Source organism: Erpetoichthys calabaricus, chromosome 11, assembly GCF_900747795.2.
Source record: "Erpetoichthys calabaricus chromosome 11, fErpCal1.3, whole genome shotgun sequence".
Taxonomy (NCBI): Eukaryota; Metazoa; Chordata; class Cladistia; order Polypteriformes; family Polypteridae; genus Erpetoichthys; species Erpetoichthys calabaricus.
The window spans coordinates 66,662,816-66,796,001 of NC_041404.2; the positions used below are offsets into that span (position 1 = coordinate 66,662,816).

A 133,186-nucleotide genomic window follows, 5' to 3' on the forward strand; every position below is an offset into this window, starting at 1 on the left:
ACTGGCTGACAAGTTAGGAATATCGCAGCCATGCTCAGCTCCATCAAGCCCACTGTGCTGGAAGCAATTATCAACTGAAAAGGCACTATATTCAGTTTCTGCATGGTTTGGTTGTACATATGAACATAAAAAAGGAAATATGCAGCACTTTCGGTTTTCCTAATGTAATTGTGGAAACTGACAGCACTCAAATTGAAATAAGTGCACCTAGCGAAAATGAAGCTGCTTTTATTAACCTTAAGCAGTGACATTCCATTAACACACAAGTCATCTGTGATGCCAAAATGAACTGACAAAAGTCGTGACTCAGTTGGCTTGGTCTACCCATGAACCTTTTATTTTAAGGCAAAGTAGTATTGATCACACCCTGCCCAGGATTGTTTCCTGCCTTGTGCCCTGTGTTGGCTGGGATTGGCTCCGGCAGACCCCCGTGACCCTGTGTTCGGATTCAGCGGGTTGGAAAATGGATTGATGGATGGATAGTATTGATCAGAAGACTTGATGAAGGTGCTGTTCGTGATGGTGGGCTTGTTGCAAGGCAATTGGCTGAGCCCTCAGTGTTTTGTATGGCCTGTACTATTCATTGTAACAGCATTCATGTCATTACATGTGCCAGGTGATAGTGGCTAACCGCTCAGACTCTGATGCCATACGCCTCTCCCAGATCCACAGGTTGCAGTGCAGTGCGGAGAGTACATAGAACTCCTCACATGCATCAGGTGGGGGGTTCCACTACCAGCCAGTGAATGTCTGCAGGATCACAACATGATTACATATGTATAAGGTTCATTAGCATAGTCCATGTATGGTTGCTCCTGAGTGGCAACCTAGCCTAGTGCGGTTTGAGGCATTTACAGGATTATTGTGATTTATAAATGTAAATTGTGTAGAAATACGTATACTTAATAATAATAATTCTTTACATTTATTTAGTGCTTTTCTCACTACTCAAAGCCCTCTCCACACAGGGATGACCCAGGAAGTGAACCCATAATCTCCTTACTGCAAAGCAGCAGCAGCACCACTGCGTCACCTGTGAGGATGGCATGCACTTATTTTCACCCTAGAATCCACATAAAGTTTTACAGATCAGGCCCCAGGTAACCTGTATTAGCATTTGGTCTTGGAAACTCATCTGAATGACTTCTTCAATCTCACATTCCCTCATTAAACTGGTGATTCCTCTGGCTTTCCACACGGTGGTAGATTCACTTTCCAGTGCCTTTGTTGTAATGTGCCATGAGAATGAAAATGCCGACAAGCTATCACACTCCTTTATGTCTGTTGAGGTGATGGCATGGATGGGCAATTACAGCACAAATCCAACATGATAGGTAAGACTGAGTAAACCACTGGGACATGTTCCTCAGGAAAAAAATGCCAGCTCAGGTAACCACAGTTTTTGAAAAATTACTGGAAATCTTCCAGTGCAAGTATTTTAACTTGGAAGTCCAGTGTATGATTTGTATGCAGTTGTACGGACAGGAGCCATAACCTGTTGTCGGCGTAGTGTTTTATTATTATTATTGTTGTTGTGCATTTGTGCTTTCCCCTCCTGAGTCATTCAGATCTCACTCTTCTTTTACTATTTTCTGGCTACATGGGTATGTGGATTATGTGTTTGCTGGGCAGAACTTTTTACTTCAGGATGCTTTCAATGGTTCAATATTGATTTAAGTTACTCTGTATTGGTATATATTTGTATAATAATTTGACGACAAAAAATGAAACTAAAATGACCGTACTGTGGATGTAGTTGGTCTTATTTTGTAACCCTCTACCCTCATGCTCCTGGAATACAACTGTAATTACTATATAAAGCCTTACCAATTCTGTGTAACGCTTGTTTATAGAGAAATGGAGCTCATACGCTTGAACATGGAGACAGGATATGGGAGGTTTGCCTATTCAAGAAGTGTGAGGAGGAAAGTAAAGAAGAAACTGCAGCATTATTCTACCTTTGACACCTACCACTATCATGAGTACAGCACATTCTGTGAGCTGGGAAGTTTAATTGTTGTGTATGCTACTTTCACGCAGAGACTGGTGGTGTTGAGGTGCCTGTTAAGTCTTTTCTGTGAACTGCTTTGTGTTGACTGTGTATTAAATAAGACAGATCAGAGCAGATTTATGATTTAAAAGGTTTCTATATGATTCTAAGAAAGTTAGGATGTGACAGAACCTAGGAAAATCATATTTGATTAGATAAAGAATATCTAAAGAGGTGCCCTGCGGTGGGCTGGCGCCCTGCCTGGGTTTGTTTCCTGCCTTGCGCCCTGTGTTGGCTGGGATTGGCTCTAGCAGACACCCGTGACCCTGTAGTTAGGATATAGTGGGTTGGATAATGGATGGATGGATATCTAAAGAGGCAACAAGTAAGGGATATTAGAGGAGGTTAGAAACTTTAAAACAAGAAAATGTGACAGAACGGGGTCACAGTGGTGCAGAGGTTACTGCTTTTGCCTCACAGGCCCAGGAGATTGGGTTTGAATCCTGGCCTGGTCACTGTGTGTGTGCCGATTGCATGTTCTTTCTCTGTCTGAGATTTTTCTGTTGGCCTACTAATCCTCCCCACCTTCATATCCAAATGACATGCATTTCTCTAAATTGGCCCAGCATGATTGAGTCTGGATGTGCACGTGACTGTCCTGATGCAGGCAAACCTGAAGATAGATCAAGCAGATGCTGTAAATGTTTAGGCAAATAGAAGAAGACAGAACTGACCACAACTCATAAAACGTAGACAAAGCACAATTCCAGAGTATGTACTTGTACCTCAATGAGTTTACAAATGTTTAGGGGTGATAAAACTCCCCATCTAATAGCACATGCAAAATGTTTTGACATTTAGTGAATGTTCCGTTATTGAGTAAATTGGTATTAGGTTTTTGGAAATTTACACATTTTTCTGTAAACAGTTATTTCTAACGATGGCCAGATTTCAGGAAAGGCTTTATCATAAATTGAGTTTTATAAGATAATTTCCATAATAAAGCATATTTCAGGAAGAATACAGGCTACTAAGACATATAAGACATACTGGATAAAAGCTGTTTCCACTGTATACACTACTTTTTAAGATTTGGTGAGTGGAAAAAGAAAAAGGAGTATTTTGAACAACACAAGAGGTGGTTCTTGAAGGGGTGAAATTCATGTCTGAGAAATAGCCTCACGATCCACTTATGAAAGGTTGCTTATTACAGGTAATGACCACAGTTTTTTTCTGACTTATGGCAGGTCAAGTCTGTTTCATATTGTTTTCCTCAAGTTTGATCCTCCTGGTTTAGAATAAGAAACACTCTTGAAGGTTACTGTTTTAGGGGTCCCATGTTGAAATAATTTCTGCAGCCCTGTCAAAACTCAATTTGCAAGTTAGATGTACTAAAATAAGATTCTGAAGCTTGCTTAAACCAATTTAGAGTGTCCAGAGCTTATCCTGGCAGGACTCAGTGTATGGCAAGAAACATTTTAGTCCATCATAGGGCTCCCTGATACACACATGCAACAGTCAATTAATCTAAACCTGCATGGATTTGTGAGCAGCCAAGCTTGTCACTGTTGCATCATGTTTCCTGGAAGAAGTACTCAGTGAAGAAGATAAAACCATACAAATAGCCATAGATAACAATAGGCTAAAAGTAGACCGCTTTAATGACCTCAAATAATAGACAAGTCAAAATATATATATACATATATAGTTAAAATTTCATTGCTTTGTTTGACCAATGGTTTTTGGTGACCAGGAGTATAAAACATCTGAATATTACCAGATAGATTTCTCCGCTTGGGCCCTGTGGAGTATCAGATGAGTTCTATTGAATCTGATCTGAACTTTCCAGAAGATCTTAGCAGATTTTGATGTAGCCCACAGTAATACTGACTGGTCCCCGTTGACATTTGTGACTCAATAAGAGTCCAAAAAATGCTACATAAGTGCCTTTGTATGGCCAACATTTGTAATTGGTTAAATGTCTTTGGTACAGTTTTGTTTTTTACATTTTGAGTGAATGTAAGATGCCAACATACGCACAAGGCTGTGCTGAATTAAGGACAACTCAAAGACCAAACCTCTCATGTAAGAGAGTCCAAGTCTACTGAAATGTGCCAGTTTGAAATATGATGAGTTAAGCCTTTTGCTAGTTAACAGCTTGACAAAAGTGTAGGCATGAACCAGACCGGTTGAGAAAAAGATTTTCTTTTATATGAGGCCAGCTGCCTATTATATAGAAGACATAAGAAATAAATAAGGACTGGTATACCAAATTATTTGAATTTTTTTCTTAACATGGTGTCTTGCTAGAGCAGGATGAACGGGATGAACACCCAATTATATAATTATATTTGGCTTTGTATGCGAATACAAAGCATAAAACATTACTATATACAATTTAAATTTAGCCCAGCGTCATGTTGACTTCTACACTTGCCATGACCCTTGTTGTTTTTACATGATTTTCATTTTCTCAAATAGTCTGTTGCTGTCTTGATGTGCTTTGCATTGGGTCCTCTTATTATGTTCTCTGGCATGTTCATCAGCATTCATTCAAGGCCTGCAGGGTAAGGGGCATTTTGATATTTTGTTATATATTTAGACAGAATTGAGGCATTAACAGTAATATTTTGGAGATCTCCATCTTGATAAATGTTCGTTCTGTTCTAGCACAGCACTTGAGGAAAATTAATTTTCATTGTCTTGGGAAAGTGGATATACCTGATGATCGTTGGTGTTCCTCATGATTAAGAATGTTCTGTGTCTTTTAAGAGATGAAGCCACATAACACATCCCTATCCATTGTGGATGAGTCCAGCCATAGCACTTGGTGATGAGAAGTGGTGCTAGAATGCTCCACTTTACGTCACTCAGCAATTCATCTGAAACCCTAACTCAAAATGTATAGGGGCCATCATCTTCATTTTTGGGAAATGTTGCACACATTTTATGGTAAAAGAGTTAAAACAATTGTAATTGATTTCTACACCACTCAATCATTCTTTGTATTTCTAACTATTTCTTTCTCTAGTACAAAAATTTTGAAATCATCTAGGCTTTAGACTTTTTCATAGGTCCTGTTGTTTTCTTCAACATTTGGACTTTTGGCACAGCCCACATAATCTTTCCTGCATGTGGACCTTATGGTGGCTCTTTCTGAACCGTTGCTTTGATCATCTAGTTATGCATGCTCTGGAACTAATATTTGTAGTGAAGTGTGATTCTATGCATTTTGTAAAAAGAGGATACAAAAGTTGACTTAAATCTGGAGGAAAGGAGCATTTAAGGAGTCACGGGTTGACAAGAATAAACTTTCCACTAATTTTTCCATCTTCTTCATAGTTTAGATGAACACCATGCTGTTATGTTTTCTTGCATAATAATGAAGGTCACAATAATGCTATCAGCAGGCCCAGAACCAAGTGTCACGTGTTAAGATGAGGGAGTAAGAAGATGAAGAAAAGTGACATCATTTAAGTTTGTCTGCTTTTGATGGTATTGTCTTTCCTCCAACCACTCTTATCACTCAAAAAGGTGAAATGAGGTAATAAAATATAACCCACCAGCTATGACTGCTGTAGGGTATGAGGTACTGGAAAACTGCTCACTTGTTCTCCAAAGAAAACATACAAAAGTTGTGACATCTGAGTTCCAGAAGCCACATTTTTCTTCCGTGTCCATATGTCCATTTCTTCCATTTTTTAAAATACTGATAAAATCTGAATTGTTTTTCTTTTTTGTAATTAATTATAAACCAAAAGAAATAATATTAGCATCAGCATTCTACCAGATGCTAATAAAAGGTCTTTTCCAGCAATGAGTCCTGATGGGATGAAGTAATCAGGTATCCATCAGGTATCCAGCCACCATTGAGTCAGCCTGTTCAACCGTGTCTGTAGGAAGAAGGCTAAAAAGGGACGGGGTTTTTTCTTGGTTTTGTTTTTTGTATTTTTTTTTTACTGTGCCATATTTTTGGTTTATTTGTTTTTCTTCAGATCCTGTTAGTGTCCTCCTGCACTGTTTCCTCCTCCATTGACCCAGTCCACAATGATGAAGGACAGACTCATAATCATGAAGATGAAACCAACTGTAGCAAAACAGGCAGCCTGGAAATAGAAAAGAACATATATACATTAGCATAAATTGTTGCAACCCACTATGGAAAAGAACCTTGGTGGGTTCTGTTTAACAAATGTTTGCTGTCTATAGATTAAGATGAAAGACTGTTCAGAACTACAGTACAACCTTGATGGAGCATGAGTATCATTCACAATGTTTACTCTTTTATATTTCATTTAAAATTTCAATTATTTGGCTCATATCACTTTGACTTCTTTGTCATCACAACAGATAACATCCACCAGTCCCCTTTCTGATGGTTTGAGTTAGGGAAGGTTGTGTGGCTTATTGATACATATAGCTGTTTTTTCTGGATGTACGCAAAACTAAAAGCGATCCATAGGTGACTCTCGTGAGAGCCAGTGTAGCCACAGCATAAATACCAGGACCCATACCAGCAGCCAGGTCTGACACTGGATCGACACCAGCTTTCAGACCTTAGTACTGGTACCAAAATGGTTCCAAAGAAAATAGTGGATAACTTTAAAACTTCCTAGTCTTACTCCAGCCTCCCTGGTGCATTTTATGTCTCCACGGTGTGCTACACCATTGCGCTGCACTCTGTGTTGCTTCCCTCTTTCCAGCATCCAGTGTGGGTGACGTCTTCATTACATTGAAGCAAGATAGTGGGGTATTTTTGGGGTACGTGTGTCGTCTCAATTGTGTTAAAGCAACCAGGGGATACCCCATGAAGTCTTAATTGTGTCTAGGCAAGGAAGAATCCCTCTTGAAGTATCAATCACAACATAGCAAGGAGGTGGTCTCCAGCATGTCAAAGCTTGTTTTACCCTGTGTAGACTGCTGTGTGTTGGGGTAGGGTAGAAAAATAACATTTACTTACAGTACTAAAAATATTAAAATGCTGGAACCGTACAGTTTTAAAAATTGGGTACTGGTATACAGTATTCGGTGAACAAGACGTTTTGATGCCTCCTTGTAAAATTATAATGAGCTGCAGTCACTCCATCATCAGAAATATAATTATTGAAAATCTAATAAGTTAGTAACAAACAGACCACAACTATGATACAATTTAAAGTAACATTTTGGTAGCCTAGCAATAGTTAAGTGAGTAGCTTGCGCTAAATTTCCACAACCTTTTGTATGAAGAAGTGCTTCCTGGTATATGTCTTGAATATTCTTACCCTTAATTTTAATTAATGTCCTTGAGTATCTGATTCATTATTTCAATGAAAGAATTGTTGAAGAAGCACTTTATCACTGCTTTAAAAAAATTAAAAAATTTGCAGACCTTTAACAGGTCCACACGTATCCTTCTCTGTTCAAGAATAAAGAAATGTAATTGACTGAGTCTGTCACAATGGGACATGCTTTTTAGTCTATGAATCTAATACAGTTATTGCAATAGTGATGTTGTCTTTGTGGTATTGTGGTGACCAGAACTGCACCCAATATTCCAGATGTGATCTTACTAGTGCATTACAGCATCTGGTTTATTAGGTACACAGCAAATGATCTCTGCTTCTGTGATATAGAAACCAAATAACAAGGGTGGATACAGAACCATGCCATACAGCACTTTGCTAGCAGAATATGTATGCATCAATTCATCAGTCAGTCTATTTGAAATTTTTATGAAACTCAGTAAGGGAAACCACAAAAAACCTTCCACTAAGATGCTGTACCTGGATTTTAGATCTTGAATTCAGTGGTTCTCTCTCTGTGGGAACAATCCGTATATAGAAGATACCAGGGAGGATGAAGATGAGACTTGGAGCTGATGTGGCTCCTGCAAAAAAATAAAAAAAGAACAACAGGAAGAAAATTATATATTAATTAGACATTTAGGCAAGTCCTTTTTCACATATAGACTGAAAGATATGTTTAAAAACTTGGTAGTCTTGTAAATTTTAATTTAATGCAACCTTTATTTTACTTTTAAACAAAACAGCCCTACCTATATAAGAAGAAAAAGAATAAAAAGTCTGAATTAGCATAAGCCATAATAATTCGGGGTGGTCATACAAAATGTAATAATTTACTTCATGAAATAAATAAGAACTGCTGCATTAAGTATTTGTCATTTTTCACCCTCTGACAGAGGTCCTTAGAGGGCCAATCCCTAGTAAAGGATCAAAAACCAAAATTAACTTCATATCATTGACCTTAAAATAGTCTAAAACAACTACATGCTTATGATTGAAATTTGTCATATTTAACTTTCCAGGAATAGCTTGTTGTGGGCTAGGACCACCAGAAAAAAAAAAAAAAAAATTAAAAATATATTCGTGTTCAGTAACCTCGAAACAGCCTAAGACGACACTCTGCAGTACATTCTTATATTACCAATCCCCATTTTTTTTTCCAAGTTTTGTTACTCTGAACCCTTCCCATTAGGAGATGAACCTCTGGGGTCGGTTCATGTGGCATGCACAACTTTAAGTCCTTCTGATCATTTTTCCTGAAAACACTTGTTGGATTACTCTTCATCGTAAGAGTGTAATTTCTTGCTAAAAAGATGGCCTAAAAAATAAGTTTTTTTTCTGGTCTAGAATAGATGTAAACTCCAAAAACTCAATATCTTGCATAACTAGTCATCAAGATGAGTCAAGCATCAGATCAGATCTCACAACTTTCTTATACTGGTGCATCAGGATGTGTTGGACAAAAAAAAAAAAAACAAGTGATTTCAAACAGTTAAATAATTCAAGTAAAACAAAATTTTATGATCTGCAGCAAAATTACAGATCATAAAATATAGTGATATACAGCTAATAGTTCATTTTATAATAAACATAGGCCTTAACTCCATTGAAAGTGTCTAGTTTTCATACTGTGTAATGCATGTTATTGGACATTTTAGAAAAGTGGAAGGATATTGGCCTGACCTGCAAGAATGGAAATGTGTTTAATTTGACCCCATTATTGCATATGCAGGGCTAAAGAGGACCTTAACTGCTGGAGCCACAAAGTACTGACTGGTAATTTGAAGTGCTCATTATAGATATTACCAGTAAGCCCGCGATTCTGTAAAGAATCGTAAATCTAAGAATGGCAATCAGTTTCTGTCTCCTCAGATCTTTGGAACGATGAAATTTCATGGAGGGTGGGAGCGTCCGGGGAAATGTCTACTAAAGCGGTCTCGTTTTGTGGAGACGTGATTCCGTTGACTTTGCTGACACTGACTGCTGGCAGAGTGGAGCACAGCAAGTTTATTTTACAGGTTGTGTTGTTCGTTTGCCATCCACTGAGTCTAGGAAGCCGCTGGGTTTGAGTTTGGGGCGGTGATGGGCTGTGCGCATGCTTCCCGGTGCCTCCGGAATGAAAAGTGATGGTGGGTGGGAGCGTCCTGGTAAAGTTTGTATTGAATTAAATGTAGACATTTGCACTAACATTAACCAATTTATTAAAACAAAAATGGTATTGTAATTGTCAGATTATGTAAGTCAAAAATGTGTTTGAGTTGTTGCCCTTATAAGTAAAACCAATATCGGAGTGGAAAGGTTCACATGAAGTATTCTGGAAAGTAAACGTTCCTAAAATGAATAATAAAAACAGTTAATCAAACATCTCTTTATAAACAACATTTTGAGTAAAGATGGCTTGCCGTTCTTGAAGTAGTTGTCCCTGGTATGGAGCAGTTACAACCTTAACCTTAACGTTACACGAACGACGAACTCTCGAAAAGGCAACATAAAGTTGTCCATGTGCAAATACAGGCTCAGAAAGGTAAATGCCTACTTTGTCCATGGTTTGTCCTTGGGGTTTGTTGATGGTCATGGCAAATGCAGCCTTAATGGGAAATCGCCGTCGATGACTATTGTTCCCACTTTAAGGTTAAGATTGTGTTGTGGTAATCCGGCCAGGTTAATACTGTTTAAATATTCTAATGGGAAATGAAAATGCTCAGTTTCGTTGTCAGAATCAATACTGTCACTACTTAGAAAGACGTGTGTTTCTCCAGGAAGTAATGCAATCACTTGGTTATTCATGTGGTCTACGTCAATATTCTTTGGACATAACACAGGTCGGTGCGTCAAATGTGGTATCTGGTCTAATGATATTGATTCACCAAAAACCTCTGTTACGAAGTTGTCACAGAGAAAGGCGTGAGGAATTTCAATAATATCTGGGTGAAGCTGAAATCCATTGGTAAGGTTTCCATTTCCTAGTTGCAACAAGCAATTGGTATATGCTGGATCAGCACACCGCATGTTCTGTAGTAAGGTTAGTTTTTCAAAGTAATGCCAATTTTCTGCGTATTTCAAACTGGACTGAATAATAACTGAACGCATGGCGTGCGGAACAACAGGCAGGCACTGTTGAAAATCTCCTCCTAATAAAAGTACCTTTCCTTCAAATGGAATATCATTATCCATTAACGCTCTGAGAAGTCTATCAATGGAATTGAGTATATGACTGGATGCCATCGTACATTCGTCTAAAATCAATAGTTGTGCCAGACAGATCTCATTTGCACTGTCACTGTGCATTTTCATTGTTGAAACTGACGTTTCCGTGATTGGAACTGGAAGCTTGAACAAAGAGTGACATGTTCAACCATTTACGGGCTCGGTTTTGTATTTGTAACCATTGAGCTCTTTGTTTTTGTAGCTGTGACTCCTTTGCGTGTGTTGTTTTAGAGGCGTGTTGTAGGCGCCTTCGTTCATTGTTTCAATCCATACGGGCTCGTTTTTGTATTTCCGTTACTTGAGGTGTTTCGTTTGTTTCTGTGTTACTGAATGACTGTTATGTGATCTATATTACTGGCACAGTGGATTAGAGCAAGTCTAGTTTACAGGTGGTGTTGTTTGTGCGCTTACATGTTGTGTTGGTTGGGCGCCACCTATTGACTCTGGGAATCCGCCGCGTTTTGGGAAGCCGCTGCGTTTGACTCTACAGGTTGTGTTGTTTGGGCGCTCACAGGTTGTGTTGTTTGGGCGCCACCTACTGACTCTGGGAAGCTGCCGCGTTTTGGGAAGCCGCTGCGTTTGACTCTGGGGTGGGCGCCACGGCACAGTACATTGTGTTATTTGGGCGCCACCTACTGACTCTGGGAAGCCGCCGCATTTTGGGAAGCCGCTGCGTTTGACTCTGGGGCGGGCGCCACGGCCTGCTGTGTTTGACTCTGGGGCAGGCTCCACGGCGCAGCACATTGTGTTATTTGGGCGCCACCTACTGACTCTGGGAAGCCGCCGCGTTTTGGGAAGCCGCTGCGTTTGACTCTGGGGCGGGCGCAAAGGCCGCAGTGCGCATGCGCCTCTGTGCGTCCGCCGTGCATAAATTAACTGTGGTTTAGTAATATAGATATTTTCAAACACTGACTTGTGCACAAGCTGAAAAAATCTTGACAGTAAAACACACAGCAAGACCAATACAAGGTATCAAACATCTCTAAAGCACAACGCCAAAAATGTGTCATAGTAAAGTAAAAGTAAAAATGAAATGAGTATTTTTTCTGCCTAAATATATAAAAGCATAAAATACAAACATTAACATTCTGTAGATATTTGAAAAACATATTACTGTGTACAAAAATGAACTATAATAATGAAAAGGTTTTCTCTGCTTGATCTTACCAATTACTCCAAAAATGTCTCGAATATTGGGAACGAAGATGACCAGTAGGTTGACAACAAAAAGCAAACAGATGGCAATGATTATATGTCGCACCCAGTGGAACTCCTTTCCAGGAAAAAGCAATTGCTGTACTGCTCGACGAATCTAGAAGAATTCAAAAATTTTTAGTCTATGCATCAATTTTCAGGAAACAATATCATTTATTTAAAGAAGACTGTAGTTTTACATACCGGGAAAAGTACAACAGGGACAGTAAGGGTAACGGCAACAAGGACAGCCAGACGAACACAAAGGATCAGTTTATCCAGAGGGTTGACCTTGCTGTAGGTATGAAGGAGTTCTGCCTCCACATTGCCTAAAATGAAAGTAGACAGAAAATCCAACCTTTAGATAGAAAAGATTGTGTTTGTTTGGACATGCACAGAGGAGAGATGCTGGGTATATTGGGAAAAGGATGCTAAGGATGGAGCTGCCAGGCAAAAGGAAAAGAGGAAGGCCTAAGAGGAGGTTTATGAATGTGGTGAGAGAGGACATGGAGGTGATGGGTGTAACAGAACAAAATGCAGAGGACAGAAAGATATGGAAGAAGATGATCCGCTGTGGCAACCCCTAACGGAAGCAGCCGAGAGAAGAAGATACCTGTCTTTGACTATGCAATCCAAACATTAAAAGAAATCCTTGTATCCAAGACTACATGGACATTCATAAAAATTAGGTTTAATGAGACAAGTTCCAAGTGCTATTTACAAATAAAAACAATTAATACAGGCCCTGAAACAGGACAAATATTTAAATTATTGAAAACATTTATGGAAAGAATAAAGGAGAGCTAGAGTGACCACAGCTAGAAATGAGGATTGTTCCCTTGGGCTATAACCACAGGTGTGGATAAAATACTTAACTTGGCTGCAAAATTCAGTAAGCATCATGGAATTAACTACAAACAGAGGTAGGAAGAGTTATAGGAGTCAAATTACAAGAGACCATTGAGTTAGAACAGATATATAAATAAAACTAGCAAAATACCCGCGCTTCGCAGCGGAGAAGTAGTGTGTTAAAGAGGTTATGAAAAAGTAAAGGAAACATTTTAAAAATAATGTAACATGATTGTCAGTGTAATTGTGTTGTCATTGTTATGAGTGTTGCTGTCATATATATATACATATACACATATACACACACATATACACACATATACAGATATATTATATATACATATACACATATATTTTTTAATATATATATTTTTTATATAGATATATATATATATATATATATATATATATATATATACACATACATACATACATATACACACATAGATGCACTTACAATAACATAGAAATCAATATAAACAACATTAACATCATTATCATATGAGAATATGAAGTAATATATAAGAAGCACATTTCATATAAATATAAATTATTAAACAGTAAAATCTTCTTCTATAATTTGCTACCGTGGCTTTTCGTTGGTCTGTCCAGGATTTTAAATCACATGTAGCTTGCAAACCGTTTCACGTATTGACTTGAAATCTGGTACACATATAATACGTCACGTCTGCTATCCGCTTTATGGGTGATGAATGTATTACTCTTTTTATGTTTATTTTATTTTAGAATCAACTCCTATCTGCGCACACCAGGGCGGCCGTGGGCAGATGCGTATGGTGTATTCACTCCATGTTATCGTGCATTGCGCTGTCACTGGTATTTTGATAAAAGAATTTGAACAATATATAAGAAGCGTATAAATTATTAAACAGTAAAACATTAACATTTAAGAAGTAAAGTTACATTGAGTACTACTGCAGTGCCTTCGGGTATACCTCATTTTTTCTTTGCCCATTACATGCTTAAATGTATACATTTTTTGGTGTACCTACCCGAGAACACGCGACATATAACCGACCGTGGGAGAAGCATGGATTTTAAACACGCGTTGAGTTCATCTGCTGGTCTCCCTCGTGGAATAACTGGTAATGTTTGACTAAAATCTACAGCGAGTAAAACGACATTACCTCCTTTTTTTTTTTACGATCTCTGAGATCTTGCTTTTTTCGGTTCAAGGCTTCATAAGCTCTTTTATGTTCCATGGTGTACTTAATGAGTACTAATTATCCCAAACCATCATCTTTGAATGTTGCAAGACTTTCGCCTTGTATGTAGATCTGGGTAATTACATTCATTGCATTCCTAGTCTGAATCACAATCTGATTGTATGGGTGGTTACCTGGCACTGTAGGGTTGCCACCCGTCCTTTAAAATACGGAATCGTGCCGCGTTTGAGAATGAAATTGTGCGTCCCGTTTTGAATCAATACTGGACGGGATTTATCCCGTATTTTTTTTATCATTTTTTTTTTAAAGCAGCGTGTCATGCAAATCATCCCACACGCATTTTATGAAGATGCCTCCTTTCCTACTTTTGATTGGGTAATACTTGATGTCATCGTTAGTTTGATTGGTCTTTTTAACTGTCCAGTGAGGAGGGCGTGTCTTTTAAGTAGAGTCTGCAAAGTGTTGGCACTGAGATGTGGCGTCAGCGCCATAGTTGAAGCCCCTAACGTTGCGGTCAGCAAGTCGGCTAACATCCGCCATGTGCCGTCTTTCAGTTGCGAGAAGCAGATCATAGAATGGTTGAAACTGTTGCCCCTAATGTTGCGCCACGGCGTGTGGTTCGTTTATACCTCGTGTCTTCTCATTAAACTTTTATCTCGCGAATATGTTATTGCAATCCGCAGCGGGAGCGTTTCTATAAACTTAATTTAAACTTACGTTTTACACCGTGCTTTGTTTCCCTTATGAACATGCTTGTATGCTTCACTCGCTCCGTTCTCAATTGTTTAATTAATTTTTTGCTCTTCGCTGTTTGCGGCTGTTCCTCCATTTCCCCTACTTCGTTCTTTTATCTCGCGAATATGTTATTGCAATCCTTAACGGGAGCGTTTCAATAAACTGATTGAAAATAGTTTTGCATTTACCTTTTTAGTAAAAGGCGAGCTTTTAAGCCTGAGAAATCACCCCGTAAATGCACACGTTTAATTGCACATGTGTTGATATGTATGGTTACACAGTATTAAAAGACAGTGAACAACGTCAGTTACCTTTGTTCCCGCGTTTGATAAAAGGTGAGCTTTTAAGCCTGAGAAATCACCCCGTAAATGCACACGTTTAATTGCACATGTGTTAATATGTATGCTTACACAGTATTAAAAGACAGTCAAAAATTAACGTCATTTACCTTCGTTCCCGCGTGTGACTCGTGCTGTAAATCTCTTCCTTGTTTTTAGTTCACGTGATTACGTAGGAGGCGTGATGACGCGATACGTGACTCCGCCTCCTCCATTACAGTGTATGGACAAAAAATATGTTCCAGTTATGACCATTACGCTTTGAATTTCGAAATGAAACCTGCCTAACTTTTGTAAGTAAGCTGTAAGGAATGAGCCTGCCAAATTTCAGCCTTCCACCTACACGGGAAGTTGGAGAATTAGTGATGAGTCAGTCAGTCAGTGAGTGAGTCAGTCAGTCAGTCAGTGAGGGCTTTGCCTTTTATTATTATAGATAAGGCATGGCAGACTTCTTTACCAAGGCAACAATGAGGTTGCAGCTGACAATAGAGGTCAGCATAACATTTCTGTATTTATCTAGCTAAAGTAAATATTCTAGAACTACCCAGGAACATTTCTGAAGTAAAACAGAAAGGACCGAGGTATTAAATCTAAAAACATACTAAAAAAAGCCTGAAGAGGACATAACTAAATAACTGAACTCAGGGTATCAATTTACTCAATTTGCCCTGAAAGGAAGAAACGTGATAACAGAGATAACATTCCAGTTGGATTATAAAGCTCAGGAACAAAATGCCTACAAGACAAAAATGATCCCAGATCTTATAATCAGTGAGAGTTTAGGAAAACCATGGAAGTCAGAGTAAAAATATTAAACATTTAACAGGCATAATGCAACAAAATGAATGACCTGAAGCAAGCTTTCAACAGTAACAATCATTGTGTCATACCCTATAAGGTAGTCGACAAAAATATGCAACCATGTTCTGTTTGTGTGAGGCAAGGGATGCTTGAGAAAAGCTTATTACCCTGAGAATCCTCACCTCGTGAACAGGTACACAGTACACAGCACTGCATTTCCTGATATGGATAAAGTGTTGCAGCTAACAGGGATGTTTTACAGCCTCAGAATTCTCCCCAAAATGGTTCCTATTAAACAGAAATAAATTGGCAGCCTAGCATCAAACCTTACACTGGAGCAAATACTGTAGTAAAGATATATATACATTTTTAAAAGTACAAAGTATTAAAAAATTTAATTAAACTATTAAACTAAAAGTCACCTTAACTATTCTCAAATATGCAATATGTGTCAATTCTGATGACAGAATAGGAGAAAATAATGAGTTGCTTAACAAGAAAGGGAGGTCATACAAAGGCAGAAATTTGGTTTGGTTAACAAATCGGTTATAGGAAACACAACCAGTTGTAATCACCCTGGAGGACAAAAGGAAAAAAAACTATAGAGGCATAACATCATTTACTGTGCAGTGAAAAAGTCAGATATTAAAAGCATAACATTCTGGGTAAAGATGGGCTCTCAGCTGTGAATTTTCCCTTTTAATCGTTAGTGCTCTTGGTAACTTCTGCTCTGCTGGTGACAGGGAGATGGATCAACACTGCTACCTTACAGTGCCAGGGACTTGGAGGTCAATGAAAGGCCCAGTAACTGGCTGAATGAAGTTTACATGTTTACTGTGCTTATGTTAAAATTTTCCCACACTCTCTGGTTTCTTTTTACATGCTAGAAATAATCAGATTATGCTACTCGGTGCATCTAAACTGGTCTGCCAGGATTGAGGTTAGGTTGTGTGGGTGAGTTTAAACTGCAATGATTTGGTGTTGAAGCCAGTGGTGGTTCCCTCATTGCTTAGAGTAAAAATTAAAGAATGAATAAATTTATTTCCCAAAATGAAGTATTTAAAAATACTGATTAAGTCAAACCGTTAATATTTGTGGCATCATAAAATTACTGCAATTCTTTAGAACAGTTAAAGGTTAATAAGGCTTTAGACTTTAACTATTGTGTTACCGTTGTCTACTTTGCACAACGAACTTGATACTTGCTGAAATATGACATTGTAAGGAAAAGTTTATCTGTATACTCTGCACAGTTTGAACTTTGGGCTGTTGTTGATAGAACTTTTAAAGATTAACATTTAGGAATAAATCCTACTTAAACACTTCATACACAAGGAGCATGAATTTATACAAGTTCATCAAAGTGACATTTACCAGTACTTCAGGGAGACCATTTGGACAAAATATCCATCCATTCATTTTCCAACCCGCTGAATCCGAACACAGGGTCACGGGGGTCTGCTGGAGCCAATCCCAGCCAACACAGGGCACAAGGCAGGAACCAATCCCAGGCAGGGTGCCATCCCACCGCAGGACTGGACAAAATATATTTTTAATAAACTGGAGCTGATTTTAGTATTCTACCCATCAATTATTAAACCCACATAATTTACTTATGGATCAATAGAAGCTTATGCCCACATAGATATATGATTGGGAAAAAGACAGATGGCAACCTTGTAGAGGTAGTCAGCCCATTAAACAAGGTAACTGTCAGAGATCTTTCCACTTAAAAAAAGCATGATCATTTCTTCTCCTTAAAAGAAGGTGCACATTTGCATATGCTGCACTGTAAACACGTGAAAAAATGCAACCACAAACGTATGCTTTATTAATTTACACTGGCCACATATGAATCAAAATGACATAGTTGTCATATAATCCATGGTTATTTGAAGGAACATTTTTTTAAACTTGCACATAACAATTGTGATTTCCTATTAAGTGCATCGATATTGTAAATATCTATCTGTCCATACATTTTTCCTAACCGAGTTTAACTTTTTGTCACTCAGCTCACACCAAAAGAACCAGGAATGAGACAGGAGCCTCAAACCTCAAAGACCATGAGTAGACTGCAGCATTAGCTTGTGTTGTCAGGGCTAACTACTGTACCACCACACCACCCTCTGTACTGTAAGCTCTATTACGTTATTGTAGTCTTTAGTGTGGACAGTGAAATGACATCCATGCAAGATCTGTTATAAACAGGATGCAATGTATTTATATTCTTAACATTTTGCTTTCTTTGCATGGTGCCTTCTTAACCTAACCTCTGCCATCTAATGGCAACTGTCATCTTGACAGGAGAACTTGTGAGCAACTCAAAACATTCAGTAGTATTGTTGTAATCTACAGGACATATGTTGTCAATCCTTGTTGTTAAGTGAAACATTTGCGCAGGTTGCCCAGCCTATTTCTTCCTTTCAGGTCAGACTAAACTTCTTGTTTAATTAAATTACTTGGTCAACCTTTAAGTCTGTAGTCTAACAAGAGATTACCAGGGCAGATTTTACTTTCTTGTGAAATTCAAATGGTGGCCAAAGGTAATAACGTCAGCCATACTTTTTTAACACTAGAATTACCAAAGCCTACGAAACAAATTGTAAATCTGGCCCACCTTAAATCCCTTCGCACCTCTCCGTCAGCATCTTTTGTCCTGTAAATGTGCCGATCAAGACAAGCAGACTACTATTCCATCCCCCCACCACCGTAGAATGTGCACAAAGTTCTCCCAGCTCATGCACTGATTATCTGGGAGTGAAAGTAGGAAAGTAAACAGAGTCAGTGTCAGGTGCCCTTTCAGTGTAACAGGAACGACAGCTTAGAGAGAAGTGTGTACATTGTAACAGGTACACATGTCGTAAATGTAGGAAGGACGGTCCTTGGGTGTGTGGGAACTGTTAACATTTGAATTTGATGATTGCATATAGCGCTGAACTGTCCTCTCTGTAAAAGCATACACTGAGCAAACAAAAAGAAGGATTACTATCATTTTGGATTATGAATTCTCAGAAATGCGGTGGGCTGGCACCCTGCCCGGGGTTTGTTTCCTGACTTGTGCCCTGTGTTGGCTGGGATTGGCTCCAGCAGACCCCCGTGACCCTGTAGTTAGGATATAGTGGGTTGGATAATGGATGGATGGATGAATTGTCAGAAAATCAGTAGGTACAACATTTTGCATTATTTTAGTGAATCTGAGGCTCATGAATCTTTACAGAAAACATGTAATTGATAGTAATTAGCTGCTAATGAACTTACATACACTGCCAAATGACCAGACAGTACAATGACTTTTGAAGAAAATCTAGCTGAGTGCAAAAGCAACAAATACTGTAACACGCAAAATATTTATTTCTTTGACTGTAAGCTAATTTAGCCCAGATTTATCATGTTTACCAACTACTCTCCACACTCTGCAGGCACTGCTTAACTACTGCTCATGCCACTGCAGACAAACTACAGAAGACCACATGATGACACAGAGAAAAAGGGAGACCATTCAAAATGAGCCTTTGCTGGTTTCCACAAATGAATGACATTAAAATAAAGGATAAACCCTTTTGTGCTCTAATATTGTGGTTCATTTTATGTTACAAGATGTTTAGCCACTAATTTCATCATCCTGTGACCTAAGCATCAGTAAAAAAAAGTAAAGTTTTAGACAGATAGATACTTTATTAATCCCAATGGGAAATTCACATTCTCCAGCAGCAGCATACTGATACAATAAATAATATTAAATTAAAAGTAGAAAAGTACACATACACATACAGTCATACACGGAGCTGCTGAAAAGGCTGCCACTCTCGTGTAAAACATGCAAGCATCAAGTCAGTACTCAATGATCCATTTCACTGAGATCAAAACAAAGTGGACTCTGCTCAGCACCATGCAACATGAGCAAAGTGAATCACTGCACAGAGGGATCATTGGGATAGGAAGAACACAAGCGAAGGACAAATTAATAATTTTGGGCTGTTTTTGTTTTTTTTTCCCGATAGGTATTGCCTATCTTAATGAATTACTGTTAAACCAGTTTTAAGGAAACGCATTAATTTAAACAAGTTAATGTCCAGATGACCACAACAGGTTGCCCACCCATGCTTTTTGTATTCTTTGACTGAGTAAATGACTTGGAAAGAGAAATTGTTTAATCAGATCCAATCAAATGATGTGGATATTAGCGTACCACCTGAGTTTTTGAAAAGTCTTTGGGATTTTGTATAACAAAACAATGTAATCTTGGCAATTCTTTCTAGTATGATTTATAACATAGTGGTATATTCAGTTTGTGTGCAGGTTACATTCAAAGTCTTGGGTTTGGTGCAGAGAGCACAACTAGAGTACTGAATTTTCTCTCTGTCCACCTAAGGTGTGTTATGTGTGGACTTTGCATAGGCAATTTACTGTTTACATTGCAGCAGCAATGTTGTTTAATGCAAATAAGTAATCCTCATAATTCAAATAGTACACACAACTTTTAGTTTGTTTCCTTAAAAAGCTCTGTAAATCCTATCTGTTTGACAGTGTTACTTTTTAGAAATTTGAGGATTCAATAAAACCATTTTGCATGTATTTTCCGAAGTGCCAGCTGATTAATGATATGTAGTATTATTTGTTATCATCCAACTGCTACAGCTGTTCACAGTTTGCAGTGGCTAACACAACAAAGTGCTGCCCATTGCAAGCAATTTATCTGTTATCCTCAAAAATGAATATTTTTTGAAAACCCAAAGTTCTTCACAAAAAATACATGTGTAATCCTGAGAATTTCAGGTAGTTTATTCATAACAGGGATGCTGTCAAATCACTGTCTAACATTCTGACTGCCACACACACAACAACCACACCTCCTATAATTTCTAATGCTTTAATTTCAGTGCTATAAAAGTTAAGTGTATTAGAAGTCTCTTGCTGTCTGAACCAAATGTCTTGACACTAATAGAAAATTTCCCCAGAATAGTGATAGTTGCTTTCTTCAGTTTTGTTCAGCTTGTTTATAAATTACTTCATAACTTTTCTTTAACAAGTCATGCATGAATGACTTTTATTTACAGAGTATGGCCTGCAATTTGACCCCAAATTGAAGTGCATTTCTTTTGCTTGAAAGGGTTTATATATATATATGTACTAGCTGTGTAAACCCATGCTATAAAAAGCCCAGGCTCCTAGAAACTATTGAAATCGTCAGAAAAAAATTGAAATGAAGAGTCGATGGTTTTGTTTTGCGGACGTGCTCGCCCCCTTGTCTATCAGCGGCTAAGTGAGTTTCTCTCTCGTTTGTCTTTCCTCAGCGGTTTCACTTTGGCCACGGACTCACTTTCTTTCAGCTTCACGCTGTAGCCTCGTACTTCTTTCTTCTTCCGACTCGTTAACTTGGGGCTGCCTTGCTGGCTCTTTGAGCTTAATGCTGTAGCCTCACACTTACGGGGCAGCCAGACAGAGAGACGTACACACCCTTCCACACGTAGACTTTTATATATAAGATATATAAACACACCGGCGAAAAGTTTTAGAACAACTCAGTTTTTATGGAAATGCATGTAGTTTAATGTCTTAATGTTTCATGAAATCAAGGCATAGAAAAAATAAACAGTGGCAAATAAAAACAAGTCAAGAATTAAGTGTACAAACTTTTATTTCAATTTTTAATTCATGAAATTAGCCACCTCTTGCTGATTTAACAACAAATCTTTGGATTGTATAGGACATGTAGGACACCATACTCACTGACATTTGGATTTTTTTTTTTAAATTTCTCTAAATGAAAGTCCTACACTTCAAGGTGCAATCATGCTCTGCCTCATTTCATTTGTTAATTGCCATTTTCTAGCCATTATCACTGGAATTTACAAGTTTCTACAGAGTAATGTTGTCCTGAGGGTGCAGTTATAGTCTGTTCCAACTCGGCTTCAACACACACAGAAGGTTTTTAAGTAATCGACAGAAGTTGGGACATGTGTGCAAATTGTTTCCTTCAACTTGGAAGGCTTAATTTGCTGAAATTGCTGCAGAAAATCTATGGTTTATAACCTGTTAGTTGTTCGTTGAAGAAGGCCCATTTGTAATATTCTGAAATTTCCTTTGTTTTTCAGTTTTTCCTAACCTAAACTTTAAATTTAAACCTCTGGCAGTTTACCACTTACCGTTTCACCATTTTCACCATTTTAAGGTCATTCATTGCATTTCAACTGATTACATTTGAAGAAAAACTGAGGTGTTCTAAAACTTTTGACTGGCAGTGTTATACACACACACACACACACAATATTAGTACTATTACTGGTTTGTCTTGTACCTGATTGTTTAATCAAATTTACAAACTTACACTGTTAGCATAAATAAGTCTCTTTTATATAACTTAAACACTGTATTCCTGGAAACTGCATGCTTTACAAGAAGAGTTAACCTTTTTAAAATCATTATTCATGGCATATTTTTAATATTCATGTATGCATCTGTTACACTCTCAAAAGACAAAACAGTGTGTTAGAGAATAAACATAGACAAGATTAGAAATGCAATACAATCCATTAGAGAATAGACATTGATAAGATTAGAAATGTAATACAATCCCCGGCTTTTAAATACAATAGTGTATATGTAATATCCTTTGTCTTTCTCTCTAGTTGGCTGGTGAGATGAACCACTTGCCTTTAAAAATACTGTATATTAATAATATTGACCAACTGAAAATGTATTATATTCTTCATCCATACCTTTTCCCAGTTCTATTGTCACCAGGTTGTATTGTAAAAGCATTAAAATTTAATTTAAAAATTTTAATGATGGTGATTGCCTCCAGCATTGTATAGAGTCAGACATGATATTAATATCCACATTCATGTTGTACATTTTAGGCCTAACTGAAATAAATCACCTCTCTCAGTTGTGTTACCTTCTTCTCATTGTCATGTACATTTTAGGACTAACTGAAATAAATCCCTTATCTCAGTTGTGTTACCCTCTTCTCATTGTACTAAAGTGGCAACATTTCCCAGCTTTTGCTTAGACCAAAAGAAATTAATAATGTTCTAATTGTTGCACCCCCAACCCCTCAAAAATTAAAGTAAAATAGTTTTTCCTTGTGCAAATCTTACCATAAAATGTTAAGTAGCCAAAAACAGCAGTTAGAAGATACATAATAAACATGGCCATGATGGAGATGTTGGCAACATTTTGCATCCGCTTCTTGGTGGCACTATTAAAGAATAAAATAAAAGAATAACACATGTCATTTCTCTCACATTTTTCTTTTAAATAAAATGAGTACAGACTTGTAATTCCTTATGTCATGTAGATGATCGATGTACCTGAAAAGATTATTTTCTGTGCAATGAAATTAAACAATGTACTGCACCACCTACTTGCAATATTTGATGATTTTTTTCAAAAAAATCAATTCTAATTTGGTGCTTTCATTCCTCTTAAATCTATTGAATAACAAAATCCTTGGTAACACTTGCTTGGGACTCTCTAATAACCCAGTAGTTCCATAGCAATTGCAGGCATAACTACAGTATTCTACCTCACAGTAGTTCAGGAACTGATAGTCAAGTAGAGAAAATCAAAATAATTTATCTTTACAAAATATAAAATGTTCAAATAACCAATCTAAACAAAAATTATATATATAAAAGAATATGCTGCCCAAGTGCGGAGCTAACAAAGAATAATGATAAGCCATTAAATCAACAATGTGTAATGTACTATTAAGCCAATGAAAATCATATAAATGGATGTAGCTGGCAGTGTAGTAATGCAGGTTCAAACTACTCCCAGGTGATTTCTGTAAAACAGACACAAAGGAGCAATACATCACAAAATCACAAGTCCAACTTCATTTACATGGCTCCAATTATACCACTAAATGTAAAATCAACATAAAGCCCCTTTAGCCAGCCTTCCACAACACTAAAATGCACAATATATGCTTTCTACTTTAAAATTTAGACTTCCTGATAATGTCAAAATCTAAGCATGTCTACAGACATGCAGGAAGATATTTTTACCCTTGTTTGTTGCGCCACAAGTGTACAGCGCCATAGACACATTTCAAAATGTTACTGGATGTCTATCAATCAAACAGCAAAAAAGACAACACCTCTGATGTACCTCTACAAGGTGTAGAACTGGAAAGTTCAATGTCACCATTTCACTAATCACAACTCACTTAACGCAGGCAATTCAAGTGCATATCTTGTAGTTGTTTTCATGTTGACAATACACCTAATATTAGAAAAGGCCTCAAAATTAGGGATAGCCTCAAGAATCAGCACCCAGGACAGAGTGGTGCAGACAAGAAGAGCATGTGTGAAAGCTGTAAGCCTTATAAATGGGATGGTGGCACAGTGGTTACCCCAAGGAATGAGAATTCAGTTTACAATCTGATCAATGCCTGTGTTGAGGCTGACTATTCAGGTATTTCAGTTTGCTCCTTTATCACAAAAATGTACCTAATAAGTTAACTGACAATGCTAAATCAATCTAGTTTGAGCGAGAATGTCTGTGTGACTGTGCCATATGATAAATCACTCCCAGGAAATTGTTCCAGTATTGTGTTCAATGCTTCCAGGAATGGCTTCTCCCTCCCTTTACAGGTAGTGGGGTCTATATAGTGATCTGGACATCAAAAGGCAGAAAGACATGAAACACCTCAGAAGACCCATACACTTATTTTATCTGTAATATGTTTTGTTTGCTTCTTCTGTTTCCAAGCCAGCATACAACTAAGAGTAGTTTCTTCATTTTTTGCATTACATTTCATGGTCTTGTGACGATGCGGGTTCTGCTCAATGCTCCCTTCTAGCTTTTGGGAGCCCTTGAACGCGACACCGTTGGTAATGTCACAGATGAGCTTGGCAGTGAGGCATAACAATGGAACAAAGGGATGGTGCAAAAGTACTTTTATTAAAACCAACAACTATCAAAAACAAAGTGTCCAAATAAAGTGAAGTGCATCAATTTCTCTTAAATAAATAATCCAATAAAACAGTTGTGAAGTGGAGGTTAAAATCCATTAGAAAAAAAAAACAATCCTTTAAAACAAGGTTAAAACAACAACTGGAAGCAGTCTCTTTAAAAACAAAGCCTGGTGCCTTCTTTTACCTGGCGGCTCCACTGCTTCTCCCATCAGGCTTCTCAACAGGGGAGTCGCCCTTCCTACAGCTAACCTTCTTTCCATTCCTGATCTGGAGGCTTCCCGATCCCTGGCTTCGATTTAGCACTCTCCAGACCGAGACTTAGGTTCCCCAATAGCCAGGATGCTCACGCTGGGGAATCCATCTCCCAAGCCTCACGACTCCCGCAGCGAGCCATCCTTCTCACTGGTCACTCCCGCTCCTCACAGAATGCTCAGCAGGAGCGACCACAATCAACTGCCCTAGGTGTCAGCCAAACACCTTGCTAGGGCTCAACTGTTCAGCTGCCTGCAATCCTGAGCTCTCTCGTTCTCTCTCACACACCCCGGCTTTCTCCACACTGCTTCCTGCTTTCTTCCTCTGCAACCACCGTCTTCCTTTTCTTTGACTTTTTCTCATCCAACCGCTACCCACCTCGCACTACTATATACAGTGGAACCTTGGTTCACGAACGTCTTGGTACACGTACAACTCGGTTTACGACCAAAAAGTTTGCCAAACTTTTGCCTCGGTTCACGATAACACACTTGGTATACGAACAAGCCAGGTTCCCTTTTGGTTTGTACATGTTCAGTCTCTCCCTGTACATTTCCTGTGCAGCGAGCAAGAGAGAGAGCGAGAGCGTGTGACACACACACACACAGAGGCAGCGCCAGAGAGAGGCGAGAGACAGAGGCACACACACAGGCAGCGCGAGACAGAGAGAGCCGCGCCCACACACAGGAGCGCTCTAGAGAGACACACACACACACAGGCGCTCCAGGCTCGCAAAAGAGAGACGCATGCACACACACACAGGCGCGGGAGAGAGAGGCGCGCACACACACAGGTGCGTGCTAGAGAGACACACACACAGGCGCTCCAGGCTCGCAAAAGAGAGACGCACGCACACACACACAGGCGCGAGAGAGAGCGAGCGAGGGACACATAAGGTAGAGAAGGCTTGTTTTTGTTTTCAGTTCTATTTACAGTGATCGGTTCGTAGCCTGCATTGTTGCAATGTTACTTTTCTTGGTGGTTTATTAAATTACGGATTTTTCAAATGTTCATTTTTTCCCCTGTGCTTAAAACTCATTAAAAAAAAGTTGTTTTTAGCGAGCGGTTCCTAGCACTATAGCGCAAACTATTGCAGTGTTAGTTTTCTCTGTTGTTCAAGGTTTTCTCAGTGTTATTCAATGTTTTTACATTTAGTTTACCATTACGCTGTGCATTCTATGGTATACTTAACTATATTTGTGCTTAAAAACTAAAAAAAATATATTTATTTACATACAGTTCGTACGGTCTGGAACGGAATAATTGTATTTACATACAATCCTATGGGAGAAATTGCTTCGGTTCACGACCAACTCGGTTTATGACCAGAGTTTTGGAACGAATTATGGTCGTGAACCGAGGTTCCACTGTATTACGGGGATGTGGATCAGGTGTGGAAATCAACAGCTCACGGGAACAATTACGGATGCAGACGACTCTTCACCTGTGCACTTAAGTGAGAATCGCCCACCACTGATCCGCCACACTTACCACGCCCCCTCTCTAAGCTGCGAGTGCGGTGATTATTTATTTAAAACTGGCCCTTTTGACATGAACTGTGGACCTGCTATACCACAGGTCTATATTGTACTTTGAAATTTTGTATGTAACTATTTTTTAAAAGATCTATGAGGCAATTATTACAAACAGTGCTATAACAAATTGTATAGCAATTGTCTCGTTTTAAAGGGAACTACAGTAGTTCCTAACTAAGTAACCATGAATGAGTAAAACTTAAAAATATTAATATTGGAGGTGAAAAATAGACATTTTTTTACCATAATTTGCAATATATGTGGATCACATACCTCCGCAGCTCTGTGTAAATGGGAAGTACTTCTGGGTGGCACACAAAGGCAAATGCCAGAATAGGGATAGTGTAGGCTGTCTGAAAAGCAAAAGCAGCAAACAAAAAAGAAGTTCAGAATTAATTTTATTTCTTTATAAAATAGAGAGTCAAATAATTTTACTTTTATTTTTATTGAAATTCAATCAAACATTACATTTTTATTCCTAAATAAAACAGAAATATGAAATGCACAAATAATACATATGGCTTGTGTATTGTGTATTCACAGTAACTCCACAAAATCATTATAAACTAAGCTTGTTTAAATATATTTCTTCAATCCTGAAAATGAGCCTGATAATAGAACAAAATCTCTCTCTAAACCTTCTGAAACTATCTTACATTGGCTTTCAGTAATTAAAAAGTGATCAGGGGCCTCATGCATAACGGTGTGTGTAGAATTCACACTAAAACATGGCGTATGGACAAAAGCGGAAATGTGCGTATGCACAAAAAATGCATATATCTGTGCGAATGCCAACTTCCACGTTCTTCCGCTCCGTAAATCGTGGTCAGCGTGAAAAGTAATGCACGTGCCTGCTGCCACTCCTCAACTCCTCCCAGAATTACGCTCCTTTAAATATGTAAATCAATATAAATAGCCCTTAAGCTCAGCATTCTGTGAAAAGGCAATGGCAAAAGCATGGTGGAAAAAGAAGAATTTCAGCAAATACCAAGTAGAGGCAAGGGAAAAAGTACTATTTGTTGGTAGTAGAAGGATTGTCTGTTATTATTTAATAAACCTTGAAGGTCTTCACATTTCTTCCATTTGTTAGCCTACCTTTGTAACTGAAAACCCACACCCATGCCACCCTTACAGACTAGTTGCTCACTCAGTCCTGAACATTTATCTTTTACAAGAGTGGTCACATGTTTAACAGTTTAATGAACATGTCCACCTAACCTGAGAGTTGATAGTGAATAGTTTTCCTTGACACGTGTCTTCATTATGAGGATCAAAGTGATGACTGCTGTTGGTAGTCCAGTTTTGGCTTGTGATGTTAGAAAAAGGCAGAGGGCAGGGAATGCTGTATTTCTTATAAATTACCTAAGAGGGAATGATCATATTAATATTGATATATGAAGCATTTGCATATTTATGTAACATCAATGTACACAATCAATTTCTTTTGGTCTCTAATATAAACTATTAAAAATAAAATGGCTTCCAACTCATTTTATCAATCTAAAGAGTACCCATACCCTTGAAACCACCTGAAAAATACCTTCTCACACAGTATTTGTTGCACTTTTTATATGCTTTTTCCTGGTTTGAGGTCAAAATTAACTCTATTTGCAAAGAAAGTAATACAGTACCTTGATAGATTTTATCCACTCACAGTATATTACTATGAACAATGACTTGAATGTTTTTTTGCTAGATACAGGTGTGTAAATCTGTGAGGGGTTATTGTTTAAATTAACAATTAAAAGTTCTGCTTCCTTCTTTACTATCTAATGCATCTGATCAAAGACATTTTCTCCTTTCAAGAAACTTCCTTTGTCTGAGGTGTATGATTGTTGTGACTATAAGAATAGTACTAAAAACAAAAAATAGGATTTTAAAGACCCCCACTATATTTGGAAAACTGAACAAACAAAATAGATCAAATAAGTAAAAATTTTTAACCAAGAGAAGGCACCAGTTTTAGCAAGAGAGGTCACAGGAAGTATATGGAACAAGCGGAATACAGTGGGGCAAAAAAGTATTTAGTCAGCCACCAATTGTGCAAGTTCTCCCACTTAAAAAGTTGAGAGAGGCCTGTAATTTTCATCATAGGTATACCTCAACTATGAGAGACAAAATGAGAAAAAAAATCCAGAAAATCACATTGTCTGATTTTTGAAGAATTTATTTGCAAATTATGGTGGAAAAAAAGTATTTGGTCAATAACAAAAGTTCATCTCAGTACTTTGTTATATACCCTTTGTTGGCAATGACAGAGGTCAAATGTTTTCTGTAAGTCTTCACAAGGTTTTCACACACTGTTGCTGGTATTTTGGCCCATTCCTCCATGCAGATCTCCTCTAGAGCAGTGATGTTTTGGGGCTGTCGCTGGGCAACACGGACTTTCAACTCCCTCCAAAGATTTTCTATGGGGCTGAGTTCTGGAGACTGGCTAGGCCACTCCAGGACCTTGAAATGCTTCTTATGAAGCCACTCCTTCGTTACCCGGGCGGTGTGTTTGGGATCATTGTCATGCTGAAAGACCCAGCCACGTTTCATCTTCAATGCCCTTGCTGATGGAAGGAGGTTTTCTCTCAAAATCTGACGATACATGGCTCCATTCATTCTTTCCTTTACACGGATCAGTCGTCCTGGTCCCTTTGCAGAAAAACAGCCCCAAAGCATGATGTTTCCACCCCCATGCTTTACAGTAGGTATGGTGTTCTTTGGATGCAACTCAGCATTCTTTCTCCTCTAAACACAACGAGTAGAGTTTTTACCAAAAACTTCTATTTTGGTTTCATTCCTCTTCTGGATCATCCAAATGCTCTCTAGCAAACTTTAGACGGGCCTGCACATGTACTGGCTTATGCAGGGGGACACGTCTGGCACTGCAGGATTTGAGTCCCTGGTGGCGTAGTGTGTTACTGATGGTAGCCTTTGTTACTTTGGTCCCAGCTGTCTGCAGGTCATTCACTAGGTCCCCCGTGTGGTTCTGGGATTTTTGCTTACCGTTCTTGTGATCATTTTGAACCCACGGGGTGAGATCTTGCGTGGAGCCCCAGATCGAGGGAGATTATCAGTGGTCTTGTATGTCTTCCATTTTCTAATAATTGCTCCCACAGTTGATTTCTTCACACCAAGCTGCTTACCTATTGCAGATTCAGTCTTCCCAGCCTGGTGCAGGTCTACAATTTTGTTTCTGGTGTCCTTTGACAGCTCTTTGGTCTTGGCCATAGTGGAGTTTGGAGTGTGACTGTTTGAGGTTGTGGACAGGTGTCTTTTATATTGATAACGAGTTCAAACTGGTGCCATTAATACAGGTAACGAGTGGAGGACAGAGGAGCCTCTTACAGAAGAAGTTACAGGTCTGTGAGAGCCAGAAATCTTGCTTGTTTGTAGGTGACCAAATACTTATTTTCCACCATAATTTGCAAATAAATTCTTTAAAAATCAGACAATGTGATTTTCTGGATTTTTTTTCTCATTTTGTCTCTCATAGTTGAGGTATACCTATGATGAAAATTACAGGACTCTCTCATCTTTTTAAGTGGGAGAACTTGCACAATTGGTGGCTAACTAAATACTTTTTTGCCCCACTATATATCCAAAAAGAAGCATTTGACTCTTGCATCGTTTTCTTATATTCCTCAGCAAAGTCATGATTTTGCCATATATTTGGAATTCATTAACTTTAGCTCCAGGTTGGACATTGAGTCACTGCCTTACAATATAATGAGTTCAAATTCCCTGACACTAGGTGTTTCATTCAGAAACATCATGTTTTTTATTTCAAATGAGAATACATTCTCTGAATTTAACACTGATTCAATAATAAAACATTAAATCAAATAGGTTTTCAAATTAAATCAAGCAAAACATCTTAAGGTTATATTTCTAAAAGCTGTTTTTGTAATAGTGGACTAAAATATATACATTTTTAGTTCTGCATAACTGTGGAAAACGTAACCATTGACATGACACACATTATAAAATCAGTTATAATGAAAAAGCTTCCACTAGTATGGAAGGAAACTAGAATGAAGCAGAAGTGATTCAGAATTCATTAAATACACTTTAATTTTATTGTTTCATAAAAAACAATACAATGTAATGGCAGAGGAAAAAGAATGTAAAAAAAAACTTGTGTATGGTTCAATGAGTTTTGGTCTTCTTTCATATTTTACAGTGAAAAAGTAAGCACACCCCATCTTCAGTGTTAGTTCCTGCCTTGTCCCTGATGCTGCAAGTATTAGCTATAGTCTAGGTCAGGGGTAGGCAACGTCGGTCCTGGTGAGCCGCAGTATGTGCAGGTTTTTGTTCCAACCCAGTTCCTTAACGAGAACTCAATTATTGCTGATGAAGCACATATTGCTTAAGTGACATTTTGATGCTTCATTTTAGTGGTCTCGCTTGTTAAGGTTCTCCAACCTTAATTGCTTATTTCAATCTTAAACTGCTGCATTCAGTGTTTTAATTGCTCCTTATTAGCAATAAGATGTAAAAGACAAAGCAGCCAGCAGTTCTCCAGCTAGCTTTTTTCCAATTACATCTGTGTGTGTTCATCATGCACTGTTTGATTTAATAAAACACTTAATAGAAAAATGTGACAGACTGAAAATGATCTGTTTTAGGCTTCATATCATTTGGATGATATCTTTGGAAAGGAAAAAAATCTACGATATAAGAGCCTTACATTGCACAGACTAACAAGCCATAAAATTAAATAAGGTCTGAGATTGGCAATGATTGGTTTCTAATTAAGCAATTAGGTTGGAATGAAAACCTGTAGCCACTGCGGCTCACCAGGACCGACGTTGCCTACCCCTGGTCTAGGTGAATCCCAAACAAGATCAAGCTGGTTTAATAATTGATGGATGATGTAATTACACTATGTTTATAAAGCACACAACGCACAAATTGAACCTTGAAGGTTTGGCTAAACAACACATCCCTTACAGTGTCAGCCTAATAGTATTGGTATGTCCTGTGGCACCTGGACGGGGCTCATGCCTGTCAGGGACGCCCAGGAAGACAGGAGGAGGGCTCATTCGTGCTCCAGACCGCGAGGGGGCGTCCACCCTGGTTGTATTGGGGGCCACGGGTACAGGGCTTGGAAGCCCAACCCTGTAGGGGCCCATGGTCACCGCCAGGGGGCGTGCCCCTGCCTGAAGGACCCTGGACCCCAGTACTTCCGCCACACTAGGAAGTGCTGTTGGGAAGAAGAGAGGAAACACCTGGGGTGCTTCCGGGAGGACAGCCGGCATTTCCGCCACACTGGGGCGTGTCCGCGGGATTGCCAGTGCACACCTGGAACACATCTGGGTACAGATAAATGGGGCCGCCTTCCTCCATTCAATGGCTGGAGTCGGGTGGAAGCAGGACAAGGTGCAAGAAAGAGAGAAGGAGGCGGTCTGAAGAGGCAGAGTGGCTGGCCTGGACTTTGGGGAAGATTGGGGTTTGTGGCACTTATGGACATTTGTAAATAATAGGTATTGTAAATAAACGTGTGTTGGGTGACATGAGCATGTCTGCCTATCAGTGTCCGAGCCAGTCTCCACAGTCCTTAAAAGTCTTGAAAAGAAAAATGAGTGATTGGTAAAGCAGTAGGCTTTATGGAGAAAACAGGCTTTGTGAGTAGTTTTTTCACTAGTTTTTACATGTTCTATGAACTGCATGTAAGTGATTGTTAGGGTTCAAGCACATCTAATTAGCATATTTTAGTAAAGTTGATGTATACTAAAAATGGGACGCTCATAAATTTACCTGATCTGCCATTATTGAAAAATAAAGTGAATTATGTTCATTTTCCAAAAATTACTTACCGATATAAGAAAAAATACCATGCAAGTCAGTGAAAATCCACTGGTATACCCTAAATACCCTAAAAAAGAAAAAAACATGAACTCAATCAAAAGATGTGAGGAGTCAAGAGAAAATTAGAGCAGGTAAAAGAGAATGTCAAGAAAGGAGTCTTTAAGCATTTGAAGTATATGGCTCATTGTGGGTACTAAGAATGAAAATAGAAGGTGACACTTAAACTATATTTTCTTCATCTTCCTCAATATATAATATACATGTATTTCAATTTTTTGCTTCGGATTCATTTAATGTACTGACAGGTACAACAGACTTTTTACTCATGCCTGATCTCTTATTTAGTTTAGGGGCCTCAAATAAAATATGGGAGATAAGAATATAAAGGGGCATCACAACTGCACAGATTAAGTATCTCTCTGTATACTGTATACGACTGACAACAATAAAACACAAATGACAGATCACGACAATGCAGAAAAACTACATTTCAAACAGTGTGAAGGCAACTGTGTCCTTGCATTCAGCAATCATTTGTTAATCAATACAGATATGACATATTAATTACTAATTATAAAGTATCTCACAAGTTATCAAGACCATTCATTATATGCATACATAAACAGATTTATAAACTTTACAAATTTTTCACCAGTGTCAAAGAACTGTGCAACCATTGTGAGTATTACCTCTTCGGATTACATTTTTAGGACACATTATAGGGTTTCTAGTGGCCCCTGTCTTTGTTCCTCTCTCTGTCTCTCTCTTTCTCTCTTCAAGAATTAACGTTTGACCCTCCCCCACCTCTGCCTTATTTTAACTTTTTGGTGACCCTGGCCCTGGTATTGCCAACCTTTGCCAGCTGGGTATGTTAGTGCAGTCATATAAAAAGATGACTATGTGCCTGTCTGCATGTCCTTCATACTGCATCAATTACATTCCATATTTTGTATGTTTTCCTGACCTAATAGGCCCTAAATGGATTCTTAATGGATAGAGAACCATATTTCTACACCCAGCATGACCATTTTTGGTGTTACATATTTAATACTAGCCATGTGCGCCCAACTACGTTGCGCATGTTAAAGTTGTCTGTGAAGGGCTCCCTGTTTAAACGCGTCTGCCAGTCGTGAACTGGGCCCTTCGTCGCACAGCATTATGATTTTTTATAAAGGAAACAAAATTACAAAACAAAACCCTTGGACATTGATTCGATAGGAACGGCCTACTCGGAATCACTGTCCGAATAGTAATTATGTGGTGGTGGAGGAGCATTTCTGCTTCTCTCCGTTCACAGTCTGTCTCGTTTTCATGACGCTGTCGTTTCCTCTCACTATCTCTTCTCAACCTTTCTCTAGTCACGCAGGTTGCTTTGTGGCAATCCAAAGAGTAAGGAAGAACTAATGCTTCTTTCTTGAACTCCAAACGCTGACTGATGGAAAATCACAGAAGTGTGTCCGACTTATATGTTCTATTTAATAAGGGCACGCACAAAAAGGCGAGCTTCAAAAGGGCGACCTCAATTGAGCGCGGCGAATAAACGCGTTTGTAGATAATTTAGTTCAAATGGCTCTGGAATATGTGAAGAGCAACAAAGGTGCAGATCTACTCGTAGTCTAAGGCACACATTAAGAAAGGAGAAAACTATCAACGGGAAACACATCTGGAAATGCACTGAATATAGGATTGGAAAGTGTTCGTCTCGCTTAGAAGTTCATGCATTAATTAATTGGATGTTTTGATATTCTTGCTTTCGCCTTTTTATACATTCAATCATTGCCTTTGGGTAATAAATTTTCTGTAATAATTTTGTTTCGTTTCCCTTTATTCGATGCGCCCAATTGAGGTCGCCTTTTTGAAGCTCGCCTTTTTGTGCGCGCCCTTATTGAAGGATACCGTGTCGGTTGAACATGAATTCGCGGACAAACAAAGATCAAGATCCAAATGAAGATTATATATAGAGATAGTGAGTCTGATACTTTCAAAAATTCTCCCTTTTACCAAGATTCATATTGTTCTCTCTACATCTTTTAGTACAAATCACCCATTAAAACATCTGTTATATTTTGCTTGCAAAATTCATATATTAGTGAGATAATGGCATATTCTGCCAAGGCGACTGTTTTTGGAGTACATTGAGAGTGGAATACACTAAAATGCTACAAGGTACAGTTTCTAATCCATAGTGCAATAGGGAGGAAGAGAGATGGTTGTGAAGTAGATTTAAAGAGTTGATCTGAGGAAAAACTAGGTAATTTGAAAATAGTAGTAATAGTATTGTCACATATTAAGATTACAGTAAAATTCTTATTTGTACATCCAACTAACATGCAATACTTTGCCACTCTCTGGCACAACAATAATAAAGGATGGCATGGTGGTACAGTAGTTAGCACTAGTTATACCTGCATTTTATCACTCTTTAATTTATTATTATTTTTTATCAGTATGCTGCTGCTGGAGTATGTGAATTTCCCCTTGGGATTAATAAAGTATCTATCTATGGATCTATCTATGTATCTATCTATCGTACCCAATGTTCTGGGCTAAAATACCATGGCTGATTGTTGTCAGTGTAGTATTCCTGTAGGCAGTACACATTTCCCACCCCTTTCCAAGAAATGTGCAAGTTAAGATAAATACCAAGTTTAAAGGGGTCTTTTATAAATACAAGAGAGGATGTATATGTGAGAGAGCCCAGCTGCAGACTGATGACTTGTGCAGGACGGACTCCAGAATTGCACCCAGTGCTGCCAGGGTAGGCTTAAGGTCCTTGATAACACTGAACTGAATCAAATGGGTTTAAGACTGTTAGGTTACGCTAATTAAGATCCTGGATGGGAATTTTGCATTACAGGGTTGCATGGAGCAGAGCTAATTACAGTGGCATCGGGTAAAACACAGGACCCAGCAATGGATGAAACACCAGTTCTCTACAGAGCCCATTCACCACATTTACATAAGGAAAATTCTGACTTGTAGGTATATGTGTGTAAAGTAGCTAATAATATTACTAATAACACATGGTGATCTCAAAATCATAAAATAACTAAACAGTATAATATGCACATACACCTTAAAGTGCACTTATTGTGTTACTACTGGAAAGAAAAGGCAATATGCATTATTGAGAATGAAAGTTACTCAACAAATAAGATAAACTGTGAGCCATACCAAGTTGCTTCATTAAAGCCAAGGGAAGGATCACTAGAATACTGACCAAGATGATCAGGTAGTTTCCATTTAGAAACCATTCCCTGTAAATAAAAACAAACAGCTGGGATAAGAAGATACTTCTTTGCACAAATCTACCTAAATTTCAATATTACATCAAAAGGCAATAATAAATTCCTCCGCTTGAAAATTGTAAAATAAAGACAAACATATAATGAATTTTTTCACAGTTTGGTTTTTCTTTTATGCATTTTTTAAACAGAAACATTAAGGAAAATGTTAGCAAATACTCTAGGCCCATAATATTAATGTATATCAATTTAATTTAAAATGAGATTAATATGAAATACTGTATGAAGCTGATTTGTGTTATTATAATGGTTTACATTATAATGATATGTATGATGAGTATAATGATAAAGCTAAATAATTGTGTGGGCTCCTAGTACTTACCAAACCCTATGTTATAATTAATGTATTTATAGCAGCATGCTAAAAATAAAGGCAAACAGGAAGTCACTGCCCATGCAATTATGATTTGGTAGAACACATGACAGTAACAATTTCAAGTGAAATTTACATTTTTTTTTAAATTATTTAAAATTAGTTTAACTGCTTCAAAAAGTGGACAATTAATATTACAGACAAAATTACACCAGAATCATTTTACTGTAAACAATACAAAATCAGGGGGAAGATTAAACAAATACAACAAAAAAAAAAAAAACAGGGAGAGGAATGAATATGAAAGGGAGCAACTCACCCTTTAAATTCGGTTTTGCCCAAAAAGGACATAATCACCAGAGGAAGTTCATATTTTACAATGAAGAGGTAGCTTGACATGGCTGCAAGCAAAAAGAGATGCTATTTTAAATTAATCTAAATATATCATTCAATCCTTACCCAAGCAAAAAATGACATTAGTCTTTTATTTTCTCATATAAGTGACATTTATCCATCACAGATCTTTTACCCTGGAGTCAGATTCTCAAATACATTTTTAAAAATTCTTGCATGCAGAGCAATATTTGTTTTTCACTGTTCTATGCTTCAGATGAGTTTAGAAGATACGTTGTTTGAGATTCACTTCCTTCCTGTAGGTTTCTTTTAACTGGTAAATGGAATATCTAATTATATAACAAGTTGTACTGCCAGTTTTTATTATATAAAGCACCTTTTACAGTGAACATGACAGTTGAGTATTACAAAATCTATACTGAGTATATTATCCTGACTGTTAAAATGCAAGTAAGCTAAGGATCACATATTCCACAGTATTTTTAGACTATTTTCAAGGACTAACAAGAACAGCTTTCACTGCATGCTTTTGGGAGCTAACTAGATTGACTTCTGTAATTGTGTATGAATAAAGCAGATGCTGCTGGCAGCAATAATGATAATTTCCGATCATCATTTTGTCCCACCACTCTACAAGCTGATGAAATCTGTGAGCTTTCTAGTATAAAAAAGTAAATCTGACAATATTACATAAAGATGCTTTATTATAATATGTTTCTATATTTGCTTGCTTCCAATCAATGGCAAAAAACTCCTGAGACATGCACAGATTATTAGCTTTGGAACCTCACTGATAAAATCAATTTACATTTTCAGACTATAGATTTTAAAGAACTTACTCTACCATGAAATAAGTTTAGCTGTAAGTGGAAAAATTCTTACCTCCAATGTTATGCATAGTGATAATAATGGCAGCCAACACTTTCCCTGGAGGCCCAAATGCCCGGTAGCCGAGCTGCTCATATGCACGTATTCCTATGAAAATTGCAACAAGCCATGATTTACTTAAATATGTTCAGACGTCATTTCCCTGTATTCATGCACAGCTTGTTAGTAGTACAGTGTGTGTAAGGAATGTTTGTTAACAATTTGGAAAAATATGTGCAATCATAGGTAGCACCTGATACAGACTGGAAGATTTAGGACACATAATGCCCTGGAGTGGGGAAAAAAAAATCTAAAATTAAGGTTTAGCTGACTTGTTCTTGTTCTGGTTCTCTGAATCATGCAACTTATAACATGAGGTTACTTGGCAAAACAGTTATGGGGCTACCATCACAAAGTCCATGCATTCTCTTTACTATATCTGTAAATCACTGAAACAGATACACAAAAATTTGACCAAACAACAGAACAAAGAAAATGATTACTAATACTGTTCACCACCTTACACACCTGCTAAACCCAGAGTGCCAGTCCATTAAAGGACCCACTCACACTCATTAACACATGGCTAACCTAACCTGTATGCAATTGGAGATGTGCGATGAAAACACATAGATAAATTTAGAATGTGTAACACAACATACACAACAAAAGGGGATATGATTTAAACCCCAGACACTGATTTTGTAAAACAGCAGCAGCACCAGCCACTCTTCGTCCATGCCATTCTCTGTGCCTACTAATAGGGCAAAGTTTACAAAATAAATCACAGAGCTACACACATTTACAAGTAAATAATGGTAAAAGACACTTATCCTAATTTGAAAGCTGTATTTATGTTACAAACTGTCAACTTTGAAAATATGACTAATAATTGGATAACAAATCATACCTGATCATAGTGGACATGTATATATGCTGTTTTCTGAAATCAACATAAAACCAAGCCCTGAAAGCACCTATATGGATATGGTTTCAAATTGTTCAGTCAATGCATCTACAAGAAATGCAATGAAGAGAACAGGAAAGTTGAAAAGTATTTGCAATGAGCTTTTACTTCACATGCATTCCTCATTAGTGGGATGGAGGATAGGAAGCAGAGTTTAATTGGCAGTGTTAGCGGATCAGTATTGGGTAAGATTTAGAGAGTGAGTCTCTAAAAATGTACTTCCTTTTAAAATATTAATTTGCTATCAATTTACATTAGTTAAAGTGTTTAGTAGGCTATTGAGAGACTGAAGTGTCGTTTACATGAGCACTAAATAACAACAAACTTAACAAAAAAGTAATTTTTATTTATTTTGCATAGTATCTTTTATAGTTTGAGCCTGGATTACAGCTTCATTATTTTGAGAATCAAATATTTTTACTGAAAACCAAAAATAAACAAATTAATAAGTATACACATACACACATAAGTAGAAGCACTTTTGTATATCCAAATTGTGGTATACATTTGATTTTAAAAATAAGCCTTTGTTGGTTTTATTTGTTTTGTTTTTTTTTTTTGACAGGTACTTTTTTTGTACTACAGTGGTAATTTTCAGTACTACTGTAATTTGCTTAATTCATTAGTAAATGAACACTATGACATGGCACCATAACCCAGCCTTCATCCATAAATGTTGTCTAAGTTTTTCATTACTGGCATCCTACTGCTCACCCTACTGTGTTTCTTTTCATGTAAATAAGGAGTGACAGTTGCGCTGCTTGACTTCATATGTTAGCACTTGGTGAATGAGATGGAAGCTGACAGTGCCTAGTGTGATGCACAAAGTCTGACTTGGCAAAACACAGAGTGAGAGAAGGGAGGTTTACCAGTAAAGTACCTGCTGAAATTACTGTATTGGCTTTTTTGACCTATATTATGGCCCCAATGATCATCAGAAAGTAACATATGAGACAGAAAAGCTGGCAGAATAACAATAATAAACTACTATAAAATTAGAAAAAAAAATACTTCCTTTATTTTAAAACAATTGCACCTGTAAATATTTTCTTTTAATTTTCATGTTTCTGTTTATTTGCTATGAAAAGATTCAATGGAGAAACAGAAAAAAAATATCTGTTGATACTGTTAGAAAAGACTAGGTCAAATGCAAGGACAGTCCATTAGCCTTGTAGAGTCTGACGTACAGGGGACCGTTTTCTCTCCTAACAGCTGAAATAACTTGAAAGACTTCATTTAAGCCCTGTGTTAACAACCTCTGTGCCCCATAACAGCTAAGATCTAATGTTAGTTTCCACTGATGTGATAGTTGCACACCAATGTGAGCAACACACAAGCAACTTGTAAGCCTTTTTTCATCAGCACTTAACCCCATTAAGTAGGATTATTCACTCTTCCCACATTTCTTTGTATACAGTATACATTCACAACTGCTTTATATAGGTTATATTTCAACAATACATACAAAAAGCGCAATGTCTTACAAAGCATGCATGATGCCCCAGCTCCAGACTAAAAATATATCCAAAGTAACGTCAACAGTGAGAAATTCTTACCCACAACTCCAGCAGATTTCAGCAGCAGATGGATGGAATATGCAGAGAGAATGGCAATAAATACTAAGAGGATTCTGCAAGAAGGAGGGAAAATAATAAGATGTATGTTACTTTTATATATAACATTCATTACAATGTTCTATATGATTTCAACCTGTGATCAATCTTTTTCTGGTGAATCAGACACAAGGAATATACTGTTGTGAGAATGTCAAGTCAACATTGGGCACCGGTCAATTGCAGAGCACAGACTCTTATAAGCCCATACTAATTCTCTGGCAATTTACAATCTTTAAACCTTGTATTATTATCCTTAATATAAATGGTGCATGGGATTACTTATTAGAATAAAAATGATTTTTGCTTAAAAGAGATTTATTCAATAAAGTAACACGTTACATCATAACATTGTTAAACTTGCTTTATTCAGTTCAGGGTCACAGAGGTCTGAAGCTATCCTGTAAGCAACAGCCTTAAGGAAGAGATCAAAACTAAAAACGCCCTACTCAGCCAGACACAGAGCCAGTTTGAAACTCGCAGTTTAGCTAATATACACATGTTTAGACTGAGATATGGAAAACCAGAGTGGCCATATGAAAGTTTATGGAGGCCTGGAGAGAAAATGCAAGTTCCACTCTGGCAGCGACAGGATGAGGAATTCAAATGCAGTGTACCATAAAAGTGGCAGACCACTGGTAGCCACTGAGCTAATAGGCTTCCCAATTAAAAGCAAATATTGGAAAATATTTTGAGCTTTAATAGTGAAGAACTTCCTATGCTGGAAAACTTCCTTAAAACTATACAATGTGAAAGATTAAATTACATTACCATTTTTACATTATATAAATATATTCAGAGAGAAGGTAGCCTGCCTGATCCTTCTACAATAAGCTAGTTCATAGGCAGAGCTACAAGATCGCCACTCATACAACATGCTCACTACATTGTGCTGCCTTTACACAGTCAACAGCAATCTTATACAATAAAGGCGAAAAAGTACTAAAACAGATAGCATTAAACATCCTGGCTCACAGATTATGTAGGCAAAGCTGTTTTATATACTGTACCTTTTCTACTAACACTGGGAATCTAAACTAGGCTGACAGCCTTGTTCCAAATCATTCTACTTTACAATAGATATTTGTTTAGTTACCTAAATGGAAATTATAGCTAACATTACTACTTTTTATAGTGTGGTTTTAGTTTTTTTTTTCTCCTGTTATTTTACACTGCATATAATACCCTCTTTTTCTGTCTTGTTTGCCTGTGTAAGTTGTAACTTCAAGTCTAAGTTTCCAAGCCACGATGATATAAAATAATGTGACAACTAAAAAATGGTATCAAAGCAGCAATGCTTTGACTGTAGTCTTGTCATTATCGTGATACCAAAAGCTGCCAATCAGTAACCACAATGTCAGTATGGTCTCCCTAGGTTAGCACAGGTTCAACATACTATTCAAGAAGTAGTCTTGAGGAAATAAGTGACTAAATGGCTCCAGGTTGTAGCTGAATAGCAAATAATTTAATAAATGTAGGAAATCATTTTAGAAATGCCCAATCTGTTCACCCAATAACCAAAAACAGATGTTTAACAAGAAATCAGAAGTGAATGTGAAAATGAAAAAAAGTTATTTTTATCTGCCACTCACTTTGTTAACTAGTATTGAACAAGTAAAAGCTTTGAGAAGCAACTGAATAGTAAATGAAAAATTAAAAACTACTACAGAACTAAGAAAGTGCCTACACCCTTCTGTGTACAGTCCTGTGAAAGCCATCTTAATATTTAGTAAGAACTGAGTTGACTTAATGAATAGAAAGGTTTCACATAATTTAGTTTACACTTATATTCTTCACAGAATACAGTGCCAAAGTACATCGTATAAACGAGAGCATGATAAGTACTAAATCTTACAACACTTGCATATTTAACACAAACATTAGTATTTAAAAATGAAAACTTGCATCAATATAAAGTCTTGATTAACATAATAATTCAGGAATGAGCAGCTGATAACACATGAACAAAGACAAAACTCCATAATCCTTCATAAAAGACAAAGTCACAGTTGTAATGATTTGGGCCACATGGTTGTCTTGCCCTCTACCTCTTGGGCAATCTACAGTCTCACAAACTGTATTATTACTGCTGGCAAGCATTTCTAACTGTAGTCTGCATTTGAATGACAACAGAGTTCTCAGAGTCAGTCAGTCATTTTCTAACCCGCTATATGGCACTTGGTGCCAAGGCCCACCTGTCAAGTTGTTTTGCCTGCCTAAGGTAAAGTCATCCCTGATGGAGGATCGCAGGAATCGTGGGAAGGAGAGGTCCTTTCATCGGATTGGCTGGCCCAGTGCTGTTTCAGCCATGGAATGGCCAAATGGGGGAGGCAGCTTGATGGACGAGGTCTCCAGGACTCTAAATATATCCAGATCTTCTTATGTGATATCCTCTACTGTTAAATTCTGCTCCGTACTTCTAAAATTTTTATTTTTATACTGTATTGAGGATTTGTTCTGTGTATTGTATTGTACTGTATTGACCCCCTTCTTTTGACACCCACTGCACGCCCAACCTACCTGGAAAGGGGTCTTTCTTTGAACTGCCTTTCCCAAGGTTTCTTCCATTTTTCCCTACAAGGTTTTTTTTGGGAGTTTTTCCTTGTCTTCTTAGAGAGTCAAGGCTGGGGGGCTGTCAAGAGGCAGGGCCTGTTAAAGCCCATTGCGGCACTTCTTGTGTGATTTTGGGCTATACAAAAATAAATTGTATTGTATTGTATATCCTAACACAGGGTCACAGGGGTCTGCTGGAGCCAATCACAGCCAGCCCACCACAGGGCACACACACACCCACACACCAAGCACACACTAGGGACAATGTAGGATTGCCAATGTACCTAACCTGCATTTCTTTGGACTGTGCGAGGAAACCAGAGCATCCGGAGGAAACACACACAGACACATGGAGAACATGCAAACTCCACGCAGGGAGGACCCGGGAAGCAAACCCAGGTCTCCTACTGTGAGGCGGCAGCAGCGCTACCACTGCGCAACCGTGCCAACCCGAGTTCTCAGAGTGTCTGCATCTAATGCACACTACTGGAGAGCTAGTATATTGGATTCTACACTGTAATCACAGATGGCAAAAGTCAGTCTACTCTGGTTTTACAGAGTAGAAAGCCAAACCAGGATTCTGGTTTACAAGGCAGATTGGGTGGACTCAGGTGAATAGATTGCAGGCTGCTTATCAGAGCTCTTTGGGTTATTCTTTGAATCCTTTAATCACGCAGCATGATAATCTTCTTAGCATGTGTAGAGCCCCACGCTTAGCACATGGACATTAAAGCTCCCCACTGGGTTTCCATTTCAAGGGCATATTTGACAGCAAGATGATATTCCAATGCACTGTGGTGTAGTTGCTTTTAGCTACATATTGTCATTATCCATCTATAGAATGTTTTTTTTAAGAATAAAGCGCAATACTCAACATGTTTTCACACCCCCCCCCCATTCTGACTTGGATCTTTTATAAGGCCAAATGAAACTGAAGAAGGAAAAATACAACAACTTGGTGATTTCAAAATGCTTATTTTAAAGAAAAAGCTACCAGGGGCAAATGCACTGAACTCACTGGCATGAACAAACTTCACTTGTATTGTTGTATATGTATCTCATTCATATTAAAAAATGAAAATGCAGTTCTACAAAACATTTTATGATTTTTTCCTTGCTATAGTGTGCCTGAACAGAATTTATCATTTAAGAATAAAGATTTTTTTTCAAAATATGAGAAATATGCAAAAAATTAATTAAAATTTGCATTTTGTGTAAAAAGATTTTACTTCCTGCATATCACACAGCTAAACTCAATTTGGTTTAACTTTTTTCTCTTTATTATGAAGATTTTCATAAGGCAATAAGAACTATACTGAAGGAGATGTCTTTCTGAGAAATTAACAAAACCAATACCAATATCTAGTAAAGCAATCTAGCTTCTAAAGAAAAAGGCCCTTTCAGGTCTAAACTAATAAAAGTCCAAATTAATCGCTTTAAAGAGGGCTCTGGCATCTCTGCAGTTTAAGATGAGCCTCAATTGCTTGATATAAATAATTAACTTTAATACTAGTCAGTTTGCATGATCCCTCATCTAGACTAGAGGGTCATGTAGATGATATCAAGTCCCAAGCTGGACAGTTTTAAAGGGGTTACCCCATGCAGAAATGGTAGGCCTCACTGCCTTCCTTCCGTTGCTCACAGGTTCGCTTCCTCTTAAACATTCCAAGAATGTTTTTGTACATTTTTTTTCCTGCAATTTACAGATCAAATAACTGCACACTGCACTTGTTACAGAAATGAAGAAAGCAAAACAAGACATGAAAAGCCAAAGAAAAAAACAAAATTGGAACAAAAGTGTTCTCTGAATAAAACAAACAAAATGAGCCTAAACACAATTCTTCTACCTCAAAGTTTAAAATATCTACAAAAAATGAATAACAATGCCTTGCACAGCAGTGAGGCCCCCTACTTTTACTAACAGCTTCTTTTCCCACACATCTCTAATCATTACAGAATATTTTCCTCTCAGTAATCAGTGGCATATACACCTGCTCTAAAGTCTTTTCATTGTCTTTCCATTATTTAGAATCTTAGAAAAATGCCTCCCTACAAAAAAATACTTAAACTTTTCTGTTGGTTTAAATTTTTAATCTAAATTGATAACATTTTACTAGTGACTAGGCTACATTGGGATTAAACTGTGGGAATATGCATTCATGTACAATGTACCATTAACAACGTCTTTTGTAATGAAGGTGCTGTATAAAACAAATCTGGCTGACTGCTTGTGTTATTATAGTGTATATGTTACTTGACATAAAGTGTTTTATATGGAAGAAACAGAATTCTGCTGCTGCTTTGAAACAAAATGCCACATACACATACTGTATTGTGTTTCAGTAAGAGTGGCTACTGTACTTACACAGTAACAGTCTGTCTTTAAATTGTTAAAAATTTACAATGAATTATAATGAATGACACCTTTTCTCAGAATAATGTTCTGAGAAGTGTCCATCACACAGAGATAGTGCTCAGCTAGAAAATGTTCCTATAGTTGAAAGCAAACATCATTAGTAAACAAGCTAGTTAATGGGATTAATCACATTCACATTGAAAATTCTGACATGGCTAGTTAAATTGCTTCGTCTTTTCTACTCAAGATCAATACTACCTGCTAGAGCAAGCAACTGAATGTGCTGCTGAGGTTATTGAGACATTTAGTAGGAGAGAAGTGAGTGTTTGGTGGAGGGTGGGGGGACTATGCTACACAGATTTGATTTTAAAACATGTTGGCACGGCTAAAATGTACAATTGCATAAAGATTATCATTTATTTTTTTGAACTATTGCCATTTTGGGCCTAAAAGGGGGATTCAGAATATTCTGTGCAGTCTAAAAGGTTATGAAAAAAAAAGTCCTGTTTCCTGAAACACAGCTTCCAATCATTTGAGAATACAAATCGATGATCTACCACAAAACCTTATTCCCCAAACACTTCTCTCTGCAAGCTTTGTATAAGTTTAAGTGGCATTTGTGCTTATAATTTAGAGAGAACTCACAAACGGTTTTGTAAAGTTATACCAATGATAAAAAGGTTGGAGACTTTATGACCATTACAGATACATTATAAAAATATTTTCAAATTCCTTTCATTTGGTATTGAAGCCTAGGCATGTTATAGAGGTTAAAGGTGCTCTATAGATTAAAAAAGGAAAACAAAGAAACTGTGAACTATAAAAGCTAGTGGATTTTGCAACTGGAGAAACTGCTAAATGACAGATAGATATCAGACAGTGCTGAGTACTTGTTAAAAAGAATTAATGACCTCAAAAGCCTCATTTATGTAAAATAAACAAGCTCAATTTGTCTCTATGTGACACCATGTAATGTTCCAAGGTAGGAATGAACCTTGCATTTGAAATTGCATTGCTGGTATCGAGACTATATGATAAGTATTTTGGAGAGACCAGGGTACAAAAGTGTTTTTGAGTAGTCAAACGTTATTTATTCACAAACATGGTATATATGCATTTTCCATCCAAAATTGTGTTCTAAAATGAAATGTTTTATTCAATTATAAAAAATACATATCCTGTCCAGGTATTTTATGATAGAAGGCATGAGGTAATGAGCACCTCTAGAAAAAAAAGCTTAAAAACTTACCACATATGTCATCTTTGAAGCGGCAAAAGTTTCAATACAAGAAAATATGCCTTCAGTATTTCCAATGAATGTTTTTACCAATAAAAGGGATCTAGAAATAATATCATCACATATTGCAGTGGGATACATTTTCTATTTGCTGGTTTAATAGCAGTGGCCTTTGTAGGAGGAGTTCTCACATAAATACAGAAGTAAATCAATACGATACCAAGTATGGAGCAGGAACAGTTTAGTGTGATTATGTCTTTTGCAAGGAAACCACGTCCCTTGTGGAGGAAGACAAATGCACACGTCTGGTCTTTGTTTAAAATGGCCGAGTCTCATAATATTGGTATTTTTTTGCTCGAAAATGATGTTTATAAGCTATTTTACAATGCGTATGTAATGTCAAGTTGCGGATCAATGCTTGATAACTTTCTTGGCTTGAAAAATGGACATATTTGCTACGTTAAGCTTTTGTTTTCTGGTGGTGTCCTATGGCTTCCATTATAAAAAAACAGACACTTGAAATGTATTTGTTTAAATTTATAGAAAACGCTTAACTTTAGAACACAATTTCATTTAGCAAATGTATATACAGTATACCATGTTTGTGAAGAAATAAGCTGGGGCCTTAACATCCTGAAATTTCAGCTGAACAGAATTTGCCATTGACTTTGTGAACATATCTGGGCACTTTAAGATATGTCACGATGAAAACTTTTCAGGTTCACATACAGTGGGGCAAAAAAGTATTTAGTCAGCCACCAATTGTGCAAGTTCTCCCACTTAAAAAGATGAGAGGCCTGTAATTTTCATCATAGGTATACCTCAACTATGAGAGACAAAATAAGAAAAAAAATCCAGAAAATCACATTGTCTGATTTTTAAAGAATTTATTTGCAAATTATGGTGGAAAATAAGTATTTGGTCACCTACAAACAAGCAAGATTTCTGGCTCTCACAGACCTGTAACTTCTTCTTTAAGAGGCTCCTCTGTCCTCCACTCGTTACCTGTATTAATGGCACCTGTTTGAACTCGTTATCAATATAAAAGACACCTGTCCTCAAACAGTCACACTCCAAACTCCACTATGCCCAAGACAAAAGAGCTGTCAAAGGACACCAGAAACAAAATTGTAGACCTGCACCAGGCTGGGAAGACTGAATCTGCAATAGGTAAGCAGCTTGGTGTGAAGAAATCAACTGTGGGAGCAATTATTAGAAAATGGAAGACATACAAGACCACTGATAATCTCCCTCGATCTGGGGCTCCACGCAAGATCTCACCCCGTGGGGTCAAAATGATCACAAGAACGGTGAGCAAAAATCCCAGAACCACACGGGGGGGACATAGTGAATGACCTGCAGAGTGCTGGGACCAAAGTAACAAAGGCTACCATCAGTAACACACTACGCCGCCAGGGACTCAAATCCTGCTTAAGCCAGTACATGTGCAGGCCCGTCTGAAGTTTGCTAGAGAGCATTTGGATGATCCAGAAGAGGATTGGGAGAATGTCATATGGTCAGATGGAACCAAAATAGAACTTTTTGGTAAAAACTCTACTCGTTGTGTTTGGAGGAGAAAGAATGCTGAGTTGCATCCAAAGAACACCATACCTACTGTAAAGCATGGGGGTGGAAACATCATGCTTTGGGGCTGTTTTTCTGCAAAGGGACCAGGACGACTGATCCATGTAAAGGAAAGAATGAATGGGGCCATGTATCGTCAGATTTTGAGTGAAAACCTCCTTCTATGAGCAAGGGCATTGAAGATGAAACGTGGCTGGGTCTTTCAGCATGACAGTGATCCCAAACACACCGTCCGGGTAACGAAGGAGTGGCTTCGTAAGAAGCATTTCAATGTCCTGGAGTGGCCTAGCCAGTCTCCAGATCTCAATCCCATAGAAAATTTTTGGAGGGAGTTGAAAGTCCGTGTTGCCCAGCGACAGCCCCAAAACATCACTGCTCTAGAGGAGCTCTGCATGGAGGAATGGGCCAAAATACCAGCAACAGTGTGTGAAAACCTTGTGAAGACTTACAGAAAATGTTTGACCTCTGTCATTGCCAACAAAGGGTATATAACAAAGTATTGAAGTGAACTTTTGTTATTGACCAAATGCTTTTTTTCCACCATAATTTGCAAATAAATTCTTCAAAAATCAGACAATGTGATTTTCTGGATTTTTTTTTCTCATTTTGTCTCTCATAGCTGAGGGTATACCTATGATGAAAATTACAGGCCTCTCTCATCTTTTTAAGTGGGAGAACTTGCACAATTGGTGGCTGACTAAATACTTCCTTGCCCCACTGTATATTGAAATCTCCTGTAAGTGATTACACCCCAATTTTCTAATTCTGGATAAACTGTTTCTGAACTTCTTAGAAGTACTGAATTGCATTTAGAGTTGTCTCTAAGCACATGAGCATAATCACAGTCAGAGGAAAAAAAGGAAAGAAGGTTTTGAGCACAAAGTGGGGTGTTAGCCTTTTATTGGTGTGATTAATTTATATTTATTTAATTTTAATTTAAAGTAAGATGTCTGATCATTTTAAAATCAGAAAATTAAAATCTGAAAATTTTAAAATGACATAAAATTAAATGCACAAAGAAATGCTCATCTGTATACTAGACTCAGAATTCTTAAGGCACATAGAAGGCACAGTTGCTCAGTAAGCAAGCAACAGAGAAAATTAAAATACAACTATAACCCCCCACATTCCATTGTCACATTTGTCAGGTAATAGATGATAGAATGAAAAAAAAGTGATGTGGCATAAACATCTGCTTCAAGTACCCAAGGTGCATTCTCTTGATTAGAAATTAAGAAAAAGTGAAATTGGGAAATGCCAATATTCAGATCACCAAGGCAAATTAAAACACTTTAGGAAATGCTGCTGTAACATAGTGTTGAAGTAGAGGTGTGGAGGGAGACATTTATATAATACATTTCCACAAACACAGCAATGTAGACTATAAACAATCATGGGTAGCCAGTTAGTATAATGTCCCATACATCCAGTATCTCATGAAATTGAATGGTGCCTCTTCAAACCACCTTACCTCAAGCATACCATGTGTATTTTATTTACTGCCTGTATTAACCTGTTGTGTTTTGAGCGAGCGAGAGAGGGAAATCCTTCTAACAGCAAGAACAAAGAATAGTAGGGCATGCTTGAAGTCAGGACAAAATGAGAATAAAACAAAAAGCTTGAAAAGAAACTGCCTGAGAAGCTAACTTTCTTTTCCTAGACTATTCCCTTTACTTTAAAACTGTACTTTAAAAAGTGCAGACTCTTTCTGAGCATGTGGCTGGCTCTTTTAAAGATGACCACCATGACATCATACACACATGTGCAGACATGAAAGTATTCCCCCTAGTAAGGTGTTGTGTCATAGGAGCCCTTCCAAAATGGTGACAGATAATGATAAACAACTGGAATAAAGGTGAAAATAAATGAAGAGAAATAAGACAAAAAAGTGAACAAAATGTTACTCATTTTTATGTAATTTTGAAACTTTCCAAGTACAACGTTAATTGTAGTACTTTTCTTCTTTCACTGCACAAATTTGTAAAAATTGAATCCAACTACAGTAATCCCTCCTCCATCGCGGGGGTTGCATTCCAGAGCCACCCGCGAAATAAGAAAATCCGCGAAGTAGAAACCATATGTTTATATGGTTATTTTTATATTGTCATGCTTGGGTCACAGATTTGCGCAGAAACACAGGAGGTTGTAGAGAGACAGGAACGTTATTCAAATACTGCAAACAAACATTTGTCTCTTTTTCAAAAGTTTAAACTGTGCTCCATGACAAGACAGAGATGACAGTTCTGTCTCACAATTAAAAGAATGCAAACATATCTTCCTCTTCAAAGGAAACAGAGAGGAATGCAAACAAATCAATACGGCTGTTTGTTTTTAAGTATGCGAAGCACCGCCGGTACAAAGCTGTTGAAGGCGGCAGCTCACACCCCCTCCGTCAGGAGCAGAGAGAGAGATAGAGAGAGAGAGACAGAGAAAAACAAAGTCAAAAATCAATACGTGCCCTTTGAGCTTTAGAGAAAAACAAAGTCAAAAATCAATATGTGCCCTTTGAGCTTTTAAGTATGCGAAGCACCGTGCAGCATACTTAAAAGCTGCACACAGAAGGTAGCAACGTGAAGATAATCTTTCAGCATTTTTAGACGAGCGTCCGTATCGTCTAGGTGTGCGAACAGCCCCCCTGCTCACACCCCCTACGTCAGGATCACAGATAGTCAGCTCAAGAGAGAGAGAAAGAAAAGTAAGTTGGGTAGCTTCTCAGCCATCTGCCAATAGCGTCCCTTGTATGAAATCAACTGGGCAAACCAACTCCGTGATAGAGTGAAGCCGCGAAAGGCGAAGCGCGATATAGCGAGGGATCACTGTACTTAGTATGTGCTGCCTGCTGGAGTACCTGGAGTCTCGTAAGCACAGAAAGAATTAATCAGTAGATGGAATTAACTGCAAATAGCATTGACCTCAGAGCCATGGCATCATGGGCATGGTGCCTAACATTTAGGGCAGCTGTGCAACTAAGTTTGTAATAAGCTGGTTTAAAAGGCCTCTCACTGAACATACAAAAAAGACATTGATCAGGTCATGTCATACTAGGGGGGAGGGCTAGGAATGAGACTGAAGAAAACTAACTAGAAACTGTAAAGTAATTAAGTTTAAATGTCTCTTGACTGGGAGAAAAATGTATAGAGTGTCTATACTGTAGCTCAGCCCTTCTTTATTATCAAACAGTATACTGCTTAGCCTGCTGTTATCTAGGGCTGCCCTATCTTTACAAGATTACAATATTGGAACAGAGTTTGTTGTTCATGTTATAATTCCCAGGCCTTTATTTTCATCCTTCACTTGTTAGCTAAACCACCACAGCTGAATGATTGTTTTATTTTACATCTTTTGAGGATATGACATTTTTGCCTAAAAAAATAGTAAAGTGACTTAAAACAACACAAAAATGAATAGCTTCTAAGTCACAACCATTTTCATGTACAAGTTGTCAGGATACTTTTAAGGGATATAAATTGTGTAGTGGTCCACAGAAGTAGCAGAAAATAAAACATGGGGACATAATAGCCTTACTGTCACTCCAGTTCAACGCTTGAGACGTCAACAAATTACATTACTTAGCAAATACTTACATAAAAAGGACAATTCCGGTGTTTGACATGGCATATGCCAATCCCAATATTCCACTTCCCATAATAGCATTGCTGAGGTTGAATACGGACATTCCAAAGGAGGTCTTCCCTTCAAACTGAAATGAGAAGGATGAAGCATGCATTGATATGTGAAATAAAGAGGTCAGCGACCATGACTTTAGTAGTCCTTTCTCTCCAACCTATGTCCTTGTTATAACTCACATCTGTAAACTGTGTCTGCTTCTTAGTAGTAGTCTTATGGGGGATAAATTCTTCACATTCTGCTTCTTCTGCTCCAGGACCTTCATACCTGCCAGTTAGGAACGAACATATCTTTACAACTCAAATCAATTCAAATCTAACATGAATGAACCCTGATCCTGTTAGCCAATGTCAGTGATGAAGTCCTAAACATTGTACTCCACATTCGTCACCTCCTGCTTCTCTCTGCCCATTTCTGCCTAGTGATGCTGACTGCCCGATTGTCTTATGCAGGTGTGTGATCACCAGTTGCAAAACAATAATTTCTGTTGAAAAGTAAATGTAATGCTAAGTGGCATGCTGGTCCAGTGGTGAGTGCTGCTGCCTCAGAGCTTCAACATTTTGCATATGAATCTTAGCTTTGTCATTTTCTACATAGAATTTACATATTATCCACCTGTCCCCATTTTCCCACATGCTCTGATTTTACACCTGCATTTTAAAGATGGGAAGATTAGATTAATTTGTGATTCTAAATTGGTGTCTCATGCAGGGTAATTTCCTGCCTTGTACCTTAGGCTGAAGAGACCCTGAAAAGTGGATTGAGACATTTGAGGCAATGAATGGATAGATTCAAACAAGAGTTTGATTGTTCATGATTGTCCAATTACTGCACAAATGCCAGAACTATGTCATAGTACTGACTGAGATACAAATAGTCAGAAAGTCATATATAGTATAGTTCTTGCTTTTTTTGCTTGTTTATTTAGAGAGATGTAAATCATATATTAAGTGCATTATGATTTTAATGAAATTCAGTACTCTAACTCTACACAATGACTTTCTAGAAATAATAAACAGAATGAGGCAAAATATGAATAGCACAGTCTAGAAGTTTACAAATGTTTGGTTTTATTTGGAATAACTAGGAGGTACCATAAGATAGAATAAGGATATGGGGCACAGTGGTACAGCAAAACAAATCCATTAAATGTTCAAATAGAAAAAGGCTGCAGATAAGATGTCCAGCATACCTAACACTGCTAACTCCAGCTCTGTTCTACATGGAGCAAATTTAATTGCAAAGAAAACAATGATAATGGTCTTGAGAAAAGATATTGAGTGATAAATTCTAAAAAAGTCAGACAGACCAAATTCCTTATCAGCTCTTAATGGAAAACTGTTTATAATATCACAATCAAGCAGTTGTAATAAACAGACTAATTCCATCTTAGCATTTACATCTACAGCTACATTTGCAGCAAATATTTTATCCTGAATTAGGTAAATGACATGGTATGAAAAGAACACAAAAAAGCTTAGAAACTCAATCTAACACAATTTCGTAATAAAATAAATATTGTAATAAATATGAGCAGTATACACGTGTTGTTGATTCTTCTGGCACCTGACACCTATGTGCTGAATTTCACACCTCAAACTCATTTTACTAGCTGCTTGAAGGCAGGTCCACAGAATCATGGCTAAGCTGTGTGATATTCACACATGAATTGTTGTGTAATTCTACTGAATAATCACTTTTTTCTGGTTATTGTGGCCGTGGTGAGGTATAGCGTCAATCCTTACCATGTACACTAGTCACCCACATGGGATACCAGCTACTCTCCCCTCCCAACGTATTAGTTTGCTAAGATAATAGAATCATCCTCCTTTGCTCAGCAGGTTGTGAATGATGTCAATGTGGACACTGCCATTATCTGCTGCAGTCTGATTTTCATAGATTGGTGTAAACAGTAAAGCTGAAGGGTTATGTGTTTACTTTCTTGATTTTTTTCCATTTAGTTCAACTGTTTATATATTAGACTACTTGTTATTCTATAAGTCAATTTAGCGTGTGATGACAGAGTGAAAGATGGAAACTGAACTCAGTCCAATAAAGAGATTAATTATGTAGCACTGCTACTGTATCCTGAGAGCAGGGAAACTTGTGCAAACTATCCTGGACAGCTGGAACTAAGTAACTCATTATTGGCCAGTTTGAAGACCAAGAAGTATTAAGAGAGCAAAGACTGTTGTGAGCACTTCTGCAGTAGTTTCCAAAATTAGCACATTATAGTCTTTTCATTTTTGTCATTACTAAATTGTTGAATTTCAACAATAGGAATAACATCAACGATCCAGAAAGGACACCATGTGTGTGCTAATAATGAGATGATGAATCTCCTGCTGATTATGATGTTATTGTTGATACAGTAGGACTGGAGTATAATCGTGGACAGACATGCTGTATTTTTAGTCTATAAGTTATGAATGCAGTGTGATAAGACGAGTATGGGGATGTTTTAATGGGTTAATTTATTAGTGGTTTAAATGGTTTTTAGGCACTGCCTGGCTGTCTAATCGCACTTCCTTACAGTGTGCATATCAACATGTAGGTTGACTGGATTGTGTTGATTAATGGGTAGGCAGCACAATAATTAGCAGGCAGCAGATGAAAGCAAGCAAGCATAAAAAGGTGAAATGGGTTAGTGGTAGGGAGGGGAAGACAACAAAACAACATAAAGAGAAACAGTGATCACTTGTAAGTCAGGTTAATTAGAACTGTGGGTTGAAAGGACAATACAGGCAGAGTCGGCTCTGTTGATGTGCAGATGGGTACAGGACGGACAGCTGGTGTGAGGGTTCCAGAGTGTGGCTATGTATGAGTCTGCTGGTGCACTTGCAGCGAGCAGACAAGAGTGGAGAGAAGCCGCATGAATGATATATAGACAGGAGGATACATAAAATAGCGGCATCCGAATAGAGTAGAAGAATCCAGTGTGAGCTGTGGGGCACTAACTGAGGTGGAAGTTCAGGTCTGAACCTTGTGAAGAATGGTGTTTGGATTTTAAAAGTTTATTTATTTGTTTATTTAATGGGTATTTATTTATTGAACACCCTAAGACATTGTTTTAAAGGCACAATTTGTTTGTAAAGAAATATTATTTATTTAATGACTATTGAATGTACTGTAGTACTTAAATTTTTTTTGTTTTTTGAGTAAACTTCTGCTATAGTTTTGAACTGAAAATATTGACTGCCTCCTCACATGCCCTGGTCCATCTCAGTTCATGACTACATGATGTCCCAACAGAAGGCGGTGCCCATGGTTGCAGGCACTGGGGCATCACGTGTAGATCAACATTTTCAGAATTGTGGTCACTAGACAAACTACTGTTGGCACAGTGTTGAAACTAGGCCAGCAGTTCTGTTACATTGGTTGCATGTTAACTGCAAACTGCCTTATTGGTAACAATGCAAATGTTTATATCTATTGTGGCTACTCTTTTATTTTGGCAGACTTTAAAATGCAAATTACTGAAACATTAACATAAACCAGAGCCATTTGTTAAATAATAATAGTTCACAGAAGCAAACATATTTTGGCATCATAATAATCTCAAATCTGCTTAATTCAATTCAGAATTGCGTGGTCTGAAGCCTATTCCAGTGCAAGGCAGGAAAAAGCCAGGGCACCATTCCACCACAGTCTAGTTGCCATCATAAACTTGTATTAATGATAGAAGTAGCAAAAAAGATTAAAAAAAAGTGTAACTTTGAAATAAACTAAAAAGGTGCACACAAAACTTCTTAACCCTATTTGAAGAAAAATATACTGTTCAGAGTAGGTTCCTTTTTTAATTAAAAGTAAATAATAGATATATCTAAGCTCAGGTGGCAAACATTGTGTAACAGATTTCACTTTAGTTCAACAAGTTTCTTAATTAAGGAGTATACTTTCCTTTGCATATATATGCTTCAACATGTTGGCTTCATTTTTGATGAATAAAAATGACAATAATAGTGTAAAATTTACAGATTTTAAATAGGTAGACATGATAAATAAAATGGTCAGTTATTAACACAAATTATCATTGGCTTACATCATATTACAGTCTCTATAGCCTCCTATCTCAAAGTTTGAGATCAATATTTGATTAAGCTAGACATATGTACCACAGTGATTACAGTATAGGCCAGATTAGGACATGTTGTCACATGGAGACAGCTAAACTCAGTATATTCAATTAATAAACTTAGTGACATATAGTCTATTTAGTTATTTAGTTAAAGATTCATTGTTTAAATAACATCAATATTTTAAGGTAGACTATACTTAAAATTTTCCTTTGATATCTCTCACGAAACTTGGCTCATGCATGGAAACTTTTTTCTTCTGTAAACTCCATCTTCAAATAACATGAAGAATAATCCCTTTTCTGAAGATTTCAACATAAAAAGAAGGTCAGTTAAGCTCCATATCCGCTATTAAGTGACCAAAGGAAATGTCAAAACAAATTGAAGATTTATTTAAGCTTTGAATTTAATATAGTACAAAAACCAAACAATAGCAGTTGATGTTGGACTTGGCGACACTTAAACAAAGTCTGCACTTACCCATCTTCCAGTGTAATTTTTTCTGGACTTAGATCACTCATGTGATTCCCATTGGCCATCATGTCTAATGATTCAGAGGGAGAGAGTTTTTCAAGCTCCATATTGTCACAAAAGAGGTTGGGAGGGTCAACAAAATAGACTTGTCAGCAGATTGGGCACTTGCTTTTGCCCAATTTTTCTGTTTCTTAAGAGCTCACTTTAATCTGTAAGACAAGTAAAATAGAGAAAAATTCATTTTATTAAAAAGATCACACTTAAAGTAAGTTTTAATGTTTTACTTACCCACAGGTAAGTGCTTTATTGAAGGATGATAAGCTTTAAGAAAAATGGTATACTAGGCACATTAGATCATCAATATATACTGTAGAACAGCACCAGATCTTAAAATATAGCAAAGATGTTTTCAGTACTGATTGTATGGCACTACTAAAAGACTCATAGGGAACATCTGAAAGATAACATTAAAAGATTCCACAATAAGGAACTGGTTATATCATTTTTGCTTTCTTTTGTTTTTTAAGAATAATATGTGTCAGTTTAAATATTTTTTATTATTATTTTTGTGACATTATCTTGTTGCCATGTTGTATGCTTGTTTTTTCATTAATCCCATCACTATGTGTTTTTGGATTTCATTTGCATTTCCATTTTGTTGTTTGTTGTTTGTGATGCTGCAAGGTTGCTAGGTATTTGATGCATGTGCTGTGTGACCCATGACCTCACAGTGGCTATGGTGTTTCAGAAGGATGCTCACATTAAGCAAGTGTCTGAACTTTGTTATTTATCCTTAATAACTCATGCTGAAAAAAATTCAAATTTTACTTAAGGGCTGCATGGGAGTTGTCATTCTTTTGGGCTGCCCTATTAAGGTCTTTGGTGCTGCTAGAGGGGGCTGCTGGGAGCCGGCTCCTCTCTCAGGGAGAAGTTCTGCCTGAACTGGAAGTGCTTCTTGGTTACACTGCTGGTGTGTCCGAGTTACTTTCTGCTCCAGATTTAAAGGAGGCCTTTGCCACACCTTGGTGAGTAAGAGTCGGGAATAAAGAAGGGAAAAGCTCACCCGGGAGAAGTGGAGGAGAAATAATTATACTTGTATTGGTGTAAAAGAAAATCCAGTGAAAGGTATTTACTTAAATAAAGAAATTACCTTAAATGTGGGACTGTGTTTGGTGTAGTTATGCTTGGGCTTTGGGGCTTTAAAACAGCCCCTTCAGGCCACAGGTTGTTTATTTCTGCAATTCTTAAAATTAATACTCAGTCCAACGCAATCATAATAATATGAAACTGTAAAAATTAAACCAACTGTCAAAGTACCATCACAAAGCACCTTATCTACCACTCAAGAATTAAGCACAAGGCAACAAATCAGAATACAAGAATACTCTAGTACAAGATAGAAAAAAAAATAGTTGATTATAGGGGAAGACAAGCAAATTTCAACGCATCAAAGGAGAATAAAAACCAATACCCTACTATTGACAGAAAATAGCTCAGAGTGAGAATTAATAGGAAATTAGGAGGAGTCACCATCATATGGGTAGTACCAAATAGTGAATCTAACATAATAAAACAATGGGTTAGTAGATGTAAAATGCAAGACCAAAAATATCAACTTTGAAGTGCTGTTTAAATATTATGAAGTATGAAAATTTTACGATAGACGTAGGTTAGAGAGTTGCAAAGAGTCGGAGTTACAAAGCCAGGACAGTGTTCATAAATATCTGAATATAATAGTTTTGGAATTATGGAAAAGCTAGCATCAAAAAGTCTTAGCAGCCAGCACTGAAGTTCCTTTTGCAGCCGTCCCTCATTGTATCATACAGACTGAAGATACACAAAACAGCCCTATCTGATTACCACGGGTGGCAGAGATACTCAATTCAGGATACCACCTGACAATGCGCTGTTCTTCACATACCTTTTCCACTTCTTCATATGCATGTGCCCCATTTAAAATTTTGTCCAGTCTATGTGTGTGTGCCCGTGACCCCTTGCCAACTTGCATCACTGAGAGCCATTCTTGAGTACCAACTTTGTGCGTTTCATGCCAGTCAACCACCAGTAACCCTGCTTTGTAAAACATCTGCCCCACTGCCATGTACCTGTACCTTCTCCAGATTGCTGCTACCCGAAGATAAATATAACTTAAGGACAGGCACATGCACCCCCACGCTATCCAGTACCTCCCACGGTTTCATCCACAAAACCTTTCAAGTCTGGTAAGTATTTCATTTTAAACTAAATAACAGTTAAAAAAGAAATACATAACCAAAGCCATAAAGCATCTCTTCGCATCCAGCAAATGCAATGAATAGTAAAAGAACAAACTGATGTAAATATTAAGAAATCAATTGTATTCATTAATAGTTCTGAGTTAACAACTAGAAATGCAGCTAGAACATTAAAAGCTAATTAATGACATAAAAACAGGCTAAGGTGAAGCACTGTTCAGATACAAAGGGGTTGCCATGATTCTGCATGCTATTTTTTCCTCATTCCAAGCACCGGATATCTAACAAGACAAGTGCTTGATTCGGGCATGCCATTCTAGTCAGACTAAAGTCACAAGGCTTAACTCATCCTACCCTGTATCTCGTGAATCCCTACAGGGATTTACAATCTCATCTACAATCTACACCCATATCTCTCAGCTCATTTCTAACTTTATTAGTGACTGTTCAAATCAATGTTTTGGGCTAGTGGAGGTTTCCTTCCACTGAATGTTTTTTGTTTTGCACTCTTTTAAGAAAGACAGTTGCCAGTTTCTTTTAAATGCAATGTCTTAAGAAAAATATTTTTACAATGATTTGTATTGAAATTGAGCTGTTGAAATGATTTATGCTGTGAAAGTAAAAAAATTTAAATATGTTAATGAGAATCTAAAGTTCATTGCGACAAATAAGCAAAGCCATTAACACCTTGTTTGACATAAAACAAAAACAAAAGTGCTTGCTAAGTGAAAATTATATTGAGGATGTTTGGGAAAACATCTTGATGAAAGACAGCAAGAAATTTAACACACCTCTTTAAAAATACAGGAGGCCTGCTGATAGATTCTGACAACTAGCACTAAACTGGCCACTAATGACTCAGGGAATAATTGTTATTGCCATGCAATGGCAAGTTCAACACATTTATTGCCAAGATTTAAGGCACATCAAAGAGGAAAACCAGTCTTAGTTGATTATGGCCTTGCTTAAATTTTATTTTCTTTTTTAACATTAACACTTCTTATACAGCTAATGATATCTCATTTTGGACTCTTTTAAAATGGTTGGCTGTTACTGTACTTTTCATATTCATCTGTTAGAGACAGCCAAACAAAATAGCTAGATAATCTTTTTGGCACTACTGGAGATTGCCAAGTCTAATTTTAAACCAAAGCAGCTGCTGGGAATAGGGCAACTGTGAAATTAATATCCAGCCTCTTGTTCTCCACATCATGGAGTACTCTTTCAAGGAAATGGCAATATCACAGTAGTGACTGGTGAAACCTACCTTGCAGACATATTCAAACAAAACACTTGTAAATCTTCTGTCATTCAGTTTTATTACTGGTATTAATATACTCATGTGAATGTTTTGTTTAAGTAGCTTATCCTAACCTAATAATGTTAAAGGAGACTGAATTGCATTCTTATTTTAAACATTTGAAGTCTAATGAAGCCAGTTTAATGTACTAATGAAGCAGAGGTTCATTCTAAATACATTAGTCTCTCCAGTCCATTCTCTATGATTACTCTACTGTACTTCTTACTGTATTCAAAATTTTACACAAACTAATTTCAAAACAAAATCAACTTCAGAGGACTGAAATTAATACAGAGGTATTTAGCATACTTAGTAAATATTAGAACATAAGATGTAACACATATACAACCATAAAAAAGCATTTCTAATTGCTACTTTAATTTATTTGTAAAAGACTAACAAAAATCGGTGCACTTTTAAGTAATATGAAAATAAGTGAGGTTTACATTACAACCTAGAAAAAACGAGTGATGATTTCTGTGGTATTGTAAAAAAAATGGGAGTGTGCTAGCAATATATTAAATGTGATTACACAATATAAATCCAGCAAAGAAGTAAAAAATATTATAATAAGAAAACAGAACAATGTGTTGAAAGACAAAATAGATACATTGGCAGACAAAAATATATATATTTTTTTTTTGACTGTTCCTAGGTTTGGCGCGATCTTTTGGTGGTCATGTGGTAACGTCATAGCCAATTGCTGTTTTGCATTAATGACTATAATACTGTTCACCAATGTAATGCACCTCAAGGTAAAGAAAATCATCATTAAAACAACAATTTTAGCATTATGACCAGCATGTTTTTGTCCTGAAGTTTTATTTAATTTTATCCTGATTGTCACAAATATGTCTCAGTATAACATAATTTGTAAATAAAAATAAACAAAAAGGCATGTCAACCTTCTGCATAATTTGGCAGTTGTTTGTGTTTTGGCAACTATGGTAAAATATCATGATTCACAGATATAAAAATGATCTGCAGTCTTTTAGGACCTTGCTTACATTTCCTGATTGGATTACTCGCTGTCACTAATACGTCACATAGAAATAGAAGGCCAGATACTTTTAATTAACAACCATGAGAAATATATCTTCAAAATAGTTTGCATAAACAGTTTGATACAATTTCAAATATGATGACACAATGTAAAAGCAGGCAGAATCACAATACAGTGAAAATAAACAATATGTTAATGAAATCACTAAATGTTTCAAAGAAACCAAATGGACTATAAACTGAGTCCAGACAGCATTCAAGCTCATATGTCTCAAAAATGTTCATTTCTCAAAAAAAAAAAATTCAATTAATTGAAAAGTTAAAATCTTAAAATGGTACATTTTTCCTTCAGGGATTAATACAATGTACCAGAAACAAGAAGGGGAAAAGAACCAAACAAGCATCAACAATAAGTTCTAAGTACTGTACTTACATGCATGACCCCTATTTAATAGTAATAAAAAACACTTGCAAACATAATGAACTTACAATAGATTTATCACGTATTGTGGCAGTGATTTTCAATTGAAAAGAACAGAAACATTTACTCCAGGAAAAGGCCTGGCATTTGATTCAAAATAGGTTCTGTTAAAGTACAGCTAGTACACTTTTTATTAAACATGGTGGATCCAGGTTCAGACTACAACTTTCAGGCCTTCTGCAGTAGTGTTTTAGGCTACTTCTCCTGCCAACTCTACCTCTCACTTTAACTTTAGTCCCTCTCCCTTACTTATGTCTGGGGTTGTGTTATGTTTCAGTCTGTAATTAGTTCACCTTAAGTATCCGAAATCAATCCTAAACATTATGTATATATCTGCAAATCTAAATAAAGAAACACATTAAATTCTATCTCACTACATAAAATGCTGACCTTTCCCAACACATTCTTAAGTCAGTAAGTTCTTCAATAGTAACGTAAATGTTGGTGTTGTTGTTTTAGCAACCTTACAGAAGGTTGCCATAAAATTGTATAGGCATTTTTTTTTGGTGGTCAGGAAAAAACGCAATATGAAAAAGTATCCTGTCATCTCACAGCCTATCAGATAGAACTGTTTGCTGCTAGTTTTCTGATGGATTGCACTTTTTTAATCTATTCACTCTGTATTTTTTGTGAAAGACATAAACTTTGTATCCCCTCTTTGGGTTATTATTATTGTACCTCCTTATTACTGCAGCTAAAAAGCAAAACATGACATAGTTTTAATGCAAAATAATCTTAAAAAGCCTTCTGACTATCTCTTTAGCTTACCTATTGAATATCTTAAAAATACATTTCTAGTGGCATACTGCAGTTATAAAATGTATTTACAATAATCATCAGTACTTTTTTGTAATAAAAGAGGACCTGAGCATAGTATTCCATTTCATCAATAATTTACTAAGTTGTTGGGGATCTTTTTTTGTTTGTCTGCAAGCAATGCATAACATCACAAAAAGCATCAATAATAACAGTACAGAATAATATTAAAAACAACAAAATTGACGGTGTTTGTGAAGAACCAGCTTGTATCCACAAAAGGAAGAAATAAAAAAAATGGTTATGCTGAAAAATGAAAAGGTGTGAGTCTCCAATGTTTTGGCTGACACACCTGATGAAGGCTATACAGCTGATATGTTTTGTCTCCAAACTTCCTTTTGTCAGTAGTGGAATAGCCCTTATTTTCCAAAATTGCTGATTCCATTTCCGTGTTGTGCAAAACCCAAGTGAATCATTACAGCATCAGGAACCACTCCTGGGTAAGTTAAAGATAATGTGCCATGCAGAACACACCACACCTCATACCCGACCAGTTTAAAGATGGAAATCTGTTATCACACCTAGCACATGGGATAAAAAAATAGAATGTATGAAAAAAAACACTGCACTAATACATGTAAAATGTGCAAACTCAACAATGGACATGTGAGACAGTAGTTGTAACCACTGTGCTGACATGCCATTACTACTACTACTACTACTACTAATTATAATAATAATAATAGTCATAACAATTCAATTGTTATAAACTGAACATTAAAAAATGTAACAGCAATACAGTCTGATTGGAGATTCTCTCCGTTTTATGTGTCATTGAGACTCAAAACAGCAATACAAATGAATGCATTGTGAAGTTCAAAGGACACAAAGAGAACTACTGTACATCTCAGGACCAGTTAAAACTGCTAGATGCTTCAGATTCCTTGGATTACATGTCTCTAATATTTAGATTGAACCCACCCAGGTCAATCAGCAGAAGGTCATTTTTACTTTTTAAGGAACATGGAACAAATACCTGGATACTTTAAAATTTCCATCACCGTGCTATATAAATTATCCAGACTAGTGGTGGCATTGTGCTGTAGGGTAGCATAAAGCAAAAAATTAGCCATTCAAAAGGAAGTGAGAACTACTTAAGAAATCTGATTTACTAAATACTGTAGACATCACATCAAACTCCAGTTAAAAAGCCTTAAATCAATACAGGAGTCCAGCCACTGTTGGATCAATCTATTTTCATCCCCTTGTCATGGCAGATTACACCACAAACACAAATGAAAAACTGAGATCACGGAGTTAAAAAAAAAAAAAACATTTTTATTACCCAAGCGTTATGTCCTGAGCACAGGTGAAAGCTCTCTGGTTATTGAGCTGCTTTCTTTTACCATATCGCAATTATTTTTACTACTGTTTCTGTATTTTGGATAAAAGTATTTGCTACATAAGCAAATGTAAATGAATAACTGTGTTTTCCAACTGCTTTACTGTACACTGTGGTTTGGTACTTTCCATGAACTGAATTCCCCTTTTTATTTATTTCACTTTTGAGTTTAAATACTTGGGATCAACAGTACAGATTAACGGGGATCGTGGAAGAGAGGTGAAAACGAGAGTGCAGGCATGGTGGAATTGGTGGAAAAGAGTGACAGAAGTGATTTGTAATAGATGGATATCAGCAAGAGTGAAAGGGAAGGTCTACAGGACGGTAGTGAGGCCAGCTATGTTATATGGGTTGGAGACGGTGGCACTGACCAGAAAGCAGGAGACAGAGCTGGAGGTAGCAGAGTTAAAGATGCTAAGATTTGCACTGAGTGTGACGAGGATGGATAGGATTAGAAATGAGTACATTAGAGGGTCAGCTCAAGTTGGACAGTTGGGAGACAAAGACAGAGAGGCGAGATTGCGTTGGTTTGGACATGTGCAGAGAAGAGATGCTGGGTATATGGGGAGAAGGATGCTAAGGATAGAGCTGCCAGGGAAGTGGAAAAGAGGAAAGCCTAAGAGGAGGTTTATGGATGTGGTGAGAGAGGTCATGCAAGTGATGGGTTTAACAGAACAAGATGCAGAGAACAGAAATGTATGGAAGAAGATGATCCGCTGTGGCGACCCCTAACGGGAGCAGCCGAAAGAAGAAGAAGAAGAATGTACAGGTTAGGTTAACTAGCAACTCTAAATCATCCCAGTGTGAGTGTGGCCTGTGTTTGACAAGTGCCTTATCCAGGTTTGTATCCCACCTTACACCCAGTGTTGCTGGAATAAGCATCAGATTTCTGTGAACGAGAACTGGATATGCGGGTATAAAAATAAATTCAAGAATGGAATACTACTGAGAGCTGCAGGCTTTATATCTGCTTCACCTTACCCCTGATTCCTTCCTCTTTTTTATGTGGGGGAGGGGATCTTGACAAGGACTACTCTCCTGCGTGATTAAATGTACCTAACACATACTGTATAAAGTACTGTATTAAGAAAATTAATTAGTAACGCAGTGCAACAAATTATGCACTATTGTTCGATTAATTATAAATTATGTACCATTGTTCCATTCAAACTGATTTAATCCAAATAAGGGTCTGGGGTTTATGGTCATTAATTAACCAAGCATTCATGTCTTTGGGTTGTGGAAGTACCCAGGGGATGTGAAGGTTTGATAGGAGCTACAAGGCTAAAACTGAAATCCAGTTTTTTCTAGAGCTGTTAGGCTGCAACATTATTTACTGCACCTTCAATGTTTCCTAGCACACTGTATCACCTTTTTGTATATAATAAAACACTTAAAATAAGAGTAAATAAATAAAACTAGTATCTATCTACCCATTTTCTGAATTTGCTTTTTTCACCACTGAGTAAATGGAAGCCAGAGCTTCATTGGGTGCAAGGTGGAAACCAGTGCTGGACTGGACATCAGACTATCACACATTAGACCAATTTTGAATTTTCCTCTTAAATCTAATACAAATGGAGTACCTAAAAAAAGCAACTTGAATACAGTAAGAACTTGCAAACTTTACATGTGCATGATTAGAAAATTTCACATAATAATTTAAGCAACTGGAAACATACAGTAAAAAGACTGAAATGAAACTCTGTATCAATTGGTTATCTTTTCAGACTAGTTCATTATGGCACAATATATGTTATGAAGGTTGAGCTATACCCTAAAAAAAATTAAGTATAAGCACATCATAGTACTTTTTCGAAAACTCAAAAAGCACCTACTGTCATTGTGATATCTACCTGTCTAACTCCATGAAATAACTTGCTCCCAGTGGACTGATTTTGTTTACCGCACTTATGTGCCGCACTTATTCTTCAAGGAGATTTGTTGGGAAAGTTTAAATTTCATTGAGATGTATTGAATAGAATGCACTGTAAACATTTTTAATATCTGAAAATTCTTACATCAAAGCAATGCTGATTTTTCAAAACCAACTTTGTTTTTACCAACCTCCATTACTGAGTATCAATTTACTGTTTCAAATTTACCTTGAGAGAGGCAGTTCAATTTGTACATTTTGTATATTTTCCTCTTTTAGCTGTCTGATAGCCACTCCTGATGGGAAAACAGATCACCAAATCAAGTTATTGAAGTGGTAGCTGAGTTGCGCATGTGGCCAGGAACATGCCTTAACATCAGCAGTTTTTGTGCAAACCTATTCCACATCAACTCACTTCTCCTACTGCTTCATGTTGTACCAGGTCAACTAAATGACTTTCGTAATTATAAAGATAAAAAATGCAAGCAAGGAAAAAAAAATTACACTTAACCCATCTGGAAATTCAGAATTGTTCCATAATGAAACTGTAAAGAACAGCATTCCTTACTTTCAAGTGTCTCCTACATTGTTCCATATTTTGAATAAGTGAAACACAGCTTTAGCCTGAAACTGACTTCAAAGCAGTAAAAGGTAAAGGCTCAGTGGTGCGTAGGTAAGCGGCCAGCGTTAAGAAGCTGATCAGGCACAAGGGACTGTAGGAGCAAATAAGGTAGTAAAGTTTTATTTATTTGTTTATTTTAGATTAAACAGTCCTTAGCGGTCCAAAGGTAGAGCAGTTATGTGGGTGACAGCGTAAGGGTTCATTAATACAGGCAAATACAAACAGTGCAAGTAGAGCGCTTATAAGTAAGAGGAGCGCAAAGTTAGGAGAAGAGACAGAGAAAAGTAAAGTTAACCTCATAGAAAGACAAACAGTAGGCAGCTGAGAGGGAGAACAGTACAGGAGCTTAAGGGGACAGAAGGTGTAAAATATCTGTAGCAGATCTTAGTGTTACCATTTAAGTTAAGGAGCAGCCGAAAGAAGAAGAAATTTAATTTTAAGGAAAAAAAAAAGTTAAGGCAGTTTACTAATCCCAAATCAAATTTTAATAATGAGGCCAGTGCAATGCAAGTCCTGTTGGATGTTGGACTTTTTAGATGATGGTTTGGAAGAGCCAGTTGTCTATGAGGGCTACATCTGCAAGAGATGCCAGCTGATCCAGCACCTCGAGCTCAGGGTCGCTGAACTGGAGGAGGAGTTGGCTGACCTGCGTTATAATACAGAATTGGCAGACTTGGCCCAAGTGTCCTTTAGAGAGATAGTGTGCACCCCCAAGGTGGCACGGGAGGAGATTCCAGACCAGACAGGTAGAAATAGGTGGGTCACGGTCACAAGGCGTAAGGTAAAGGGTGCACAGTGTCCGGGGGCATCAACCCCAGAATTAGAAGTGTCAAACCGTTATCATGTCCTTGTGGAGCTGGATGTTGTCTTTGATAATTCTGAGATGGTAGGCAGGGATGAGGAGCCCCAACGGGCCACCTCAAAACCAGTTCCCAAAAAGAGAGAGGTAGTGATAGTTGGGAACTCAATCATTAGGGGGATTGAAGTGCAGGTGTGCCCCAGAGAGAGTCTCGCACGGGGTGCTGCCTTCTAGGAGCACATTTGGGAGACCTTCCTGGAAGGGTGGATAGGCTCTTGGCCAGAGCGGGTGTGGATCCAGTTGTCATTGTCCATGTTGGAACAAATGACATATGTAAGGGTAGTCTGTTAGGTGCCAAGCTGAGGAGCAGAACTGACAAGGTAGTGTTCTCTGAAGTTCTGCCTCTGCCATATGGCACAGAGCATTATTTGTTACTTTGTAAATACTGTTTGAGCAACATAGACAATACATATGAAATAATAAACATTTCACTCTACACTCAAAATTAATTAAAAAAATAACTTGGCTACAACAGAAATAATACTTAGACTCAGTATCTTGCTAATATCGAACTGCAATTGTAACAAATGTAGAACTAAAACAGCTATTTTATTGGTCAAAGTGTGGCAGGTCTCTCACGCTTTACATTCAACTTTGGCCATACTTGTCTGTTTAAGGAATGTCTTGTCATAGATGAATGTGAATGATTTGCCTGTAGTACAGTGTCTGTTAAGTTCATTTCATTAAACATAGATCACTGAAAAGCAGCACTTCCAGGTGAATGTTTATATTGGCCAATTAATTTTGTACTTTTTGATTTCAAAACCATGGAGCAGTATGCTGTTGTAAAAAACCATAAAAGAATGTACTCAGTTTCTCCTATCAGTGAATCACCATTTCTTGTAAAACCAACTTAAGTTTGTGTGATTAAGGCATTTCCTTTAGACATTCCTGTGAGAAATTAAATAAACTCATTTAATTGAATACCAGCTGGTGGCAAATCTGATGTAACCCATGCAGTGTGTACATAGACAGCTGTTGCTTCCAAGACATCCTTTTCCCATTTGGCACCACTGCTGCCAGCACAGATATAGCACTTGATCACATCTCTGTCAGATTGTGCTTGTGCCTGGTTTTGGAAGAGCAGAAAGACATTTTAGTACATTTGCATATTTTTACAGTTGATCACAACAGTACAACTAACAAGATGCCTAATGATCAAGGTGTGTTTCATTAGATTCAACTATTATAAAGTGGTGGATTATTTGTTTTAATTAAAACTTCACTTTTTTTTTTTAATTGACAACTTTCTTTCAGTTGTGTGGCATAGAAGCATTAGTCTAAATCACAATGTGGCCAGTTTGATTTTTGCTTCTTTCACACTATGTAATCCTGAGAAACTCCCTTAGACTGTATACCAACAATTGTACCTTATCCTGATTTTGTAAGCTGCCTTGATTAAAGGAATCAGCCAGATAATCAATATTTTCAAATAGGTTAGATTCATCACATATATATATTTTTGTACAGCATTCTTCACTGAGTACAGATGCACAGCCCTGTGAACAACACTCCGTTAAAATACAAGTATAGATTATACTAATTTCTATATACAGAACTGGCACACATATAAATATGAATTTGTTAAAACAGACAGAGAACAAGGTAGAAACTGATTAAACATAAATGGCAACCAACAATATTGACACAGACACCGACATATCCATCCATCCATTATCCAACCCGCTATATCCTAACTACAGGGTCACGGGGGTCTGCTGGAGCCAATCCCAGCCAACACAGGACGCAAGGCAAGAAACAAACTCTGGGCAGGGTGCCAGCCCACCGCAGGGCGCGCACACACACACCAAGCACACACTAGGGACAATTTAGAATCGCCAATGCACCTAACCTGCATGTCTTTGGACTGTGGGAGGAAACCACCGACATATCAATGTCAAAATAATTTTTCACGCCATTTAGCCTAACACAAATAGCCAGTTTATATATACCTGACATACACCGAAACAGTCAAGTCAAGGTCTGAAGGTGTCTATCTTATACTTTTCAATAGCATGTCTACAGGAGGCAATTTGTTCCATAAATATACAGTTCTCTGGTTAAATAAATATTCTCTAATTTTTGTACAAAATGTATTCATCGAAAAATCAATTTAGAATGTGTTTCTGTTGGAAAATGTATTATAAATTAAAATCTAGAAATTACATTTTACTTCTTTCTTAATTATAAATGCTTTATCACGTTTCCCCTTAGTCTCATCAGTTTGTTAAGGAGTAAAAGATTCACCTCATTTAATCTTTGCTCACAGCCCACACATACACGGTAACCCTGGAGTAAGGGGGGTAGGTTTTCAATGGGCTTTCTCCAATACTACTAAGATTTTCTCATTATGAACTCCATTTGCTTCTAGCCCAGAGTTCAGAAGCATGACCTACAATTTCAAGAGCCGCACATGGAAAAACCAAGCAAAATGATAGAAGGTAAACTTGGGCGATTTCAAAGGTAAACCAAGGGAGGTTATTTTGTGAGTGAGATATTATTGCATTTGGTGGTATAATATATTTTATATAATTAAAGTTGTAATATTTATGCTGGTGATTTCACACCACGTTATTTGCTTTACGAATTAGTTTTTGACCAATTTTTGTTTAAATGGTGAATGCTTTTTTTTCAAAATTAGTTATCAATTATTTAATACATTTATCAATTCTTTCTTATTTATAGTAGCAATAATATTTTTTTTCCTCTGTATCTCACACATAGCATTTTTAATATGCTTAATTAAATGATTTTACCATTTCTGTGGCTTAAAAAATATACTAATATGGCTTGTCTAATTTACTATCATATTCACACAAAATTTTAAAATATTTAAAAGCTGGATCTTTAATTTATTTCATTTTAGGATGGAGTTATTATATTCATATTTTACATACATTTTAAATAATAAGATTATTGTTTTCACATGTGGCTTACTGTATACTGCAAGCGATCTGCACATCTGTAACAAAGTAAGAGACCTTCTGACTAATTGCGTAACACATACACACAGCAGCCACGTATCTTTTACATGCAGTTTATCATAAGTTCCACAATTAAATTTAATTTGGAGTTATTGCAAAGACATTGCACATTGAAATCTGTGTACATAATCCACTTTCATTTATTCATTCATTATTTACAAGACGTAAGCACACTGTAAAAAGACTGAAAGGGAAGCTTTAAAAAATTGATTATGGACCAATATATGTTACCAAGACTAAAGCACACTCAGACTCATTCATATGGAACCCATTTAGTGTTTCCTGTTAACCAAGCATGCACAACTCTGAAAGGAAATTTGAGTTCCTGGAGAAAACCACACAAACACTGGAAGAATGTGCAAACTCTATACAAATGACCTCATGATTCATACCAAGCACCTGTGAGGCAGCAACATCATCCATTGCACTATGCCACCTTATTGGTTTCTCAATAAACTTTTACTACTTCTTGAATAGGTGGTAGTACCGGTTTATTTTTGTTTAATGAGCCTGAAAACAATATTGCTTCTTGGAAGTTAGCAAAGAGATTTAGAAAAAAATTCAGAATTCTACTGTACTTGATAGGATTATTGAGATTACACAAGAACCTATTGGAAATTCTTGCTAACTTCTTTTGTAAAATATACTGTACAAGGGACGACCCATCTCTATCTATAAAACCGTAATTCTTCAACTTATACAGTATATGAGAACTAAAATTATGAGGGCTTGTCATTTAATTGTATATTGCTTTGCATAAAATTACAACGTCTGAGCAAACAGTTTCTGGTGGCATAGAATGGCTATGGGCAGTACTAACATTAGTACTGCAGCCTCTGTGTGGCAGTGACTGGAATTTGACGCATTGTTTGTTCACCATTTGTGTGTAGTTTGCATATCCTCTCCATGCTTGTGTGTTCTTTTGGGGCCTTTGGTTTCCTTTTAAATTCTAAAAACATACATTCTACATTTAGTGGCAATTCTGAATTGGCTTGGCATGAGAAAATCAGAGTGTATGCAAGTATGACCAACAACTGAGTGGTGCCCTTTCCACAGTTGGTGCTTCTGCCTTATGGCTGGTACTGCTCATATATTCTACCTCGTGATCGTCCTTGAAAAGTATGTTCAGAAAATGGACAGATTTAAAGTTTCTGTGCTAAATGGACAGAATCATCATTCTAAATACTACTTAGGGAATTTCGTTTAATTAAAATTGCATTTTAAACAATGTATGGTAAAAGTGAGTAGTTTGTGTTTTGCTGCAAGACAGTGGTGTATGTAATGATGACTTTAAGTTCAGTTTATCACTTGACTCTTCATGCTGTTATTTTGGTCATTTTGATAACGGGCTAAGGACGAACACACATTCCCATGGTTCTATTCTCTCTTTATGGTACCAACACTATTTATTTAGAAAATAACATTAGATCAAGCCTGAATAGCATTTCATTGAGCATTCCAAAATGTATGTTTGAAAACAGTTAAATTGTATTTTCATGTTAGTCAGCATCTTAATTTAATACCATTCTGTAGCTATCAATGAATGGCTATGCTGTCTTTGGTAATTTTCGGATTTAGTACATATCTGGCATACATTTTTGGAATGATCTTGTATTTAAACTTGTTACTTTGAATTGTAGCCTTGAAAGTTTGTAAAGCACATGTGATTGTTGAAAAGCATTATATAAAGTAAAGACTTCTTGATTGACTGATTAATATGGAAAGCACCATGAATTGCACTTTGTGTTTAAATGGATCATTGCAGTATTTATCACGAGAGAATAAACCATTTTTAACAAGCTATGCTGCTTATATGTGGCTCTGAGAAATTCTGGATGCAAATGGAGAACATCACATTACCAAATCACCCCTTATCAAAACCAGAGAGAACCTGGGAGCAAAAGTAAAACCATAACCCAACACAGTGGACTGTTTATCTTGAAGCAGTCTGTACATATACAAGAATACTCATGCTGTATATTAATGTCTAGTGTTTAGAAAAAAAAAAAGTCATTGATTTTTACTTCATTTGCTCATTTCATTTTGGCAAATAGTTCCTCCCACAAGGAGACTCAATACATTCATTCACAGCTTTTAATTTCTACATTGCAATCCAACTCTGGTAAATTCCAAACAGCTCCCTTTCTTTGACATAAATGTGCTAACCTAATAGGTAGGGCTGAGTATTACCTGGCCTTGGGTGAGACAAACCCTATCACAATACAATATAGCAATACACAAACTGATGTGCGAAACATGAAAAAGTAAAATTTATATGTATTAATTCTATTATTTAGACATTTTCATAGTCATTTTCATAGGATGAGTGGCAGGCCGACACACATCATCTGACACATAAGCAGCTGTTTTTATGTTCCTTGAAAAGGGCCGTTTATTGTACCTTTAAGAAAAGACCCTGAATCAGCTCCAGGTGTTAACCTTGATCCAACTCCGCTCATCCTCTTCGTCTTTAAGGGGAGTGTTCGATTGGATGTTATGGCAGATGTAAGATAGATTGCTGCTACAGATCTTGGATGTATGTACAATTGGATGATACTGGAAAGGATGTACGTTACCTGTACATGTAACTAGTTAGCCCTACAACAAAATAGCTCTTCAACAAGATCTACTTGAGCTATACCCAATAAATAAACTTTGAGGACATTTATCCCTTGGCATATCTTCTCTACAGATATGGATATGAAGGAATGAAGACAGGTATGAAGACTAAAGTAGTGAATGTTATAATGTTCAGTCACGTTGGGTTTCTTAGAAAAGTGCTTTAAATTTGGGAGAACTTTCGTAGATATTGATACCTTTGTTTGCTTACTCACATACATTTCCTCGCTCACTAACAGTCTCCCATAAAGGCACAGTTTTTTACAGGATGTGTCAAACAATCTGAAAAGCCAGGAAAAGAAATTCTTTTGTGATCTGTGACAAGTCTCCTAATATTGACTGAGCAAGTCAAAACAAATTGGACTTACTTAAGGACTTAATTAATTTAAGATTACTATATTTATTGTACTTGTAGGTGGCTCTAAATCAAGGGTAAATTTAGACTTTGCAGTTGAAGCAGCTAGAACACAACAGTGCTCCTTTGGAATATACAGGATATGAAAATGATTGAATGAAAATATTAGTTTATCTAAATTATTATTTGTTGACGTAGTATTAGTGCTTTGACATGGTGGTTCACTATGTAGACCTGCTGCCTCACAAATCTAGCATCCTGGATTTGAAATCCATGCCAGGACATATTCCATGTGGAGTTTTCATGTTCTTTCTGTGTTTATATGGGTTTCCCTCCCGCATCCCCAAAAATGTGCAGTTTAGATTAGGTGGACATTCCAAACTGACCCCTTTGGATGTGTGAGTGTGAATAGATGCACAAGTATGCCCTGCAATAGTTTGCAACGTATTTAAGACTGGATTCCATTCACAGCTGTAACCCTGAATTAGATTGAGAAGGGCAGACTTTATAATGAATCTGAACTTGAACTTGAAATATTCATTAAGCAAGACTGAGAATTCAATGTTATGCTACTTTATTTGTGGTAAAAGGCATGGCAAGTATTTCCATAAAATATTTTCTGTGACAGAAATTATTTGAAGTAAGAGTGCTGTGTAAGGTGGTTGCTTCACACTTCCACAAGGCGGTTGAATTCTCTCTCCCCCCCACCCCCTTCCTTTCTCTCTCTCTCTGTCTCAGTTTAGCAGAAATGTATTCAGAGCAGTAGTAATTTTCCACTTGGCAAGTACAGTACAGTATTGCCACTTGAAATAGAATTTTGAAGAAAAAAATGAAGACACCCACAAAACGAAATGAGCCAAGAGAAGCTGCTCTCTTATTAAAGGAACTCTTTGGACCTTTGTAATCAGGCAGGCTGATTAACTGCAGTTTTAGTCTCCTCCTCAACCCTTTGCTTCCAACATGTCAGGCTCATTTAGTTCATGAATTTGTAGTGCTACTAATAACCATGTTTGGATCTTTGATTGCAATTAAAAAGAAACTATGACCTTGCTCTCTTTTTAATACACCGCAGATACTGTAGTACAGCATGTACTCATGTACTGACATGACTGACCGCATGCTTTATGCCACGTTGCACAGCATTAGGTGGAGCTATAATGCTACAATGACTAACAGAGAAGCATCCAGACTCTCAGTTTACTGATGTTAGTACAGAAATAGCACATTGCCCACAATCTATCATGAAAGCTTACACTGCACATATGACCACTAAGCACTGCTAATAAAATTTCCAGGTCTGCCTCTAGGAAGCACAAAACCTCTCTATTCCCAGACTTTTACTGAAGCTCTTGTCATAAAGTTCTAGCTACACTTACCAGCTTCTTGATCTTTATTCTGAATTATATTTCAACAATCCTAAACACTAGGATTCAGCCTGTCTGTTGGTCCACTAGATTGAACCACTGCAACACTAGGCCCCTGTTTCCCAGTTTCTTATTCTTAAAACACTAGTATTCATAGTTTCTGTATTCTTGACCACTAAACTGAACCAATAAAATCTCCCAGCTTACCTGAGCAGTAAAAAGTATCTTTCATCATTTCTGTGTCTTTGGACACCAAATAGAATGACTAGAATTAAATCTTTTCAACAGGGCAAAATATTACATTTCACCGTTTCACTGTATCTGCTAATTTGCATTTTGGAGGTCAAGCTGTTGAAAATTTCCAGTTCAGCAGCCATAGCCAATATCTTTCATTGCCACTTTCTGTAGATCACTTTGAATCAGTAGGTGGAGCAACTTTTCCCTTCTAGATCCACAGATAAAAAAACAGTCAAGCAGCTCTGTTTCGCTATTACTAGGTACATCTAGTTTGACCCTTTACTTAAATACCCGATATCTTCCACCTGTAATTATCCACTTAAAAAAAGGTATGTTTTTAATAGCTAATATATTTCTAAACATGTGTTTAGTCACACACAAATACTTTTGATTCTCCTATGTATTGTATTTAATGCCTTGTTCTTTTACTTGACAAGCAAGTGAGTTAAATTTCAATTTAACTTACAGTATACCAAACAACTAATTAAACTGGAGCTTAATCTTACCCCCAAAACAACAGACATATTACTGATATACTGGTACGTGTTAGGTCTACTTACTTACTCTTATTTTATTTTTATATAGGATTCTCAGCATTGTTTCAAAGAAACCTCCACAAATACTGATAAGCATTAATGTGTCTTGGCCTTTAAGTTCCTCCAAAAATCTCAAATTACATATTTAAAGTACTGACCCAACGTCTGTACTTTTTTGTTCTATCTTAGAGAAGACATTATGTCCAAATGTACTTCTATTAGAATGATAAACTGCATTCACCCACACAAAGTCACATTTATGGACATGCATAAACACACACACAAACACATACATCCTTGTCACATGTAATTAATCAACTATGTCTTAGCACTCACAAAGCCGGATTGGTAGGAATCTGCCCTGGAAAGTCATGTCACATGTTCCTTTTTCCACTTAGTGCATTAGAGTTGTGACCTGCTAATGGTGAAGGAATACAGTATAGTAGTTATATATTGAACCATTTATTTTCCTTTAGTTTTGGGAAGCTGGTTTAAACAATGGGATTTTTTGTGGTTACTCTCCTAGACAGCTGCAATGATATTTAATTACGGAAGAATCAGACAAAGATGCTGTAGATGATGAACACTTTAGGTGCTTCCTACTTGAAATAACGATCTTTAAAGTGCTATGGGAAGGTGTGCATCAAACTGTAATTAGCAAAGCTTGATTACTGAAGCCACTCAATAAACAGTGTTAAGTCAGTGACAAGATCCTGTTTGAATACAAAAATAATTAAAGCAGATCTAATCTCTGGTAACAGTGGAGTAATTGGTGGTACTAGAAAACAGCAAGCTAGGGGCATGGCAAAAGGCAGGAGTGAATACAGAGGTATGAGAATGGAGCATTGGTACATTTTGGACAATTTCTTTATGAGTATTGCATACTGTTTTTCACCAAAGACCCTTAAATCCACTGGGATTCTGGATAGATTTTTTTCTTCTACTTTATTACATGTCTCCCAGAATTGACTGATAATAACCAAACTGGCTAACTTTATTTGATCAGATATAAGGTATTCAATACAGATGCATTGCTATAATGAAAACTATGGGAAACTGTGACCATGTTTTATAATTCACAAATGATTTAGAATTTGACTGTTGCCAAAAGGATAGATCTTTACAAGTTTACATGGTCAAACAAACTGTTCTTGACACACATTGGCTATAAGGATGGGATGATACTGATGGCAATGTTTGCTCTCATATTCATAAGGACGGGTATGAAAGACTAACACTAACAACATCTCAGATGGACTTACTATCCATGCATTAGATTTTCACAATGCCTAAATAAACAGTTTTCTCCAAATAATAAGATATGATTATAGTATAGTTCAATGGCTTCCTGGGTAAAAAAAACATTCATATCATCTATGGTCATTAACCACTCACTATCGTAGACTGTGTCTGTACTAATATCGGACTCAAGCAGCCTGGACTACTGTGGGCTTGTATCTAGTCAACAGAAATTATGAGTCTTGCTTCTCCCTTTAGACCAAAAACAACTGCCTCACACTTGTAAATAAGGAAGACAAAAGCAACACTTCTATAGCAAAAGGTCAAAGGGTGGGGCACAATTTACTACAATAGCCAAACACCTCCAACTGCTTTTTGTGACAGGCTTGCCAGTTAACATTTTAAAATAAGCAGCCATTTCTTAGGAGCTTCCAACTGTTGTGACACCAACTTTAGTGTCTGCTGCACAACTTTTTAAATAAATAATCGCATGCAGGGCTTCAAATGGGTGCGGGTGTGTGCAGATACAGTTCGATCCGCAGTTAATTGGGGTACCTGGCCGGCCACGCTGCATAGACGTGCAGAGGTGGGCAGATCAGTCAGGCACCTTAATTGCTCCTTGGGAGGAACGGCATGTCGCACTTGCACCTAAATAAATTTGCTGGATAGAATAGCCTGCATGGGATGGAATGGGAGAAACTGAGAAAGAGCAGATGGAGCGGAAACAACTATGAGAGCAGAGCATTGGGTGGAGAGGCAAGACAAGCCAGCCAACCAGTTAGTGTGGGCAAGGCAGCTTGTTCGCTGGCCACGTGGAGGAGCAGTGCTCCAGGGGCATTTCATCCACACTGATTTTTATTGGTAGAGTTGGTGAAAATGAGGTGAAGTCCTGCCCCAGGGATTCGAGGTATGACAATGGAATGTGAAGGATGATGGGAGGATAACCAAACCTGAGCGGTTTGGCCAGCACCGCTTAAGCCACCTAAGATGGGGGTCAGGTGGTGTGGACCACGGCTTCTGGTGTCCCTGCTAGCTGAGCGAGCAATGGGTGAGCCTGGGAGACAAAGATGGAGTGGTGCTGGGCTTGTCTGATGGAACATTAAGGAACCAATGTCTGTGTTGGTTTTACTCATGTTTTACAGCTAGATTTTAGCTTGTGGCCTGTCACACTATTTTTATAGATTATTAATTTAAGGATGTTCATTTTTGAGCATTGCACTATTTGACTTTGAGCACTTTTTATTGATTTTAATAAAAGCACTGATTCACTTTTGCACCTACCCCTTGTTTGACCTTATATGTGCTCAACTGCCCTGCTTATCTCTGTTATGGCATCGATGGCGGCGGGTTCAAGAGGCTCCCAAACAGGTGTGGGAGCATGGAGCCAACCCACACCATCACAGCATTTCCATATGAACCATAATGAATTGAATATATCACAAGACAGCATCCACAACAAAATGCAAAGCAGTTTGTATCAACAGCCATTTTGGTATTTCCTGATGGTAATGACCTTCACGTCTAGCTCTGTCAACCATATCTTTTTTTTACAACAACCAGTGTAACTCCTGGAACTCGTACATTTCAAACTCAGTTAAGGTTCTCCAGGGAATGGGCCAAGTCCTGGCATCATTGGCTGAGAGGCAGAAATAAGCCCTAAGCAAAGTACTCTCAGAGATTTGAAGGCAGGGTCCACATTTGACTAGTAATGCTAGACCAACATGGCACTTAGAAAGTGGAGACATGTTGCCTGTTGGTGAAACATGCAAGTAAGAATTTCATTGTACTCTCTATATGTGACAAACCTAAACTTGAAGTAGAACCTGAACTACATGTTTTTATTCTTGAAAAATTGCTTCTGGGTGCAACGTTTTTTGATATAATGGTAACACACCATGCATGCAAAAACGAACAGAACATATAAGGAAAAGGAATTTTAGTCCAGCTAATCTGGATTCTATACTTGCAACACTTTATAACACGGGTGTCGAACTCCAGTCCTGGAGGACTGCAGTGGCTTCAGGTTTTCATTCTAACCATCTTCTTCATTAGTGACCAGTTTTGTTGCTAATTAACTTGACTCAGGCCTCTTAGTTGTCTCTTTTTCCTTAATTAGCAGCCAAATGATAATGAGACACAAAACAAGCTGCCACATGACCAGCTCACCTGTGCCCATCACACAATATCTCAAAATAAAGAAAGGAAATGGTCTCGGTAAGGTTGATCTCTCGGGTCAACAAAACATTTTGACTTTGTTCTTAGAAAAAATTAACAGTTTTGGAAATGCCTGCTGTGGCAGAATGAGAGCAGCAACAAGCCATGGAATTAAATAACGGTTTCAATTAACAGCAAGAACTGGCTTCTCATTAAGAGATTGGTTGGAGTGAAACTGGTTGGAGTTTGAAATCCCAGTTTAGCTGGTCATCTGTTGGCTCGTTTCACATCTCATTTCTGTTTGGCTGTCATTTAATGAAGAAAGGAATAAATTCAGAGGACTGAATCCTTAAAAACAAGGCTATTAAAATGAATGGAAAAGAAGTTAATTAGCAGTGAAAACCGGTCACTGATTAGGAGAAGGGTTAGAATGAAAACCTGCGGCCACTGCAGCCACCAGGCCCAGAGTTCGGCACCCCTGCTTTATAACATAAGCAAATACAGGGTATACATTGAGCTTTTCTTAAAGCCAATGACCTTGTTCTATGCAATATTTTCCAAGGTGCTGTCCAACTCCAACACATGGCCAGGGAATGGAAACACCCTGGTGTACTTTTTACTTTCCCACAGCCTTGTCATTTGTCTGTGTGATTAGCCCATGTCTGCCTACACCTGCCATTTATATCATCATGCTTGAAATCTTCAGTAAATATTGTTCAGTTACCAAACTGACATTTTTTCACTGTGTAAAAGCATGGAAACCAAGCTGTGTGTTATGCTTGTGTGTCAGAGCTGGACTAATCCTTGATGTTTTCTGAATCTACAGATAAGATATTGCTAAAGAGCACCCTTATTGATCAAGTAGGAAAGTAACATACTCCACCCCACAACCATTTTATCAATTTATTTTTATTGGATGAGGGAAAAAAATGTTCCCAACAAAACTGCTGTTTACATGGTACTGTACATGTTGTTGGCTCATGTGGCAGACATTCTAGCAACACCTTACAAAACAAGTCTTTCCTATTTTCCCATTCCCTTGCTTTACACCCATTTGGCTAACAATACATGCTTTATCTTATATTTCAGTTCACTTTCCCTGTTTTCCATTTTCCTATTCTACAGCCTTTCCATTTAGATGTTTTTGCACGCTTCTATAAGATCTGCTCTCCTATCACATTTGGTTTATCAATTACTTTGTAAACTTCTTAACAGCAAAGGCTACTGTGAACAGGGCTATATAAAATAAAGCTAAAGGCCTGTGTTTTTTCTCATTGGTCAAATCAAATATATTACCAGATTAAAATAAACACACTTTTTTAATAGATTTGTTTGATATTTATATTTTATTCTGCTCAGTTATGTTTCCATTGCTTGTTTGTATAACCACACAGGCAAGTCCTTTTCTTCATGAGACCCGCCAAGCTGGTAGCACGTAGCCATGTAATTTAAAGGCATTATACCTGAGTACATAACGCATTCTCAACACAAACTGGCCAGGTACGCCTAAAATGTCAACAGACAGGCTAGGGAAGCATGGGTGATTGGTTAAACAGAGGGGTGGAACAGCACATTTTCTCTAGAAGTGCCCCAGGCATTGCATCTTGTGATTCATAATGTCCTAAACAGCCAAGCAGACACACCTTGCTTATAATATTATGTTCTCAACACAAGCAGGCTTCTGCAAGCAACCACACTTTGCTTATTTTTTGAGTTCTATCTACATATATATTCCGACATAACTATAAAAAGAAATATCCACAGATGTATGTACTTTTGTTCCCAAGAAACATAGGAATATACACACATACTGTTTACAAGAAATTTACATCATTTACATGGGAGTGAGAAGAATAACTATTGACATTAGAAAGCGTCCTGGGGCTAGACTGCACAGTTTTCATGAGTATCCACACAGTCTAAAAACATGCAATCAGCTTGACTGGAGACACCCAGTTGCTTTGTATGTTATATGTCGGTATGTACAGTATACCTTGCATTGAACATTCACATTGTTCATGGTGATACTGCCTTTTTGGGTTATGGCTCCTGTAGTCATTGAGGATGTGAATAAAGCATATGAGTGGGTGCAATTAAAAAGATAAATGTTTGATTTTGAAATTTTCTTGTAAAAAAACAAAGGCTGAATTGCATGTCCAGTTAACAACCAGATGCATTAGTAATTAAAAAGTCAATTACTTCAGGGAATAATGGAAGTATAAGCAATGTAATAACAGCAGTGTCAAATATACTGTACTAGACACTGCAAAATATATTAGTTGTATAAAATATACCATGAGATACAAGCAGATTTATGTAAAAAAGACTAACAGCATCTGAAAAAGTTAACTAGTGTATAATGATGGACTTCTGAGAAAGTAGAAGGTGCTCTTGTCCATTATTACAGCTGTGTGATATGATCAATAATCACAGGTGTGCTGTACTATAATAAAGAATGACAGAAACAGATATATGGAATGCATGCCATGGAAACTATGAGACCCGCTTGAGGTAGTAGGTCCCACCTTTAGGTTTGGCTTTAAAAGCAATTCTTGTCTTTTCTAGTATTTTGGCATATTGACTTTCATATTCTGAACCTTGTAACTTTATTTTTTAATAGCATAACCAGAAAGACATGTTAACATTAATAAAATTGTTGTTTTATTTTGGACTCATGGACTTTAATTACTTTCAAAGAAATATTACTTCACTTACCATTTCAGTAACTATGCATATTGCATCCATGCCTCCACACTAAACCTGCTTAGTAAAATTTTAGCATCCAAAGGAGCTTTGTGTGCTGACAAGAAAGTGGTTTAAGTCCATATCAGTGTCTCTTATGTACTCTGAGAAAATTATGTAAAAAGTCAAAATTCTGACTGAGTTTATTTTTAATATATAAAACCAGCATTAGTAGGTAAAGACTGTAAAGGCCTGACACCTGTAAAGGTAAATTCAGCTCCAGTTGTGTAAATCTCTGCGTTTCTCAGGGACAAATATGCTAGCGCCTTTGGAGGGAGGGGAAACAGAAGGATTACGGGGGCAGAAAAGAAACTCGTGAACTCAAAGGCTAATTAACAATACAGTGTGAGTGTGCTCAGCCTTCAGAGGCTCATTTTTCTTACACAAGTCTGAACTGAACTACTTCACTGCTTACCAACTGATAAATATAATGCTAAGATCAAGAATATGATTCCAATTTACAAATAATACTGTAGAAAATTCACAATCAAAGAGAATGATTTATAGAAATCGTCTTTTAATAAAATAAATGCTTTGATGTGGCGAGGAAATGGAAATCTTCATAATGGGGCATGTGAGCCAAATGCAAGCAATATATAGTTTTGCACAGCTCCAAGTGGCATGAGGTGCAGAGAAATTGAGTTCAGAAAAATGTGTTCATTGTAGGGAAAGGCACAGTATAGAGAAAGGATGGCACATCATCACCCCTGTTTGCTTTGATACAAAGACATACAAGAGGCAAAGAATAAATTGACACGAAAATCACAAAAAGACAGCATTGTGTGGTACTAAACAGACAGAAATAAATATTTTTTCAAAAACATTTGTCTAAAATGAACACCATTAACAAATTCCTTTATAACCGCCAAGCTACTCTGTAGTCTAATTGGTGGACTACAGCTGGAGTGCTGGCACAGGGTAATACAGTGAGTCACAAGTGGGCATAAAATATGCCGTGTTACAAATTAAAAGTATTTCGCTTCAGTCTCTAGGATACCCTGTCTGGTAAATATTAAGGTAAAACGTAAGTAGTATCAGAAGCACAAATAAAAAGTGAGGAAGAAAACCATGTTTTATTAGCATGCGAAAGCCCGAAGTAGCAGTAAGAAAAAAAAAAAAACAACTATGATAATAAGGTGAATTAGATTTTAAACTTTTTTGAGAAGCCTGGCTTTGCTCAGAATTAAGGCTTCTACGCATCCTGGAAAAACATACAACAACTTTGTTGTGTACAGACTACTCGACTCAACCAACACAGAAATCTGAAACTAAGCCAAGGATGTGATATGGCCGAATTAAGCGTCACTGCTGGACAACGTCATACCAATTATTGTATACTGATTGATTACAAAGTGTTGAAACTATTTACAAAACACTGCAACATGATAACAGGGTAGCAAAAACAACTGAGGCATAATACATATTATGATCAACAGAACAATGTCAGCTCAAAGAGTAGTAAAGTGCAGTCGCCAAGGAGTTAGTAGCAAAACACACATGGAACTGCTTCTGCTAAATACTACAACGTGCGGCACTAAACACACACAGTGGACGAGTTGTTATGTGTTGGGAAGAATGTACAGCAAAAGATGAAGAACGAGAGAGGAACAAAAGAAGAAATAATCCAGAACTGAATTCATTAGAACTACACTCTGCATATAAAGTAGAAACGTAAGAAAATGTTCAGGCATAGTGACAAGATGACTAAGAATTACAGAACAGTTTGCAATAGTTTGAACTGGAGCAACAGATTACTAACACAATTCAGCACATTTTCACTAAGTTTTCAGGTAGGCTCAGTACAACAGACCGTATGAACAGCTCAAGACTAAAGAAGTTTACACTTTAAGCAATTCAGAAGGAATAAAAAGAGACTTTAGAAACAGACAAAGCAAACTGCCAAATCCTCAAGATCCTCTCCTTTCTTTCTCAGCGCCACCCACTGCTCAGTAGCCACCATGTGTTTAGTTCCTTGTATGATGCAACCCTCATATGGTGTTAAATCAAGCAGTGTACAATTTGACTTAACTCTCACAAAAGTTCCTTGAAGCTTTCAGAAATTAAAATGACTACTCTTCTTTTCTGTACTCACCCACATTGAACGACAGTTTTCTCTGCCCTTTAAAGTCGTTTTTCTGTGTTTGTGTGTAACTTGAAATCCAATAGATGCCCTCTGCTTGTGCTTTATTGTCATTCAAGCCGTCAATTCTTCGCTGCAGCTGCTTGCATGGAGGAGGAGAAAGAGGAGGAGCGGGAACTGAAGAGACCACCCCAACCCATTTCTTAACTCTTTTCTTTCCAATACTTGCTATCTCCAAGAAGCAACAGTGTTAATGTTTGTGAATGAGAAAACTGTATTCCTGTGGCTCTATGTCGATTCTAAGGAGGTTGAATAATATAAAGAAAGACAAACCCAACCTTGTTGCCAATGGGAAAAAATAACAGCAATGCCAAAAAATTAGGTGAGTACCGTTTTAGGAAATGTTCCAAGTCCTTTTTAAAACAGAATGATAGGCAACCCTGAGACAAACATTTAAATATTAGTGTTGAGAGACAAATTCCTAATTTGTTGTTTTATAATTCATTTATTTATTGGCCTGTTTTACAGCTTGTTGTTTAATTTTACTGTGTGGAAGTTTGAAAGCTCTCCCTCTTTCCATATATGGTTTCTCCGGACACTCCTGTCATCTTAAAGACTTTCAGGTTATGCACTTTTACCAGGAATAAGTTGCCCTGAGCATGTCATCGTGCATGTTCCATCCAGGGTTAGTTGCTACCTGATGTCTAGTGTTGTCAGGAAACACACCAGCCTCCCGTGATCATCCATTGGTGTAAATGATTCCAGAATATTCATTATACTAATGGATTTTTGAAAGTTTTTTTTGGTATTTGTTTTGTTTTTCTACAAATCTAGCAAATGGAGAAGGTGATTAAACTTGTAACAGTTATGATAAATAGACAATGTGTTCAGAAAGTTAGAAACCATTTTATGATCATTTACACCTTTGCTTGATGCTGAAGACAGTCTGCTCTGATATTTTTAGAAACATCAGAATAATGAAAACAAACAAAATGAACACAATGTGCCACAACAGCAGGTCACAACTATGCAGTATTGCAGTTATAAAACAGAAGCATGGATAGACAGTTGATAAATATATGGTGGATGGATGGATGCATTAGAGTAGTATTGCACACTATATAAGTTGATGTCACATTGTTTAAACCATAGGTAATACTGACAATAATTGTACAAAGCATATAGTGTCCAATCAATTTACACAGTGCTGTTAATAGCCTGAACAATTTCAGGGAACTTTACAAAGGAAGCAATTTAAAAACACAATATCAAGTTAATAAAGTCATGAGTAAAATTAAAAATATTTTATAGTAAATACAAGTGGTATGGTGGTACATAATTTAGCACCTGCTCAAAGGATCTGAACTCAATTAGGATTTTCCGCTACTCTTCCAATATGTGCAGGTTAGGTCGATAGGTGGCTCTTTCATGGACTGGTACACTGCTAGACGCTGATCCTGCTTTCCTTCCATTGCTGCCAAGGTAGGTTTCTGCCCACTGCAATCCTATATTAGAATCGGCACCCAGGGTTGCTTCCTGGCTTGTTTCTGTATACTGGAGGGAAAAGGTCTGGCTATGACCCTTAAACTGGCTAAGTGGGTTAGAAAACAGAAGCATAGATAGACAGCTGATAAATGTATGGTGGATGGATGGATGTATTAGAGTACTTTAGAGTGCTGTGTTTTAGAACAGCATCCAGTGCTTCTTTCTAAATTTGAGCTTACACTGCTGAGATACAGTCCAAATCTCAATGACACCCCAATCAAAAAAGAATATTATGAAAAAAATGGTAGGCAAATACACTAAGTAATCTATACAACACACAATACAAGTTAGAAGGGTAAAAATAAAAGATGTACCATAAAAAGAAAAGGCTCAATCTACAAAATATTCAAACACCCCAATTGTAGTGTACCACACAGGGGTATATTCAATTTCAGACTAAACAAATTAAAATAGACAAATTTGTAACTCAGTTTGGTTGAATGTTGTCCACAAACTGTTAACTAATGTCCATGACAGTCCTAAATCCCACAATAGTTGCTTTTACTGTTACTCATAACCATGACAAGGTCAAAATAAATCAAAGACTAGAAATGTGACCCAGCAAGTACAGCATTATGTTAGAACAAATTGGCATAATTTAATATCTGAATTATGAGTAAATGACTAAAGTAAGATCTACCAAACCCATTGTTTTTCATCTAAAACATGCCAGGAGGTGACAGGGAAATTGAGAGAATTAAAAAAAAAACTAATTCTCTCTGTAAAAAAAATAAAATAAAAGTAGAAAAAAATAATAAATGTTTCGAAATTGTCATTAGAAAAAATAGTTCTTGAGGACACGTTATCTACTGTTGAGACTACTTTACTCTCAAGCTAATCCACCATTTTGCCAGAAATTCTATAGAAGAAATGCTCATATATACATCACATTTTGTTTAATATCAGTACTAACCTTTATTAATCCCTAGTGGCAAGCAAGGAACCAGTTCCTGGAGATTTTATAGACATCCTGATTTGACATGTTTCCTACTTGCCCGATCATATCCAGAGATCATTCAGGCATGAGAAAACAATTACCTAAATGTTATTAGTGTTTGCACATCTTTTTACAGGATAAAGCAAATATTAACTCTGAAAAGTATAGCATCACTCTCCTCTGCTAGTGTTTGATATCCTGTTTCATGCCATGGCACAAATCTGTTGCTTTGACTCACATGACCCATTATTTCTACTGGCTACCCACAACATGGCAATATGAAATAGCATAATAATATTATGTTCTTTTTTATAATGTTGAATTTCTGTTTTATTATATGCACCCTCCATTGGGAAGTGGTTTCATTTGAAAATGTGCTCCTTCATAGGCCAACACTGACAGATACCAACCATTTTAAAGTTGTCAATGAATGTACTAAGCTGACATGGAAACATTGCAAAACTCAATCATGCCAACTAAAGGGCTAAGATCCAAACCCAGTCTCAGGAGCAAGAAACATAATGTTTTCTTTAATCCAAAGCAGTACGTTTCCTATTGCATGGTCCCAGTCTAACTCATAAAAGCGCAGAGATTCCCAGTGCATTGTCCCACTCAAACTCAAAAAAATACAGGGATTCTTAGTGCATGGTCCTGGTTTCTATAATACAGTTTAAAAGAGCAAACACGAAGGAAACATCCATATTTTCACTTGAAATATTTGACCTTCAAGAAATTTAAAATTAACTTAGCTGGGTGCTTCGGCAACAATCAAATAGGAACACTTCATTCGTAGGTATTCTCTGATTGTACATCTTCAGATGATTTCCTAGATCTATCAGAAGAGACTGTCACTGTACTGTCTATAACTCACAGACATCTATGAGCAGAGTTACAACTAAAAGGAAGAGTATCCAAAAAGTGCCGTTATCGTTTGGGAACTTGAAAAATGTGTTTGAATTAAGGCTTTACTTGGTATTGTTCATTTCATGGCAAGTGAACGGCACCATGGTTTATACACAGATTGCATACTGTAAATCCTATTCATAATTTGGCAGAGGCCATACTAAATGTAACATTTGTGTTGGATGCACTGTAATAAATGCAGCTAGGGTAAAGAAGTATCAGCAGTCACAACTGCAAAATTTCTATATTATGTTAAACTGTTCATCATTTAACACATTCATAATTACTATTACAATGTAATTAAATATTATGTTATTTATAATTATTATACTTAATGCATACTTATTAGTATTTAATATTAAATTCTATTTTTTAAACTACATAGTCCATGAGTCCCTGCTGGAACTCTGGGCACGTCCACGCTGTCTGGAGAGCTCCTCCTGGCGGCCTGGGGGTGATGGCCGGAGTAAGAAGCCGGCAATCCACCACTATATATATATATATATATATATATATATATATATATATATATAGAAGGTATCATATTTTTATTGAAAATATGCCACTGGATTTATTCTTTCCTTCATTTGTGTATTTACCGAAAATTCTTAATCCAGTAATAATTAATCTTAAAAGGTTTCATTTCTTTTGTCTACCTCACTAATTCCAATCAGGAATGAGTTAGTGGCTGTCTTTATTGGAGTCAGAAGTTCATCTTAAATGCTAAAATTTTGTATTACAAGACCAAATTTATGATTTTAAGAAATACTTGTGCTATATAACATAACAATTTGGCTGTACTACCTGCCTGCAGGTATAAACACAGCCTGTGGTTAAGCAGCCCGTCATGTATCTTTGTGAAGTGCTGTTAGAATACTACTTACAAGTTCTTCCTTTATTTTTGTCTTTATGACCTTAAAGAGGCATCGATATAAGCTAAAATTTCTGACAATAGGTGTGCTATTTCTGACTTAAGAACTTGCCTCAGTAATGACTCACCATTGTCAGTGTGGTCTGTAATAAAAAGTATCAATAAAATGATGTGTTGTTGACATTTCTACCTTTATTGTGTATCAGGAGAGAGTCCTCTTGGCAACAAAGAAAACATAGAAAGAAGAGATTAATAGAATAAACAGAAAATTCAAAAGAATTGGATTAACAAGCAAAACCCTAGGCCCCTAGGCCTAGCCATTACTTGGATTAAACCAAGGTCTCTTTGATGGGGTAACATGCACAATTTTCCCACCTTTCAAAGTACAGTACCACCAAAAATGCTCTCCTTACTCACCTCCAACCTCATTCTCTCTCTGTCTCACACATTTTTACTTTGTCCTCTTCCTCTTACCTAAGACCTCTTACTGTAAGCTCTACTCACTATTCCGAGCTTAATTAACTCTCTTATCATATAACAACTTTAAACTCCCAACCAAGATTATTTCTGGCCAAGCTCTTAAATCACATCTAGGGTCAAGGCAGTCTTTGTTAGCTACAGTGAATCTAGGATTGAACGTCCATTATTTGCCCCTGGTGCCTTTGCAACCCTAAGCAGTTAACAGTTTTAAAAGAATTCTTTGCCCAGTTCACCTGTTTGCTTTTTCTAAGAGAAACTAAATCTCCATTATGTCATAATGGGGCCATATATTGCTACCTAATGGACTTGAGATTAACGGCTGTCCTCCTGCCAGTTCTCGTGCTTGCCACACTTGAATGAGTAACATTACCCCAGCTCTCCTGACTTGGGACAAAGTGCTAATCCTTTTGGCTAGGACATGTTATATTTTTTTGTCAAACTTTAATTTGTCTCTCATTGGGTCTTTCTGTTGGTCTTTGGTGAATTACTTAGTGGGCACCTGCTACAGGTAGAGGGTGCCCTATCACCTAACATTACAGGAAATAAAAATGGAATTAACTTCCTTGAATGGTCTGTCTTTGAGTCAAATTACTACTTTGTAAATGACATTTATATTGTTTGGTGTAGCACTTCATTTGATTTTAGTGTTTTGTGCTTTTGACTTGTGTTGATTTTTTGTATTTTCTCCCTGATTTTGTTATAATGGAAAAGTCTGCTTCTCTTTGCTAGCCTTTTTGGAGTGGAGCTTTGACTGACTGTTTTTTTTGTTATTTTGCACACTTTGATAAAATATTTCTTTGATTTGTACTTGGCTTGTTACGGTAACGCTGCATGATTCTACTCCTACTGATCTACACCACCATTTCAGCTTGACACAGCAGAAGGTTATGTTTGTGGGGAAAAGAATTACAGTAAGTTTTGAAGGCAATGTCGGCCAGTGCATGCATGTCAGACTGCTAGAACAATGAATGTAGCCATTTGTCTATTGTTATTTTTCTTTACTCATTCTATGTGATGAGTACATGATTACTCTTGCACAACAACACAGCCAGATGGGTTAGGGCCATGAGCAAGTGACATGTAAAAGGAGATGCCAGGGTGGATTTTGTTCATTGTGGTATACTTCAGTTTCCAGAATCACATTATTACCTATATACACACACTACAGTCAAAACTTCCAAATCATATGAACACATAAATGACAACTGTCTATGAGATTTCATAAATAAATGAAAGGAACAAAAATAAAAGGATGACTTCTGTCAGGAATAGGATTGGGCTCTGTAATATCTTCTTATATATGCATATAACCCCAGGCTGCTCCCATTGTTGGCTGGTGCAATGTAACAAGTATCCCCTAGCAGTTCAACAATGAAGAGGTAGGACAGATTAACTATGCCAGCTCAGGTGGTGGAGCATTGCAAATGTGAAAAACTTTCCTTGTTTGTAGTTTGAACTGTTGTCTAGACTATATAGTGCATTCTGCTGATTTTGGTTTTGTTTTGGATTTTTGAATTTGCTTAGTGTTTTTGTTCTTATTTTGGTTCCTGTGTATGACATTTTGATTGTGTTTTGACTAATGTTTTTGTCAAGCCAGTGTGCACCTGACATACTTAAATTTATAAGTAAAGATAATAAGTGAAAAGCCGCTCTGTAAATAATATATTTGTCCTTACTTTGCACTACATATGGAACAGAATATCTTCTGAAAGTATTCTGTATGGTCTATGGATTACATTTTTTCCTATTAAGATAAGGAGATGAATGAGTACAAGATACCACGACAGATTTTTTCAATTTTTCTATATGCAATATTATTCTATTCAGTACTACTCCAAAAACAATCCCAACCCAAAAAATATGAGTAACTGAGGTGTCTCTGACCACATACCCTACAAATAAATATATTATAGAGACCCTATATTGTGATAAGTGTGTGCAGTGTATGATTTTTAGTTGATTTACACCATGCTTTGCACATGAGAAATGTCCTTGTCAGTGGCACAGTTCCACTCTTTGTTTTAAATGTGGACTGAAAAGTCCATTTGCAAGTGCTACTTCAAGTCATCTAGGGGATCTTTTGAAGGAGAGTGATATAGAAATACTCTGTGCTTGTGCTGTGCTTGCCTTATTTTATGCAATCCAAAAAATACTTCTCTGTCCACATGGGGACAAAAGATGCCCTATTCTATTTATCTGTCCTTGGACTGCACCTTTTTCTAAACTAAAATAATGATACTGATTCTGATATTGCTGGTAAACACATAAAATTCACAGATTAATTTGCAGATAAAACTATAAATGGATAGAACGCAGGTACTGGAAAGGCAGTAAAATAATTCAAAAAGACCTGGCCCATCTTCAGAACTGGACAAACCTTTGGAAAATTGGGTTTAATATTGAAAAGTGTAAAGTGTTACTTGCAGACAATCTGTGCAATTGTGTTTTGAAGGAAGTAACCTCTGAGAAGGATTTAGGGATTTAAGATGGTATGAAAATAAAGCCACTTGATTTACTTGGCACAATATTCTTGTGATTTAGATAGATAGATAGATAGATAGATAGATAGATAGATAGATAGATAGATAGATAGATAGATAGATAGATAGATAGATAGATAGATAGATAGATAGATAGATAGATAGATAGATAGATACTTTAATGTGCTAAAGGAAGTAAAATCCAAATAAATTAGTGAATCATATTATAAAAACTATTGAATATTGTGAAAAATCGTTTGTCGCAAATAATATTTTGTTGGCAATTTACATATATTATATTTTTTATTAGCTTTTTATTTTTAACTAGTGAAACACATGAACCAGTGGTCCTAAAATGAAATACAACTAAATTCCACATTAAAGATAAGGAGCTGTTGATACTTCATATGTTTTCTAAATAGCTACTTTTCTCTTTCTTCTAAATAGTTTCTTTCAGTTCCTATAGAATTTATAATTTATTTATAATATGTTTTATTACTTGTGGTGGCTCAAATAGCACTAGGTTGCATTGACTGTTCAAGATAAAAATTAAGTAATTGTTTTATTAAAAAGTAATAATACATGAAGAATAAAAACATTAAAGAATAAATTAAATAAATATTACTCTTTGCTTGTCTATGTGCTTCGGTGTCTTGTTTTCTTATTGTTTCTTGTTGTTCATCACTTAATCGCCTTCAGCAGATGTCGCCTCTCTCCTTTTTCTACTTCCTGCAATTCTGGTGGTTAGCACATTGTTTTGTGATCACTTTGTTGTAAACACATGACCACAGGTCACTTTGCAGTCCTTTATGTACGTTTAATAAAAGTTCAATGATCAATAAATTCAAAAATAGGATGTTAGATTAGATTATACTTTATTTGTCCTCAAGGGGAAATTAAAATTTAAAAGCCCCAATAAATTAATAAATAAATAAAATGTGATAAAAACAAACAACAATAATAAAAAAAAAACCTTAAAAAAAACTTATGGATGGACAACAAAGAGCTGCTACTGTCAATACAGGCTTGTAGGTGGCAGCAAGAGGAGGTCAGACTTGCTCGTAGTGTGCCACAGGTTTAAATCTAAAGGCATTAATATTTGGATTGAGCAGTGTCCAAGACAGGAACAGACATACAGTACAGTGCATCCAGAAAGTATTCACAGCGCATCACTTTTTCCACCTTTTGTTATGTTACAGCCTTATTCCAAAATGGATTAAATTCATTTTTTTCCTCAGAATTCTGCACACAACACCCCATAATGACAACGTGAAAAAAGTTTACTTGAGGTTTTTGCAAATTTATTAAAAATAAAAAAACTGAGAAATCACATGTACATAAGTATTCACAGCCTTTGCTCAATACTTTGTCGATGCACCTTTGGCAGCAATTACAGCCTCAAGTCTTGTTGAATATGATGCCACAAGCTTGGCACACCTATCCTTGGCCAGTTCCGCCCGTTCCTCTTTGCAGCACCTCTCAAGCTCCACCAGGTTGAATGGGAAGCATCGGTGCACAGCCATTTTAAAATCTCTCCAGAGATGTTCAATCGGATTCAAGTCTGGGCTCTGGCTGGGCCACTGAAGGACATTCACAGAGTTGTCCTGAAGCCACTCCTTTGATATCTTGGCTGTGTGCTTAGGGTCGTTGTCCTGCTGAAAGATGAACCGTCGCCCCAGTCTGAGGTCAAGAGCGCTCTGGAGCAGGTTTTCATCCAGAATGTCTCTGTACATTGCTGCAGTCATCTTTCGCTTTATCCTGACTAGTCTCCCAGTTCCTGCCGCTGAAAAACATCCCCACAGCATGATGCTGCCACCATCATGCTTCACTGTAGGGATAGTGCCAGGTTTCCTCCAAACGTGACGCCTGGCATTCACACCAAAGAGTTCAATCTTTGTCTCATCAGACCAGAGAATTTTCTTTCTCATAGTCTGAGAGTCCTTCAGGTGCCTTTTGGCAAACTCCAGGCGGGCTGCCATGTGCCTTTTACTAAGGAGTGGCTTCCGTCTGGCCACTCTACCATACAGGCCTGATTGGTGGATTGCTGCAGAGATGGTTGTCCTTCTGGAAGGTTCTCCTCTCTCCACAGAGGACCTCTGGAGCTCTGACAGAGTGACCATTGGGTTCTTGGTCACCTCCTTGACTAAGGCCCTTCTCCCCCGATCGCTCAGTTTAGATGGCCGGCCAGCTCTAGGAAGAGTCCTGGGGCCTCATGTATAAACGGTGCGTATGCACAGAAATGTTGCATACGAACGTTTCCACGCTCAAATCGCGATGTATAAAACCTAAACTTGGCGTAAAGCCACGCACATTTCCACGGTAACCCATACCTTGGCGTACGCAATTTCTCCGCTCAGTTTTGTAGACTGGAGGCACCCAGCGTCAAAGTAGTGCTACTGTTCCTGTGTAGTCACCCTTTCTTTCTTAGCTCCACATTCCTGACGCGGCTTTATAAATACACTGAAACTAACTGCATATTGTTTATTAGTGTAATGCATCTGATTGTAATTAACCTGCAGCAATATAATGGTCCAGGGAATAGCCATAGTATTCCAAATACCATAACTGCTTTAGCGTTGTAACTCTCACTGCATCTTCTTCTTTCAGCTGCTCCCGTTAAGGGTTGCCACAGCAGATCATCTTTTTCCATATTACTCTCACTGCACTACTCGGAGTATGTATATCACTGTATCTGAGTGGGGAATCACAGCAGCAGCTGATCGGAAAGAGAATTATCAGTATACAGCATGAAGCAGACGCTGACTCAGCCATGGCAAAACACTTTAGAGACTTCGCAGTACGGACTTCGCGGTTTAGAAAAAGTTTCATCCCAAGAACTCAAAACGCACTCAATCAGTCCATCAAGTGCTCCTTGTAGAACTGTTTACTTATAAGTACAATTACCTCACTGTAAACTTGCACTAAAGTTATATAATATTGCACAACCTGCGCCACTTTATAAAGCGCGTATTTACATATGATGACGATATAATTTTTAAGATGAAATGCAGCACAATATGTTGATTATATTATACAGATAAAACTTTAACTTCATTTAAATAATCTGTATTGTTAATAATTAAACATGTGAGGACATGGTGCCGCAGCGCTAGCTAGTTCAGGGATTGTTCCTGCATTGCGTTGTATTCTTGCTGGTGCTGACGCGACACTGGAAGGATAGACGGATATAATAATTAAACATGTACTACGAAGATATTTCAATGTTCCTTAAAAGTTTTGAAGAATCGGCGTGTTAAGCTTACAGATGGCTTCACGTCTATATAGCTGATTGTGTGGCGATTGGGTTTTTGGAGAAAGAAAAGTAAGGACAGGAATTGGAGGTTAGTACGTTTGAAAGAGACAGTACTTCTGTAATAAATTATTTCATTGAAGGTCGCGCATGGCGCCGCAAGCCTCTTGCGTGAGATATGAACAAGCACTGCGCCACCGTGTTCCCATGTTTAATAACATGCTTTCATTCCTGTCATCATGAAAAAGATATCACGTATACATCTCAGTATTTTAATTATTCAGAGAGCTGTAATATCACGAATGTAATGGATTATGTGTCCTGTCGGAGAAAGAGAAAGCCCATTTAAGAAGCAGGTAGTGATTCACACATATACCCTGTAGAGCACATAGAAGATCAAATACAGAACAAAGCATTTAATGTGCCACTTTAGTTACAATGGGATTTGAGAAACTAGTAAATTAAACGATTTTAAGATGAAGTTTATGATGTTCTACTTTAATGGCAAAATAAACTACGTGGAAATTTCGAGATTAAAGTTGACATTTCGTGCTTTTTTCCCCACTGTGTGCCTATTTTTTTTGTCTGTACCCTAATAAGCTTTCATATGACACTCAGACGGTGGGCTACGACTCGCCTTTTCACGGCGACTTTGATATGTGATTTCTTTTTTATTTCGGGCACTGTGCGACTTTGTGAACTTGAGCCTTCGAGTTTCTCCGACACTCTGTCACTCGATCAACTTCCTTTTGTTGATTATACCACTGTTTAAACCAACAAATTGTACGTTTTTCCTTTGCCTCCACTTGGTATTCGCTGAAATTCTTATATTTCCCCCTGTGCTTTTCCCATTGTCTTTTCACAGAAGGCTATTTATATTGATTTGCATATTCAAAGAGGCGTAATTCTGGGAGGAGTTGGGGCGGGACAGAAGGCGCGTGCACGTACGTTACTTTTCACGCTGATCAGGATTTATGTAGTGGAAGAACGTGAAAGTTTGCGTACGTACAGATTCCTGCATCTGGATTTTTCTGTGCGTACGCACATTCCCGCTTTTGTGCTTACGCCATGTTATAGTGTGAGTTTTACGCACGGCGTTATACATGAGGCCCCTGGTGGTTTCAAACTTCTTCCACTTATGGATGATGGAGGCCACTGTGCTCATTGGGACCTTCAAAGCAGCAGAAATTTTTCTGTAACCTTCCCCAGATATGTGCCTTGAGACAATCCTGTTTCGGAGGTCTACAGACAATTCCTTTGACTTCATGCTTGGTTTGTGCTCTGACATTAATTGTCAACTGTGTGACCTTATATAGACAGGTGCGTGCCTTTCCAAATCATGTCCAGTCAACTGAATTTACCACAGGTGGACTCCAATTAAGCTGCAGAAACATCTCAAGGATGATCAGGGGAAACAGGATACATCTGAGCTCAATTTCGAGCTTCACGGCAAAGGCTGTGAATACTTATGTACATGTGCTTTCTCAATTTTTTTATTTTTAATAAATTTGCAAAAACCTCAAGTAAACTTTTTTCATGTTGTCATTATAGGGTGTTGTGTGTAGAATTCTGAGGAAAAAAAATAATTTAATCCATTTTGGAATAAGTCTGTAACGTAACAAAATGTGGAAAAAGTGATGCGCTGTGAATACTTTCGGAATGCACTGTATATGGTTTGATTCTTTCTTTGCAGTCACAGCATTAAGAATGATTCATCCAAAAGACATTGGTACAGAGTGAGTCATTTCTGATCCTGAGTCAGCATGGATGATGTAAGTTACTTTCCCGGGCAGTGAAACAATGAATTCAGTCCGTAATTCAATGCCTGATTCACACATTTAGTTTTAAATTATATGGTGCTCCCTTCTTCATCACAAAAACATTCACAAAAACCATCAGGCCTCCTACTGCTTCGCTAATAATTTGCTATGAGATACAGTATAACAGTTCAAATGATTTATGGGAAAGCTATGCACATTTCTCATTATATGAAGTCGGCCCAGGTCTGAATCCTTTCTGCTTACTTTAGTCCTCTCTGTGGGTTTTTGCCTTTTTCATCTCCAGAAGAGCTTGTGACTTTTATCCTTGCTCTGGACATTCACTCTTTTGCCCACTTTCATTAATGGATGATTAGTTCTTCCACGAGGGCATACTGGGGCTGTTTAGGTGGCGGTGATTTCAGTGATATTATAGATGTAGGCATTGTTTTTAGAAGGTAAAGTAAGGAGCCTTTTGAATATGGGAGGAATTTTGAGGCACAGCAATAAATAAGATATATTCAACATTAAGCTCTCTGCCAATTGTTTATACATGTAAGATGTTACTCTTGATTATGAATTCTCAACATGTATTTGATGATCTCAATTGTCAGCATGCATTTTTATGTCTTAGCTGGTTTTGCATTCTGTATCCCTTACTTGATGCTCGGCAGACGGAGCTGATCTTCTTCTTCTTCTTCTCCTTCCTAATAAGGTGTTGTTCGTCATGTAATCGGCTTCTGTGATTTACTTGATGTTCATCAGATGTTGCTGCTGTTATTTTTCTTTCTGTCATGTCACTTGCTTTTGTGATTACTTTACCGTAAGAAACCCACAACCACAGGTCACTTTTCTGAGGTTGCCACTGCGTTAATCATTTTTATATTTCTATTTAAAATTATAGCTTTCCTAAATTCAATTCTACTTACACCTCAAATTTTAAATGTCTTTCTGTAAAGGCATTATATTTACTATATATTTAAATACAAAAATATGTATTTTCCAGCATGTCTGTATTTTAATGCCCTTTAATATAACATGGTTTACTGACTACTGTACTTGACAGGTAGCTCTTTAATAAATTGGGTTTGATAACATTATCTGTCTAACTTTCTGCAGTAATTATAGCATACTAGTGTATTCAGTCCCAGAGCTGATTAATGAAATCAATTACCAGATTTTAAAGAAAATTTACAGAACTCAGATTTTTAGGGCAATATAAGCCTTTACCATTGTTTTCTTAAACCCACCTTGTTGCTACTAGCCTCACTAAAGCCAAACTTGATGGGAAATAAGCACCCTATACAGACTTCTTGGTAAGCCAGACTTCCCAGCACTGTAACTGTCTGCTTGAGATGTTATGCAGCACATTTGAATACCCTCAAGTGTTGCCTGAAGGAGTTTACCACAGTAGTGTCTCACATGCTTAAACACAGTTCACTGACGTACCAGTATATCAGATTTCAACATGAATCACTACTTTTCTAGATATTTTTTTTTACTGGATATCTGTGAGTCATAGCAAACATCTTGGTGTTGTACTTGATTTACAGTAGCATTGCTACTACTATGTTTGGCTTCATTAATATCCTCTTTTTTGGTCTTCACCCCACCCTAACATATGCTCTCCAACTTAATAACTATGTCCCTTCATAAAGGATTTTCTGGAGGAATTGCTTCTAGTTCTCTCAAGACGCACTAAACAAATGATTTTACTTCTTCCATTCTTGTCTATAGGTCACCTGGAGATATCAGCCATTTTTATGTATTGCTTACATGTTTCAGACACATTTCTACTATTTTCTAAACGTTTTCTAAATGCCCCCTCTCAATGAAATTAAGAAGACACTGTGTGCCAAAATGACCAACAGGGACTCCACTACCACTCTACTTGATGAAGTGATAGAGTCTCCTCATGCCCAACACAAGAGTGGAAAATACCGCACAGCATTAATACTATTGGGTTGCTGTACACTGCATTACCAAAAGTAAGATCATCTGTTAAGATGCAAAGACACCCGGGCCTTGTTGGTGTTTTAATCCAGGCTTCCCAAAAAATTCTTCAAACTTTCTGTACTTCAATTAAACTTAACAGGAGATGCATGCAGTTTATTGTGTGTTTAATTAGAAATTTCCAACTTGCTACTACAGTGCCATAGAACAATCAGTTTCCTAGCCTAGCAGATGTGTAATTGGCTTTCAATCTGGCTTCATGTGGCGAATGAAGCAAATTTGAATCTGTAGTATCTTATTGATTTCTAGTGTTGACTGGCAAAATTCAATAAACTTTCTTTTGCAGCAAATATGCTGTATTCGCTGGTGACCTTGCTCGAAGAACAGTTTCATTGAAACATGCCCTGCGGCCAGCTTAGACAGATATTTCTTTTGCAACCAAAAAGATTGGAAAAGCAAGATTTCAAACAATGGAATGAGCCAGTCCCACAATGCTGATTGACACGGCTAATGTGTGCCCCAACACTAGAACTCTGTGAGGCCAATGAAATTATTTTTTTTTTACTTTTTGGTAGTTTGTAGCCATTTGTTGTATTTTGTTTGTTGTTATTGTTCTGTCTGTGTCTTTTGTTGTTTGAGTCATTTTAGTGGAGTGGTGAGAACTGCTGCCGCACAGCTCACTTAGATCACATTTCTGGCCACAATTATTATCTATATTACTAAACGACAGTTAATTTATGCATGGCGGACGCGGTGGACGCACCAAAGCGCATGCGCACTGCGGCGCAGTCAAACGCAGCGGCTTCCCAGAGTCAGTAGGTGGCGCCCAAACAACACCACTTGTAACACACCAGAAGCAAAGACATCACGGCTCCACAATGAAAGAGCTCAACTAACAGAAATATAAAACGAGCCCGTATGGATAAACACAATGAATGAGCGTGCCCACAACACGCTTTTGACACAGCACAGGCAAAGGAGGCACGTATACAAATGGAGGGAGCTCAACGATTAGTAATACAAACACGAGCCCGTATGGATAAAAACAATTAACGAAGGCGCACACACAAAGAAACCGCTTTAGTTCAAATAGGGTTATTGAATTAAATGGAAACTTTACCATGCCTACGACCTGTGAACTAAACCTGAAGTAAAGCGTGCACGCCAGGTTGTACAGCCGCCCGGACGCGACCGCCCACACCACCGCATATACGACGACACAGCCATAAAAAAACAAAAACGAGACTGCATGAAGAAAAACAATAACAGAAGCGGGTTGAAAGGAACTGTCCCAGGACGCACCCACTCTCCATGATATTTCATCACGCAGCGGCTTCCCACCGAGGCACATACGTACTGCGCCATGGCGCACGCCCCAGAGTCAAACGCAGCGACTTCCCAGACTCAGTGGCTGGCACACGAACACCTCAACCTGTAAACTAAACTTACTGTGCTCCACTCTGCTAGCAGTCGGTGTCAGCAAAGGCAATGGAATCACGTCTCCACAAAATGAAACCACTTTAGTACAGATATGCTTATTTAATTAAATGACATTTTCCCAGACGCACCCACCCTCCATGATATGTCATCCATCCAAATATCAGACAGAACAGAAACTGATTGCCATTCTTGGATTTACGATTCTCTAGAGAATCGTGGGCTTACTTGTTGTAGTATAGTTGGCAGACACTTCCTAGCCATTTGGATATTGAAAACACCAATGCACTATTATAAGCCATTCAAAACTAGTTCAGTTCCTCCTTCCCCACTGACATCAATGTGTTTACTGTAGTTTTGTGAAGTTCCCAAACATTTCTCTGATTTTTGCCAAACTCACAGCGAAGCAAACTACAGAGGATTTGCTCAACACTATTAATTTATCGAGGTAGTGAAGTAATGAGTAAAATTAGTAAAAACAAAATGTATTTCTATCTGTTTGAAACCGTCAAAGATGCCATCCATGAGGAAAAGTTTAACTTGCCAGGCAATCTTAATTTTTGTATGTATTCTCAGATTGCCAATTCTTCTTGTCATGGATGTGTTTTGGGTAACTTGGGGAAAAGCCAGGGGGAAAAGATGAAGGACTCCAGATACCTCAAAGTGTATTTTTCTTTTTTCAGGAGGGGACCAGAAGCATCTCAAGACGGACACACACTAGAAAGAGCCCACAAGCTGACAGGACTCCACTCAGCTCAGTATGACTTCCTGTTATCCCTTTTGGTCACCTGAACTCAACATACTATAAAGGGTGAACAGAAAAGGGCAGTAAGGAAAGGGGCTCTGTGGGAACTGTACTCTGCTAACTAGGGATGAAGCTATTGAACATGTTTAAAACACTTGTTTATGAGAAACAGCTATTTTAAAAGAGGTCACCTCTGATAAACAAGAGACTAAGGACAATATTTACTTTGCTGTACACTTTCTTTTCCTTAAATTTGTGTGACAAAGAGCATTATTAAAGTAATGCCATATGGATAGGTTTGAGTCAGTCATTAAAGAACTGGTGTTTTGGTTGGTTGATCATCCAACTAGCAGTCACAATATATATAATATTTACTTGCATTTTATATTTAACAATGTTACAAAATGTTTACAACACTTTAATCCAATCAACAAGATGTCTGGGGTACTTATACATAATGGAATTGATTGCTTAGTGTATATACTGTAGTATAAATCAATGCCCCACTTTTTAGTCTGTTCCCCTTGCTGCAATTCTAAGGAGATCTCTGCTAGTTAACAAGTACAGGTGAGAGAAGTTGGGAGAAGTGTGAAAAGTGTGGATAGAGAATACCAAACGAAAAAGTGACCATGCTGAAACCACTAAAAAGTAGTAATGCCAGGACTGCTTACTGGTGAGTACCAGCTGACTTTAAACACTAAATATTTATATTGTATATATATATATATATATATATATATATATATATATATATATATATATATATATTTATTAGTGTAAGCGTTTATGTGAAGAGTTGACATTTAGCTATATAGTGTAAAATACAAAGCTATACAACATAAATGATGTTAATTTATATTTTCAGTAATTCCTTTTATACCACAGCTTTCTTGTCATTAACAAAAAAAATATACAATATACTAGTGTGCTCATCAATAAAATGCAGTATATGCCCACTAAGGAAAAAAGAAATAAAAGTATACAAAAAGATAATTTTGCTTTTAAATAAGGGTGACATGTAAAATGCTTACAAATGCTCAAAAATGGCTGTCTGGGTGTTAACTTGAAAAGGGGGAATGTCTGATCCCCACCTTTTAAATTCCACAAGCACTGATGGCAATGGTATCAAATTACTCATTTACAAGACAGGTAAGAACCTGTCTACTTAACCCCTGTGAGACAACATTTTCCTTTAACAGCCTTTTGTGACTCAGAATAGGTAAGAACACTCCTAGTACTTTCACCATAAAAAGGTAGTGCTGTTTGCAAACAATTATAAAAAAGATAGAAGATAAGACCATAACAATGCAATATGGAAATTCAAATCAGACTTTTTATTGCTCAGTATATTCTTTGTATAACAGGTTGCACAGAGTCTATAATATAGATGTATTATTCTAGAATCTCCAAAAGGTTCCATCTATCCATCCATTGTATAACCCATTTATTGAATTCTGTGTGCCAAAGCTTGTGCCAAGTAAAAGAAATGGAGACAAGGCAGGAGCCACCCCTTAACAGGGTAGCCGTTCATTAAAGGGCGAATTCATGTAAAACCTACAAGAACAATTTAAAGTTTCTAATTAACCTATCTTCTACTTCCATGGTTGTTTTTTAATTAGGAAACAAGCCAGCACTTTCCTGAAACAAAGTTAAAACTATGTTAAGACATATCACCTTTCTAGATTTACAAATTTTATTTTAATATTGGTCCCTGAAACGAATAAGGGATCTACAAAATGGATGATAGATAGATAGATAGATAGATAGATAGATAGATAGATAGATAGATAGATAGATAGATAGATAGATAGATAGATAGATAGATAGATAGATAGATAGAGGATGATTATTTCTACTAATGTGCATGCAGCAGGGCACTTTCAATATGTATGTGTGTACAAAGATGACACAAACCATTTCTGAAAAAGAAGTAATTGACAATAATGACAAGAGACACTTTTAAATTTTCAAATTCAGATCCTCTTCATAAATTAGTATGTGTAATATAGTTTCCATTTATTTCTTGAACCTGCTTTTCACATTACTGATTTTACCAGCACCCACAGCCAATGGCAGCAGCTTTTGATGCAAGATAGGAATTATCTTAAGACAGATGTCAGCACCAACTTCACAGAGACAGCTTTTAGTACAAATAACAAACAGTGGTCACTGAACCTGTGAATCAGCAGTGCTAATCGTTCATCCACCATTCTTTTTTCTACAAAGTCTTTTAGGTTTACCATTCTTATTTTGGGCTACTTGAACAATTCCAGGACCTACAGGTCATATAAAATGTTCTAATTTCTTATGGTGGCACCATGTAAATATGACAAGACTGACTGATGCACAGTAATTCAGATATAATTGGCTTTTTTGTTTTTTATTTTCCCATTGTGTCATGTTGTGCTATAATGTGAATTTATTTACAATTGTTTTATAAGAGTGTTCTGGGTAATATGCTACATACACCACATAAAACAAAGAATGGCTATTTAATTGATTTAATTCTTTTTTTAATTGGTTTGTGTTTCTATATTAAAGAACAGTATTTCCCTGAAATTCACGTTAGTCTGTGTGAAGAGCAGATCCTTAGGATAACTTGCAGTGAGTTAACTGGTTATGGTGTATAATAAATGACATGGATTTGTAGAGCAAATTACAGTATACAGAAAATTATTTTTAAAACTAGATTCTTAAAATTGGGCTGTGCACAACTTTGCCTCTCTCTTAGTTTTCTGTGGCTTACACAATCTGGATAGTGTCAGGAAATAGCATTGGGTTTTTCAGCCTGGTCTAAATATAGGGTTACTTTTCTCAACTGTAAACTCATATCCACTGGGATCTAAAACAGTCACTGTTGGTGAGGAAGAATGCTGCTGTGCTCCTCCCACCATCTCCACTCCCAGCTATTGCTTCGAACTTACTGGTCAGACTAGTTCAGGCACAATTCATTATTCAGGAAAAGAATTAAACCAACATGGTGCTTATCATGTCTAGTGCTCACATTTACAGTACATTGAAAATTCAGCTACACCTGTAGCAGACTTGTAAGCAGGAAGAATAAACACTGATTCAATGCCCTACATAAGCTTTTACATGCAAGACCCTATAAAACTTTGAGATTGCACAGTAGTATAATGAGACTGTAGTATTTTGAAAAAATAATAGCTACAATAAGATTTCACATTAAAGGGTTAACAAGAATTAAATGACCACAAAATCAGTTACTTAAAGTTTTTACTAAAGTCAACATATGGCACACCTAGAACAAATTGGCATAAACAAAGTACATGTTCTGCTTAAGAGTATTATTAACTGTTGTAATGCAAACGTTCATATGATTTTTCTCAAGAGTGCTCAGTGAACACACAGGGTACATTTGCAGCTTCACATGTATGCAATAGTTACTTTTTATTGCAAATAAACTATTTACTTCAGAGATCTGCACAGAGTGGTATCTTTTTGAAAGATCATATTATCTTCATATTGTCTTTGGTTTTGTTTTAATGTGTTCATGCATTTGCAAGATGCCCCAGCATCCAAGAGTCAGATCCAATGCTAGCCACTGTCTGTGTGGGGTTTGCATGTTCTCACTTTGTCTACATGAGTTTTTCCTCTGGTTTTCCCCTTGAATCTCAAAGGCTAACTGGTGATTCAAAATTGGTTCTGGGTGGGTATTCAAATGAGCAGGCCCTGTGATTTATAAGGTTCCTGCCTTTTTCAAGTTTCTGACTGCTCCATTATCCTGAATTGTATTAAGCGGGTTTGAGAATGTTATATTACAATATTAATCATGTGACTCCAAGTGAAGTTAAGTGACTATGCATGCATCCAACTCTTAAGGATGCTTCTCATCTCTGCAAGGCAAATACATAAATAAAATAAAAATAAAAAATAAATAAAAATAAAAATAAATTTGTGAATTTCCCATTGGGATTAATAAAGTATCTATCTATCTATCTATCTATCTATCTATCTATCTATCTATCTATCTATCTATCTATCTATCTATCTATCTATCTATCTATCTATCTATCTACTAGTATTCTTACTCTTCTAAAGATTTCAAATGGTGGAGAATTATAATTAGTACTAAGATGTCTTGTTTCAGTCAGATTGTTTCAATCTGTTTGTATTGCATACTCATTAAGGAACATATTCCCTTACAGTATTTTCTTGCGCTATGTTCCATCTACAGTATGTTTTATTAGTATTCTTACAAGTTGCCTAATCTCTGCAGATGTGAAGCACATCCATAGTCTAATTATATTCCATCATACTTTACTATGGAGAAAGTGTTTTTTTGGGATGTGGGCAATGCTAAGTTTGTATCACACATAGTACTGACATTTGGCTAAAAGCACAGTTATGGTCTCAAAAGACCTTTTCCATGGTTTCTGGAAGACTCCAGATGGGCCTTAAGATAGTTCTTTTTGATTAACTTTCTTTCTTGCCACCTGGCATCATTCAGTGATGCATATTTAGTTCATTTTCAGGCACTTAACTCTGCAAGTTCTTAAAAGTTAATACTGGCCTCTCAGTGGCTTTTTGCATCAGTCTCATCCTTTGGTGCACCGTAAATTTTAATGGACATTGATTTCTAGGTAGTGTGTGGACAATGTGATGCAACTTCCATTCATTGAGTACTGGGCCAACAATGATCGGGAGAAAATTCAAACATTTTAATATAGTTTTATACCCTTTTCCTAACTAATTTGTCTATTGGTCTTCCTTTGTCTTGGGGAACTTTGGGTACATACAGTATGCTGCCTTATGGATTCTGAATCATTGAAATCCTTCACAATCTACTTGTCTTTGTGGTGTTTGGATTTTTTCCCTGTGTCTGTGTGTTTTTCTAGAAATCCTGTTATGTGTTAAATGTCAGTTTTAAATCTACCATTCTCTGTGTGTTTGTACATGTGTCTAAGTGTGCTTCAGTGTGCTGCATCCCAGTCAACCACTTTTAACTAATCCTAACCCTAATTTTAACACTAACACTAACCATAACCCTAAACTGCTGTATTATGTTTCATCTATCTCTTACTTCATTACAACGTTTTTCTTGTTTATATGTACAACTTTTATTTACAGATTAACTTTTTGACCAATCAGGCATGAATATGTTCTTATGTCCAAGTGGTCAGCTAAATCACACCAAATTTGCTAACAATATAATTCTCAATGATTTTGTGAATATTGAGACAAACATGGCTTCACATTATTTGTTATTTGGTGTATAGAGCATTTTATAAAATTGGGAATCAAATTCAGCACTATGTACATTATTTTTTCAAGGATTTTTCATACATCTTTTGTATGTTATATGTAATTGCAATATCTCCTGCTGCAAAGAATAATGATAGATAGATAGATAGATAGATAGATAGATAGATAGATAGATAGATAGATAGATAGATAGATAGATAGATAGATAGATAGATAGATAGATAGATAGATAGATAGATAGATAGATTATCCCTACTGAAATTTGGAGGAGAAGAGAACATTTCAGTTAGAGAAGTAAAGAGGAGAGACTGAGATAAAGATGTCAAACATGTGGAGGTGCTTTGTTGGTTCATATAATGTATTCTTCTTCTCTGTTAGTTTTTTTAGGTGCTGTTTATAATCTAATGATTGGGATTTGTTGGAAGGTAAATAGACACAAAACCAAAGAAAGTGCTTTTTCTTATTTCTTTTCGTGATTAAATGGATTTTCTAAATAGATGATGAAAGCTGACTTCTTTATTTGTACCATTTTTTGGCAAGCACTTCCCCTACGTGCAAAAAATGCATGATCTAACAAACTAAACATTATGCTACTGAGATCTCCAGAGAAACTGTACGGAAAGTTTTCACAGTGACTCACTCTACAGATTTTTGACTCCATTTTCTGAGGTTTGGAAAAAAAATATTTCTTCAAAATAATGATTTGAAATGTTTATAGGTAATCTACTTGTAAGAATTTTAGCTGAATGAAGATTAGTAGGTCTTTGCTCAATGTTAACGTTTTATAATGCGGAATACAAAACAAATCCTGTATCCTGTTATGCATAAATATATAATAGACACTCCAGCTAAATATAAATTATGCTGTAAGGCAAGCATGACTTTTCTAAGTATTCATATGTCACAATTGGATTAGAAATGGTTTTTAGAGACTGAGAAAATGGCTGTTTTTTCTTAACAAAGTATTCAGTGCTAATGAGGCTGAATTTCAATCAATGTGATCATTAGAAGCATGAGACACAAGGATAAGCTGATTTGGTTTTTGGAACTTTTGGCATGTTTATGAAACAGGACGGAATTTTTATATTTTTTTAGAAACTTATCACACCTTTCAGAGGATAAATAAGGCAAGACCACAATATAAAGCTATTTGTCTTTATTTTTTGAAACTATATGAAGCCATAGTTCAAACTAAGAATATCTTTAAGAATAAATGAGGCAAATACTAAAAGCTAACATTCTTTGCAGACTGAAAAAACAGATTCCAAGCAGACATGGTTCTAATAAGGATTAATAAAAAATACAGCAAAAGAAATTCACTTTGTGGATTTCACTAGACAAGCCTGCAAACAGATATGATTTATACTAGTACTGTGAAATCTAGAAATGAATTAAAAACCAAACTAAGATGACACAGCTTTGGGAAAAACAGGTGAAACTCTTATGTCAGCAGGTCATGTAGAACTCACATTGTTACCACAGCAAGCAGCACATGTTACTTGTACTGAGTAGAGTACTAGCCATTCTGAGAGTTACAACAGATAATTTGCTGTCACATCTGCTAATTCCCAGCACGCCTTCTTTATCTGACCACAGGCAGATGGTCCATTCAGTTACTATATGTGCATGTTACTTGCCAGCTCTTGGCTACTTGGCCTTTTTAACAATGAATTGCAACTGCTGGAAAGAAAAAATTAAAATGCTGAAGTCAAGTGTCTTATAGCTCAACAATCAATTGCCTTTAGGTCCGTTCAACAGTTCCTCTATCACAAACACTTCCAGAACGACCTCTCTAAACCAATGATTTTAGTCCACTTTTGCTCAGATTAAAATTATTTAGCTTCCTCCATGTCAAATAAAGGAAGACAGAAAAGTACATGTTAAAACACATGGCTAAAAGGAAAATGTTTATCTTGGCTCTTACAGCCCATGGAGGTGAGGATACAAGTTTATAGTCAAATGACAAGCATTTGGTTGTGAGTTATTGAAGAGAGGCCCAGTGTTTTGTAATTCTATTAATCCCATCACCAAAAGCCACACTTCCGTAAGCTGTGAAATTGTGAATGGGAGCTCCTCTGTTTTTATGAGTGTAGAGAGGCACTTAAACACTTTCTCTATTCAGTGTCCTAACAAAGCATCGATCAAAACATATACATCATAGACATTTTACAAGGACATGAAATAAATCAGCTTTGCCAATCACACTGTGCAGCACTGATGTCAAATACAAGATTGTATTTTTTTTTTAAATCCCTCCTGCTTTTACAGTTTTACATTGATCTAGGAGACTATATTGTTCATCATTGCAGCACAATGGTGCAGTGGTTAGTGCTTCTGCCTTAAAGCTCTAGGTTCAAAACCCACATCTGTCTGTGTGGAGTATGCATATTCTCCCAATGTCTGTGTTGTCTTTCCTCCCATTACTTCGATCTTCCCGTCTACATTGCAGACAGTGTCATATGTGTTTCACTGGTCTTAAATTGACCTAGACTGAGTGGATGTGATTGTGCCCTGCAACAGACCAGTACCTCATTCAGGGATGGTTTTGGTGTTGTACCCATTTCAGTCAGGACAGGTTCTGGCTCCCTACTGTCCTGAACTGGTTAAGCAAATTACAAAATGAATGAGCAGATGGGTGGATATTAGTCCGTAGAGATTTGTGTAGCCATTTGTGTAGAAATGCAGCTTTCCCAAAGGAACAAAATAATATTAATTATGGAAAATAAATAAATAAATTAATTAATTAAGGAAAATAATAATAATAATTCATTACATTTATATATTGCTTTTCTCAGTACTCAAATAAATAATGATAATAAAAAAAACCAAAAATATATTTAAATATTATACAAAAATTGCAAACACTACCCAATCTTACTAGTTAATACTTAATTTGTTCATTCTGTCCACATAATTTTGTTTATTGATAATAATTTTAAAACAGGTGCAGTGATTCAAAAATGGTGTTGGTGTATTTAATTGTGTGTACAGCGCCTCAGGGACCCCAGTCACTTGGTGTGTGAACACCTTAGAGGCAAATGATGAGTCCAAAATCAATATTTTATCTTAAAGGCATGGGGTTACACATAAAATGCTTGAAAACAAGTCAAATGCATTTAATTCAACTAATGCTGACCTTTAGATGTTAGTTTTCAAGTGACTATTATACACAATCTGCCACAGGGAGAAAATACCTAAAGGGCTATTACCCTCACTGCCATCTAAGAGTCTTTTACTGCGGCTCTCTTTTATCTTCGGGCCTCTAAAGTTAATTTGACTTTTCATGATGTTCTCAACACCCCTTAGCACACTTATTTAGTACCTTAAAGCATTTAAGATTTCTCTAAATTCTCTACCATATTGATAGCTGAACCCCAAAAACAACCATCCATGGTTCACACTACTTATGTAGGTACATCAGTTCAAACAGAGAAGATGTTCTTCAATTAGTTATTTAACAGACTCCAGTACTCTGTTCAACTAGTCAACTCTGATCTAATATTATACCATTCATAATATTACACCATGCAACAAATAAAAGCTAACCTAATTTGTTAAAAATGTGCAGTGTAAATGAAACAAAGTATTAAACTAGAAAATCTCAATGAAATGCCATGTGCTCTTCTCTACGGTTTCTGCCCATTTAAAGTACAAGCACATAAAAACACTTAAAGGCTGTGAGTTATGTATGCAATTGTGAGAAATATGGTATATAAATTCACAGAGCTTGACATTGTATCCAGCTTAATTTTTGATGTTCAAATATTGTGTATTGAAAAGGTTCTCCTATTAGCAAAGCAGAAGAATGTGCTGTATGCAGCTGTTCATACCTTGATACTATTGTTTTTCTGTAAAAGTAGTTTTATCTTTTTTTACCCTGGGTTTTTTTGGGCAAGCAACTGGCATTTGTATGAAACCAGCTCATCTAACAAAATGTTTACATGAGTATACTTTATTATTGAATGTTTTTCAGATGGCTGTAAAAGTAATGAATGATCATAAAAATAACCAGAAAAAAATACACCACTATAACCAAGAGGTTTGGTTTCTGCCATGCTACTATAAATTGAATAAAATGAGTTCAGAAAATGAATAAATCAACAAGCAACCAAACGTAATGATAATACTACCAATCTATTTAGGTAAGTTAATGTAAAACAAACAATACAAAATAACTAAGTGAAAAATACAGTGACAATTTTCACTGAACAAGGTACGACTGTCCTGTCATTTTTAGTATTACAGAAATTGTTTCTTTGTACTTTATTACTACTGTATATTACATTAAAACTTTGGAATCACATTTCAGGAAGTAATAAATGATGCCACAAGTATTCAAGGTATTTCAAATAATTCTGGCAAGGCCCACACTAATCGGTTACACAATGATCAGTTAGTCATAAGATTTGTACAATTACAGACAAAGTACATGATTTAAAATGGCTTTGAACTTCAAAGTGAATTTTTAAGAATAATTAATGATTAGTGAGTAGGAAACACAGTGAAGTACAGCTAATTAGCAAAGAGCACCAGCTGGGGCATGCTGTGCTAAACTTACAACAGACAGCCTTGAAAATATTCAATCAGACAACCATCATATAACATGAGGAAACAGAAGGATTACCATCAAAATGATCAGATTTGATTAGAAGGAGATTAACCACTGATCATGGGCATTAACACTAAAGCTCTTCAATTAAAAAAAACAACAAATATAGAACACTTTAGGCAATTAAGTAAAATTTAAAACTGATTGAGTTTTTTTATTTCCAGATTGAGCTTTTAGTGTAGAAAAACTGTAGCAGAGGACATTTTCAGATTAAGTTTGCAAATACAAACAGTGCTCAAAAAGTGTTACACCTGGAATGAAATTATTCCTAGAAAACCTATGTATAGGATTACTTGTTCTAATCTTGCTAAACAACTCGCAGAAACAAAACCCGCAGAATCATAACTCTTGAAATTCTCATCTCCAAAAGTTCTGTATCAGAGTCCTCTCAAAAAGCAGATATAAAGGCACTATTAGCATTAAACTACACAGCCCATTGTTCACTAAGCTCAGATTCGTCTTCAGTTACTTTCATTTTGCAGACACGTGGTGGGATGGGAGGACTGGTGAAAGTGTGGTAATAACATACCTTTCAAAGCCTTGAATTTCAGTCCACTTGGCTGGGAAGAAAGAATGCAGCTCTGATTTGATCCACGTCTTAAAAGAAAACAGAGGATTTGGACAGTTATGTTTTTAAAGCTGGTAGTATGAAAGAGAGGAAGCCAGCATTGGAAAGTACCACATATGTGGAGAGTAAGAGAGCAAGTGAGCAAAAGAGAGAGAGAGAGATATGGCCAGTTTTTTTGAAGCCTTAGAAATTAGCAAAGTGTCAAATTTCGTATGCCTTAGAAGCCCCTCCTCATATCCCACACACAGCACACAGAATGCATGAATGTACCGGAGTCAGAGGGAGGCCAGGCTGAGGCCTGAAGGGGAATGACCTCTCAGAATGAGGAACTCACAGAAAACTATTGTTTCGTGACTCTGTCTCATGGCTTATAAGGCATGCTTTAAGATGGCTACAGCAAAAAAGGACCTCTCGTTACTTCTGAAAAATCAGTCATATTAATGAGTTAAAGAAGTGATCTTCAAATTCATTGTAGATGGTAACATTTTATGTTTTATGTGTTCTTCATTTTAAACACTATTGCCAGGGCCGGATTTATATGAAAAGAGGCCCTAGGCTATTCCACTTATGAGGCCCTTTCACCTTCCATTTTTAAGTTTGTAAATTACATGAGAGATAATAAAATTTTGCTAGCAATTTGAATGTAGGCCCCTCTTGATCTTGAGGCCCTAGGCTGAAGCCTAGTTAGCCTATAGGAAAATCCGGCCCTGACTATTGCCAATTACTATGCAGTTTAAAAACTGTTTTGGTATAACTGCCATACTTTAGTAAAATAATCACTTTTTACTTTTCTTGACTTTGTACAAATACCACACTTGTTTCACAGGGCAAAAGGATGTTTGAGTTTCTATTATACATGAAATTACAATGTGTGTGTTTCCCTTCTCGTTTCTCTTGCATTTAAGTCCTCTTGGTCTCAGATGAAACTCTTCCTCCATTCTAATGCTTGAGTGGTTGTCATCACGGGCTGTTCATCTACTACAACGTACTCTTCTGTTGTTCTTCCCTTACATATACTTTAGCATATAACTGTAACCATTGGTTTAACAGTCTTGTATGTTACTGCTTATTTACAATTAATATTAATTGATTAATGGACTGAATCATCTATCCATTCCTTTTTAAGTCCACTTAATCCAGCTGACATTCTTGTTTATGTGAGAGCAAAGTAAGGTATTTGACTTACTGATGCAGTTTTGAGTAAAAGTTCAGGGCTGTAATAACTGACCTCCATGATTGGATTTTTATTTGATAGGCTTGTCAGACTTGCCCTTTTTACTTGACTTACCTATGTGTGTACTAGCCTTTGCCTGAAAACTAATTTTGCTACTATTCTGATCCATTTTTTTTGACTGCCATTTAAAATGAAAAACTCCAACTCTACATGATTAGGTCCAGGGATTAGTCCAAATGAACAGACTGGAATGAATATAGAATTACTACTAACAGGGAACCTACCAGAGTTTTATTTAAAAGAACATTTATTAATGCAACAAATCCATCATTCACAAGGATGTATTTGCAATTTGACTGGCTATACTGAAAAAAATATTTTGTTAGTGCTGAAATCACGTTCTAGGCTTTACAATGTTTCTAAATTTTTTTTTTTAGTTCACTTACTCATTGTAAATTATCTAAAAGGAATCTTAGACTGAAGCACAGGCTAAAAAAACTACTGTTTTAATTATGAGCTTTTTTCCTTCTTGGACTATGTCAGCAGATTAAATGAGGAATTGCCCGCATTTATTCATTCATTCAGTTTCAAAACAGTAAGGGTAATGGGGAACTGAAGGTTGTTCACATATATTTTATCTTAATTCACACAAAAACTTTCTTTGTGGATAACGCTAGGAGAGTTACTACAAACAATCCACTTTTCTCAAAACCGGCTTTAAAGGTAGCTTACATTTAATCTTACTGCCCCACATAATTTTTATGTTTCATGTACTACTTGGAAGATAATTAAAAATACACTAAAGCAAATTTTACTATAAATGAAAATACTGTATGTCACATGTGTTTTAATAGTCAAAACTGTATAAAAATACTCTAAATCATTTTGTTAATAACATTGCATAATTTTAAAATGAGGAGACTCTCTGAAAGGAAATAATTGAACAAGGATTAACTGAGTATAGAACTCGCTGACCTACAAAAAGGAAAGCAAAAGTTATTAATTGTGGACAAGAACAAGACAGTGTTCCCCTCAGTTTTCTTTAATATAAAATCCTCTAGAATTTTAAAAGAAAACTATGCCATAAATAGTTCATTAAGTTAACACAGTAAGCCACCCCATTAAATATTACAGCTTATACAATGCTTGATCTACTGAACATAGCCAAAGGCATAGTGTTCGGGGACTAGAGGATGACGATAAAGCAAGCTTTTCCCAAAAGAAGGACAATCACAATACCAACTGTTTGCTCCATTTGTCATAAAGATTAAAGTATTAGTGTTACAGGCTCCAAATTAAAACATATCTCCTCCTTACACTGAGGTGTAAATTGCTAGTTCAGCACTCCAGGAGAAATCCAAATACTTTTACTCGGCATAACAAATTATGGGCATTGACAAGAAGAAATAAAAGAAGTAAGGAAAAAATAAATAGCATTTTTTAAAAGTAATTTCTCAAAACCTAATTACACAACGATGAACTTAACTACTTTTAATTATGGTTTCTTTTGCTAATTATACCAATTTGAACTACCTCATGCATCACAACAGGTAGGCTGAAACATCTACCAGCAGATTTTAAGTTTTCCACAAAACGTGTACTTTTGTAGAGCATAACAAGAGCAACATTCTACAAAATAGGAAGGAATGGTCATTTTAAGTAACAAACAGTAAATGAGAAAAGTGCAGCACAGCACATTTCTGATCAAAATAAAACATCTATGGTTAAATGAAATGACATTCTCAACAAATACGTTTTGGGTGATAGTAATATTATTGTTGCACAACGTCGGGTTCTCCATTGAATGCCAGGCAGGGGCATTCAGTTTGCATGTTCCCACTGTGTTCATTGAAAATTCTGGTTTAATTTCAAATTCAAAATGAATATTGTTACTACAGATGATAATAATTTTAGCTCAGTGTTAGAGTTTGAGTAAAAATGGTCTGGACAGAAATGGCCTTCTAAACTTCCCCATAGAAAAAGCAGATCTATAAAATGAATGAAAGAAGAGATGGGTTTTCATTAATTTGAAAACTTCAAACTGTAATTTATTGTTTAATTGTGTCCAGCACTTAATACTATTGTTAAGTATATGACCTAATATAAATTTAGCTAGTGGATTGAAAGGTAAATTAACAATCTTGAAACTATAAGTACGACAGAACTTGGAAGCACTTTATCTGACACACACTGATTTCTTTCTTGTGTATTTCTGCAAAATAAAAGATGGATAAATGGTAAGACTTATGAAAAAAGCTACTGCAATGAATGGTATTTGGAAGTCAGTGCAAATTAATTGCATCTTTTAGAAACAAAGATTTAGGATTGTGAATTTTGAGTATATTCAAAGTTTTGACAATTTGAGTTATATTAGATAAAACGATGCAAACCTTTGCTAGATGTATTCAAATCTAATAAAAATAAAAACTCTTGACTAACACATCTAGCAAAAAGCTAAGCAGCATTCTTTCTCTAAGACCAGTATTGTACAGTATAATGCTAATGCATTCTTTCATTTTGTAAACTTGAATTTATTCATGAAATTAGGACACTATAGCCTGAGTAGATGCAGCACTGGTGCAACGGGGACACCAATATTAAGAAGAAACAACAGCGGCCTGAGCACATTCTATCAATGCTTCTCCAGGCCAGCAGAGTGCTGACTGAAATGTTGTGCCTCTTTAAATAAAGCACTTAAGAGGCTGTCAAAGCAACCTGGCTAGTAAAGACATCTAGTTTTCTGAAGATATACAAAAGATGTATCTTTTGCTGTTAAAACTCAATACATTTTTATTGTTGATAAAGGATTAGCTAGCATTACTTCGTGACTTTTTTCAAACATCACTAATTTAAAATCATTTATAATGTTTATTTTTACATTCATGCCAAGACATTCTATTTAAAACATTCAAATAAGTGACAGTATTGTCTGACAGTATTACAATCATTGCTGCCTGAATTATCCACCATAGTGAAAAACTCACTCATGACGTATATATAATGGCAATTTTTTTTTAGAGGTAGCGAAAAGTAATAGCCTTCTTGCAATTAGTCTAGTACCTATTAATTGGGGGTTATGGGAATTGTGCCATGGATTTCTAAGTATCTTTAGTATTGTTAATGTATGTTTAACTTTTATTTTTAGTTTTCAAAACAGACTAAAATAGACTATTGTGTAACAGAATACAGTAGCTTTGTATGCTTCCAATTAATTAATGTTGGGAAAAGGGAAAAATATCTGATAGAATATGTGTACACATTTAGTGTATTTATTCATTACAAAATGCAGAGCATTTTCATCCATCCATCCTCTTCCGCTTATCCGAGATCAGGTCGCGGGGGCAGCAGCTTGAGCAGAGATGCCCAGACTTCCCTCTCCCCGGCCACTTCTTCTAGCTCTTCCGGGAGAATCCCAAGGCGTTCCAAGGCCCGAGCCACCTCATCTGACTCCTCTCAATGTGGAGGAGTAGCGGCTCTACTCTGAGCCCCTCCCGGATGACTGAGCTTCTCACCCTATCTTTAAGGGAAAGCCCAGACACCCTATGGAGGAAACTCATTTCAGCTGCTTGTATTTGCGATCTCGCTCTTTTGGTCACTACCCATAGCTCATGACCATAAGTGAGAGTAGGAACATAGATCGACTGGTAAATTGAGAGCTTTGCCTTGCGGCTCAGCTCCTTTTTCACCACGACAGACCGATGCAGAGCCCGCATCACTGTGGACGCTGCACCGTTCCGTCTGTCGATCTCACGCTCCATTCTTCCCTCACTCGTGAACAAGACCCCGAGATACTTGAACTCCTCCACTTGAGGCAGGATCTCGCTCCCAACCCTGAGAGGGCATTCCACCCTTTTTTGGCTGAGGACCATGGTCTCGGATTTGGAGGTGCTGATTCCCCTCCCAGCCGCTTCACACTCAGCTGCGAACCAATCTATAGAGAGCTGAAGATCACGGCCTGATGAAGCAAACAGGACAACATCATCTGCAAAAAGCAGTGACCCAATCCTGAGTCCACCAAACCGAACCCCCTCAACGCCCTGGCTGTGCCTAGAAATTCTGTCCATAAAAGTTATGAACAGAATCAGTGACAAAGGGCAGCCCTGGCGGAGTCCAACTCTCACTGGAAATGGGTTCGACCTACTGCCGGCAATGTGGACCAAGCTCTGACTCCGATCGTACAGGGACCGAACAGCCCTTATCAGTGGGTCCGGTACCCCATACTCTTGGAGTACCCCCCACAGGATTCCCAGAGGGACATGGTCGAACACCTTTTCCAAGTCCACAAAACACATGTAGACTGGTTGGTCAAACTCCCATACACCCTCCAGGACCGTGCTAAGGGTGTAGAGTTGGTCCGCTGTTCCACGACCAGGACGAAAACCACACTGTTCCTCCTGAATCCGAGGTTCGACTATCCGACGGCCCCTCCTCTCCAGGACCCCCGAATAGACTTTTCCAGGGAGACTGAGGAGTGTGCACCATCCCCACCATATACAGTGTTGACACTGCACTGCTTCCCCCTCCTGTGACGCCGGATAGTGGACCAGAATCTTCTCGAAGCCGCCCGAAAGTCGTTCTTCATGGCTTCCCCAAACTCCTCCCATGGCCGAGTTTTTGCCTCAGCAACCACCAAAGCCGCATTCCGCTTGGCCTGCCGGTACCTATCAGCTGCCTCCCGAGTCCCACAGGACAAAAAGGTCCTGTAGGACTCCTTCTTCAGCTTGATGCCATCCCTCACCGCCGGTGTCCACCAAAGGGTTTGGGGATTGCCGCCACGACAGGCACTGACCACCTTACGGCCACAGCTCCAGTCAGCCACCTCAACGATAGAGGCACGGAACATGGCCCATTCGGACTCAATGTCCCCCACCTCCCTCGGGATGTGGTCGAAGTTCTGCCGGAGGTGGGAGTTGAAGCTACTTCTGAGAGGGGACTCTGCCAGACATTCCCAGCAGACCCTTACAACACGTTTGGGCCTACCAGGCCTGACCGGCATCCTCCCCCACCATCGAAGCCTACTCATCACCAGGTGGTGATCAGTTGACAGCTCTGCCCCTCTCTTCACCCAAGTATCCAAGACATGTGGACGCAGGTCTGACAACACGACCACAAAGTCGATCATCAAACTGAGGCCTAGGGTGTCCTGGTGCCAAGTGCACATATGAACACTCCTATGCTTGAACATGGTGTTCGTTATGAACAATCTGTGACGAGCACATAAGTCCAATAACAGAACACCGCTCGGGTTCAGATCGGGGGGGCCATTCCTCCCAATCACGCCCTTCCAGGTCTCACTGTCATTGCCCACATGAGCATTGAAGTCTCCCAGCAGAACGAGGGAGTCTCCAGAAGGTATGCCCTCTAGCACCCCCTCCAGGGACTCCAAAAAGGGTGGGTACTCCAAACTGCTGTTCGCCGCATACGCACAAACAACAGTTAGGACCTGTCCCCCCACCCAAAGGCGGAGGGAGGCTACCCTCTCATTCACCGGGGTAAACCCCAATGAACAGGCTCCAAGTCGGGGGGCAATAAGTATGCCCACACCTGCTTGGCGCCTCTCACCGGGGGCAACTCCAGAGTGGTAGAGAGTCCAGCCCCTCTCAAGGAGATTGGTTCCAGAGTTCAAGCTGTGCGTCGAGGTGAGCCCAACTATATCTAGCCGGAACCTCTTGACCTCACGCACTAGCTCAGGCTCCTTCCCCTTCAGAGAGGTGACATTCCACGTCCCAAGAGCCAGTTTCTGTAGCCAAGGATCAGACCACCAAGGTCCCCGCCTTCGGCCACCACCCAACTCACACTGCACCTGACCTCCTTGGCCCCTCCCATAGGTGGTGAGCCCATGGGAAGGGGGACCCACGTTAAATCTTCGGGCTCTGCCCGGCCAAGCCCCATGGGTGCAGGCCTGGCCACCAGGCTCTCGCCATCGTGCCCCACCTCCAGGCCTGGCTCCAGAGGGGGGCCCCGGTGACCCGCATCCGGGCAAGGGAAAACGTCGTCCAAAGTTTTGATTCATCATTGGAGGTTTGTTGAACCGCTCTTTGTCTCATCCCTCACCTAGGACCAGTTTGCCTTGGGTGGCCCTACCAGGGGCATAAAGCCCCGGACAACAGAGCTCCTAGGATCATTGGGACGCGCAAACCCCTCCACCACGATAAGGTGGCGGTTCAAGGAGGGGGCAGAACATTTTAATATTGAAAAATATATCTGAAAGAACATTGTTACTGTACTAAAAATATAACTGAATGCAATGTTGTAAACACAGATGTTAGATGTTGGGAAACTCCAGAAATCACATGTTAATTACTTTAGAGTTTCAAAACAAAGAAGGATCTAAGGTGGCATTTATTAATAAAAAATAAAATCTTCCAAAGTCTGTGTGCAAAATAAAAAGAGACACCAGGCTGCAGCAGCTCAGATATTATACTGTATATATGATATGAGCCTCAGAATGGATGAAGAACTAAGAGTGTGATGGGGGGTTTCCTAAAGCTATTCAAGTTTCTTTCTCTGTCTAGGCTGCAGTAGTGAAATGAGAGTGAAAATATTTTTATATTGATACTTGCTTCAAATCAAAGACCCAATGTATTTTCTTTTTAGTGACAGTTTGTTAAAAAATAAATATTCATAATATGAAATGTACACTTTTAACACTCTGTACTGTGTGTAACTGAAATGTCTCAATAACATGCACCTGATTTTGGAACGATTCTTTCACTATCAAACAAAATTAACTACACTGCTAGAACATTTCATTTTCTGTAGAGAATTGTTAAAATAACATTCTCTGAACTACTTATTTTCATTCACGTTTGCAGGAAGCTGAAGCCTATCCCAGCAGCACTAGACACATTTAAACAACCCTTGTCAGAGTGACAGGGCCCATTCATGCAAGTTAAGGAATGTATGATTAAAAGGTCTGAAGACTTTGATAGACTTGTTTATGTAGTGTCATTGTGCACTTATTTATTTAAGTTCTCAAATTAAACTATTCCCTGCGACGTTATCAAGTTATTTGGGCAATTATAGTGGCATTTTCTGTCATTCCCTTGACATCATGCCATTATGAAGTTAAACATTTAATTATGTCAGTATGAAGTTAAAAAATTGAGTAGTCCTTCTGCCTATTTTCCAAATCCAGATATTCTACATCAGGGGTAGGCAACGTCGGTCCTGGAGTGCCACAGTATGTGCAGGTTTTTGTTCCAACCCAGTTCCTTAACGAGAACTCAATTATTGCTGATGAAGCACATATTGCTTAAGTGACATTTTAATGCTTCATTTTAGTGGTCTCGCTTGTTAAGGTTCTCCAACCTTAATTGCTTATTTCAATCTTAAACTGCTGCATTCAGTGTTTTAATTGCTTCTTATTAGCAATAAGATGTAAAAGACAAAGCAGCCAGCAGTTCTCCAGCTAGCTTTTTTCCAATTACATCTGTGTGTGTTCATCATGCACGGTTTGATTTAATAAAACACTTAATAGAAAAATGTGACAGACTGAAAATGATCTGTTTTAGGCTTCAAATCATTTGGATGATATCCTTGGAAAGGAAAAAAATCTACGATATAAGAGCCTTACATTGCACAGACTAACAAGCCATAAAATGAAATAAGGTCTGAGATTGGCAATGATTGGTTTCTAATTAAGCAATTGGGTTGGAATGAAAACCTGTAGCCACTGCGGCTCACCAGGACCGACATTGCCTACCCCTGTTTTACATCTTATTGCTAATAAGGAGCAATTAAAACACTGAATGCAGCAGTTTAAGATTGAAATAAGCAATTAAGGTTGGAGACCCTTAACAAGCGAGACCACTAAAATGAAGCATTAAAATGTCACTTAAGCAATATGTGCTTCATCAGCAATAATTGAGTTCTCGTTAAGGAACTGGGTTGGAACAAAAACCTGCACATACTGTGGCACTCCAGGACCGACGTTGCCTACCCCTGTTCTACATCATGGTCACAGTCATCCCTAGCATATCCAGAGAACATCACTTACTACATGTAGTTTATGTTTATTGGCTAATTTCAAGTCACCAATAAACCTAACTTGCACGTCTTTGGGATCCATTTAGCCACTCACTTCTAAACCTGCTCAATCCAATCTAGGGTTATGGAAAGCTAGGGCTTACCTGATAGTACCCAGTGCAAAAGAGAAATCAACCTTTAAGAGTAGCTGATTTATTGCAAGGCATACTTATACCTCAATACACTTTGCATATGGGAGAAAAACCAGAGTATTCTTAAAACTTCACACAAACACATGGAGAAAGTGTACATTTTCATAACAGAGTGGCCAATCTAGTATTTAGACCAGGTATTTTTGCGGTTCTGATGTACTACAAGTCACTGTACCATTATACAACATATATTCAGTCATCTGGCTTCTTTTGTATTCCAGTTCACAAAGCTCATTGGGGTACCATGTTTCATTGGCCTTAAATGGAGGAGTACTGCATTACTAGACGCTCAGTGCATTGTGGTTAAGAAGAGTGGGGTCAGTGACTAGGGTTGAAAGAATAAAACTATATATAGAAAGAATATACACAGGGTATATTCAGTTTACTCAAGAAAGTTTGTAACAAAACATAATTTCTTAAATGCTGTGACTAAAATGGGATAAACTAGAAAAGAGATGTAATTTTCATTGTTTTATTTTTGTTGGCTCACTGTGTCAACAATACACTGATTGTCTTTTTTCAAGTTACCATTTCTAAATCATAAGCAAACATTAAAGTTTTTTTCAGGAAGGTGTTTCAAGTAGAGATTAGTGAGATTCAAACAAACTTAGATCAAAACCATTTAACTTCTTTAAGAACCATTCTTGTTATTTCCTAAGCTTCATTAAAATACCAAACTATAAAGTCTGGGAAAACTGCCTATCCTTGCTGCACTGCAGTTTCCTGTATCTTTTAGCACCAGATGCTTCAATTCCACAAGTTAGCACCATGCTGGGGCTGAAGCAAAAGGTCCCATTTTTTTACATTCTAAAGCAGTCATGTTAAACTTTGTTCTTAAAAGTCTGTAAATTGCAGTGCTTGTTGAATGAATTAAGCTCTCTGCTTTCTATTTGTAAATGGAATCTGTATTTTCAGAAACTAGTTTTATTTAGAAGGTGCTTATGTATAATATCATAAAAAAGGGCGGGAATTTTTTTGGTATCCCTGCATAGTAGAAATATTAGCAAGAATGCCTCAGCTATGCCACAAGGACTGTAATTATTTATACAGCACATACAGGAATAGGCTACACAAGGAAGATCAAAGCATATACAAAACAACAAAGAGAAACAAAATCCTGCTGCCCCTCTAGGCTTTCCTAATGGAAGAAGATCTATTAGGTGGGGAGTCTCACTCTCTAATCCATTTTCCAAGCAAGCACTTCCTTCTTACCTCCTGTCAACTTCCCCCAATAACCCCTCACTCCACCCTTCCTTCTTTGTCCAGATACTTTTAGCCAAGTCCTTGAACGTCACAGTCCTCAAATGATTGGGTCTCCAAGAGAGCTTTACAGTTTCCGTTCTTTTAAGGAAAAAGCACAGGCCCATCTAGAAGAGACAGATACCTCTAAGGCTTTCTCTTCGAAGCCCCTATTAGCTTCAGTTATAATAACTGTTTATTTGACTGTATCTTTCAAGGGTAAGGTTGAGGTCAAGGTAACATTTTTTCAAATTAATTTAATTAATACAAATGTTAGACAATCCATATTACTAAACGAGAATGGTAAACTGGATATGGACGCAGGGACCTGCCCGTGGACGCAAAAGACATAGTGCGCAGGCGCCACACAAAGCACCCCCTCCAACAAGAATGGTAAACCGGATATGCCCATAGCACACACAAAAAAAAAGGAGTCAGACGCAGGCGCCACACAAAGCCCATAGCACACAAAAAAGAGGAATCACACCCACGCCCCAGAGTGAAACGAGACAGACTACGGAGTACACACACTAACATAAATAAGAAATGAGACACAAAGCCCCCCTCCACAGGAAAAGCCACCCTCCACTAACAGAAATAAGAAATGAGGCAACGCATAAGAAATTATGCAACGCGCCCATAGCACACAAAAAAAAAGTCAGACGCAGGCGCCACACAAAGCCCCAGAGTGAAACGGGACAGACTACGGAGTACACACACTAACATAAATAAGGAATGAGACACAAAGCCCCCCTCCATTAACAGAAATAAGAAATGAGACAACGCGCCCATAGCACACAAAAAAGAGGAGTCAGACGCAAGCGCCACACAAACCCCATAGCACACAAAAAGGAGGAGTCACACACATGACCCAGAGTGAAACGGGACAGACTACGGAGTCCACACGGTGTCACCCATCAAGCCCGAGATTACAGCGCCCAAACCCAGTGTAAAACGGGACAGAATACGGAGTCGAGAAAGGTTCACAAATCAAACCTGACATAATACACCACCTCAGAGTAAAACGGGACAGACTACGGAGTCCAGAAAGGGTCACAAATCAATTGGAGTACAGAAAGCGCCGGACAGTACGCAAACACACTACACATGCATGATCCACGCACCTCTAATAACCCGCAAGCAAAAACACGATATAGTACATAAACCCCACAAATACGGACTCCACAACATATTTGAATCACATTACAGTGATACAATCACACAAACAACAGGAGTCAGCGCCCCACCCCAGAGTAGAACGGGACAGAATACGGAGTCGAGAAAGGTTTACAAATCAAACCCGACATGATACGCCACCCCAAAGCAAAACGGGACAGACTTCGGAGTCCAGAAAGGGTCACAAATCAATTGGAGTACGGAAAGCGCCAGACAGTACGCAAACACACTACACATGCATGATCCACGCACCTCTAATAACCCACAAGCAAAAACACGATATACTACAGAAACCACACAAATACGGACTACACAACATATTTGAATCACATTACAGTGATACAATATTTACAGTGCAACCACACAAGACACAGGCACAACACCTGATGGGCAATAAGAATAAACGAACACTCCGTATTAAAGGTTTGTCATCCTCACACGTGAAGACTATATAGCATAACTTAATCATCACATTACAGTCATACATTTTTAACAATTCAACCACAGAAAACGCTACGTATTAACAATAAGTGCAATCCATTATCCATGTTACTAACGCTAAACAAGGAAGAACTAATGTAATTGCGCTCACGTCTCCAAAACAATAGACCAGATACCACTGTTAACGCGACGGGCTATATTATGTCCAAAGAATATTGATGTGGATCACATAATTAACCAAGTCATTGCATTACTACCTGGAGAAAGCCGCCTCTTTCCAAGTACTGACAAAATTGATTCTGCAGACGACATTGAACATCTTAATTTCCCTTTACAATATCTGAACACTATTAACCCAGCCGGATTGCCACAACACAATCTTAACCTTAAAATCGGAACAATTGTCATGCTATTAAAAAACATTAATACTAAACAGTGTTTATGCAACGGTACACGTTTAGTCATCAACACCATGTCAAACAATGTTATTTGTAGCAAAAATACTTACAGGATCACATACTGACAATACTGTTTTAATTCCTAGAATTCACCTTACAAGTTCTGCCCTTGAATTGCCATTTACACTTGGGCGACGCCAATTTCACAGTAAACCTGCATTTGCCATGACAATCAACAAATCCCAAGCACAGACCATGGACAAAGTTGGTATATACTTCTCTGAACGCGTATTTGGACATGGACAACTTTATGTAGCCTTCTCATGAGTTCGGCGTTCATCTGACATTAAACTTAAAGTTATAAATACTCCAATACCAAGAAAAAATCATTCAAGGACAACAAACCATCTTTACTACAAATATTGTATATAAAGAGATATTCCAACAAATCTTTGTGATTTGCCATACAATGCGTTCTTTACTTCCTATCCACCGTCTGAAACTGCGGAGGCAAAACAGGCACGGGTTCAAACCGAACGAGCTCAACTGACGGATATACGCCTACAACGCGCGTCTCAAACCGCAGAAGCAGGGCAAGCACGGGTTCAAAACAACGCAAGCTCCTACAACGCGCGTCTGAAACTATGGCTGACCAGCGGGCACGGGTTCAAAACACCGGGGGTAGGTGAGCGAAGCGAGCAGGGGGCGGAACCCCCTTGTAAGAAAGAGAAAACAGATGCAGTAAACCATGGAATCAACTAACATGAATTGCAATGTACACAGATATTTTGTTCAGTCATTTGAATGAATTAATCCATTACAGTCTGTCTTTGAGCTATTCTTTGCCATCAAGTCCAATTACTGAAAGTATGAATTTTTTTTTTGCTTTTATTCTACACTCCAAGATTGTATCACTTCTCACACTGCTCAAACAGAATTTAGAGTATATTAAAGAGGGTAAGAATGATTATTACTGATCTGACTAAGGTGGTACAATCATCTGAGTAACAACTGCCCCCTTGGGAATTTTATGCACTATATCCTTTAGAGTTTACAAACAAAATAAACATTCCATGAGCGAAAGTTCGACATGAAAAAACCCTTATTAACTTGCAGAACAAGTTACAGGAGACTGATCAGATTCATTCAAACTTAACAGAAAGGCCACAAACACTGCAATAAGCTCTCTTTGCAAAAGTGGTGTAGGACATTACTGAACATAACACATGTCAAGTGTAGTAGAAGACCACAGCAGGTTTCACTTTTGTTGGGAAGATGAGGCTACAATGGTTGCATGATTGACACAACTTGATAACTGAAAATTGAAAAATGCTTGCTTGGTCTGCTGTCGAAGAAAAAGTAGACTTAGCGGTCACATTGTCATTTAGGAGTAATATAGTTATTGCACATAAAGTGTTCTGGTTTGCTTTCCACATTAAAAATATAGCATCTTTCTTAGGAGTTGTATAAAGGGTTAATAAATATAGTCTAAACATTTCAGGAGACCAGATAAAGGTCAAGTGAACAACAAAGAACAAAAATGGTTCTGGGAGACGAACGTTGGCTGACTATCATGTACCCAGTAAGACTTGAGAGATGTCACATACACAGGAACTCAAACAGTATTGGAAAGTATTGTATGGACCAAGAATATAAGTAACATGAGACTTTTATTTTGGGTTATGTAAGCTGCTTTTGCTCACTGCTGGAAACATTCCATGTCTCTGTAGCCAGTCAGTGTGAATTCAAGCTAGTGAACCAATCTGAGTAAGCAATAATTCAGCAATGTTATGCAAATTCAGTTATCTATAAGAATGACTCTTCTTTTATTTAATGTGACCATTCCATCACAGGCTGCTGTGATGGAGTGTATCCATCTTCATGAAGAAAAATAAGAGACAAAATGGACAAGTTTTCTTCTGCCTGATTCTTGACTCAAAGAGGTCCTAGTTGAGGACACAGCTTTTTTTTTTTTTTTAATATATTTTTAATATATTTCCATTTAATTTCTTCCACATTAAAATGTTGTTGGCAGTGCAATGGTGTAAGGAATGCTTTCTTGGTACATATTAGGTTACTTAATACCAAATGAATACCATCTGAATGCTACAGCATACCTAAGCATTATTGTTGACTATGTGTGTACTTCTATGGCGACAATCATTAAATGAATACTTCAACAAAGATAATGTGCCAAGTCACAAGACAAGCGTCATACGAAACTGGTTGCTTTAACATTACAGTGACTTCAGTTTACCCCAGTTGTCTGCTCTGTCTCCTGGTCTCAATCCAGTAGAGCTCTTTGGAAATGGCGGTTTAGACTGAAAAATCTTTGGAAAATACATGATATTATCGAGACAGCATTGATCAAAATTGCCAAGGAGTGTTTCCACCATTTTGTTGAATCTTTGGCTTGAATTGTTCGAGCTTTTCTGGATGACAAAGGGGTCCTACCTAGACAGGGCTCTAAATGTATATTGAAACAACATGCCGTATATTGAAACAACATGCCATACCAGGATGATGTGCTTTTATTGCAACAGCTTGACACACTTACATTCTACATAATCTGGAATATATAGCAAAGCTTGTAGTTTCCTACAACACATTGGTTGTGGTAAGAATCGTGCTCCCTCGAACACAACTACTTTATAGGATTCAAGGCCATCTCTAATCTAGACCTCATTTCTGATGAAGATCTTACCTTTAGTGTATTAGTGACTTGCTTCTGAACCTTTGTTCTCTACATCTGAAGGATCAACTCACATCTGTCACATCTCAAATACAGTTCTTAGTCCAAATGTTTGCCATCTTTTGAATGAACTACTGCAACTTTCACCTAATTAGATTGTACCATCAGATTGGTTCTGTATATGCAGAATCCAACATCTTAGCTGGTGTACAAAATTCTATCATGCATACATTCATTCTCATTTTTCTCTCAATCTATTTCCCTGTGCTGGACAGCAGTTTTACAACATATCAGATTTAGTGTTGGTGTGCTGGTCTGTCAAGTGATCTAACCATGTGTACTTCCTGAGGATAGTTATAGCATATAAGCAGACCAAACCTCTGTAGTCAATTCATTCAAAATCGAAGGATGGCAAAGCCATGGGGTAACAAATCTGCTGAAACCTGCTTCTAGCTTTGGCATCCCCAAATTAATTATTAATGGTAAAGCTGCTGATACCAAGACCATTTCAAGAAATGATGTGACTCTCTGTTTTGACTTTACTTAACCTTTGATGTTTGACACTTTAATTGTACATTTTTGTTGAGTTTTTGCCTTTATATACTATTCAACTTGGGTTGGAAATTATGTACACTGTATATCAATTGACTGTAACTGGGGCTGTTGTTTGATTAAAAAATACAATGGCGATTAAAATTTTTAATCAAAATTAACTGCATATTAATCACAGTTTATTGTATTTCCTTCATGCATATTAATGTTTTTCTAAAAAGCTAAAATAACCCAGTGATTAATTTCTAATACAAAACAGTTTTAATAATCACTTGTATATGTATATTAAAGTATTCCAATTAGTTTATTGAACAGTTTGGTTTAACAAAAACAACACTTAACAACCACCCAAACCAGCGACAGGGCTAATTTACTAACATTCTATCTCCAGCTCAGACCTGTACCTCAACAGCCTCTTACAATTCACGTTTTCACATTTAATGCAGGATTTTATGTTCCAATATGGAATGACCCCATATTATAAGGGACCGGTGCCTGCTGTGTGTGAGTGAAGTTCATTATCAAGAAACAACATACGAAACAATTAAGTGATGGTGACCTGCTACTACTATTAACAGACTTGGATTCATCTGGCTCTGTTTCATTATGAAGCACGGTCAAATTAATCAGATTACACATGATTTGGGGTTACATTAAAAAATGTAATAATTCAGTTCAGAATTTTAATTTAAGAATTTTTTAACGCGTTAATTGCATGGGTTAATGCCGATTAATCTGCTGCTCTTATTGTAGCATTTGCACTTCAGTGCACTTTCTCTGGAATTTTGTGCAATATTTTGCTAATCTTGTCATGTAGATGACCTGTGGCTGCAGAATAATTTTGATAAATTGTACCATGTCTTTGTTATTAAGCTCTTTAAATTAACAAAATTATCTGCTATGTGATAACATTTACAGGTAAATGTAAAAATAGTTTGCACATACTGTACCAATATATGTAGCCTTTTTAAATTGCATTCATTTTTACAATATTTTGGACTGAATTACACCACACTATAGGAAGAATGCCAATTTATAAACTATATTGTGCATAACCATGCTCAATAAATATATGACAGTGAAGAAGAACGTGACAAACACTTTTGGTTACTGTTTGTGTTAATATTTTAACATAATATTTTTAAGAGAGAAGAATTTGCAATAAAATTTCATACATGCTTCCATTCATGTAGCTGAAATTTAATTTTACTATATTGCATTTGTTTTCTTAGCAAATCCATCTATCCAGTTATGCTTAATCCAATCTCTGGAGGGTCACAACTTATCCAGGCAGCACTTGGAACATTCCTGAGACCAACCCTTTATGGTGTGTGTTGTAGCTTCCATACCATTATGTTTACTCCCAGAAAAAAGAGCTAAAAACATTGAATTTGTTTTCCCAAGAAGTAAAAATGTAATAAATGTAACAGAAGCATGTAAATACCAAAATATCAATATACAGTGGAACCTCGGTTTGCGAGCATAATTCATTCCGGAAATGTGCTCGTAGTCCAAATAACTCGTATATCAAAGTGAATTTCCCCATAAGAAATAATGGAAACTCAGATGATTTGTTCCACAACCCAAAACTATTCATATAAAAATAATTAATACAAAATATAAAGTAAAAATACATAAAACAAATTAACCTGCACTTTACCTTTGAAAAGAATCATGGCTGGTGTGAGTGAGTTTCTAAACTCTTGTGGGATTGCACCCAACGGGATGACACGCGGAAGAGCATCCCAAAGCAATCGCAGTCTCCCAGCACTGTAGCAGTTCGCTGTAAAAGCGAATCCGAAAAGATCGCAGACATGCTATAAGCGCCTGCCGTCGATGGGTGATACAAGGAACAAGGAATATTATAAATGTGCAGGGCCCTGCCTGACTGCTGTGTCTGTGTATAGGAGAGCGGCAGATTCCGCTACAATAAATAACTGCGCTGTTGCTGTTTCAAGCTGAATAAAGCTGGTGTTGCTAAAGTACTGAGACTCAGCTTCGTGTTTTAGGGTGCAAGACAGGGACTCGCATGTCACAGCACACACGCTCATGCGAGCACACACACACACGCGCGAGCACGCGCACACACGCGAGCACGCGCACATGCGCGTGCACACACACATACACACACACGCGAGCGTGCGCGTGCGTGCACACACACATACACATACATGCGAGCATGTGCACACACACACACATACACACACACGAGCAAGCGAGCGAGCACACACACACATACATACACACACGCATACACAGTCACAATGCTAATGCTGCAGTAAACAGTATATGCTTGTACGGATGTTGAGTATATGAGTGAGGCACGCCGACTCAGACGGAGAATAGGAGACGATTGTCCACAATCCCGCAGCGAGAGAGAGAGAAGAACCATCAGCTCAGTTGTGATCACATGACGCTCAGCAGACAAAGCGTATGCATACTACTCGTACTGCAAGACCTCCCTCGTTTATCAAGTCAAAATTTATTAAAAATTTTTGCTCATCTTGCATAACACTTGTAAACCAAGTTACTCGCAAACCGAGGTTCCACTGTATATATATATATTCTTCTTTTATTGTGGCATGATGTTATTTCATCCACTAGATGGCAGTAGAATATTGTCCCAAGAGTTATTTGGGCTTAACACTATAGAACGGATGTTTAAACATCACCCCAATTCTGACACAGGTTTAACTGTCCTTGCATAGAATTCAGAGACCAAGAAAGTTAATAATGAATATTTCAGAAATATATTTTTACCTATGTTTTACTGAATAATTTCTGCCTGCAAACTTCAAATATACAAAATAGGAATAAAATGAGCTAAGTAAGAATTAAAAAGAACTGCATCATGACCAGCTCGACAGACATTGAAAAATCAAGGTGGCAGTTGATGTGAAGAGTCCATTCTGCTGAAAAAAGAATTACAATGATGTAATCATCACATTTTTGTTTTATACTTCTTTTACAAAAGCAAATTAAATAAGATGAATTTAAAATGGTACCGTCTGTAATACAACATGCCCTTTTTATGTTTGTTGACAGTCCATTTTCAAGCAAATTACCCATAACTGTAGAAAAAAACAAATGAAAAAAATGGATTGATGAAAGTGAGTGTGATTGACTGGCAACTTATCCTCTCTGATCTTGAATGAAATTGGCTGGGTTGGAGAATATATGCATGTATGATCAGTTGTCAACACATTTAGAATTCAGAGAGAGCACTAAATCAAACTTATCTGCTAGAAATGTATGCACATTTTTTACCAAAATTGGTGAGTCTTATTTCTTTAAATACATTCTTTAAATGACAAATTTCTAATTGTTTCAATTTCATTAAATAAATATAGTTCACCTCAAATTGGTATACACTTGCATGAGTCATTAACAGCATATTTCTTCTGAACTGAATCCTTGCACATTGTTATAAAAATATACAATGTTGTACTGCATTGAATTGCAGGCTATTAACAAGGTAGGCATTTTAAACCACTTCAAGTAATGCTACACTAAAAGTATTTTGCGCCATCTACTGGTAATTTTTTAAAGTGTACCATCTAAAAATTGTTCATGTGATACATTCGATGTAAAATACTGTAATCCTAGTCTTGGTAGCAACTGCAAAACTGCCTTCAATGATTAAGAACAAAAAATAATTCACAGAACTTTCTTATGATCAAATACTGGAAAAGGTTAAATGTTTTCCCTTTTGATTGATTTTCTTAACAAAAATAATAAGAGGGTAATGTTGGCACTGCATAATGCATTGACTTAACAATAAAGCAGGAAGATTGACTTAATCATGAGTGAGTGAGAAAGTGATTTTTAACTGCTAGATGTTTTGCAACAAATATACCGTATCATATCCATACAACACTTTTCTGTATTTATTTTAACCTAAAATTTAAATTAAAATTTAAATTAAATTGATGGGAGGTAAAATTTATATAATGAATGCAACCCAGAATGATGCGGCTTTTTATAGTGTTACAGAGGGATAGACTACATTTCTGCATGCTTTAGATGCACTGTAGGTAATACTGAAACACACACTCACACAAAGCCAATTTAGAATTATTGATTACCTGCAAATATTTGAGAAGTAACTGATATACATTTATGAAATATACACAGATGTATAGAGGAAGGTTAAAACCAATACATACCATAACTGAGCCTAGAATCAATCCCATTTTAGCCCTGCAAGGCAGCAGTACTTACCACTTCTCTCACAATGCTATCTACTAGTTCTATTGACAGTTACATACACACATCCATAGTTCAACATAGATAATGAACGCAACAGTGTATTTAAACTACCGTTGTAGAATTCTATTAAAAGAAATATGCAAAAATGTTGAAAAAAACTAGCTTGTTACAGTTGAAGTAAGAATTTTACATACACTTAGGGTGAATTCTTTAAAACTCACTTAATAACCCATCCACAGAATGTATACTAACAAACTATAAATTTGTCATATCGTTTAAGATATGTGCTGATAAAAGTAATTTTTTCCTGCAATGTTCACAGACAGATTGTTTCACTTTTTATTGACTATACCACAATTCCAGTGGGTCACGAGTTTACATACACTTTGTTAACTGTGCCTTTAAACAGCCTGGAAAATTCCAGAAAATTATGTCAATCCCTCAGGGAATTAGACAATTAGCTTCTGATAGCCAATTAATCTAATTGGTGTCAACATGTGGATGTATACGTCCATCAAACTCACTCCACAATTCTGGTTCATCCCTGGAAACAATTTCCAAATGCCTGAATGTTCCATGTTCATCTGTACATGCATGTATAAACACCTTGGGACCACATAGCCATCAAACTGCTCAGGAAAGAGACTCATTCTGTCTCCTAGAAAAGAATGTACTTTGGCATGATAGTGCAAGTCAATCCTAGAACAACAGCAAAGGACCTTGTGAAGATGCTGGAGGAAACAGGTAGACAAGTATCTGTATCCATAGTAAAACAAGTCCTATGTTGACATAACATGAAAGGCTGCTCAGCAAGGAACAAGTCACTCCAGTTTACAATGGCAAATGGGCACCAATATCTTACTGTCTGGATAAATGTCATCTGGTCTGATGAATTCAAGATTGATCTGTTTGGCTATAATGACTATCACTATGTTTGGAGGAAAAAGGGTGATGCTTGCAAGTCAAAGAACACCATCCCATCCATCCAGCTGGGGGGGCGGGTGGGAGCATCATGTTGTGGGGGTGCTTTGTTGCAGGAAGAACTGGTGCACTGCATAAAATAGATTGCATCATGAGAAAGGAAAATTATGTAGATATACTCCAGCAACATCTCAAGCTCACCAAGGAGGTTCTCAGTTGCAAATTGGTCTTCCAAATGGACAGTGACCCCAAGCATACCTCCAAAGGTGTGGCAAAACGGCATAAGAACAACAAGGTCAAGGAATTGGAGTAGCCATCACAAAGCCCTGACCTTAATCCAACTGAAAATTTGTCAGCAGAACTGAAACAGTGCATGCGAGCATGGCGGGGTGGTGAGTGGGGAGGCAACAGTTATGTATACAGTTTAAGCACGTTCAATAATAAAGTTCAGTAATTTTTCCCTGCATCAAGAAAACGTCTTGTGTGTTTTCTTACCTTGCAGGGTGCTACAGTCGTGACAGGAGCAGTACAGGAGAAAGCTGGAGAAGAAGTTGCAGAATAACAGCATGAAGGAAGTGTGGGATGGGATGAAGATCATCACTGGCTGCAGCTCGAAGCGGGGTGCCACCATCGAGAAAGACATGAAGAGAGCAAACCAAATGAACAACTTCTTTAACAGGTTTGACCACCCTAACCCACTCTCACCTCGGAGTACTACATCCTCCACCCATCCTTCTGCTGATACCAGCATAGGAGAGACATCCCCACCCACAATTACAACAGCGCAGGTGAGCAAAGAGCTGAGGAGACTTCGTGCCAGCAAAGCAGCAGGTCCAGATGGAGTATTGCCACGACTGCTGAAGGCCTGTGCGTTGGAGCTGGGGAGTCCTCTACGGCGCATCTTCAACCTGAGCCTGGAACAGGGGAGAATCCCGAGGCTTTGGAAAACATCTTGTATCACCCCAGTCCCAAAGGTATTGTGTCCTAGTGAGCTGAACGACTTCCGGCCTGTCGCTCTAACGTCACATGTGATGAAGACCATGGAGCGGCTGCTGCTTCACCACCTGAGGCCACAGGTATGCCACGCCCTCGACCCTCTGCAGTTCGCATACCAGGAGAAGGTGGGAGCGGAGGATGCCATCATCTATATGCTACACCGATCACGCTCCCACTTGGACAGAGGTAGTGGTGCTGTAAGAATTATGTTTCTAGACTTCTCTAGTGCCTTCAACACCATCCAACCTCTGCTCCTTAGGGACAAGCTGACAGAGATGGGAGTAGATTCTTACCTAGTGGCATGGATCGTGGACTATCTTACGAACAGACCTCAGTATGTGCGTCTTGGGAACTGCACGTCTGACATTGTGGTCAACAACACAGGAGCGCCGCAGGGGACTGTATTTTTTCCAGTCCTGTTCAGCCTATATACATCAGACTTCCAATATAACTCGGAGTCCTGCCACGTGCAAAAGTTTGCTGATGACACTGCTATCGTGGGCTGCATCAGGAGTGGGCAGGAGGAAGAGTATAGGAACCTCATCAAGGACTTTGTTAAATGGTGCGACGCAGACCACTTACACTTGAACACCAGCAAAACCAAGGAGCTGGTGGTGGATTTTAGGAGGCCCAGGCCCCTCCTGGACCCTGTGATCATCAGAGGTGACTGTGTGCAGAGGGTACAGACCTATAAATACCTGGGAGTGCAGCTGGATGATAAATTGGACTGGACTGCCAATACTGATTCTCTGTGCAAGAGAGGACAGAACCGGCTATACTTCCTTAGAAGACTGGTGTCCTTCAACATCTGCAATAAGATGCTGTAGATGTTCTATCAGATGGTTGTGGCGAATGCCCTCTTCTACGCAGTGGTGTGCTGGGGAGACAGCATAAAGAAAACGGACACCTCGTGCCTGGATAAACTGGTGAGGCAGGTTCTATTGTAGGCATGGAGCTGGACAGTTTGACATCTGTGGCAGAGCGACGGGCGCTCAGCAGGCTCCTATCAATTATGGACAATCCACTGCATCCACTAAACAGTATCATCTCCAGACAAAGGAGCAGCTTCAGTGACAGACTACTGTCACTGTCCTGCTCCACTGACAGACCGAGGAGATCGTTCCTCCCCAAAACTATGCGACTCTTCAGTTCCACCCGGTAGGGGGGTGTGTAAACGTTAACATTATTCAAAGTTATTGTCTATTTTTACCTACATTTTTATTACTCTTTAATTTAATGTTGTTTTTTTTGTATCAGTATGCTGCTACTGGAGTATGTGAATTTCCCCTTGGGATTAATAAAGTATCTATCTATCTATCTATCTATCTATCTATCTATCTATCTATCTATCTATCTATCTATCTATCTATCTATCTATCTATCTATCTATCTATCTATCTATCTATCTATCTATCTATCTATCTATCTATCTATCTATCTATCTATCTATCTATCTATCTATCTATCTATCTCGTAAATACAAAGGCCTTTGCCACTCTTCCCTCAACACTCAGCAGTGTCACTACCTTTGCCCTGTACAACATGATGGCTGCAACTTGTGATTTTGCCCGCCTTCTCAAAGATTTCCTCCAGTTATCCAAACCCACTTTTTCCACGGAGGAAACCAAGCGTGGTGTAGAACACTATACTTCCACTTCTGGTCCACCAGTCCATGGCCACGCCTGTCAGCTCGCCCATGATAAGCTGGCTATTGTAAAGCTGAATTTGCCAACATGGAATGGCTAGGAATTGTGTGCCGTTCAAAGTGCCTGTGGGCATTGTCCTTCCTTATGCTGTCCAAAGCCGGTGGAGGTTTCCGACCGTGTGGGGATTACCATCGCCTGAACGATCACACTGTCCCGAACGGGTACCCAATTCCACATATACAGGATTTCTCGGCACGGCTCTCTGGGAAAATAGTATTTTCAAAGGAGGACCTGGTCTGTGGCTACCACCAAGTATCTCTGCGCCCAACGCACATCCCCAAAACGGCAGGCATCACCCCATTTGGATTGTTTGAATTTCTGTGTATACCATTCAGCCTTAAAAACGCTGTGCAAACATTCCAAAAGTTGATAGACTCTTACCTTAGTAAGTATCTGCTCTGTATGCAGATTGGTAAGGGCCAGATTGGCATGGGCTTTGTTAAACAGTTGTCTCTTAATTAACTTCTCAAAGGA

At 37.5% G+C, this 133,186-nt stretch overlaps 1 protein-coding gene across 3 annotated transcripts; it reads right to left on the reverse strand.

The window, feature by feature from the left end:
- Positions 1-3,626: 3,626 nt before the first annotated feature.
- Positions 3,627-109,176, reverse strand: slc38a5a (solute carrier family 38 member 5a). Of its 3 annotated transcripts, XM_051933982.1 has the most exons (17): positions 82,280-82,416; positions 66,885-67,026; positions 55,432-55,634; positions 51,055-51,142; positions 50,833-50,948; positions 39,462-39,535; positions 36,954-37,046; positions 36,037-36,118; positions 35,274-35,356; positions 32,108-32,166; positions 27,519-27,662; positions 26,574-26,653; positions 22,690-22,790; positions 11,881-12,005; positions 11,650-11,794; positions 7,756-7,859; positions 3,627-6,096 (listed from the first exon to the last, which is right to left on the reverse strand). In XM_051933982.1, the coding sequence occupies exons 3-17, from the start codon at positions 55,530-55,532 to the stop codon at positions 5,992-5,994; spliced, it is 1,500 nt and encodes a 499-aa protein (XP_051789942.1). In that variant the 5' UTR covers positions 55,533-55,634; positions 66,885-67,026; positions 82,280-82,416; the 3' UTR covers positions 3,627-5,991. The 3 variants fall into 3 exon arrangements, with proteins under 3 accessions (XP_051789942.1, XP_028669095.1, XP_028669094.1); XM_028813262.2 differs by lacking the exons at positions 66,885-67,026; positions 82,280-82,416 and adding an exon at positions 108,990-109,176; XM_028813261.2 differs by lacking the exon at positions 66,885-67,026 and having other exon boundaries at positions 82,280-82,432.
- Positions 109,177-133,186: the final 24,010 nt, after the last annotated feature.

Bases quoted from the DNA above. Each gene is read 5' to 3' on its own strand.
- slc38a5a (XM_028813262.2), bottom strand. From the start codon at position 55,532: ATGGAGCTTGAAAAACTCTCTCCCTCTGAATCATTAGACATGATGGCC. The intron at 39,536-50,832 runs GTAAGTATTTGC...TCCTTCTTGCAG, and splicing joins ACCGGAATTGTCCTTTTTAT to AATCCTCTTAGTATTTATTG. The intron at 12,006-22,689 runs GTAAGATTTGCA...CTTTCATTTTAG, and splicing joins TGGCTACTTAACATTTTATG to GCAATGTGGAGGCAGAACTC.